At 33.3% G+C, this 144,179-nt stretch overlaps 1 pseudogene; it reads left to right on the top strand.

Annotated features, from left to right (window-relative positions):
- Positions 1–53,571: 53,571 nt before the first annotated feature.
- LOC140693379 (heat shock transcription factor, Y-linked-like) lies at positions 53,572–90,836 on the top strand (annotated as a pseudogene).
- The last annotated feature ends 53,343 nt before the right edge of the window (positions 90,837–144,179 follow it).

Here is a 144,179-nt window from a genome sequence, read left to right as displayed (position 1 = left end):
ATATGTGCTGTAATCTGTATTTGCTTAAAGTTCCTGAGGCTCAATTTATGACATAATATGTGGTTAATTCCTTAGATAACATCCTGAGCACACTTGAGAAGTTTATGTGTTCTTCTTTTCTGATGCAATGTCCAATACCTGAGTTAGGTTCAAATGATCTAATATGCCATTAATACCTCTGTTTCCTTACAGATATTCTTTTGTGATGATATGGCCATCAGAATAGTGAGTTGTTCAACACATCTACTATTATTGTTTTATAATAAATTAATTCCTTCATGTCTAATATTTCTTTTTATTCTTAGGATCTACGGTGTTGGGTCCATATATAATTTAATGAGTGTAATACTGTATTTTTATATTGATCTCTTTTTTTATATAATCTCATATTTCACTTTCACTGGGGCCCTTATTTTAAAACGTATTTTGTATGAGTTGAGCACTGCAAACTGCACTTTCTTGTCATTTCCATGAAACATCTTTTCCATCTATTTACTGATTGTGTTTAACTTCCACCATAAAGTGAGACTTTTTGTGGGGGATGCGAAGATGGTTGAGAAGAATGATGCTCGTAGCTCACCATTTCCCACAAATTCATCAAGACTCACATCCACAGACCTACTCAACTAACCAGAGAACCTGCAGAACTATGATAGAACATTGTCCTCTTCAAAGATAAAGATGCAAAAAATCTGGTAAAACAAAATGAATTAAGAAGAAAAGGCAAAACTGATTGGGACAGGTCCCAAAAGGTAAAGATGCAAAAAATCTGGAAGAAGACAATGAAGAAAGAAAGAAGAAAAGGCAAAACAGATTGGGACAGGTCCCATAGTGAGGGAGCAGCAAAGAAGGACTGGTGCTCATTCACTGAGTTTCCCCTCTCCAACTGAGAGGTCGGCAGGATGGAGGAGGAGCCTCCAAGGATTGAACCTCTATATGTTATAAGTTGACTGACAGTACTAAGTTAAACAGTCACAGAGGATCCCTATGACACCAAGCCCAAGAGGCAACCTGGCAGCTGGGGGCAGGGCCATGCTGCCCGACCTGGGTGGAAGATGATGATGGTTGCACTGAGGCAGCCCAGGGGAATGGAGGGGGCTGTGTGCCATTGCTGTGGTTGCAAAGGGAAAACAACCTGGGCCCTCCATTAAACAACAAGGCAGACTAGCCCTGTGAGGGGAAAGGTGCATTCCGAATCTCTGAAAATCCACAAAAGTATCTAGGACAAGAGACCTGGGGTTCAGACACAGCCACCATAGCCTCTGGTGCTTTGCACCCTGGCAGCAGCGAGAGCAAAACCTCCATTCACTCCTAAGGACTTAGCAGCCTTAAGCGCCTAATGGGGACTTGTCTACAGTCTGAGACATATAAGATATTACTGTCCTATTCCCTCAGAGAACTTGCTCTGACAATGCAAACAAGGAGCTGGGTTTTGACCCAGACCAGTGACAGGGCACATAGCTGTGGAGAGACCGGCACCCTGAGGGGGCTGATGGCCCGCCAAATTTTGGGCTGTAATGCAGCCCATGACCATGTGGCTGGGAGAGGGCTTGATGCCCACTACTGCCTGGTCAGTCTGAAACATGTGACTGAGGTATCAGTCAGGGCAGTGACAAGACAGCCCAGAGTAAAGAGAGCTGCTCTGGAACCAGTGTTGGGAGTAGGAGTGTTCTGCTTGCTGACAGACCCTGGGAGCTGCACAAATGTGGGCTCCAATGGAGGGCTTCTGGAAAAAGCAAGCTGAGCTTCCAAACCAGGATGAATACAGAAAGAGTTCACATTAACAGTACACAGTATCCAGGACACTCTGACCACCCCTTGTTTTAATCTGTTTTTACCTATTCCATTTTCTATTATCCTATTAATTATTATTTCTTGGGCACTTGTATATACCCCCCTTTTAAATCCCAGTTAAATTTATAAAAATAATTTTATTATTATTATCATTTTTCAAAACTCTGTTTCAGCTTGTTCTTCTATTATGTATTATACAATGTTTTCAAACATTTATTACCACTTCTTTAAAATTCTTTGCCTCTCTCTCTCTCTTTTCTCTTTCTTAGTTGTATTACTACATAGGCATTAGGTAGATAAACTCCTTTAGGACCACAGTAGTTAACATATACTCCATAAACCACAGTGTCAGAGAGGTAGGAGCAAGATATAGAAGCAGACAAACCATTCCCAATTAAAAGAACAAGAGAAATTCCCTGAAAGTGTGATCAGTGAAATAGACATCAATATCATACTAGATCAAGATTTCAAAAGAGGAGTGATCAAATTACTGGAGGAAATAAAAGATAGTGTTTAGAGATGTAAAATATGTTAAAAATGAAATGGAAGCTATAAAGAAGAGCCGAGTAGAATAGGAAAACCCGTTAACTGAGATGAGGAATGATCTAAAGGTGTTGCAAAGCTGACTAGATAATGCAGAGGAATGAATTAGTGATCTACAAGACAGGAAAATAGAAAGCACCCAATCAGAACAGCTACATGAGAAACAACAAGAATCAAATTAAAAAAGCACAAGAGACCTATGGGATAATAGAAAGCATGCCAAACTTGGCGTGGTAGAAGTCCCAGAAGAGGAGGGAAGATCAAAGTAGATTGCAAAGGTGTTTGAAAAAATCATGACTGAGAACTTCCCAAACTTAAAGAAGGAATCAGATATCCACGTACAGGAAGCTCAGAGTGTCCCAGACAGGAAGAACTCAAACCCACAGCAAGACATATAATAAAGATGGCCAGATTCAAGGATAAATAAATGATTCTAAAGGCAGCAAGTGAATCTCAAACAGAGAGTTACAAGGAAATCCCCATAAGGCTCACAGCTGATTTCACAAAACAAATACTACAGAACAGAAGGGAGTGGCAAGATAAATTCAAAGTCCTGAATGAAAACAATTATATACATTAGGATACTTTAACCATCAAGGCTATACTCTATGATAGAAGAAGACATAAAAGATTTCACAGACAAAAAAAGCTACAAGAGTTTAGCAACACTAGACCCATGCTAAAAGATATATTGAAAGTTCTACTCTAAAAAGAAAAGCAGCAGGATGCTACAGAAATGTGAAACTCACAGCTGGAAAAGAGATAACTCATAAGCTACTAATAAAATAAACACAAAATTTTAAAACAAGACATAGAAATCATTGAGAGTGGGAGAGGAAGGCAGGAAAATAGAGAATTTTTCTGGGGGTCTTTCATTTTAAAATATTTTGTTCTTGGTAGGATGGTTTTGAGATCATGTTACTATCAGTTTAATAAAATCAGTTATAGTAATGGTCTAATAGACTGTATAAAAGGGCAAAAACAAGACAAAAACATATTCAGGGAGTCACTAAAACTAAATAAAATTCATGATAATACAAAGGAAAATGACCAAACCAGAAAAGGAAGATTAAACGAACAAAGAGGAAACAACAAATCAACTGGAAAGATAAGGTCAAAATGGCAATAAACACAAACATATCATCGATTATTATAAATGTTAATGGACTAAATGCTCCAGTCAATGTCATTGAGTTGCAGGCTGGATAATAAAGCAAGAACCTTCAATATGCTGCATACAAGGGACCCACTTCAGCGAGAAGGGAACATATGGATTGAGAGTGAAAGGATGGATAAGGGTATTCCATACAAATGGAAAAGCCAAAAAGCAGGTGTTGCAGTACTGAATTCAGACAGAAGACTCTAAAACAAAGGACATAAAGAAAGATAAAGAAGGACATTTTATAATAATTGATGGAGTGATACAAGATGAGGCTAGCACACTCGTTAATACATAGGCAACAAATAGAAGACTACCTAAGTACATGAAATAATTAATGACAGATATATAGGGGGATAGTGATGGGATTCTAATTATTGTTGGAGATTTCAACACTGCATTAACATCACTGGACAGATCATCGAGATCAAAAATAACTTAAGCAACAGAGAAGTTAAATGATACAATAGAAATATTACACTTGGTGGATATTTTCAGAGCATTGTACCCCCCACAAAATAGTACAAACATTCTTTTCAAGTGCACGTGGAACTTTTCCATGATTCATCATATACTTGGGCATAAAAGAAACCTCAGCAACTTTAAGAAGATAGAAATTACCTCAAGCATCTTTACTGACCAGAATGCCATGAAGCTAGAAATCAACAACAGAGAAACAAAGGAGAACAAAAGGAAAACATGGGGATTAAACAATATGTTATTAAAAAATTATGGGTCAAAAAAGAAATCAAAGCTGAAATGAAAATTTACCATGGGACAAAAGAAAATGAAAGCAAAACCACACAAAATTTATGGGACACAGCAAAAGTAGTGTTGAGAGGGGAGTTTATAGCAATAAAGGCCTCAGAAATGAAGAACAACCACAAATAAACAATTTAACCTATCAGGAGAATGAACTAGAAAAAGAAGAAAAAAATACCCAAAGGCAGCAGAAGGAAGGAAATCATAAATATTGGGGAGGAAATAAATAAAATAGAGTTTAAAATGACCATAGGAAAAATTCAACCAATCCAAAGGCTGGTTTGTCTAAAAAGTAAGTAAAAAGGACAAACCTCAGGCCAAACTCAAAAACAAGAAGAGAGAGACAGCACAAATTGCCAAAATATGAAAGGAGAATGTAGAATTTACAACTAATAAAATAGAAATACAGAATATCATATGAGGATATTATGAAAAGTATATTGAACCAAACTTTATAACCTAGAGGAGATGGACAAGTTTCTGGAAACATACTGTGCACCAAGACTGAATCAAGAAGAAACTGACCCCTTGAACAAGCAGAGCACTAGAAATGAAATCAAAATAGCAATATAAAACCTCCCTACAAATAACACTCCAGGACCGGACGGCTTCACTACGGAATTCTACCAAACATGCATAGAAGAACTCATACCTGTCCTTCTCAAACTCTTCCAGAAAATTGAAAAAGAAGGAATACTCCCAAAGTCATTCTATGAAGCCACAATCACCCTGATACCACAACCAGGCAAACACAATACCAAACAAGACAATTATTAGCCAATATCACTGATGAATACAGATGCCAATATCCTCACCAAAATAGTAGCGAAAAGAACCCCAAAACACAGAAAAAATTATACATTATGACCAAGTGGGGATCATGCCAGGGACACAAGGGTGGTCCAACATATGCAAATTAATCAATGTAATACAGCACGTCAACAAGAGAAAGGACCAAAACCGCATGATCATCTCAATAGATGCAGGAAAAGCATTTGATAAAATTCAACACACACTTATGATAAAAAATCTCACCAAATTGGGCATAGAGGCAACATATCTCTGCATCATAAAAGCTATAGATTACAAACCTACAGCCAGCATTGTACTGAATGGTGAGAAAGTCAAAATCTTCACACTAAAATCTAGGACAGTAAAAGGATGCACACTATCACCATTCTGACTCAAATAGTCTGGGAAGACCTAGCCACAGTAATCAAACAAGAGAAAGAGTTAAAATGATTGCAAATTTGAAAGTAAGTGGTAAAAGTCTCACTATATGCAGAAAATATGTTACTATATATAGAAAACCGTACAAGATCCAGGCAAAAACTACTACAGCTGATCGAAGAATTCAGCAATGTAGCAGGTTACAAGATTAAGTTTCAAAAATCAGTGGCATTTCTTAACGCTAATGATTCAGATAATACTATAGAACTACAGTCAACATGACAGCATTGTATTGGTAGGAAATGATACATAGAGTCCAACGGAACAGAATTGAGAGCCAGAAATAATCCCACAAACTTTTGGTCAATTAATCTTTGACAAAGGAGGCAAGAAAATACAATGGAAGAGACACAATCCCTTCAGCAACTGATGTTGGGAAAACTGGACAGCAGCATGTAAATCAATGAACGTAGAACACTCCCAATGAAGCTAGAACACCATACACAAAAATAAACTCAAAATGGATCAAAGACTTATACATAAGACAAGATACAATAAACTTCCTATTGGAAAATATAGGCAAAACAGTATCTGACATACGTCTCATAAATTTTCTTCTAGAAAAAATAAAAGCAAGGATAAACAAATGAGACCTAATGAAACTTACAAGCTTCTGCACAGCAAAGAAGCTGGAAGTAAAACAAAAATACAAATTAAGGAATGGGAAAATATCTGAACATGAAACCGACAAAGGCTTGATCTCCAGAGTATATAAGCAGCACATCCAACTGAATAAGAAAACATAAATCACCCAATGCAAAAATTGGCAGAAGACCTAAACAAGCAATTTTCCAAGGAAGACATACAAATGATCAAAAGACACATCAGAAAATGCTCAATATCACTGATTATCAGAGAAATACAAATCAAAACTACAAAGAGGTATCACCTCACACCAATCAGAATGGCCATCATTCTTAAATCACAGTGACAAATGCTGGAGTTTCTGTGGAGAATAGGGAATCTTCCTTCACTGCTGGTGGCAATGCAGATTGGTGCAGCCACTGTGGAAAACAGGATGAAGATTCCTCAAAAACCTAGGAATAGGCTTACCATATGACCCAGGAAACCTACTCCTGGCCATAAATCATGAAGGAACCCTAGTTCTGGATGACACCTGTACCCCAATATTTATAGCCAGCACTATTTACAATAGCCAAGACATAGAAACAGCCTAAATATCCATCGACAGTTGACTAGATAAAGAAGAGGTGGTATATTTATACAATGGAATACTGGTCAGCCATATAAAGCGAAAACATTACGCCATTTTCAGCAACATGGATGGTCCAGGAGAAAATCAGTCTAAGTGAAGTAAGCCAGAAAGAGAAAGTAATATACCATATGATATGGCTCATCAGTGGAATCAAAAAAACAAACAAAACAAAACAAAAAAAGCACAAATACAGAACAGAAATAGACATGCAGACGTAGAATACAAGCTTTTGTTAGCCAAGGGGGCGGGGTGTGGGAAGGGATAGACTAGGAGGTCTAAATTTTATAATAGATAAACAGGATTGTACTGTATAGCACAGGGAAATATATAAAAGTTCTTATGGAAGCCCACAGTGGAAAAAATGGGACAAAAAAATGTATTTTTGTTCATTGCAACTGCAAAACTGTGCTCTACACTGGGATTGGAGACAATTTTGTAAAATGACAGTAAATTGATGAAAATTTAAAAAAATTAAAAAAAATGATCCTAAATATTACAGGTGTAAATATACATTAGAGACAAAAAGAAAACTATGCAAAAGAGCAGTAAAACCAAAGATTATTTTTGTTTTTTTTAAGATAAGCAAAATAAAAAAAACCTCTAGGTAGGTGCATCATGAAGAATAAAGAGATACCCCAAAGAAATTAAGTAAGGAATAAAAGAAGAGAAATAACAATTGTTACCTCAGATATACAAAAAAGGGATCATTTTGTCAACACTTACATTCGAATAATCTTGACAACTTTGAAGAAATAGACAAATGTCTAGAAAGAGACAGAAATAAGGAGAAACAAATAATTTGAACAAACTATTTTCTAGAAGAAAGTATCTGCATTTAAAAAAATCGTTAAATAGAAGTGCAGATTTAAACAAATTGTGTGGAGAACAAAAATACAAAGCATAACTTATACTCTTCAAATTATTCAAAAATAGTGAAGATGTGGGAAACTCCCAAATTAATCCTATGAAGAATTTATCACCCTGATAGCAAAGCCAACAAACAAACTACAGGCAAAGGGAACTTCAAGCCAATAAATTTGACAGATTTTGATGCAAAAATTCTACAAAATATTATTAGCAAACTAAATCCAGCAATGCCAAAAATCAATCATACACCATGATCAACTTGGACTCATGGCAGGGTCACAAGAGAGGTTCAACATGCACAAATCAATCAGTTTGATACACCACGCTAACAAAAGGAAAAGAGAAAATGATGTGGTCATCTCAAAAAATACATAAAAAGTATTTCAGAAAATTGAACATTTTATTCATTAAAACAGCAACAACAGCAACAACAACAACAACAACAATAGGAACAACAACAGAAGCCTCTTACCAAAGTAGGATTCAGGAAACATATCTCAACATAACTAAAGTCATTACTTACAAGCCCACAGACAATATAGTATACAAAAGTGAATAACTGAAAGCCAAATTAAGGAATAAGACAAGGATGCCCAATCTCACCATTTCTATTATACACAGTATGGGAAGTCCTAGTAACAGCAATAGGACAAGAAAAAAAGTTATTCAAGTTGAATTGAATGCAGTAAATCTGTTATTATTTTAGATGACATGATAATCTATATAGAGATCCCTAAAGATTCTCCACACCAGAACAACTAAAACTAATAAAGACATTTAGCAAAGTAGCATGATTCATGATTAATATAAAAAACTGTCACATTTCTTTACACTAACAATAAAATATTCCATTATTTTAAAAAATCCATATGAAATCAGATCAAAACATGAAAAACCTCAGGAAAATCCAACATAATAAAATCTATAGGACACTTATAAAGAAATTTGAAGATGATGCAAAGAAATGGAAAGAAATCTCAAGGTCTTCGTTTAGAGGAATTAATATTGTTAAAATATACATACTACAAAATATGTCTACAGATACAAATTGATTCAGATCGAACTACATGATATTTTCCACAGAACTAAAAACAGTCCTATGATTTGAATGGATCTTAAAAAGGACCAGAACTGCAAAAGAAACAATGAGGAAAAAGAACAAAGTTGGATTCATAACCCATAACCCTTCCAGATCTCAGACTATATTACAAAAATTCAGCAATCAAAACAGCACAATACTGGAAAAGAAACAAACATCTATATCACTGGAAAAGAACACAGATGCAGGAATAAAACATCACAACTATGGTTAACTAAAATATGACAAAGGAAACAAAAATATACAATGCCTTAAAGACAGTCTCCAGCAAGTGATGTTGAGAAAGCTAGACAGCCACATGAAAATCAATGAAATTAGAACAATCCCTCACACTGTACAAGAATAAATTAAAAATGTTTTAAATATATGAATCTAATGCGTGACACAATAAAACTTCTGGAATCAAACATAGGTTAAACAAAACAAAAATTGTAGCAAAATTTACTTATGTCGCACTCCCAAGCTGAAAACAATAAAGTTAAAATAAACAAGTAGGTCCTAATTAAACTTAAAACTTCTACACAGAAAAATAAACAGAATCAATAGATGAGCTTCCAAATGGGAGAAAACATTAGGAAACATTGCAATCAACAAGAGGCTAATTTCTAAAATACACAGAATGTTCATGCAACACCGTTTTGAAAATCTACAAACAACTCAGCCAGAAAATGAGCAGAAGACAATTCTCAAAAAGAGACACACAGATGACAAACAGGAATATAAAAACGTGCTCACAATGCAAATCATTATACAAAGACAAGACAAAAATAAAATAATGTTTTACCTCACACTAGCGAGAAGGGCTGTCATTAAAATGTCTACAAATAATAAAGACTGGGGAAGGTTGTGGAGAAACAGGGACTCTCCAATGCTGTTGGTGGGAAATAAAATTGGTGAAACAACTTTGGAAACAGTATGGAAGTTCCTTTGAATAATAAAAATAGACCTATCATATGACACAGCAATCCCATTCATGGGCACATAAAGCATAAAACATGAAATTAAAGAATCCAAGGGTAAAACATAAGAAGTACACTCTGATATTGGACTTAATTTGATTCTGCATATGCCTCCTCTGTCAAGGAAAGCAGAAATAAAACTAACAAAATATGATTGTGTCACATTAAACAGATTTACACTGCAGAAGAAATGATCAATAAAATTAACAGTCAACCAACACAATGGTAGAATATATTTTTAAGTGATAATTTACAATCAAGTGTTAATATCCAAAATATATGGCAAACTCTTACCCCAAAACAACATAAAAAAGAGCAAACAATCCAATTTAAAAAAAGTCCATAGGAACTAAATAGATAGATCTGAATCAATTTTCTGTAGAAAACATAGAGTAGGCTTTATGACACATAAAAATGTGTTCAGAGTTACAAATTATTAGGAAAGTCATAAACCTAATATGAGACAAGACCTCACACTTTTCAGAAGGCTCTCATCAAAAAGAAAACAAATAGATGTTGGTGAGATTGTGGAGAAAAAGGAACAGCGTGTACACTGTTGATAGGAATGCAAAGTATTGATTCCATTGCATATATACATCAAATTTTCTTCATCTAGTTTTCTGTCAAGGGATGTTGGGTTTGTAGGCCCCTGTCTGAAGGCTGTAGAAAATAAGCCCTTGGGCTGAACTGATAAACAAGCTGTGAGGAATGTCACGTATCCAGGCTGGATAAGTAATGGCCTACTCAATGTATCCAGTATGGAAAGCTGGATAGCCTATGCTGGGTAAGATCGTCAGAGGAGGACAACCTAAGACAGGCAAAGCCGGCTGGATAAGAGATGGCCTACTTAATGAAGACCCGTGGTGAACTTTAAAACAATTCTTGATCATTTAACATCCCGCGCTTACTGCAGGAGCATGGGAACATAAATAGCTTAAGATTATTAACATTGTTATAACCTAGATTATATGTGTGGCATTGTGCATGTCCTATATAAACCCTTCTTCTAAGAATCAAAAAACAGAGAACTGCTTCGCTTCTATCCACACAGTGTTTGTGTGTAAATTATATCGTGCCACTGACAGGGTTAATTTAATTTGTTGGGAGTATCTTAAAAGGATGTTGTATTATATACAATGCTCTTTCCGCACTTATTGTGATGATTGTGTGAGTTTTATTTCTCATTCAATTAGTGTGGCATGTCATCTTTATCGATTTGAATATTTTGAAGTATCCTTAAACCCAGGGATATATACCTTTACTCATGTATGTTTATGATACATTAAATGTGTTGTTGAATTCATTTTGCTTGTGTTTTGTTGAGAATTATTTCACATATGTACATCAGGGATAATATTCTATTTATTGCATATAATGTCCTTTCTAGTTTTGTTAAGCAAATAAAGCTCGCATCATAAAATATGTTTGGAACCTTTCACCCCCTTCAAACTCTTGGAAGATTTGGGGAAGAATTGGTGAAAAATTGTCTTCAAATGTATGACAGAATTCACCAGTAAAGTCATTTTGTAAATTTTTTCTGGCTTTGGAAGTTAGAATTATTGACTTACTCAAACACATTTTTGCTCTATTATCTTTCTAATTACTTCTTGATTCAGTATTGGAAGACATATGTTTCTGGGTATTTGTCTTTAGTTCTAGGTCATTCAAACCATTGGCTAGTGGTAATTTCTTATGATGCTTTGCATCTCTACAACATCAGTGGTAATATCTTATCTTTTATTTCTAATTTTATTTGAGTCTGTATTTTATTAGCCAGCCTAAACATTTGTCCAGTTTATGTTTAAAAGAAACAGACTTAGGTATATTTTTTTCTAGCTTTCCAATTGCATCTCTTGTTATTTGCCATACTCTCATTCATTCAATTTTCTTTTTATTCTTTCTGATTACTCCTAAATCCATAAGGTGTAAAGTTAAGTAGTGTGAATCTTAGTATTTGATTTATTATTAAATATTTTTTATTTAGTTATTATTTATTTATTTATTTATTTATTTATTTATTTATTTATTTACATGTTTATTCATTTACTTATCATTGAATTATTGCCATTTACAATGTGTCAATCTGTGGTGTATAGCACAGTGTCCCCCTACATGCATATATTTATGTGCCTATTAAACATTACTTCACAATATTTAACTTACTGCCCTGTGTCATAAAGAGAAATTTTGAAAAAATTTACTTTTATATATAGAGGAAAAAATCTACAGCTCCCAAATATATCCTCTCACAGCCCCTTTCCATTGTAATCATATAATTGCTTAGTAGATCTGTGAGTTTCTTTCAATTTTGTAGATGAAATCATAGTGTTCTCATCCAAATTTTTTTTTAAGGTTCCCCATATGTCATGTCATGTATTATTTTTCTGGCTTACTTCAATTAGATGACAGTTTTTGGGGACATCCATTTTGCTGCATATGTCATTGTTTTATCATTTTTTATTGCAGAAATGTATTCCATTGTGTAAATACGGGATAACTTCTGAATACTGTTATCTGTTGTTGGACAATTAGGTTGCTTCCATGTCGTGGCTGTTGTATATAGCACTGCAAAGAACATTGGGGTTCAGGTGTCTTTTTGAATTTGGGTTCACTTTGGTTTATACCCAGAAGTGTGATTGCTGGATCGTATGTTAAGCCTATTTTTATTCTTTTGAGGAATCCCCACCCTGGTTTTCGCAATGACTGCACCAAACTACATTCTTTCCAACAGTGTAAGAGGGTCATCTTTCTCCACAGATACCCCAGGATTTAATGTTTGTGGAATTTTGAATGATGACCATTGTGACTATTGTGAGGTGATACTTCATTAGAGTTTCGAATTGCCCTTCTCTGATAATGATAGTGAGCAATTTTTTTTTCATATATCTATGTGGCATTTGTATGTCTCTATTGGAGAATTGCTTGTTCAGGGCTTCTGCCCATTTTCAATTTGGGTTTCTTGTTTTTTTTAAGTATTATTATTAGTTTGTATGAACTCTTTATATTTTGGAAATTAAGCCTTTGTCAGTTGCACACTTCTACATATTTTCTTTAATACTGCAGGTTGTCATTTTGCTTTGTTTATGGTTCCCTTTGCTGTGCAAAAGCTTATAAGTTTTATTAGGTCCCATTTATTAATTTTATTCTTACATTCATTACCTGGGTAGTCTGTTCTAAGAGATCATTCCTGAGATTTATTTCAAAGTGTTTTGCCAATATTTTCTTCTAGGAGATTTACTGTGTCTTGCCTTACATTTAAGTCTTCAAGCCATTTTGAGTTTATTCTTGTGTATGGAGTGAAGGAGTGTTCTAACTCCATTGCTCTGCATGCTGCTATCCAGATTCCCAAAACCAGTTGGTGAAGAGATGGTCTTTTCTCTGTCATATTCCTGGCTACTCTGTCAAAGATTAATAGAACGTAGGCCTGTAAATTTATTCCTAGGCCTTGTATTCTGTTCTTTTGGTCCATATGCCTCTTTCTGTATGAATATCTTGTCATTTTGTTCATTGTGGCTCTGCAATAGTGTATGGAGAACCGGTAGTTTATTCCTCCAGCCTCTTTCTTTTTCATTAATATTGCTTTGGAAATTATGGATCTTTTATGACTCCATGTAAATCTTAGAATCAGTTGTTTCAGTCCCAAAAAGAAAATTTTGGCATAATTTGATAGGAAATCACATTAAGTCTGGGGATTGCCTTGGGCAATATGACCATTTTAACAATTTTGTTTCTTCCATTACGAGACCATTGGGCAACTTTCCAATTCTTCATTCTTTTTTGATTTCCTCAATCAATGTTTTCTAGTTCTCCATGTATATTTCATCACCTCCTTGGTCAGAATTTTTCTTAAGCATTTTTTTGCTTTGGGTGCAGTTATAAAAGCGGTTGTCTCTATAATTTGTTTTCCTGTTGATTCAATGGTAGTGTAAAGAAATGTAATTGGTTTTTTTACATTGCTCTGGGTACCATGCCCAGTTCCTTTTTCAGCCTAAGTAATATTTTGTGAAGCTTTTACAGTTTTCTATATATAGTGTCATGTCTTCCTATCATGACAATTTTACCTCTTCTATTCCAGTCTGAATCATTTTATATTTTTTCCTTGCCTGATCATTGTGGCTAGGAATTCCAAGACTATATTGTATTGAAATTGTGAGAATGGGCAACCTTGTCTTGTCTCAGGTTTTTGTGGGAAGGGTTTCAGTTTTTCACCATTGAGTATTTTGCTGGCTATATGTTTGTCATAAATAGCTTTCATTATGTTGAGATATGGTCCCTCTATGCACACTGTTACAAGAACTTTTACTGCAAATAGGTGTTAATTTTTCTCAAATGTTATTTCTGCATATACTGAGATGATCATGTGTTATTTTGTCCTCTCAGTTATTGATATGGTGTATTACAATTGATTTATTTGCATAAGTTAAACCATCCTTGTTTTCCTGGAATGAAGTATCATTATCATGGTGCATAATCTTTTTTTACATGCTGTTGGATTCTGTTTGTTAATACTTTCTTAAGGACATTTACATCTATATTTATCAATGATAATGGACTATAGTTTTCTCTTGGGGTAGTGTCTTTGTCTGGTTTTTGTATCAGGTTGATGTTGGCCTCACAGTGTGAGTTTGGGTGTACTCTTTCCATATCAATCTTTTGGAAGAGTTTGAGGAGGACTGGTATGTATTTTTCTCTGTATGTTTGGTATAATTCCCCAGTGAAGCTAGTTGGGTTTCAATTTTGTTTGCAGATATTTTTTATTTTATTGATAATTCTATTTAATTTCTGGTGATCTGACTGTTCAAATTGTTAATTTCTTCTTGATGCAATATTGGTGGGCTGAATGTTTCCACATACTTCTCCATTTATTCCTGGTTATCCATTTTGTTTCCATACTGTTGCTCATGTTATTCACTTATGATAATATGCAAATTTGTTGTACTTTTTTTAGTTTCTCCATTTTCATTTCTTATATTATTTGTGTTCTCTCTCTTTTCTTGTTGGTGAGCCTGTCCAGAGTTTTGTCAACTATGTTTAGTATTTCAAACAAGACTTTGATTGTTTTTTTTCTATTTTTTAATGTGTATTTCAATTCTTTCTTCCTTGATCATTCTTATTTCTCTCTTTCTGCTGAGTTTTGGTTTTGTTTGCTCTTCTTTTCATGATTAGTGTACATAGAACCTTTGATTAGTTATTTGAAATTGCTCTTCTACTTTGAGGAGTGTTGTCACAATAAACTTACCTTTAAGCCTGCTTTAAATGTATTCAATAGATTTTGTGTAGTATTTTGACATATTTCTGAAGATATTTTTTAATTTATTCTTTTACATCTTCACCTACCCTACTTGTTATAGTACCATGGTGTTTAATTTTCATGCTGTCATTTTTTCACAATGTTTTTCTGTGAAGGATTACTATTTTCATAGTATTATACTCAGAAAAGATGTTTCAAATTAGTTTTATTTTCTTAAATTTGTTGAGGCTTCTTCTGTGCCTGAGGACATAATCTTTTCTAGAAAATATTCCAGGTGAACTGGAAAAGAATGTATATTCTGTTTTGGGGAAGAGTACTGTTTTGAAAATATCACCAACTCTAATTATTTTATCGTATCTTTTTGTATCTTTCTTCCCTTAATAATTTTCTGCCTGAAACACCAGTCTAGTGATGGTAAAGGGGAGATATAGTCTCCGAATGTGATTGTGTTCCCATCCATTTCTCCCTTTTCATCTATTAGTATTTGCTATATGTATTTAGGTGCTCCTTTATTGAGTACATATATATTAATGAGTTTAATACCCTCATTTTTTATTGCTCCTTTAATCATTATTTCATGTCCTTGTTTATCTTTCTCTATGACCTTTCTTGTAAAGTCTATTTTCTGTGAAGTCAGTACTGCTAGTCCTGCTTTCTTGTCATGTCCAGTTGCATGCAATATATTTTCCATCTTCTGACTTTCAATTAATTTGTGTTCCTCTTACAAATGTGGAACTCTTTTATGCTTCATAATGTAGGGTCTCATTATATTATCCCATCTGACAATATATATCTTTTGATTGAAGCACTAAGTCCATTAACATTTATGATAATTATTGATAGACTGGTGTTTATTTCCATTTTGAACTTCATTTTCCAGTTGATTTGGTATTTCCTTTTTGTTCATTTCATTTTCTTTCTGTTGCTTGATAAGTTTTCTTTTATTATCTTGGTTTCTTTTTGGCTTTGTTACTTCATTGTAAGTTTTGACTTATGGCCACCCTGTCTTGTATGTATATTGACACATTACTATATCTTTTTCTTTTAACTGATAAGAATAGAAATTCTAACCCCTCCTATAGAGAACAGAAACAAGAAGAAAATACTCTGTATTGTCCTGTTTCACTCACTGACTCTTAAAATTTTTAATGTACTGTACTGCAACATCATGTTTATTATATTGTAACACATTGTAGCTATTGCCTTTCTAATTATGCCTTTCTCCTTTCTATAGAATCCTGCTTCTTTTTTTTTTAGAGTCGATTTACATTATTTCTTTTTCTGTTGCTAAATTCTTTTAGTACTTGCTTTAGTGGAAGTTGTTTATCTCTCCTTCTATTCTAAAGAATAGCCTTGCTTGATAAATTATCTTAGATTACAGCTTTCTTTCCTTCAGAACTTTGAATATGTCATGCCACTGTCTTCTGCCTGTTGTATTTGTGTAGGAAACATGTTTACAAATATAATATATATAATTACATATATATGAATAGAATACATAGAAATGAAGTTAGGAAATAAGGAGAAAACCTATACGTTAAATAATAGAAAACATTGATGAAGGAAATTAAAACTGATCCAAAGAAATGAAAATTTCTCTTATGTTAATGATGTGATACAATGTGGTTGAAACAAACATACTACACAAAGCAATCTACATTTAGTGTGATTCATGTCAAAGTAACCATGAGATTTTTCCATTTAATAGAACAGGTAATTTCAAAATCTTTATGTAACAACATAGACCATGAGTTGCAGAAATAATCTTGAAAAAGTGTATTAAATCTAATAGTGTATAGTTCTCTGAAGTTAAACAGTCCAACAAAGCTTTAGTAATTTAAACAACATGAAACTAGCTCAAAAACAGACACAAATCAATAGAAGAGGATAGAGCAACCAGATAAAATCCCTCACACCTATGATCAATTAACCCATGAAAAAGGAAGCAAGAGTATAAAATGAAAATAGACATTCTCCTCAATAATTAGTGCAAGGGAGATTGAACATATAAAAGATTGATTAGAATAGATCCTCACATTGTTTACAATCCATAAGCAGAGAATATCTTTCTATTTATTTGGTTTACTTTCATTTCTTGCACCTGTAATTTATAGATCTATATTTAGATCTTTTATTTCACTTATCAAATGTATTCCTAGTTTATTCTTTTTGGTATAAATATATACACAATTGTTATCCTAATTTCTCTTGCTGATAATTTGTTCTTAATATATAAAAATGCAACGGATATTTGTATATTGATTTTGTATTCTGCAAGTTTATTAAGTTTGTTCATTATTTCTAACAGTCACTGGAGGAGTCTATGGAGTTTTCTATCTATGCATAATTATGCCATTTCTAAAAATTTTACTGCTTTTTTACAAGTTATATGCCTTTTATATTTTTTTCTTGACTAGTTGTTCTGGCTAGGTCTTCAAATAGTGTAATTTAGTACTTGTGAGAATGGGCTACCTTTTCTTATTAGTGGGCCAGAGGAAAAGTTTCCTGTATGTTAACATTGAACTTGATGTTAGTCATGGGTTTTTCATATATGACTTTTATTATGTTTAGTTGAAATGTATTAAAAGTGAATTTGTTAAGAATATTTTTATAAAATGTAAAGATCAGATCGGTCAATGAATTTCCTACAATTTTTGAGATTGATGGTTTTGAATTCTCTGCTATTTAAGGGATTGTATCACATATATTGATTTGAATTTGATAAGTAATATTTATGAATCAGGCCTAAATCCCTCTAAACTATAGTTTATAATACTTGTAATATGTAATGAATTCAGGTTGCTAGTGTTTATTTAGAATGGAATGTTCACATACTGAAAGAAAAATTTACATTACAGCTTGAGTTTACATTTATTTATTTAAAAAATTTATCCCTCATTTTGAATTTGGCTTATGTTTAATGGAATTTATTTCTAAATAAAGAATATAATTTTGGTAGAACTGGATTTACTACAGTTTACTGATACAGAATATAGCTATTATTTACATTTAGTGAACAAAACACTTGCCTTAAAATGCCGTATTTTACTAACAATGTCAACTGTTTCAGGACTGAGATACATATTCCTTCCAAAAATGCATTACCTGGCCTTTTCCACCCCAAATCACATATAGTGTTATTTCTTTGTTTTTTGATTGTTTGTTTGTTTGACCCTTAATGGAGACACTGCTTATTGAACCCAGGATCTTGTGCATAATTGTACTTATCAACATCATTTTGGAACACTTAACAGAAGACACAAGTGAATGGATTATAAAGATGAAAAGAAAATTTATTGCTTCTAGGGACTGAAAAACCTCTGATTGAAAGAATGGCAAAAATAAACATTTGTAAATATACAATAAGATTTTCTCTTATGTAATTTTAGAGTAGATTATTAAATTAAATTTGTTTTACTTATAGAAATGGATTACAATTTAAAACAAAAATTCCGCCTTATGGGATTTCTTAATTTGATGCATTATTTTATCTTATTTTATTTCATAATTATTAAACATTTATTTATATACAAAACAAATAAACTGACATTTAATCTGCTCATGTTTTGAATATTGAATTACTTATTATATAGTACACAGATAAATACGTATTTCAATTTCCTAATCAAATTATGTTTCACTTTAATTACAAATGATATAGAAATAGATATATATTCTCTGTACATGTTTTACACGAATTTCACTTTAAATTCCAAAACTTTAAAATTATTCTATATATTTTGCGCAATATTTATACTCTGTTCACAAATCTGGTATAAATTTTAATACAAAAGGATGGAGATTGGTTTTATTTCATAGACCCCAAAATTAAATTATTTAAAAATATTTTGTAGGGATAATATTTGCAAATCACACTTTAAAAATAAGCATCATATATGTTTCATTTTAACTGGATGAATGACACGTAAACACTGGCTGAATGTTACACTTGAGTTGCTAGGATACCAGTCGTTTTGTGATGTCACAGCTACTCAGGTTGAGAACCATTTTGAAGGCCTAGCAGTTTATCTGTGCAGGCCTGCCAAAGCAGCATATGAACCTGCAGTGGTCAAAATCATGCAGATTAGAAAAGGAGCTGTAGAAAAAGTTATTTGAGATGGCACATGTTTCTTCAGAAATTCAAGATGTGTCTCATAAAGATGGACCAAGTGGCTCAGGAAACTCCAGTAGATCTCTATTGTGTGATCAAACATTCTCTGGGGATTTGGACATGAGTTATATGATTGAAGAAAATGCTTTCAGACTTTGTCTGAAGAATCCTTGATAAAAACACCATGTTACACATATTGTGTCTCTGAACCAGAAGAAGATAATGATTTTCATTCTCTGACATTTCCAAGAAAACTCTGGAAAATAGATTGGAGTGACCAATTTAAATCCATCTGGTGGGGTGTTCATGGGTCTTCCGTAGTGATTGATGAAGATGTCTTGAAGAAGGAAGTTTTGGAAAGAAAGGCCCCTTTCAGAATATTTGAAACTGGAAGCATGAAAAGTTTACTTAGACAGCTTAACTTTTATGGGTTTAGGAAAGTGAGGCAGAATTTTCAAATGTGTGCTTGTCTAGCTGACTTTCCAGCAGAAGAAAAAGAAGTGTCTGTATTAAGAAAGATATAAAAAATTTTAGTTACCACTTGGTAACTTATATATAAAATTTTATTTTGCACATCAATCAATGGTAATATAAATGTAAAGCAAGATTTTGAAAATTGTATTAAACTATTAAGTCTAAAATTCTTTATTTATTCTAAAAAATGAGGACAGTGACTTAAGTATTCAAGATTATGAGAAACTTTGCTTACAACTATGAATCATTCCAGAAATCCATATAAAGGTAATAAAGCTGCTTTTCAAAAGTGTCATTCACCATTACCGCAAATGCTAACATTTAAATTTGATGACTATAATATTTAAATGTGTATTTTCCAAATAAGGAACTTCAAAATATTGTTAGCAATGTTCATATTTTGATGATATTATCCTTACATAGTAAACGTGGAATCAGGTTTTATACGTTAGGCTTATTGTAGTCTTGTATTTTGGTATAAATATTACTAAAATGTTTCTCCTTTGGTTGTAGCTGCACTTTTATCATAATCCAAATTTTAAACGAGGCTGTCCCCAGCTTTTAGTGAGAATAAATAGAAGAGTTGGGATTAAAAATGCCTCTCTGGTGTCTTCATTGGTTGAAGACTTCAAAGAGCAGCACTTTAAAGCAGGGTATAATGTGGATAATAATAATTCTGGATTTGTGGCTGACACTATTGGAGAAAGTCCATGATTACCTTCTGCAAATTTCTAAAAAGAAAGCCCTCTACTAGCCACATAATTGGTGATACAACTACCCCGATCAGAGGTGATTTTTCTCCTCCATCATCAATGTCAGACCACCAGAACAAATTGCAGTGGGTCAACGAGCTATTCTAAATAAGTTGACCACTCTCCACTGGCACTCTCAAAGCAGTTACAATGAAACAAATGGCCGTGTTGTGAACTCCATTTGAACTACAACTTCTATTTCTCAGTAGAGTATCTTATCTCCCATACAGGGCAATTATTATGGACTGATGTTGGAGCCTTCTACTTTTCCAAATACATATCACAACATATCTGCAAATGAAGGTCGTTTTCCTAAACTTCAACCAGGGTGCAACCCACGCTTTCCAGTGCCAGTGATAGCTGATACATCAGCTAACTCTCTTTCAAGGCCAACTCATCAGCCATCTTCAGTTTATGAATGTCATCCTAATTACAACTGATCTACCAGAGAACTACCAGATTATGCAGGAAACAAAAATTATAAATGAAGTTGGCAAATGTCGACAACTATCTGCTATTTTCTTATTTGAACAATAAACATAGATGTGTACCTGTATTTTCCTTAATATTTCTTAATAGAGTTAAGATTTAAACAGGAGACTAACTTGCCATTTAAAAAAAAGAGATATTTGATTGATAAAATCTTTTGATGGAACAATATGGGAGTAAATTTAAATAATTTCTTGTAAGGAAGAAGAAAAAAATGGAAGAATTTGGAAAAATAATAAAACATGGAGAGAGGGAAAAGTAATAAGTGGTTTTTGGTTCTTCCTGGAAAGTATTAAATGTGTTAAGTTAGGATAGTTTGGAACAGGAGATACATGCAGGAACCACCCAGGGATCATGTTCTCTAATATGTCATCCCTGGAATCAAAAAGGTCACATGATGTAGTCACAGATGGCACATTCAGCATGTGGTAGAATTTAAGAAGTAATTTATCTATGGTCTTCTTTGTGCTGTTCTCAAAGCATTCCAGTTGGTGCTTTCATTTCCTGCCCTCAACAGTCTACACTATATTTTCTAGTTAATAATTTATGTTGCTATTATCTTCCAGCCAAAGAAAAGCTTACGTTCTCAGGGTGGCACTTAATGCATTTCCAACTCTAATCACACAAAATTAACTCAATTTAGTTTAGTCATTTCTTTATAAATCTGGCATCTGACTACCTTGGCATATCTTTATGTTTCACTGTATCTGGATATATATCCAGCCAAATGTTTCTCAACAATGTTAGCTCCAAACTCAACAGTTTTATTCCAGCTCATCCTTGGACGTTGGGTGTCCTCCTTTTACCTACTTAGACTATCCTCCTCTCAGCACAGAAACCACCTCCTCCAGATGTTTTATGTCTATCCCGCTTTCCTTGTCGGCCTTGGATACCAGCACAGTAAGCACAGCACATGCCACAGGATGCATTTTAGTATTTAGTGAATGAAAAATACATGTTGACTTTAAGCAAAATCTACTTTCCTGAAAGATCAAAACTGTCATGGTTTTCAAACTATTTCGTTATGTTCTTTACTCTATACCACAAACTAGCTCTTTTCACAGCGCAAGGACTAGTCATTCAAGACAGTAATTGGAGGTAGGTACAGAAGACAAAGTATCATTGTCTTCTCAATTCATACTTCCATAAGTCTAAATCATTCCTTTCTCATTTGCTGGATATTTTCCTGTCTTTTCATCACCCACCCATCCCAAAATAGCTGATTCTCTTCCCCATACCAATAACTATACTGACTCCAAATTAATTTACTTCTTAGAATCAGAGCTTTTTCCAGAAGAGACAGTGCCATTGCAAACATTTAATGTAGGTTTATATACCCCACATAACTTTTGCCCCTTCTTACCTTCACACGGGAAATTTCTAAGATGTACTAGACCCTTGGATGGGGTGGTGGTATTCAGTAATCAAATTGTGATGGAAAATGTATGGACTAGAAGGAGGTGAGGGTAATAGAATTAAAAATTTGTCCAACTGCAAGAATACCAAATTTCTGCAGATATTAGGAAATTTAAAATATTCATGGAAGTCTTTGACTCTTTCCCATTAATTTAAAAAAAAACACGAAGCATTTTCAGAATGTGAAATACCCTGAATTACTGGAAAATTGTAGGTAAGGTCAGGGACCCTAAGACTTCTACTCACGATGATGCAGCCAGTGTCAGCTGATAAGTCTAGAATGGCAGAATTGTGTACTGAAAATTTGTCACCTGTTGTGAAGAAAGCTTTTGATATTCTGGAGAATGGGCAAATGGGCCAGGGTGAACTCTAGCAACATCTCACCAATATGACCTATACCAAGAGAACAATAGAGACCACTTGCAGCTGGAGAACTGTGTCTGGACAGCCGTGGTTCTTCCTACAACAGATACATCAAGCTTTTAAGTTTGTCTGCTGATCTCTGATGGTGGCTATGTTGTTGCTTACATTAGCAGTCTGGGGTTCAGATGGGCTGGTTGAGCAGCTGGTTTCCAGCTCACTTATAAGACAGTGGGTCTTACCGTGATCATCTTAACAAGGTTCTATACTGATAAGTTAAAAGCTACAGTATACATTCAAAATTAGATATCGTAAAGAAGAATATTGTTTGTTTGTCCATCTATAGTTTTCTACCTGGGAAAATTAGAGTTTTGATCAAAGTACAAAAGTTTGCTGGTGCTATGAAATCTATTCTCTGAGCTCTGCCCATTGAATTCTTCCCACAAAATACTACAAATCTCTCTAACACTGTGTGTGTGTGTGTGAAGATGGATTGTTAAGCAGTAACTAAGTTTGTATTAGTTGAGTCATCAGTGAATTTTTCCTCTGCATCTGTCAGAATCTCTCTGAATTAAGACTTTCATTGAGCCACCAGATTTTCTTCCGATCAGGGAGAGGTAGATTTTATTTCTCCCAGTATACTAATTGTTATCTGCTCATTGAATCCCGAGCTGATGTTAGGGCCATGCCTCTGAACCCTTGAATGGGATTGAGGCATACACATTCTCCAGTCCCCAGAGCCCAGCACAGGACTGTATCACCTTTTTAATTTAAGCTTATGTCTAACTTTTTTCTTTTAATTCTCATTGTTTACACAACATATTTTGGCTTTGAACACAAGTTGAATACTTTGTAGAGTCTCAACCACTGAATTATTCCCGTTCACACAGAAATTGCAATAACTTTTCTTCCCTTGGACTACCTGGAATAGAGTGAGCATAGTCATCATTTTGAAAGCAGTCCTCAGTCCTAATAATGCAGAAGTTTTACACTTCTTTGCCCAGCACTTGAGCAAGAATATTTGTTGTGGATCTCAGGGATTATCCTCACATCCCCTAATGCAACCATGAGAAAACACCACATTGTTATCCAAAATCAAGTCTTTGTCAGTATTGCATTCCCATTGCAAAACAGTTAAGAATTGTAGGAGTTCTGAGATTTAACCATGCTGAGATTTTTAGCAACCTAGCATGTTCATTTCTTACAGATGCTGTCGGGGAGATGAGACCATCGGTCAGAGACAGTGAACTTTATCACTCACAGCAAGAGCAGCCAGTTTAAAATTTGTATCCATTCCCTAATCTCAGATGAATACACAAATTGAAATTTTGATGCCTACAGAAGCAGTGGGCTGTTAAAATGAAGAAAGTTTAGGCATAGTAAAACACTAATTTTATTACTATCTTTATTTATAACTTATTAGAATCACCTATTTATTAGTATCATTACCTAGGATAAGTATATCATGACATAAGTTTACTTGCTGCAAATACGAACATGAGAAATGACATGGGAAAAATTACCATTGAATTTCCATTTTTCCTTCTGCTTTTATTGAGATATAATTGGCATAAAAATTGTGTAAGTTTAGGTGCACAGGATAGTGATTTGATATACAACTATCATGTAATAAATTTCATAGCAACTTTAGGGAGAATTCATTATCTCATTTAGATACAATTTTAAAGAAATACAATTTGTCTTTGGTTGTGATGAGAAATCTTATGGTCTACTCTCTTAACAACATTTATATTGAACATAAATCAGTATTGCTTGTAATTTTCAAGTTAATATGGGGCATCCCTAGAACACGATTATTTTACGGCTGGAGGTTTGTAGCTTTTGAGTGCATTAATCAAATTCTCCTTTTCCAACCCCTGCCTTTGTTAATTAGAAATCTATTTTCATTTACCGTAAGCATGTTTGTTTGTTTTTGAAGTGTACTTTAATCTATAACACTGCGTTAGTTTCCCCTACACAACATACTGTTCACTATTTTTAATACATTTCAAACTGTTCTCCAGAATATATGTAGTTATGATTTGTTGCTATTTAAAGATATTTCATAGTTATTGACTATTCCCCATACAGTATATTTCTTGTCCGTGTTTCATTTAATTTGCAACTGGAAAAATTTCTCTCTTAATTTTCCTCAACTTTTTCTTTTCCTTACCCCATTTCCCTCCTTCTTGTGAACAAACTCTTTCTTTCTATATGTATAACTCCTTTTCTGTGTTGTTAAGTTCATTTGTTTAAAATTCCAAATGTGAATAACATCATTCAGTATTTGTAATTCTCTTTCTGACTTATTTCACTTAGCATATTACACTCTTGGTCTACCCATTTTCTGCAAATGACAAAAACTTAATCTATTTGGAGTTGAATAATAACCCATTGTATTTTTATATGTGTGTGTGTATATATATATATATATATATAGGTATATATATATATATAGGTATATATATATAAATATAGGTAAATCTGTAGTTAAATGGATAGATACATATTTTATAAACTCATATCTTCTTTATCCATCATCTATTGAGCAATTAATTTGCTTGTATATCCTGTCTTTTGTGAATAATGCTGCAGTGAATATATGGTTGAATTAATCTCTTCTAATTAGTATCTTTATTTTCTTGGAATTAGTATCCAGATATTTAAATGTAGAATTATATTTCATTTTTTATTTTTAGATAAATCTCCATGTTGCTTTCCACAGTGCCAGCATATATTTCCATTCACTCCAGCAGTGCATCAGGGTTGTTTTTCTTAAATCCTCACCAATATTTACGTTTGTTATCTTTTTGATAATAGTCATTCTGACAGGAGTGACATAAAATCTCATTGGTTTTTGGACTTGCATTTTTCTGATGGTTAGTGATGTTGATCGGTTTCATGTGCCTGTTGGTTACCTTTCCCCCACTGTATATTCATTTTTTGTAATGGGCTAAATGACCATAAGTGTCTGTTTCCATTTTCAGGCATTTCTGTGTTCTATTATTCTGTTTGTTCTGTGCCACTACCATATTCTTTTCATTACTGTAGCTTTGTATTATAGTTTAAAATGAGGGACAGTGATATATCCTCTTTGTTCTTTGTTAAAGTTGTTTCTGTTTTCAGTCTGTTTGTATTCTTTTCTTTCTTTTTTTTAGTGATTTCAATTCTTCTGTGTTTACATGTAAATTTTAGAATTATTTATTTTAAGTGTCTGAAAATGCCCTTGGTATTTTGATAGGCACTGAATTTAATTTGTGCATTTTCTTGGCTTATGCTGTCATTTAAAAACTATATTTTTCCTCATCTATGAACACACTATATCCTTTCATCTGTTTGCATTACCTTCAATTTCTGTTATAAATATTTTATAGTTTTCTGAGTACAGGTCTTTTACCTCCTTGGTTGGATACATTTTTTGATTTTTTTTGTAATGCAACTGTAAATGAGACAGTTCCCTCACTTTCTGTATCATTTAGCTTCTTGTTAGTGTGTAGAAATGCAAGATTTCTGTAAGTTAATTTTACATTCGAAAATTTTACCAAATACATTGATAAGCCCTAGTAGTATTGTGGCACCCTTTTTAGGATTTCTGTTTAAAGTATGTCATCTTCAAACAGATACTTTTACTCCTTTTCTTAATTAGCTAAATTTTATTTACTTTTATTTTGGATAGCTATGGCTAGAATTTCCATACTATACTGAATAAAAGTGGTAAGAGTCAGCATTCTTGTCTTCCTCTGCTCTTATTGGAGATGCTTTCTGCTTTTAATCAGTGAGTGTCATGTTAGATGAGTTCTTGTCATATAAGACCGTAACTGTGTTGAGGTATGTTTCCTCATGCCCACTTTGAAGAGAAATATAATCTTAAATAGATACTGAATTTGTCAAAACACTTTATGAGTCTATTGAGGTGACCATATAATTTTTATTCTTCAGGTTGTTTGTGTGGTGTATCATACTGATTAATTTTTGGGTATTCAATCACTTTTGCATCCCTGGAATAAAGTGGACTTAATCATAATGTATAATCTTCTTAATGTATTGTTTGTTTTGCTAACAATTTAGTGGGGATTTTTGCATCTATGCTTATCAGTAGTATTTAACCTGTAATTTTTTGAGGTATTTGTTCCAGCTGTAGTAGCAATGTGATACAGAAATGTCCGGTAGAAAGCCTCCCTTCCTCTCGAAATTTTTGGAATTATCTGAGAAATATAGATGATAGCTCTTCTTTAAATGTTTGGGAGAAATCACCTGTGAAGCTGTTAGGCCTGGAATTTTGTTTCTTGGGAGATTTTGTTAAAATACTTATTCAATTTCATTAGTGATAATCTGTTCATATTTTATTTATCATTCCATCCTGGAGATTAAGTCTTTCTAAGAATTTGTCCATTTCTTCTAGGGTTTCCATTTTATTGGCATATAATTTGTTGTATCATCTTATGATGCTTTGTATTTCTTTGATATAAGCTCTAACTCCTCATTTATTTCTCAGCTTATTTATCTGTAACTCTCTTTTTTGCTCATGTGTCTGGTTAAACTTTACAAACATTGTTTATCTTTCAAAAGCCATTATTTAGATTGATTAAATATTTATATTTTTAATCTGTATTTTATTTAATTATGTTCTGTCCTTTCAGCTGTCTTTCCTTCTACTAACAAGTTTTTTTTTATTATTATGTGACATCTTTTGGTTGTAAGAATATAAGAGAGAAATTGTTCTTATTTGTATAAGTGGGATTATTTTGCTATAAGCATCCCTTCTAATACTGCTTTTGTTATACCCCATGAATTTTGTTTTTGTTGTCATTTTTCTTTATATATTTTCTTTGATTTATACAGCAATCCAGTTGTTGTTAATATTGAATAATTTATCCTCTAAAATTTAGTATTTTTCTCAGGTTTTTTCTTTTAGTAAATTTCTATTCTCACAGAATCCATAAGTTTTTTCACCAAACAAGGAGAAAAATAATAAAATTTATACATATATCTGAAAGATCCAAATTTTCTAAAATTATTTTAAAAAATGAACAAAGCTGTGGGTAATACCCTCCCTGAATTTAGAACATAATACAAAGCTACAGTAATCAATACATCAAAATATGGCAATTAAAGAAACACATAGATCAATGGAACAAAATAAAGTGTCAGAAAATAAACCCACAAAAATATGGTGAATTAGTGTACAAAGAAGGAGGCAAGAGTATACAATGGAAAAAAGACAGTCTCTTCAAAAAGTCGTTCTGAGATAACAGGACAGTATATGTAATTGGTAGATGTAAGAGCACTTCCTTCCATAGTATAAAAAATGAGATAGAAATGGATTAATTTCCTAAATGTAAAGCCTGAAAATTTACAATTTTTGACCAAGAACATGAGCAGAACAGACTTTGAGATAAATCATAGCAATCTTTATTTTTGATCTGTCTCCAAATTAAAGAAAAAAACACTAATAGTTACAATTTTTAGTTTACTGAGGAAAAAATAGATGTACTATGCGATACAGGGATTCTATTTCTTGTATTAGTGTGAAGCGCAAAATCTTTTGCAGAGCAAAGGAAACCTTCAACAAGACATATGATAACAGACAGAATAGAAGGAAGAATTTCACACAATGGGACCAACAAGATGTTAATATCAATAATATATATATATATAGCATATTAGACTCGATATTTAAAAATAAAGACCCCAAATTAAAAACAGTTAAACAATCTTTATGGAAACTTTACAAAAACAGACATGTGGATGATTTTCATGCTCATAAAAAGAAACACAACATTGCTATTAATTAGGAAACATAAATCCAAACCAGAATGAAACATAATTTTACAGCAACCTAAATGGAAATTAACAAAATGTCTACAAATGACAAACATTAATAAGAATGCTGATAAGAGGGAACCCAGGTACACTGATTGCGAAAACATAATTTGATGCATTCACTATTATAAAACTGTGGACAGTGCTCAGAAAACTAGAAATATAAGCATTATCTGTTGCAGCAATTCCTGTTTTCAATATAAATCTGAGAAAAAAATGAAAAGATTATCTTAAAAGATATATTACCCCAAATGTTTTAACATCATCATTTATAGTAGCCAAGGGTAGAAGCACAACTCAACTGCCCATCAACAGATGATAGACTGAAATAGATGTGAGATATTGATAACATAATAAATACTTCATCATTGTATATTAAAAAGTAAAATTCTGCCATTTGAAACAATGTGACTGGACCCAGAAAGTGTTGCATATAGGAAAATAAGTCATACAGAGGAAAACACTCTATGTTGTCACTTAAATGAGGAAAATAAAGATATAAGAGAAATAATCATAAAAAAACAGAAAAAGAATGACATATATATGTGTAGTGTAACAAATAGTGGTTTCCTGTGGGGAAAGGGAAGAAGGATGGAGAAGACAGAAATGTGCAAGGTACAAATAATAAATTAGAGAACCAAAAGGGCTATATTTGCAGCACAGAGAATTATTTTAATAATTTAATTGATTTTAAAGAGATTATAGGGATATATTTTAGTAAAATGTGCATGTAGGTGGGAAAAACATTGAAGAAAAAACCCAGGAAAATCAAAATATTTTGTAGTACTATGATATTAAGGGAGGTGTTTTGTTCACTTTATTTAGTGTTCTTATAATGTACTAATTAGAATTTAAGCTTTTAATTGAAAAGGTATATACTTTTAAAACTGACATAAGTTTAAACTATTTTTGACTCTCCCCTTACATCTACAGTCAGTAAAACATTGACATCTGAACAAAAATAACTACAACACAAAACAATACTCCACAACGCATGTGAACAGGTGAAGTTTGGTGGACTAAAACACACATTGGAAGCTGAACTGAGGAAAGATCAGTGTTGGTGTCTGCAACCAAGGCCACCTGAGCAGGATATCTGAGTCCACAAGTTCAGAGAACCCAGTAGAAACAGAGTCTCAGTGGCTCACAGAGTTTCGGCCTCCAACTGTACCAGTATCATGATCACTGGTAACTAGGAGGGAGCCACATTGGAGACAGAATTTCCATCCTTCAGACACTCAGACATTCATGAAACTGTCCCTACTCCCCATTCACAGTGGTGGAGACAAGTTATCTTGCAACACTGGACATGGCAAAGGCACTTGTCTGATTCCAAATACCCACCTGTTTTTACACATTTCCTCAATGTGTACACTGATTCTCAAGGGATATCAGATAAAAGGAAGGGTTCACAGGCCCCGTGACAACAGAGGCATTAACTACCAGAGAATTCTAAGAAGTGACAATGGAAGCACATCTTTTATCCAGACAGTAGTGACTGGAAAGTGCCATTTTGAAATATTATCAGAGGTAGCTCAGGTAAATAAAATGAAAAAGTGTGCAAGCTACCAGAAAACATAACCAAGGACTCCAACTCCCAATCTGTTATTTAGTGTAATCAGAGCAATAATTTATCAAGATCATGACCAATCACAGTAACATTATAGGGCATGCTAACACACAGATAGACACACACAGACACTGAGACAGACACAGACACACATGAACACACACACACACCTGCACACACACACACACAATGACAACCCTGCAGCAAACAAACTTAAAGCCATGGTATATTGCCATAAAACTAGTAGAGAATCCAAATAGATGTCATACAGAAACTCAATACAAAATACATAACTGAGAAAGCAGTTTAGTGAGCTCAGGAATAAATGAAATGATGATAAGAAATACATTACCTAAGAGACTGAAACTATAAAATAACCAAACATTACTGAAGGACAAGGAGAACTTAATAAATGAGATGAAGTGTACAACAGAAAGCATTGGATGTAGACTGTCTTTGTGGAAGAGAGATTAGCAAACTCACCATTACAAAACTAGAAATTATAGGAGAGGGCAGAGATTCAAGATATTAAAAAGTGAGGAAATTCTACAGTAGCCATCAGACTTCGTCAGGAAGTGCACTTTAGAGTGTAACCCTAGAGGGAGAAGACAGTTAGAAGGCAGCTGATGGTTTATTTAAAGAAGTAATAGTCGATAACTTCCTGAACCTGTGTAAGGAACTGATATACAAGTCTGTGAGCCAAAAAAACACCAATAACTTTAAGACAAAGGGACCTCCTTCAAGATACGTCATATGCAAATTGGCAAGTCAATGAAAGAGTAAAATTTTAAAGGCATCCAGGAAAAGATATGATAATCTACAAAGGAACCACCATTAGATTTTCGGCAGAATTCTGAGCAGAAAACATATGCCAAGGGTAAATAAAATTGTATTTTCAAACTACAGAAATAAGAAATCACTCACACAATAATACTTACACAGTTATCTCTTAGATATAAAGTGAAAGTAAAGACTTTAACAGGCAAACAAAACCTGAATGAGATGAAAAAACAAAACCGAGACACCCTATAAGAGGTGTAGAAAAGAAGTCTTCTAAGAAATATAAAATGGCAGAAATATGCAAAACATTGACCAAAATTCTAAGAAGAGACCATGAGAAAGTTGCAACTTTTTCTTTGGTTATGTTATTAAATGCTACTATACTATATGGATTAAAGAGAGAAAAATAAGAATTAGGGGCAATAAATATAGATACTTCAAACTGGTATCATGTTTAGAAGTTTAAAAGAAATAATTTGAAACAGTAATCATTAAAAGCAAAGAGTGAAATAAAACAATATTAAAGGAAGATTCTATCAATGGAGAAAGGACTAAATTATACATGATATGTTTTATTTTTTATTGAAGTACAGTAGATGTATAATATTGCATAGTTTCAGATGTATAGCATAATGATTCCAGCCAATTTGTAGAATATATTGCAATATGAATTATTACAATAATTGTAACATAAAATTGTTTTAAGCTATTGTGTATAATTCCCTAATCTATACAGATTATCTTTGTTGCTTCTCTACTTAATATATACTACTTTGCATCTGTCAATCTCCTATCATTAAATTCTCTTTCCCTTCCACTTTGGTAAATATAAATTCTTCCCATATCTTAGAGTCTGCTTAAGTCTTGTCTATCTAATCTCTTTACCTCTCCATCATGTCTCTATCTATCTCTCTATAGCTCTATCTACCTATCTATCTATCTATCTACCTATCTATCTATCTATTTATCATTTATCTATATATCTATCTTTCATGTATGTATATATCTATACTTCTAAATATTTATGTGTCATATATCAATAAATAGCTATAGATAGATGTACACAGATATTTGTTATTCTTTAGATTCCACAGATAAATTAAATTATATACTTTTGTCTTTGTCTAAGTTAATTCACTAAGCACAATATTTACTAAGTCCTTTCATGATGCTGAAATAGCAATGTGTTATATTTTTTCATGGCTGGGTATTATTCCATCACTTATTTATAGAAACATCATATCTTCTTAAGTCCATAGTCTACAGTACACTTTTGGGTTGCTTCCCTGTCTTGCATATTATAAACAGTGCAGTTGTGAACATTGGTTCTTCTCAATTTAGGGGGTTTTCCCCAGATTTTTCCTAGGAGAGTTATTACTGGATCATATGGTAGTAAACATTTTAGTTTTTACACAAATCTGAATACTGTTTTCCTTAGAAGTTGTACAAATTTACATTCCTACCAAGAGTATACAAGAGATTTCTTACCTCCACATCGTCTCCAACACTTACTATTTGTAGACATTTTGATAATAGCCGTTTGACCAGAGTGAAGTGATACCTCATTGTTGTTTTGATATGCAATTATGTAATAATTTGTAATGTGAAATTTTATCACTTTCCTGTTACTCATCTGAATGTTTTCTTTGGAAAAATATTAACTCAGGTACTCTACTTTGGTTTTTGATTGGGTTTTTGTTTTTCATCTTGAGCTGTGTAACCTAACTCCATGTTATATCTATTAACCTACATTTATTAACCCCTGGTCACTTGCATTGTTTGCAAATATGTTCTCCAATTACATAGGCAGTGTTTTCATTTCATTGATAGTGTCCTTAGCTGTGCAGAAATTTTCTAGTTTGTTTAGGTTCCACTTGCTTATTTTTGCTTTTATTTCTTATACCTTAGGAGACTGATATAAGAAAATATTCCTATGATGTATATCCTAAAGTGTATCACCTATACTCCCTTCTAGCACTTTTATAGTATCAGGTCTTACATGTAGGTCCTTAATACACTTGGAGTTTATTTTTGTATATGATGTCAGGGAAAGCTTTCATTTCACTGTTTTACATGTAAATGTCCAGATTTCCCAACACCATCCATTGACGAGACTTGTCTTTTCTCCATTGTGAACTCTTGCCTCTTTTATCATAGATTCATTGCTCATAGGAGTTTGGAATTATTTCTAGGTTCTCTATCTGTTTTTACTGATTATATCTCTGTGCCAATGCCATAGTGTTTTTATTACTGTAAGTTTTTAGTAGGGTAATGTATCCAGGAGCTTTATACCTCGAGATTTGTTGTTTATTCTCAAGATCATTTTGGCAATTTTTAATGGTTTCATGTAAAACTTAGAGGTATTTATTTTCTTCTTATGTGGAAAATACAGCTTCGTAACAATAATTGCACTAAATCCTTATGTTTCTTTGTGTAGTACTGTCTTGTTAACAATATGAACTCTTTCAATCCAAGAGCACAAGACATCTTTCCATTTCTTTGAATCATTTTTAATTTCTTTGTCAATGTTTAATAATTTTCAGTGTGTAGATCTTTCACATATGTGATTACATTTATTTTAAGATATTCAGGGGAATGGGGTTTTAAATGTTTTTGCTTTCAAAGTCCAATTTATGGTATCTCATGATTAATGTGGACAAATGCAAGAGATGTCTTTACATTAATCTTGTACTCTGCTCCCTTGATGAAATTATTTTTTGTTCATAATAGTCAGTTTGGAGCCCTTAGGACTCTCTGTGTAGATTTTTATGACTTCAGTACTGGTGACGATTTTACCTCTTTCATTCAATTTTATGTTTCTGTTACTTCTTTTTCTTTCCCTTTTCCTTTCTTCTATTACAATTGAACAGATGTGGTGAGAGTAGGAATCCTTGTCTTGTTCCCGAATTTACACAGAAGGCTTTCTGCCTTTCCCCTGAATATTATAAATTGTTATAAATGTCCTTCAGTATGTTGAGAAACGTTCCCATTGTACACATTTTCATGAGAGTTCTGATGATTAATGTATGTTGAATTTTGTCAAATGCTTTTTCTTTGTGTATTGACATGGTTTTGTGAATTTTGTCCTTCTTTTATTAGATATGTGTCATGCTGCTTGACTTGTGTATGTTGAACCGTCCTTGTGAATCTGGAAGGAATCCATCTGATCATCATGTATAATCCTTTATATGAATTGCTGGATTAATTTGTTGAAATTTTTCGAGGATTTTTGAATCTCTATTCATCAATGGTATTGGATTTTCATTTTCATTTTTATTTTTGGGGGGATTGTCTTTGAGTTGTTTTGTTATAAGGGTAATGGTGGCCTCATGGAATAACATTCGGAAATGTCCTTACTCCTTCATTTGTTAAACGTTAGGGGGAAAGGGGTTTTAGTGAAGGAATCCAGGCATTTTGTTCAAAGGATGTTTTTAAAATTATAAATTTTATTTAACTTATACTGAATGCTCTACTCAAGTTCTCAGTTTTCTCTATTCAGTCTTGGCAGGCTGTACGTTTTTATAAATTTGTCCATTTCTTTTAGGTCATCCAGTTGGTTGTCATGTAACAGCTTATAGTGCTTTCATAATCTTTTTTTGTATTTCTATAATATCAGATATTATTTCTACTGTTTAATTACTCATTTTGTTTGGGTGCAGTCTCTGTATTTCTTGATAAGCCTGGCTAAATGCTTTCCTGTATGTTAACATTTTAAGAAAAATTAAAGCTGTTGGTTTTATGATTTGTAATTTATTTTTCAACTTTTTATTTATTTTTGACCTAATCATTAAAGATTTCTCGTTCTACTGCCTTTGGGTTTTGTTTGTTCTTATTTCTTGTGGTTTTGGGTGGTATGCTTGGACTTTTGTATGGGGTTTTTCTTATTCCTTGTAGAAGGCTTGATTTGTTCTCAGCTTACCTCTTAGATTTGTCTTTGATGCATCCCAAATGTTTTATGTAGCTGTGTTTTCATTGTAATTTGTCTCCAGGTATGAATTTATTTCCCCTTTGATTTCACCTTTGAACTTGTTTTATTGTATTTTTTAAAAGATGTGGTTTTACCTCATGTTTGTGTTTTCCTATTCTTCTTTCCAGAGTTGATGCATAGCTTCATACTTTTGTGTATGGAAAAATACTTGATATAATCTATAATTGCTTAAAATTTCTGAGGCTTATATCATGTCCTAATATGTGGTTAATTCCTTAGATAAAATCCTGTGCTTACTTGAAAAGTTTATATGTTCTGCTTTTCTGATGCAGTGTCCAATAGCTCAGTTAGGTTCAAATGATTTAATATGCAATTAAGACCTCTGTTTTCTAACAGATATTCTTTCTGAATGATCTGATCATCAGAAGAGTGAGGTGTTAAACTCATCTACTATTATTGTTTTATAATGAATTAATTCTTTCATGTCTACTAAAATTTCTTTTTATATTTAGGATCTATGCTGTTGGGCCATATATAATTTACTGAACGTAATTCCCAAATTTTTTTTCTTGATGTAAATTTCTTTATATTATCTCATATCTCTTTCATTTTGGCCCTTATTTTAAAATGTATTTTGTATGATTTGAGCATTGCTATCTGCACTTTCTTGTCAATTCCATGGTATACCTTTTCCATTTATTTCCAGACTATGTTTATCTTCCACCATAAAGTGAGAATTTTTTGGGGGGAGGCAAAGATGGTGGAGCAAAAAGATGCTCTTAGCTCACCCTTTCCCACAAATGCACCAAGACTCACATCCACAGACCCACTAAGCTAACAAGAGAACCTGCAGAACTCTGACAGTACATTGTCCTCTTCAATAGATAAAGATGCAAAAAATCTGGCAGTAGAAAAGTAAGAAAGAAAGAAGAAAAGGCAAAACAGAGTGGGACAGGTACCTCGGGGAGGGAGAAGCAAAGAAGGACTGGTGCTCATTCACTAAGTCTCCTCTCTACAACTGAGATTTCGGTAGGATGGAGGGGGAGCATTCAAGTCTTGGACCTGTACAAAGTATAAGTTGACTAACAGAAATATGATAAACAGTCACAGAGGAACCCTGTGAGGCCCAGCAAATGATGTAGCCTGGAAACTGAGGACAGGGCCATGCTGCCCGAGCTGGGTGGTAGATGGGGATGGCTGCACTGTGGCAGCCTGGGGGAATGGTGTGGGCTTTGTGCCATGGTTGTGGGTGCACAGGGCAGAACAACCTGGGCCGTCCATAAAACAACAGCACAGATGTGCCCTGTGGGGGGAAGGTTGCATTCCCCATCTCTGAAAATCCACAAACGTTTCTAGGTGAAGAGAGCTGGGGCTCAGACACAGTCTCCATAGCCTCTGGTGCTTTGCGCCCAGGCAGCAGTGTGGCAAAAACTGCATCTACACCTAAGGAATTAGAAGCCGCAAGTGTCAGACGGAGATTTGTCTATACCATGAGGCACATAGGATCCTACTGTAATGGTTCCTCAGGGAACTTGTCTGCCAAGAAAACAAGGAGCTGGATTTTGGCCCAGACCATGGACAGGGCAGTCCCTCAGTCTTCCCTCAGCCCACTTCTGTTGTGCAAACCCATGGCAGAGCGTACAGTGTCACAGAGCTTCAGAGTGGTTGGCACACTGAGGGGGCGGGTGGCCCCCACATTTTCTGCTGGAATGCAGCCTCTGACGATGGTGCTGGGAGAGGGCGTGATGCCCAATCCTTACTGGTCAGTGTGCAACATCTGACTGCAGCATCAGGCAGGGCAGTGACAAGACAGCCAGAGTAAAGAGAGCTGCACCTGACCCAGTGTTGGGTTTAGGAGCGATCTGCTTGCCAACATGCCCTGGGAGCAGCACAGATGAGGGCTCCAATGGAGGGCCTCTGGAACAGGAAGATGAGCTTCCAAAACAGGATGAATACAGAAAGACTTCACATTAAAAGTACACAGTCACCAGGAGGACACTGACAACCCTCTTGTTTTAATCAGTTTTTACAGGTTCCATTTTCTATTACTCTCCTAATTTCTAATTCTTATACAATTATATATACCCCCATTATAATCCTATGAAATAATTAAAAATATTTTTATTATTAATATTTTTCAAATCTCTGTTTCAGCTTGCTTTTCTATTATTCATTATACAATGTCTTCAAACATTTATTTATCCCTTCTTTAAAATTCTTTATCTCTCTCTCTCTCTTTTCTCTTTTCTAACATGTATTATTACATAGGCATTAGGTAGATAAACTCCTTTAGGACCACACTAGTTAACTGATACTCCAAAAACCACATTGCCAGAGAGGTAGGAGCAAGACGAAGGAGCAGAGAAACCATTCCCAATTAAAAGAACAGTAGAAATCCCAAGAAAGTATGATCAGTAAATAGACACTGATATCTTAGTAGATCAATATTTCAAAAAAGAAGTGATCAAAGTACTGAAGGAAATAAAAGAGATAGTGTTTAGAGATAAAAATATGTCAAAAATGAAATGGAAGCAATAAGGAAGAGCCGAGTAGAATAGATAAACTCGTTCACTGAGATGAGGAATGCTCTAAAGGAGTCACAAAGCTGACTAGATAACACAGAGGAATGAATTAGTGACTAAGAAGACAGGACAATATAAAGCACCCAATTAGAAGATCTACAAGAGAAACAAAGAGAAACAAATGAAAAAAGCACAAGAGACCTATGGGATAATAGAAAGCATGCCAAACTTGGCGTGGTAGAAGTCCCAGAAGGGGAGGGGAGATCAAAGGGGATTGTAAAGGTGTTTGAAAAATTCATGACTGAGAACTTTCCAAACTTAAAGAAGGAATCAGATATACAAGTACAGGAAGCTCAGTGTCCCAAACAAGAAGAACCCAAGCACACCCACAGGAAGACATATAATTAAGATGGCCAGAGTCAAGGATAAAGAAATGATCCTAAAGGCAACAAGGTCATATCAAATAGTGAGTTACAAGGAAATGCTCAGAAGGCTTCCAGCTGATTTCACTACACAATTTCTACAGGTCAGAAGGGAGTGACAAGATATACTCAAAATCCTGAATGAAAAAAATGATATACCATAGGATACTTTAACCAGCAAGGCTATCCTTTATGGTAGAAGGAGACATAAAGAATTTCACAGACAAGAAAAAGCTACAAGAGATTAGCAACACTAGACCCATGCTAAAGGAAATATTGAAAGGTCTCCTCTAAAAAGAAAAGAAGCAGAATGCTACAGAAATGTGAAACTCACAGCTAGAAAGGTGACAACTCATGAATTACAAATAAAATAAACACAAAATTTTAAAACAAGACATACAAATCATTGAGAGTGGGAGAGGGAGGAAGGAAAATAGAGAATTTTTTTTTCTTTCTTTTTAAAATTTTTTGTTCTTGGTAAGATGGGTTTGAGATCATGTTACTATCAGTTTAATAAAAGCAGTTATAATAATGGTCTAAAAGACTTATAAAAAAGAGTAACAAGAAAGCAAAACTTATCAGGGAGTCACTAAAACTAAATAAAACTCATGATAATACAAAGGAAAATTACCTAACCATAAAAGGAAGATGAAAGGAACAAAGAGGAAATACTAAATCACCTGGAAAATAAGTTGAAAATGGCAATAAACTCAAACCTATCATCAACTAAAATAAATGTTAATGGACTAAAGGCTCCAGTTGAAAGTCATAGAGTGGCATGTTGGATAAGAAAGCAAAAACCTTCAATATGCTGCATACAGGAGACCCACTTCAGAGAGAAGGACACATATAGATTGAGAGTGAAATGATGGAAAAGTGTATTCCATAAAATTGGAAAAGCCAAACAAGCAGGTGTTGCAGTACTGATTGCAGACAAAATACTCTTTAAAACAAAGGCCATAAAGTAAGATAAAGAAGGACATTTTATAGTGATTGAAGGAGTGATACAATATGACGATAGCACACTCGTTAATACATATGCACCAAATAGAGGAGCAAATAAGTACATAAAATAATTACTAACAGATTTAAAGGGGGATGTATATTTGTAGATTTCAACACTGCATTAACATCACTGGACAGATCATCGAGACAGAAAATAAATTAGGCAACAGAGAAGTTAAATAATAAAATACAAATATTAGACTTGGTGGATATTTTCAGAGCAATGCACCCCCCACAAAATAGGATATACATTCTTTTGAAGTGCACGTGGAATATTATCCAGGATTCATGATGTACTTGGGCACAAAAAAACCTCAGCAGTTTTATGAAGATTGAAATTACCTCAAGCAAGTTTACTGACAACAATGCATTGAAGCTAGAAATCAACAATGGAGAACCAAAAGGGAACAAAAGGAAAACTTGGAGATTAAAAAATATTTTATTAAAAAAACAATGGTTTAATGAAGAAATCAAAGCTGAAATGAAAAAGTACCTTGAGACAAAAGAAAATGAAAGCAAAACCACACAAAATTTATGGGACACAGCAAAACCAGTGTGGAGAGAGGAGTTTATAGCGATAGGGGCCTTCCTCAAAAAAGAAGAACAATCACAAATAAACAATTTAACCCACAGCAGAATGCACTAGAAAAAGAACAAAAAATCACACGAGGCAACAGAAGTAAAGTAATCATAAATATTGGGGAGGAAATAAGTAAAATACAGATTAAAAACACTATAGGGAAAAATTCAACGAATCCAAAAACTGGTATTTCGAAAAAGAAAGAAAAATTGACAAACCTCTGTCCAAACTCAAATAAAAGAAAAGAGAGAGAGCACAAATTAGCAAAATAAGGAAGGAGAATGGAAAAATTACAACAAATAAAGAAGAAATACCGAATATCATACAAAAATATTATTAATATTATATGGACATAAACTGGATAACCTACAGGAGATGGACAACCTTCTGGAAACATACTGTCCACCAAGACTGAATCAAGAAGAAACTGACCCCTTGAACAAGCAGTGCACTAGAAATGAAATCAAAATAGTAATGTAAAACCTCCCTACAAATAGCAGTCCAGGACCGCACGGATTCACTGAAGAATTCTACAAAACTTACAAAGAAGAACTCATACCATTCCTTCTCAAACTCTTCCAGAAGATTGAAAAGGAAGGAACACTCCCAAAGTCATTCTATGAAGCCACAATCACCCAGATACCACAACCAGGCAAAGACACTACCAAAAAAGGGGATTATAGCCCAATATCACTGATGAGCACAGACGCCAATATCCTCACCAAAATAGTAGCAAATAGAATCCAACAACACAGATAAAAGATTATACTTCATGACCAATTGGGGATCATGCCAGGGACACAGGGGTGGTTCAACATATAGAAATTAAGCAGTGTAATACATCACATCAACAAGAGAAAGGACCAAAATCACATGGTCCTCTCAATATAAGCAGGAAAAGCATTTGGTAAAATTCAACACCCACATATGATAAAAAATCTCACCAAACAAGGCATAGAGGGAACTTATTTCAGCATCATGAAAGCAATAGAAAACAGAACTACAGCCAACATAGTACTCAACGGTGAGAAAGTCAAAATTTTCCAACTGAAATCTGGGACAAGACAAGGATGCACACTATCACCACTCCAACTCAATATAATCTTGGAAGTCCAAGGCCCAGCAATCAAACAAGGGAGAGAATTTATAGGAATGCAAATTGGAAAGAAGAGATAAAAGTCTCACTATATGCAGAAAATATGTTACTACATATAGAAAACCCGGCAAGATCCAGACAAAATCTACTACAGCTGATCGAAGAATTCAGCAAGGTAGCAGGTTACAAGATTAAGGTTCAAAAATCATTGGCATATAATTATGCTAATGATTCAGATAATACTATAGAGCTACAGTCACCATGACAGCACTTTATTGGTAGGAAAACACACATATAATTCAATGGAACAGAATAGAGACACCAGAAATGAACCCACAAACTTTTGGTCAATTAATCTTCGATAAACTAAAGAAAATACAATGGAATTGAGACAGTCCCTTCAGCAAATTCTGTTGGGAAAACTGGACAGCAGCATGTAAATCAATGAAGCTAGAACACTCCCAATGAATCTAGAACACCATACACAAAAATAAACTCAGAATGGATCAAAGACTTAAACATAAGGCAAGATACAATAAACTTCCTTTAGGAAAATATAGGCAAAACGTTATCTGGCATAAGTCTCAAAAATCGTCTTGTAGAAGAAATAAAAGCCAGAATAAACAATTGAGACGTAATGAAACTTACAAGCCTCTGCACAGTATAGAAATCAGAAGTAAAACAAAAAGACAACCTACGGAATGGGAAAATAATTTGCATATGAAACCAACAAAGGCTTGATCTTCAGAGTATATAAGCAGCTCATCCAACTGAATAAGAAAAAATAAACAACGCAATCCAAAAATGGGCAGAAAACCTAAACAAGCGATTCTCCTAGGAAGACATACAAATGATCAAAAGACACATCAGAAAGTGCTCAATATCACTGATAATCAGAGAAATGCAAATCAAAACTACAGTGAGGTATCACCTCACAGCAGTCAGAATGGCCATCATTCAAAAATCCACAAATGATAAATGCTGGAGAGGCTGTGGAGGAAAGGGAACCGTCTTCACTTCTGGTGGCAATGCAGTCTGGTGCAGCCACTGTGGAAAACAGAATGGAGATTCTTCAAAAGCCTAGGAATAGACATATCATAAGAAACAGGAATTCCACTCCTGGGCATAAATCCAGAAGGAACCCTATTTCAGGATGACACTTGAACCCCAATGTTCATAGCCAGCACAATTTACAATAGCCAAGACATGGAAACAGCCTAACTGTCCATCGACAGTTGACCGAATAAAAAATAGGTGTTATATTTATACAATGGAATACAATTCAGCCATATACACCGACAACATAATGCCATTTTCAGCAACATGGATGCTCCTGGAGAAAATCAGTCTAAGTGAAGTAAACCACAAATAGAAAGAAAAATACCATATGAGATGGCTTATCAGTGGAATCTAAAAACAAAACAAACAAATCAAAAAAAGCACATACTCAAAAAAGAAATAAACTCACAGACATAGAATACAATGTTTAGGTTGCCCAGGGGTCGGAGGGTGGGGAGAGATAGACTTGGAGGTCAAAATTATAGAATAGATAAACAGGATTGTAGTGTATAAGACAGGGAAATATATAAAAGATCTTGCGGCAGCTCACAGAAGAAAAAATGGGACAACAAATTTATCTATATTCATTGTAACTGAAAAATTGTGCTCTATGCTGGAATTGGTGACAACTTTGTAAAAAGACTTAAAACCAATAAAAAAAATTAAAAAAAAAGAAAAATCATGATCCTAAATATTACAGGTGCATATATAAATTATAGAGGAAAAGTAACTCTGCAACGTGTAGTAAAACCAATCATTTTGTTTTATGTTTTCTTTTTAAGATGAACAAAATCATAAAACCTCTAGCCAGGTGCATCATGAACAAAAGAGAAAAGCACCAAAGAAATAAAGTCAGAAATAAAAGAAGAGAAATAACAATTGTTCCCTCAGATATACAAATAAGTGTTCATTTTGTCAACAATTATATGCCAATAACATATGCCAATGACAACTTAGAAGAAATAGACAAATGTCTAGAAAGAGACAGAGATAAGGAGAAACAAATAATTTGAACAAACTGATTACTAGAAGAAAGAAATATTCTGCATTTAAAAAAATCATTAAATATTAGTTCAGATTTAAACAGCTCCCGTGGAGAACTGTACAAAAATACAAAGCAGGGCTTATACTCTTCAAACTATTCAAAAATATTGAAGATGTGGGAAATCCCCAAATTAATTCTATGAAGATTTCAACACCCTTATAGCAAAACCAACAAACGAAGTATGGGCAAAGAGAAATTTAAGCCAATATATTTGATAGATTTAGATGCAAGTATTCTACAAAATATTACTAGCAAACTAAATCCAGCAATACCAAAAATGAATCATACACCATGATCAACTTGGATTTATTGCAGGGTTACAAGAGAAGTTCAACATTCACAAATCAATCAGTTTGATACACCACATTAACAATACTAAAAGAGAAAATGACATGGTTATTCCAATAAATCCATCAAAAGCATTTCACAAATTTCAAAATTTATTCATTAGAACAGCAACAACAGCAACAACAACAACAACAACAACAACAACAACAAAAACAGCAATACAAACTCTTAACATAGTAGGATTCAGAAAATATATCTCAACATATCTAAAGTCATTTATTACAGAACCACAGACAACATAATATGAAAACGTGAAAAAAATCAAGCCAAATTAAGAAATACTACCAGGATGCCACTCTCACCATTTCTATTAAACACAGTATGGGAAGTTCTAGCAACAGCAATCAGAAGAGAAAAAAATTATTCAAGTTGGATTGAATGAACTACAACTGTTATTATTTTAGAGGACATAAAAATCTACATAGAGAACCCTAAAGATTCTCCACAGCAAAACAACAAAAACAAATAAAGACATTTAACAAACTTGCATGATTCATGATTGATATACAAAAACTGTCACATTTTTTTACACTAACAATGAAATATTCCATAATTTAAAAAAATCCATATGAAATCAGATCAAAAAATGAAAAACCTATAAAAAAACAAGATAATAAAATCGAAAGGACACTGAAAAATAAATCTGAAGATGATGCAAAGAAATGGAAAGAAATCTCAAGGTCTTAGTTTAGAGCAATTAATATTGTTAAACATACATACTACAAAAGATGTCTTCAGATATAAAGTGATTCAGATCGAAATACGTGATATTTTCCACAGAAATTAAAACAGTCCTAAGATTTGTAATTAAGTGCAAAAGATCCAGAACTGCAAAAGGAACAATCAAGAAAAAGAACAAAGTTGGGGGCATAATCCATAACCCTCCCAGATCTCAGATTTTATTACAATAATACAGTAATCAAAACAGCAAAGATCTGGAAAACAAACAAACATTTATCTCACTGGAACAGAACACAGAGGCAGAAATAAAACATCACACCTATGGTCAACTAAATAATGACAAAGGAAAAAATATACAATGATTAAAAGACAGCATTCAGCAAGTGATGTTGAGAAAGCTAGATATCTACATGTAAATCAATGAAATTAGAACACTCCTACACACTGTACAAAAATAAAGTCAAAATATTTTAAAATCTGAATCTAATACATGACACAATAAACTCCTGGAAACTAACATAGGAAAAAAATAGATAAATTGTAGTAAAACTTTCCTATGTCACTGTCCCAAGCTGAAAACAATAAAAGCAAAATGATCAAATAGGTCCTAGTTAAACATAAATCCTTCTACACAACAAAATAAACAGAATGAGAAGATGAACTTCCAAATGGGAGAAAACATTAGGAAACAATGCAATCAAAAAGAGGATAATTTCTAAAATACCCACATCGTTCATACATCTCCATTTCAAAAATCTACAAACAGATCAGCCAGAAAATGAGCAGAAGACAATTCTCTAAAAAAGACACACAGATGACAAACAGGAACATAAAAACAAGCTCACATTGCTAATCATTATACAAAGGCAAGATAAACATAAGATAATGTTTTACCTCACATTAGTTAGAAGGGTTGTCATCAAAATGTCTACAAATAATAAAGACTGTGGAGGTTGTTGAGAAAAAGGGACACTCCAACGCTGTTGTTGGGAATGAAAATTGGTGCAACCACTTTGGAAACAGTATGGAAGTTCCTTTAAATAATAAAAATAGACCTATCATATGACACAGCAATCCCACTCCTGGGCATATAAAACATAAAACCTGAAAACAAAGAATCTTAGGGTAAATATAAGAAGTACACTTGACTTAATTTGCTTCTTCAAATGTCTCCTCTGGCAAAGGAAGCAGAAGCAAAACTAACAAAATATGATTGTATCAGTCTAAACAGATTTACACTGCAGAAGAAATGTTCAATAAAATGAAAAGTCAACCAACACAATGGGAGAATATATTTGCAAGTGATATTTTCCTATCAAGTGTTAATATCTAATATATGTTAAACACATACACAACAATGAAAAAGACCAAACAATCCAATTAAAAAAATGCCATAGGAACTAAATATATAGATCTGAATCAATTTTCTGTAGAAAACATACAGTTGGCTAAATGACACATGAAAATATGTTCAGAGTTATAAATTATTAGGAAAGTCATAAACCAAAAATGAGACAATACCTCACACAAGTCAGAAGGCTCTCATTAATAAGAAAACTAATAGATGTCAGTGAGATTGTGGGGAAAATGAAACACCGTGGACACTGTTGATAGGAATGCAAAGTATTGATTCCATTGCATATAAACATCAAATTTTCTTCATACATTTTTCTGTCAAGGGATTTTGTGTTTGTAGGACCCTGTCTGAATGCTCTAGAGAATAAGCCCATGGGCTGAATTGACAAACAAGCTCTGAGGAATGTCACATATCCAGGCTGGATAAGAAATGGCCTACTCAATGTATCAAGTATGGATGGATGGAGAGCCTATGCTGAGTAAGATCCTCAGAGGACGACAACCTTAGACATGCACAGCCAGCTGGATAAGAGATGGCTTACTTAATGTAGTTCCGTGATGAACTTTAAAACAATCCTTGATCATCTAACATTCTGTGATTACTGTGGGAGCATGGGGACATAAATAGCTTAAGATTATTAACATAGTTGTAACTTAGATGATATGTGAGGCATTGTGCATGTGCCATATATACCCTTTTTCTAAGAATCAATAAACAGAGAACTGCTCCACTTCTGTCCACACAGTGTTTGTGTGTATATGATATCGTGCTACTGACTGTTAATTTAATTTGTTAGGATTATGTTAAAAGGATGTTTCATTATATACAATGCTCTTTCTGCACCTATTGAGATGATTATGTGAGTTTTATTTCTCATTCTATTAGTGTGGCATGTCACCTTTATTGATTTGAATATTTTGAAGTATCCTTAAACACAGGGAAAAATCCCTTTACTCATGTATGTGTATGATACATTAAATGTGTTGTTGAATTCATTTTGCTTGTATTTTGCTGAGAAATTTGGCACATACATCAGGAATAATATTCTATATTTTGCATATAATGTCCTTTATAGCATTGTTATGCAAATAAAGCTGGCATCATAAAACAAGTTTGGATACTTTCACACCCTACAAATTCTTGGATGGTTTGGGGAAGAATTGTTGAGAAATTTTCTTCAAATGTATCACAGAATTCACCAGTGAAGTCATCTTGTAAATATTTTCTGGTTTGGGAGGTTTGGATTACTTATTTACTCATACACATTTTTGCTCTATTTAACTTTCTAATTTCTTCTTGATTCAGTATTGGAAGACATATGTTTCTGGGAATTTGTCTTTTGTTCTAGGTCATTCAAATTGTTGGCTTGTGGTAATTTCTTATGATGCTATGCATCTCTACATCAGTTGTAATATCTTCTCTTTTATTTATAATTTCATTTGAGTCTTTATTTTATTCACCAAACTATAAGTTTGTCCACATTATGTTTAAAACAAACAGACTTAGGAATTTTTTCTATCTTTTCAAATGTTTCTCTTGTTATTAGCCTTAATCTCATTCATTCAATTTTCATCTTTATTCTTTCTGTTTTCTCCTAGATTCTTGATGTTTAAAGTTAAGTAGTGTGAATATTTGTATTTCTATTATAATTAAATATTATTTATTTATTTATTTATTTATTTACTTTCTTTCTTACTTTCTGATTTACTTATTTATTCATTTATTTATCATTGAAGTACTGCCATTTACAATGTGTCAAACTGTGGTGTATAGCACAGTGTAAAACTTCATGCGTATACTTGTGTGCCTATTAAAGTTAACTTCACAATATTTAACATACTGCCATGTGTCATACAAAAGAAATTTTGAAAATATCTATTTTTATATATAGCGGAAAACATTTATAAATCTACAGCTCCCAAATATATCCTCTACTATCCCCTTTCAGAAGTAACCATAAGATTATTAATTAGATCTGCAAGTGTGTTTCAGTTTTGTAGATGAAATCATAGTGTTCTCATTCAAATTTTTTTTTAAGGTTCTACATATATCATGTCATGTATTATTTTTCTTTCTCTTTCTGGCTTACTTCAATTAGAATGACACTTATTGGGGACATTCATTTTGCTGCAAATATCATTGTTTTATCATTTTTTATGGCACAATATTTTTCCATTGCATAAATATGGCATAAATCCTGTATACTGTTATCTATTGTTGGACAATTAGGGTGCTTGCATGTCGTGGCTGTTGTATATAGCACTGCTAAGAACATTGGGGTGCAGATGACATTTTGAATTAGGGTTCTCTTTGTTATATACCCAGAAGTGAGATTGCTGGATCATATGTTAAGTCTATTTTTATTCTTTTGAGGAATCCCCATCCTGTTTTCCACAGTTACTGCACCAAACTACATTCCTAACAACAGTGTAGGAGGTTTCCCTTTCTCCACAGCTTCCCAAGCATTTATTGTCTGTGGACTTTTGAATGATGGCCATTGTGAATATTGTGAGGTGATACTTCATTATAGTTTTGAATTGCCCTTCTCTGATATTTATTGTGAACAATTTTTTTTTTCATATATCTGTATGGCATTTGTATGTCTCTAACGGAGAATAGCTTGTTTAGGGCTTCTGCCCATTTTCAAATTGGGTTTCTTGTTTTTTTTTTATGTATTACTATTAGTTTGTATGAACTCTTTATATTTTGGAACTTAGCCTTTGTCAGTTGCATCAATTCTAAATATTTTCTTTAATTCTGTAGGTTGTCATTTTGCTTTGTTTATGGTTCCCTTTGCTGTGCAAAAGCTTATAAGTTTAATTAGGTTCTATTTATTAATTTTGCTCTTACATCCATTACCTGGGTAGGCTGTTCTAGGGGATCATTGCTGCGATTTGTCTCAGAGTGTTTTGCGTATATTTTCTTCTAGGAGATTTACTTTGTCTTCTCTTACATTTAAGTCTTCAAGTCATTTTGAGTTTATTCTTGTGTATGGAGTGAAGGATTGTTCTAACTCCATTGCTCTGCATGCCGCTATCCAGCTTTCCCAACATCAGTTGGTGAAGAGATGGTCTTTTGTCTGTCATATTCTTGGCTACTCTGTCAAAGATTAATTCAACATAGACCTGTAGATTTATTCCTAGGCCCTCTCTTCTGTTCCATTGGACCATATGCCTGTTTCTGTACGTGTATCATGACATTTTGATTATTGTAGCTCTGCAATAGTTTATGGAGACCAGGCAGGTTATTCCTCCAGCCTCTTAATTTGTCTTCAATATTCTTTTGGAAATTATGGATCTTTATTGTATCTATATAAATCTTATGATCATTTGTTTCAGTCCTAAAAAGAAATGTTATGAATAATTTGATAGGAACTCAGATTTAATCTGTGGATTGCCTTGGGTAGTATGGCCATTTTAACAATATTATTTCTTCCATTACGAGACCATTGGGGATCTTTTCAATTCTTCAAATCTTTCTTGATTTCCTCAATCAGTGTTTTCTTTTTCTCCATGTATAAGCCATTCACCAACTTAGTCAGAGTTATTCTTAAGCATTTTAAAATTTTGGGTGCAGTTATAAAAGGGGTGGTTTCTATAATTTCTTTTCCCCTTGATTCAATGTTAGTGTAAAGAAATGTAATTGGTTTTTGTACATTAATCTGGCTACCTTGCCCAGTTCCTTTTTAGCCTAAGTATATTTTTGTGAAGCTTTTACAGTTTTCTATATATAGTGACATGTTTGCATATTGTGACAATTTTACCTTTTCTTTTCCAGTCTGAATACTTTTATTCCTTTTTCTTACCTGATCGTTGTGGCTAGTAATTCCAAGACTATATAGAATTGTAATTGTGAGAACGGGCATCCTTGTCTTCTCTCAGGTTTTTGTGGGAAGATTTCCAGTTTTTCACCATTGAGTATTATGCTGTCTATATGTTTGTTGTAAATAGCTTTCATTATGTTGAGATATGGTTGAACTCTGCCTACTGTGATAAGAACTTTTATTGCAAATAGGTGTTAAATTTTATCAAATGCTTTTTCTGCATCTACTGAGATGATCATATCGTTTTTGTCTTCTCTTTTGTTGATACAGTGTATCACAATTGATAGATCGATTTGCATATGTTCAACCATCCGCGTGTTCCTGGGATGAACCTAACTTGTCCATGGTTCATGATCTTTTTTTACATGCTTTTGAATTCGGTTTGTTAATAATTTCTCAAGGACTTTTACTTCTTTGTTTATCAAAGATATTGGCCTATAGATTTCTTTTTGGGGTAGTGTGTTATTGTGGTTTTGGTATCAGGTTGATGTTGACCTTATGGTGTGACTTTGGGAGTACTCTCTCCATATCAATCTTTTGGAAAAGTTTGAGGAGGACTGGTATGGATTTTTCTTTGTATGTTTGGTCAAATTCCCCAGTGAAGCTATTTGGTTTTGAAATTTTTTTGCAGAGGTTTTTTATTTTATTGATGATTCTATTCCATTTCTTGTGATCTGTCTGTTCAAATGACTAATTTCTCCTTGATGCAATATTGGTGGGCTGAATGTTTCCAAAAACTTCTCCATTTCTTCCTGGTTATCCAGTTTGTTTCCATACAGTTACTCATGGTATTCCCTTATGATATTTGGTAAATTTCTTGTACTCTTTGTAGTTTCTCCATTTTCATTTCTAATATTATTTGTGTTTTCACTTCTTGTTGGTGAGCCTGTCCAGAGATTTGTCAATTTTGTTTACTATTTCAAAAAAGAGATTGATTAATTTTTTTCTTTTTTTAATCTCTATTTTAATTATTTCTCCCTTGATCTTTATTTTTTCCCTCTTTCTGTGGACTTTTGGTTTTGTTCGCACTTCTTTTCTTTATTAGTTTACATTGAATGTTAAATTATATTTTGAAATTGTTCTTCTACTTTGAGGAGGGCCTTGTCACTATGAACTTCCCTCTTAAGCCTGCTTTAACAGTATTCCATAGACTTTGTGTAGTGTTTTGTCATATTTCTCAAGATATTTTTTAATTTCTTCTTTTACTTCATCACCTCCACCCCTTGTTTTAGTACCATATTTTTTAATCTGGATGCTGTCTTTTTTTCTCCCAGTTTTTCTGTTATTGATTTCTAGTTTCATGGTATTATACTCAGAAAAGATGCTTAAAATAATTTTTATCTTCTTAAATTTTTTGAGGCTTCTTCTGTGCCTGATTACATAACCTTTCATAGAAAACATACCTTGTGCACAGGAAAAGAATTTATATTCTGTTTTGGGAATAAGCACTCTTTTGAATATATCAAGCATCTCCAATTATTTTATAATGTACTTTAGTATCTTTGTTCCCTTATTAATTTTCTGTGTGAAAGACCAGTCCAGTGATGGTAATGGGAAATTATAGTCTCCTACTTTGATTGTGTTCCCAGGGATTTCTCTTTTTTTATCTATTAGTGTTTGCTTTATATATTAAAGTGCTCCTATATTGAGGGCATATATCTTAATGAGTATAATACCCTCATTTTGATTTGCTTCTTTAATCATTTTATCATGTCCGCGTTTATCTTTTTCTTTGGCCTTTTTTGTAAAGTCTCTTTGAGTGAAGTCTATACTGCTAGTCCTGCTTTATTGTCATGTGCGTTTGCATGGAATATATTTTTCCACCTTCTGACTTTCAATTGATGCGTGTTCCTCTTACTAAAGTGGGTCTCTTCTATGCTTCATAATATACGTTCTTGTTATATTATTCCATCTTATAATATATATCTTTTGATTATATTGATAAGTCATTAACATTTGCGATAATTATTGCTAGACTAGTGTTTATTTCCATATTGAACTTCATTCTCCAGTTGATTTGGTATATTCTTTTTGTTCATTTCTTTTTGTTTTTGTGGCTTGATAAGTTTTCTTTTATTATCTTGGTTTCTTTTTGGCTTTGTGACTTCATTGTATGCTTTTGACTTATGGTTACTTTGTTTTGTATGTATATTGACCCGTACTATATTTATTTATTTTATCTGATAAGAATACAAACTCAAACCCATCCTAAAGAGAACAGAAACAAGAGGAAAACACTCTGTATTTTCCTGCTTCACTCTGTGACTCTTAAAAATTTTGATGTCCTCTAATACAACATCATATTTATTCTGTTGTAAGTCAATGTAGATATTGCCTTTCTAATTATGCCTTTCTCTTTTCTATAGCATCCTGCTTCTGTTTATTTAGAGTAGATCTTTCTATATTTCATCTTCTCTTGCTAAATTCTTAAGTATTTACTTGTGTGGAAGTTATTTATCTCTCCTACTCTTCTAAAAGTTAGCCTTGTTTGATAAAGTATCTTAGATTACAGCTTTCTTTCCTTCAGGACTTTGAATATGTCTTGCCACTGCCTTCTGCCTGCTGTATTTGTGTAGGAATCGAGTTTATGTGTATAATGTATATAATAATATATATATGTAAAGAACACATACAAATGAAGTTAACAAATATGGTGAAAACCTATACATTAAAAAACAGGAAACATTGATAAAGGAAATAAAAACTGATCCAAAGAAATTAAATGATCTCTTACATTGAAGATGTGAAACAATGTGTTTGAAACAACCATACTACACAAAGGAATCTACATTTAGTGTGATTCATGTGAAAATACCCATGAAATTTTTCCAATAAATAGAACAAATAATTTTAAAATGTATATGTAGCCACAAAGAGCATGAGTTGCCAAAATAATCTTGAAAAGGGGTATTAAATGTAATGGTGTAAAATTCTCTGGTGTTAAGCAGTCCTACAAAGCTTTACTAATTAAAACAACATGATACCGGCTCAAAAACAGACACCAATCAATGAAAGAGAATAGAGCAACCAGATATAATTCCTCACACATATGATCAATTAACCCATGAAAAAGGAAGCAAGAGTATAAAATTAAGAAAAGACATTCACCTCAATAATTACTGCTGGGGAGATTGAAAATGTAAAATATAGATTAGTTTATTTCCTCACATTGTTTACAATCCGTGAGCTCAGAATATCTTTCTATTTATTTCATTTACTTATATTTCTTGCACCTGTAATACATAGATCTATGTTTAGAACTTAAATTTCACTTATCAAATTTATTCCTATTGTATTCTATTTGGTATAAATTTACACACAATAGTTTTCATAATTTTTATTTCTGATAATATGTTGTTATTATACAAAAATGCAATGGATATTTGTATATTGATTTTGTATTCTGCAAGCTTACTAAGTTTGTTCATTAATTGTAACAGCCACTGCAGGAGTCTATGGAGTTTTCTATCTATGCCTAATTATGTCATCTGTAAAAACTTCACTACTTTATTACAAGTTGGATGAATTTTATATTTTTTCTTGACTAGTTGTTCTGGCTAGGACTTCTAGTAGTGTAATTTAGGACTTGTGAAAATGAGCTACTTTTTCTTATTACTGGACCAGAGGAAAACCTTCCTGTATGTTAACATTGAGCTTGACGTAAGCCATGGGTTTTTCATATATGGCTTTTATTATGTTTTGTTACATTCTATCTAGAGCGAATTTAAGAATATTTTAATATTAAAGTTAAGATCAGATCTGTCAATAATTTTCCTACATATTTTGAGATTGTTATTTTTGAATTCTTTGTGTTTTAAAGGGATGTTATCTCATATATTCATTTGTATATGTTAAATAATATTTATGAATCAGAACTAAGTCCAACTTAACTATAGTTTATAATACTTAAAATATGCCATGATTTCAGGTTGCTAATATTTATTTAAAATGGAAATTACAGATACTGAAGGAAAAATTTACATTGTAGTTTGAGGGTACATTTATATATTTAAAAATTTTATCTCTTATTTTGAATTTGGCTTATGTTTAATGGATTTTATTTCTAAATAAATAATATAACTTTTGGTTGAACTGGATTTACTGCCGTTTGCTGATACAGAACATAGCTATTATTTACAATTAGTGCACAAGACACTTGCCTTAAAATGCCATATTATACTAACAATGCCAACTGTTTCAGGACTGAGAAATGTATTGTTTCCTAAAATGCATTACCTGGTCTTTTCCACCCCAACTGACATAAACTGTTATATCTTTGTTTTTTGAATGTTTGTTTGTTTGCCCCTTAATGGAGGCACTGCTTATTGAACCCAGGATCTTGTGCATAAATGTATTTATCAACATAATTTTGGAACATTTAACAGAAGCCCTAAGAGTATGGATTAGAAAGATGACAAGAAAATTTATTACTTCTAGGGACTGAAAAACCTCTGAGTGAAAGAATGGCAAAAATAAACATTTGCAAATATACAATAAGATTGTCTCTTTTGCAATTTTAATGTAGAATATTAAATTACATTAGTTTCAATTATAGCACTGAATTACAATTTAAAACAAAAATTCCCCCTTTCTGATTTCTTAAATTTGATTGATTACTTTAGTCTAATTTTATTTCATAAATATTAACAATTTATTTATAAACATACCAAATAAACTGATAATTATTCTACTCATATTTAGAATATAGTGCTAGTTATTGTAAAGTACACAGATAAATACCAACTTCCATTTCCAAATCAAATTATGTATCACTTTAATTACAAATGATGATGAAATAGTTATACCTATTCTGTACAGGTTTTATACAAATTTCACTTTAAATTAATAAACTTTAAAATCATTTTATATATTTTCTGCAGTATTTATACTCTGTTCACTAATCTGTCATAAATTTGTGTACAAAAGGATGGAGTTTGGTTTTATTTAAAAGACCCCAAAATTAAATTCTTTAAAAATATTTTGTGCAGATAATATTTGCAGATCACACTATAAAAATAAGCATCCTATATGTTTCATTTTTACTGGATAAATGAGAACTAAACACTGGCTAAATGGTACACTTGGGTTGCTAGGAGACCAGTCGTTCTGTGATGTGACATATACTCAGATCGAGAATGACTGTGATGGCCTAGCAGTTTATCTGTGCAGTCCTGCCAAAGCACCATTTGAAGCTGCAGTGCTCAAAATCATGCAGATTAGAATAGTAGCTGTAGAAAAATTTATATGAAGTGGCACATGTTTCTTCAGAAAATCAAGATGTGTCTCGTAAAGATGGACCTACTGGTTCAGGAAACTCTGGTAGAACTCTATTGTGTGATCAAACATTCTCTGGGGACTTGGACTTGAGGTCTGTGATTGAAGAAAATGCTTTTCACACTTTGTCTGAAGGATCCTTGATTAAAAGGCCATGTTACACACATTGTGTCTCTGAACCAGAGAAAGATAATGAGTTTCGTTCTCTGACATTCCCAAGAAAACTCTGGAAAATGGCAGGGAGTGACCAGTTTAAATCCATCTGTTGGGATGATAATGGAACTTCCATAGTGATTGATGAAGATGTCTTTAAGAAGGAAATTTTGGAAAGATAGGCCCTCTCAGAATATTTGAAACTAGAAGCATGAAAAGGTTACTTAGACAGCTTAATCTTTATGGGTTTAGGAAAGTGCAGCAGAATTTTCAAAGATCTGCATTTCTACCAGACTTACTGGCAGAAGAAAAAGAAGTCTCTTTTTTAAGCAAGGTATTCAGAAACTTTGGTTACCACTTGGTAACTTATATATAAAATTTTATTTTGTACATCAATCTATGGTAATATAAATGTAAAGCTAGATTTTGAAAATTGTATAAAACTACTACGGCTAAAATCCTTTATTTTTTCTAAAAAATAAGGACAGTGTATAAACTATACTGATTATAAGAAACTTTGATGGCAACTATGAATCTTACCAGAAATCTAAATAAAGGTATTTAAGCTGCTTTTAAAAAGTGGCATTCACCATTACTGCAAATGCTAACTTCTTATATTTGATGACTATACTATATAAATGTGTATTTTCGAAACAAGGAAATTCAAAATGTCGTCAGCAATGTTCATATTTTAATGATATTATCTTTGCATAGTAAACGTGAAGTCTGAGGTTTTATAGGTTAGGCTTATTATAGTGTTGTATTTTGGTTTAAATTATTACTAAAATCTTTCAACTTTGGTTGTAGCTGCAGTTCTATCATAATCCAAATGTTAAACGAGGTTGTCCCCAGCTTTTAGTGAGAATAAAAAGAAGAGTGGTATTAAAACTGCCTCTCTGTTACCTTCATTGGATGAAGATTTCAACAAGAAGCTCTATAATGCAGTGGGTAATTTGGATAATAATAATTCTTTTTTTGTGGGTTACAGTAGTGGAGAAAGTGCATTTTTACCTTCTGTAAATTTAAACATGCCACTAATAAGAAAGCCCTCTACTAGCCACATAATTGGTGATACAACTATCCCGATCAGAGGTGATTTTTCTCCTCCATCATAAATGTCAGTTAGACAACCAGAAAATATTACAGTGGATCAACGTGCTATTTTAAGTCAGTTGACCAATCTCCACGGGCACTCTCAAAGCAGCAGCATTGAAGCAAATGGCCGTGTTGTGAACTTCATTACAACTACAATATGTATTTCTCAGTACAGCAACTTGTCTCCCTTGCAGAGGAATTATTTTGGACAGATGGTGGAGACTTCTATTTTTCCAAATAGATATCTCAACATATCTGCCAATGAAGGTCGTTTTTCTAAACTTCAACCAGGGATCAACCCACGGTCTCCAGCGCCAGTGATAGCTGATGCATCAGCTATCTCTCTTTCAAGGCCAACTCATCAGATATCTTCAGTTTATGAAAGTCATCCTAATCAAAACTGATCTACCAGAGGACTACCAGATTATGCAGGATAACAAGATTAAAATTGATGTCGGCAAATATCGACAAATATCTCCAATTTTCTTATTTGAACAATAAACATAGATGTGTACCTGTATTTACCTATTTTTATTTTAATTGAGTTAAGAGTTAAATGGGAGACTAAATTAACATTTAAACAAAAAAATATATTTGTTTGATATGATCATTTGGTAGAACAATATGGGAGTTAATATAAATAATGTTTTGTAAGGAATAAGAGAAAATGGAAGAATTTGGGGAAAGACTAAAACATGAAGAGACGGAAAAGTACTAAGTGGTTTCTGGTTCATCCTGGAAAGTATTCAAAGTGTTAAGTTAGGATAGGTTGGAACAGGAGTTAAAGGCAGGAACCGGCCCAGGGGTAATGGTCTCTACTATATCATTCCTAGTATCATAACAGTCCCATGATGTAGTCTCAGAAGGCACATTCAGCATGTGGTAGAATTTAAGAAGTAATTTTATCTATGGTGTTCTTTGTGCTGTTCTCAAAGCATTACAATTGGTGCTTTCATTTCCTGCCCTCAAGAGTCTACACTATATTTTCTAGTCGATACTTTATGTTGCTTTTATGTTCCAGCCAAAGACAAGCTTACGTCCTCAGGGTGGCACTTAATGCCTTTCCAACTCTAAGCACACAAACTCAACTTAGTTTAGTCATTTCTTTATAAATCTGGCATCTGACTACCTTGGCATGTCTTTATGTCTCTCTGTATCTGGAGATACATCCAGGCAAATTCTGGTCAACTGTGTTAGATGAAACCTCACCAATTTTGCTCCAGCTCATCCTTGGATTTTGGGTGTCCTCCTTTTTCAAACTTAGACTTTCCCAGTCTCAGCACATATACCACCTCATCCAGATGTTTTTGGTCTATCCCCCTTTCCTTGTCTAACTTGGATACCAGCACAGTAAGCACAGCACATGCCACAGGATGCATTTTAGTATTTATTGAAAGAAAAATGCTTGTTGACTTTAAGCAAAATCTACTTTCCTGTAACAACAAAACTCTCATGGTTTTCAAACTATTTCGTTATTGTCTTTACTCTTCACAACAAACTAGCTCTTTTCATAACCCATGGACTACCCACTCAAGACAGTAATTGGAGGTAGGAACAGAAGACAAAGTATTATTTTCTACTTAATTCACACCTCCAGAGGCCTAAAGCATTTCATTCCCATTTGCTGGATTTTTTTCTGACACTTCATCCCCCACCCACCCCAAAATAGCTGATTCTCTTCCCCATACTAATAACTATACTGCCTTATTATTAATTTACTTATTAGAATCAGAGCCTTGACCAGAGGAGAGAGTGATATTGCAAATATTTAATGTAGGTTTATGCACACTACATAACTTCTGCCCCTTCTAACCTTCACACAGGAAGTATCAAAGAGGTAATAGCCCCTTGGTTGGGGTGCTCATATACAGTAACCAAACTGCAATCTAAATTGTGTGGACTAGGAGGAGGTGAGGGTGGTTGAATTAAAAATTTGTCCAACTGCATGAGTAACAATTTTCTGCAGATATTAGGAAATATAAAATATTCATGGAAGACTTTGACTATTTCCCATTATTTTAAAATAAAAGGTGAAGCATTTACAGAATGTGAAATGCCCTGAAATGCTGGAAAAATTGTAGGCAAGGTCAGGGTTTCTAAGGCTTCTGCTCATAATCATGCAGCCAGTGTCAGCTGATAAGACTGGAATGGCAAAATTGAGTCCTGAAATATGTCACCTGTTGTGAAGAGAGTCTTTGATAATCTGGAGAAAGAGCAAATGCGCCAGGGTAATCTTTTGAATATCCCACCAATATGACCATTACCAAGAGAAGAAAAGAGCCCACTTGCAGTAGGAGATCTGTGTCTGAACAACAGTGGTTTTTCCTACAACAGAAACATCAAGCTTTAAACTTGTCAGCTGAATTATGATGGTGACTATTTTGTTGCTTATATTAGCAGTCTGGGGTTGAGATCGGCTGCTTCAGCAGCTAATTTCCAGCTCCCTTATCAGACACTGGGTCTTACCGTGATCATCTTAACAAGGTTCTATACTAATTAGTCAAAAGCTTCAGTTTACTTTTAAAATCAGAAATCCTAAAGAAGAATATTGTTGGTTACTCCATCTCTAATTTTCTACCTGGGAAACCTCGACTATTGGCAAAAGTACAAAAGTTGGCTGGTGATTTGAATACTATTCTCTGAGCTCTGCCCACAGAACTCTTCCCACTAACTACTATAAATCTGTCTACCACTGTTTGTGTGTATGCAAATGCATTGTCAAGCAGTAACTAAGTTTGTCTTAGTTGGGTCATCAGTGAATTCTTCTTATACATCTGGCAGTATCTCTCTGAGTTAAGAGTTTCATTGAGCCACCAAATTTTCTTCTGATCAGGGAGAGGTAGATTATATTTCACCCAGTATACTAATTGTTAACTTTTCATTGAACCCCGAGCTGATGCTAGGGCCAAGCCACTGAACCCTTGAATTGGACTGAGGCATATTCATTCTCCAGTCCCTAGAGCCCAGCAAAGGACTGTGTCTCCTTTTTAATTTAAGCCTATGTCTAATTTCTTTTTCCTTCTGATTCTCATTGTTGACACAATTTATCTTGGTTTTGATCACCCCTTGAAAAATTTATAGAGACTGAACCACTGACTTATTCCCGTTCACCTAGAAATTGCAAAAACATTTCTTTCCTTGGACTACCTGGAATAAAGTGAGAATAGTCATCATTTTGAAAGCAGTCCTCAGTACTAATAATGCAGAACCTTTACACTTCTTTGCCTAGCATTTGAGCAAGAATGTTTGTTGTGGATCTCAGGGATTATCCTCACATCCCCTAATGCAACCATGAGAAAACACCACATTGTTATGCAAAATCAAGTCTTTATCAATATTGCATTCCCATTGCAAAACAGTTAAGAATTGTAGGAGTTCTGAGATTTTACCATGCTGAGATTTTTAGCAACCTAACATGTCATTTCTTACAGAATCTGTTTTGGAGTTGAGACCATTGGTCAGAGACAGTGAACTTTATCACTCACAGCAAGAGCAGCCAGTTTTAAATTTGTATCCATTCCCTAATCTCAGATGAATACACAGAGTGAAATTTTGATGCCTACAGAAGCAGTGGGCTGTTAACATGAAGAAAGTTAAAGGCATGGTAAAGCACTAATTTTATTAGTATCTTTATGTATTATTTATTGGAATCACTCTATTAATATCTTTACCTAGGTTAAGTATATCATAGTTCAAGTTTACTTGCTGCAGAAACAATCATGAGAAATGACTTGGGAATAAGTGAATATTGACTTTCCATATTTCCTTCCACTTTTATTGAGATATAATTGGCATAAAACATTGTATAAGTTTAGGTGCACAGGAAACTGATTTGATATACAAGTATCATTAAATAAATATCATAACAACTTTACGGAGAATTCATTATCTCATTTAGATACAATATTAAAGAGATACAATTTGCCTTTTGGTTGTGATGAGAAAACTTAGGGTCTACTCCCTTAAGAACATTCATATATAACATAAAGCAGTATTAATTTTAATTTTCATGTTACTATGGGGCATCCCTAGGGGCATCCCACATTTATTTTACGGCTGGTGGTTTGTAGCTTTTAAGTGCATTAAACAAATCGTCCTTTCCCAACCCCTGCCTCTGTTAACTACAAATCTAATATTTTTCTATAAGTGTGTTTGTTTTTGAAATGTACTTTAATCCATAAACTGTGTTAGTTCCTCTTACACAACGTACTGTTTGATATTTTTAGTACATTTCAACCTGATCTCCAGAATATATCTAGTTATTATATGTTGCTATTTAAAGATATTTCATAGTTATTTACTATTCCCAATACAGCACATTTCTTGCCCCTGACTCATTTAATTTGCAAGTGGAAAATTTTCTCTCTTAATTGTCAAATATTTCTTTTTCCTCACACAATTACCCTCCTTCTTCTGAACAAGCTGTTACTTTTTATACCTATATCTCATTTTGTGTTGTGTTATGCTCATTTCTTTTAAATTCCTAATATGAGTAAAATCATACAGCATTTGTCATTCTATTTGTGACTTTTTTCACTTAGCATATTACCCTCTTGGTCTAACTATTGTTTGCAAATGAAGAAGTTATTCTTTTTATAGCTGAGTAATAACCCATTGTATTTTTATCTGTTTGTGTACATATAGATAGATAGATAGATAGATAGATAGATAGATAGATAGATAGATCTATAAAATATAAAAATAAAAAATATAGATGGGTAGATATATATACTATAAACACACATTTTCTTTATCCATCATCTATTGTTGAACAATTAACTTGCTTCTATATCCTCTCTATTGTAAATAATGCTGCATTGAATATAGGTTTGAATTTATCTTTTCTAGTTTATGTTTTTATTTTCTTGGAATAAGTATCCAGATATGGAAATGTTGGATTATATTTCATTTTTAATTTTTAAATAAAACTGCATACTGTTTTCCAAAGTGGCAGCACAAATTTACATTCACTCCAGCAGTGCATCAGTGTTGTTTCACTTACATCGTCACCAACAATTATATTTGATATCTTTTTGATAATATTCATTCTGACAGGACTGACATACAATCTTTTTGTGTTTTAGGCTTGCATTTTTTTGATGGTTAGTGATGTTGATCGGTTTCATATGCCTGTTGATTACCTTTCACCCACTGTATATTCATTTTTTTTGTAATGGGTTAAATGACCACAACTATCTGATTTCATTCTCAGGCATTATTTGTGTTCAATTATTTTCTTTTTTCTGTGCCACTACCATATTATTTTTATTACTGAAGCTTTGAATTATAGTTTTAAATCAGGGAAAGTGATACCTCCTCTTTTTTCTTTGTCAAATATGTTTGTGTTTATTGTTTGTTTCCTTTTCATTTTTTTTTTTAGTAATTTCAATTCTTTTGTGTTTACATGTAAATTTTAGTATTATTTATTGTAAATTCTGAAAATGCCCATGGTATTTTTATAGGCAATGAATTTATTTAATGTATTTTCTTGGCTAGTACCATCATTTAAACAATAATTTTTTCCTCATCAATGAACACAGTATATCCTTTTGTCTGTTTGATTTATCTTCAATTTCTGTTATAAATATTTTATAGTTTTCTGTGTACAGGTCTTTTACCTCCTTGGTTAGATTTATTTCTAGTTTTTTTTTTTAATGCAACTGTAAATGAGACTATTCCTTCACTTTCTCTATCTGTTAGCTTGTTGTTAGTGTGCAGAAATGCAATATTTCTGTATGTTAATTTTACATTCTGAAATTTTACCAAATGCATTCATAAGTCCTAGTAGTTTTGAGGTGCCATCTATAGGATTTCTGTTTAAAGTATGTCCTGTGCAAACAGATACTTTTACCCCTATTCTTAATTAGCTATAATATATTTCCATTTATTTTGGATAGCTATGGCTAGAATTTCCAATACTATACTAAATAAAAGCGGTAAGAGTGTTCATTCTTGTCTTCTCCCTGCTCTTACAGGAGATGCTTTCAGCTTTAAATCAGTGAGTGTCATGTTAGCTGAGTTCTTGTCATATATGACCTTAACTGTGTTGTATGTTTCCTCATGTCCACTTTGAGGAGATATATAATCTTAAATAGTTAATGAATTGTCAAAATATTTTATGACACTATTGATGCGACTATATAATTTTTATTCATTAATTTCTTTCTGTGGTGTATCTTATTGATTAACTTGTAGGAAATGAATCACTTTTAATTTCTTACTGTGGTGTATCTTATTGATTAACTTGTAGGAAATGAATCACTTTTGTAGCCCTGGATTAAAATGGACTTAATGATAATATATAATCCTGTTAATGTATTTTTTGCTTTGCAAACATTTAGTGATGAGTTTTTCATCAATGTTTATCAGTAGTATTTAACCTGTAATTTTTTGAGGTATTTGTTCCAGTTTTAGTAGTAGTGTGATAAAGAAAGTTGGGGTAGGAAGCCTTTTCTCCACTGCAAATTTTTGGAATTCTTTGAGAAGAATAGGTGATAGATCTTCTCAAAATGTTTGGCAGAATTCACCTGTGAAGATATCTAGGCCTGGAATTTTGTTTCATGGGAAATTTGTTTAATTACTTATTCAATTTCATTAGTGGTAATCTGTTCATATTTTCTGTTGCTCATTCCTGTATCTTCTTATGATGCTTTGTATTTCTTTGATATAAACTGTAACTTCTCATTTATTTCTGAGCATATTAATCTGTACTCTTTTTTTCTCATGAGTCTGGTTAACGTTTATCTATTTTATTTATCTTTCAAAAGCCATTATTTAGTTTGATTGAATGTTTCTATTTTTAATCTTCATTTTAATTATTTATGTTCTGACCTTTCAGATTTCTTTTCTTCTACTAACAATTTATTTCTTATTTTGCTACATCTTTTGTTTGTAAGATTATATTATAAGAGAGAGATGTTTCTTATTTTTATAAGTGGGATTATTTTGCTATAAGTATCCCTATTAATTCTGCTTTTGCTAAACCCCATGGACGTTGTTTTTGTTGTCCTTTTTCTTTATATATATTTCCTTTGATTTTTACAGCAATCCACAGGTTGTTTAATATTGTATGATTTATCCTCCAAATTTTACTATTTTTCTTAAGTTTTTACTTTTAATAAATTTCTATTCTCACAAAATCCATATGTTTCTTCTCTAAACAAGGTGAAAAACAATAAAATTTAAACAAAAATAGGAAAGACCCAAATTATCTAGAATTATCTTTGAAAAATGAACAAAGATGTGGGTATTATCTTCCCTGAATTTATAACGTACTACAAAGCTACAGTAATCAAAACATCAAAATATATCCCTGAAAGAGACATGTAGATCAATGGAACAAGTAAAGATTACAAAAATAATCCCACACACATAAGGTCAATTAGTCTACAATGAAGGAGGCTAGAGTATACAATGGAAAAAAGGCAGTCTCTTCACCAAGTAGTTCTGGGAAAACTGGACAGTACATGTAAAAGGAAGATTTATGAGCACTTCCTTCCATAGAATACAAAATAAGATAAAAATGGAATAATTTCCTAAATGTAAAACCTGAAACTGTACAATTTCTGACCAAAAACATGAGGAGAACTGACTTTGAGTTAAATCATAGCAATATTAATTGGTGATCTGCTGTCTCTTAATTAAAAAAAAAAGAAAAATTATCAATAATAGTTTTAAATTTATGTAGGAAAAATTAGATGTACTTCGGGATACAGGGATTCTACTTCTTGTATAAGTGTGAAGTGTGAAACCATTTGCAGAGCAAAGGAAACATTCTACAAGACATATGACAACACACAGAATAAATGGAAAAATTTCAGAAAATGAGATCAACAAGGTGTTAATATTCATAGTATATATGTAGCATATTAGAGTCAATATTTTAAAACACAGGCCCCAACTATAAACAGTTTAAGGATCTTCATGGAAACTTTTCAAAAACAGATATGTGGGTGATTTTCATTTACGTAAAGAGAAACATAACATTGCTATTCATTAGGAAATCTTAAATAAAACCAGAATGAAATATAATCTCACAGCAAACAAAATGGCTATTAAAAAAGTCGTCAAATGACAAACATTAATAAGAATGTTGATAAAAGGGAACCCAGGTGCATGTTGGTGGAAACATTAATTGATTCATCCACTAATATAAAAGTGTAAACAGTGCACAGAAAACTAGAAATAGTAGTATTATATGTTACAGCAATTCCAGTTTTTGACATAAATCTGTAAAAACATGAAAACATTGACTTTAAAGGATATATTACCCCCAATGTTCTTAACATCATCATTTAAAATAGCCTAGGATAAATACACAACTCAACTGCCCATCAACAGATGATTGGCTGAAGTAGATATGAGATATAGATAACATAATAAATACTTAGTCATTGTCATATCAAAAAATAAAATTCTTTCGTTTGGAAAAATGTGACTGGAATCAGAGAGTGTTTTACATATGAAAATAAATCATACTGAGAAAAATACTCTAAGTTATCACTTATATGAGGAAACTAAAGATATAAGGGAAATAATCAAAAAGAAACAGGAACAGAATCACATATATATGTGTAGTGTACCAAGTAGTGTTTTCCTTTGGGGACAGACAAGAAGGATGGTGAAGACAGAAATGTGCAACTTACCAGTTATAAATTAGAGAAGCAACAGTGTTATATTTACAGCACAGAGATGTATTTTAATAATTTAAATGATTTTAAAGAGATTATAGGCATATATTTTAGTAAAATGTGCATGTATGTGGGAAAAACAATGAAGAAAATAACCCAGGAAACTCAGAATATTTTGTAGTACTATAACCTTAAGGGAGGTGATTTGTTCAATTTCTTTACTGTTCTTATAATGTCCTAATTAGAATTTAAGCTTTTAAATGAAAATGTATATTCTTTGAAAAAAGTGACATAAGTTTAAACTAATTTTATCTCTCCCCTTACAACTTCAGTTCACATCTCAACAAAAATGACTACATCACAAAACAATACTCCAGAACGCATGTGTAAAGCTGAAGTTTGGTGGGCTAAAACACATAAAGGAGGCTCAGCTGAGGGAAGAGCAATTTTGGTGCCTGTAACCAAGGCCTACTTACTAGGGTATCTGAGTCCACAGGCTCAGAGATCCCAGAAGAAACTGCATCTCAGTGGTTCACACAGCTTCTGCCTCCAACTGCACCAGTACTCATGGTCACAGGTAACTAGGAGGGAGCCACAATGGAGACAGAAATTCCATCCTTCAGACACTTAGACATTCATGACACTGTCCTAATTCCCCATTCACATTGGTGGAGACAAGTTACCTTGCAAAACTGGACATGGGAAAGGCACTTGCCTGATTCCAAATACCCACCTGTCTTTACACATTTCCTCAATGTGTAAACTGAGTCTCAAGGGATATCAGATAAAAGAAAGGGTTCACTATACCAGTGACAACAGTGGCATTAACTACCAGAGAAGTCTAAGAAGTGACAATGAAAGCATATCTTTATCCAGACAGTAGCAACTGGAAAATGACATTTTGAAATATTATCAGAGGAAGCTTAGGTAAGTACAACCAAAAATTGTGCAATATTGCAAACTACCAGAAAACAAAAGCAAGGGCTCCAACTCCAGAAGTGTTATTTAGTGTCATCAGAGCAATAATTTACCAAGATCATGACCAATCACTGTAACATTATACTGCACGCACACACACAGTTACACAGCCACAGACACCAAAACAGACACAGACACACACGAATAAGCACACGCACACAGACACACAATGTCAACCGTGCAGAAAACAAACCAAAGTCATGGTATATTGCCATATAACTAATAGAGAATCCAAATAGGTGTCATAAAGAAACTCAATACAAAAAACAAAACTCAGATAGCAGTTTAGTGAGCTTAGGAATAAATCAAATGATGATAAGGAATACATTACCAAAGAGACTGAAACTAAAAAATAACCAAATATTATTGGAGGACCAAATGAACTTAATAACTGAGATGAAGAATGCAACAGAAAGCATTGGGAGCAGACTGCTTTTGTGGAAGAGACTTTAGCAAACTCACCAATACAAAACTTGAAATGATGGAGGAGCGCAGGGATACAAGATATTAAAAAGTGAGGAAATTCTACACTAGCCAACAGACTTCTTCAGGAAGTGCACTTTAGACTGAAATCCTGGAGGGAGAAGAAAGTTAGAAGGTAGCTGATGATTTAAAGAAGTAATAGTTGATAACTTTCTGAACCTGTGTAAGGAACTGATATACAAGTCCGTGAGCCAAAATACACCAATAAGTTTAAGGCAAAGAGAACTCCTTCAATATACATCATATGCAAGTTGGCTAGTCAATGACAGAGGAAAATTTTAAAGGTAGCCAAAAAATGTTATGATAATCTACAAAGGAACCCCCATTAGACTTTCAGCAGATTTCTAAGCAGGAAACATAGGCCAAGTTTAAATTAAATGGCATTTTCAGACTACTGAAATAAGAAATCTCTCACCCAAGTATACTCTACCTTGCACAGTTATCACTTAGATATAAAGTGAAAATAAAGACTTTACCAGATAAACAAAACATGAATGAGATGAAAAATACAAAACTGAGACACCTTACATGGGGTACAGAAAAGAGCTCTTCTGAGAAAAATAAAATGGAAAAAATATGCATAACATTGAACAAAATGCTAAGCAGACACGAGAAATTTGCAACTGTTTCTTTGGGTATGTTCTTAAATGCTATTATAATATATGGATTAATGAGAGAAAAATAGGATATCAGGGGCAATAAATATATATACATCAATCTGGTAACATGTTCACAAGAGTAATAGAAATTATTTGAGACAGAAATCATAAAAGGTAAAGAGTAAAAATATATCAATATTAAAGGAAGCGTCTATCAGTGGAAAAATTACTAAATTATACATGAGATGTTTTATTTTTAATTGAAGTAGAGTAAATGTATTATATTGTGTAGTTTCAGATGTACAGCATAAAGTTTCCAAACTCTTTGTGGATTATATTGCATTATAAATTATTACAATACCTTTAACATTCAATTATTATAAGTTATTGTGTATAATTCCCTGATCTATACAGATTATCCTTGTTGCTTCTCTCGTTTATGTATACTACTTTATATGTCTCAATATAGTACCATAAAATTGTCCTTCCCTTCCACTTTGGTAATCATAAATTTTTCCCATATCTTTCAGTCTGTTTCAGTCTTGCCTATCTAATCTCTCTCTCTTTACCCTGTCTCTATCAATCTATCTATCTATCTATCTATCTTTCTATCTATCTATCTATCTACCATGTATCTATGTGTCTATCCTATTTATCTGTCATCTATCAATAGATGCCTATAGATAGATGTACATAGATATTTGTTATTCTTTAGATTCAACATATTAATTATATTAGATACTTTTGTCGTTGTCTAATTTTCTTCACTAAGCACAAAATTTACTAGGTCCATTCAGGATGCTGAAATAGCAATGTGTTGTACTTTTTAATGTCTGATTAATATTCCATTGCATATTCATAGAATCATGATATCTTCTTAAGTCCATACTCTACTATGGACTATTGGATTGCCTCCCAGTCTTTCATGTTAAAAACAGTGCTATTGTGAACATTGTTTCTTCTCAATTTAGGGTTCTTTCCCCAGATTTTTCCTAGGAGAGGTATTTCTGTTTCATATGGTAGTTCTGTTTTAGGTTTTAAAGAAATCTGAATACTGTTTTCCATAGAAGCTGTACCAATTTACATTCCTACCAATTGTATACAAGAGATTTCTTACCTCCACATCGTCTCCAACACTTTCCATTTGTAGACTATTTGATAATAGCCGTTTTACCAGTGTGAAGTGATACCTCATTGTGGTTTTGATTTGCAATTACCTAATAATTAGTAAAGTTGAGCAATTTTATCACCTGCCCATTACTCATCTGTAAGTTTTCTTTGGAAAAATATTAACTCAGTTACTCTGCTCTTGTCTTTGATTGGGTTTTTGCTTTTCACAATGAGTTGTGTAAACTAAATCCATGTTACTTCTATTAAAACCTGGTCACTTGAATTATTTGCCAAAATGTTCTCCAATTACACAGACAGTGTTTTCATTTCATTCATTGTTTCCTTAGCTGTGCAGAAGTTTTGAAGTTTGTTTCGGTCTCACTTGCTTATTTTTGCTTTTATTTCTTTTGCATTAGGAGACTGATATAAGAAAATATTCCTATGATATTTTACCAATATGGTATCACCTATATTCCCTTCTATCAGTTTTATATGATCAGGTCTTACATTTAAGTCCTTAATACACTTGGAGTTTATTTTTGTATATGATGTCAGGGAATGCTTTCATTTCACTGTTTTACATGTATATGTCCAGCTTTCCCAACACCAAACATTGACGAGACTGTCTTTATCCATTGTATACTTTTGCCTCTTTTATCATAGATTCATTGCTCATAGGTGTGTGGAAATGTTTCTATGCTCTCTGTTTTTATTGATTATGTCTCTGTTTCAATGTCATGCTGATTTTATTACAGTAGGATTTTAGTATAGTAAGGTATCTGGGAGGGTTGTATCTCCAGATTTGTTGTTTTCTCTCAAGATCAATTGGACTATTTTTAATGGTTTCATGTAAAACTTAGAGTTATTTTTTTCTGCTTCTTTGGAAAATTCTACAGCTTCATAACATTAATTTCACTAAATCTGTAGGTTTCTTTCTGTGTTACGGCCATGTTAACAATATGAACTCTTTCAATCCAAGGGCACAAGACATCTTTCCATTTCTTTGAATCATTTTTATATACTTTGTCAATGTTTTATTATTTTCAGTGTGTAGATCTTTCACATATGTGGTTACATTTATTCCAAGATATTCCATGGAATGGGATTTTAAGTAGTATTGCTTTAAATGTCAGTTTTAGGGTATTTCATGATTAATGTGTAGAAATGCAAGAGACTTCTTTACTTTAAACTTGTACCCTGCTCCCTTACTGAAATTATTTATTATTCATAACAGTCAGTGTGGAGCCTTTAGGACTATCTGTGTAGATGATTATGCCATTAGTACTGGTGACAATTTTGCTTCTTTCTTTCCATTTTGTGTTTCTTTTACTTCTTTTTCTTTTCCTTTTCCTTCCTTGTATTACTATGGAACAGAAGTGGTGAGAGTTGGAGTCCTTGCCTTCTTCCCGAATTTACCCAGAAGGCTTTCAGCTTTTCCCTCTGAGTAGTATAAATTGTTATAAATGGCCTTTACTATGCTGCGAGATGTTCCCATTATACACACTTTCATGAGAGTTCTGGTCATGAATGTATGTTGAATTTTGTCAAATCCTTTTTCTGTGTGTATTGACCTGGTCCTGTGAATTTTGTCTTTCCTTTATTAGATATGTGTCATGCTGATTGACTTGTGTATTTTGAACCATCCTTGTGACTCTGAAAGAAATCCAACTGATCATCATGTATAATCGTTTCTATGTATTGCTGGATTGATTTGTTGATGTTCTTTTGAGGATTTTCAATGTATATTCATCTAGGATATTGGATTTTCATTTTCATTTTTTTTTTGGTAATGTCTTTGGTTTTGTTATCAGGGTAATGGTGGCCTAATGGAATAACTTTGGGAATTGTCCTTCCTCATTCATTTTTTAAACTAGTTGGGGGGAAAGAGGTTTAAGTGAAGGCATTCAGGCATTTTGTTCAAGGGGTGTTTTCAAAATTATACATTTTATTTAGCTTATACTGATTGCTCTTTTCAAGTTTTCTGTTTTCTCTTTATTCAGTGTTGGTAGGCTGCACGTATATAGAAATGTGTCCAATAGATTTCGGTCGCCCAAGTTGTGGTCACGTAACAGCTCATAGTGTTTTCATAATCTTTTTTGCATTTCTGTAATATCAGATGTTATTTCTGCTCTTTCATTTCTTATTTTGTTTGGGTCCACTCTGTGTATTTCTTGATAAGCAGGGCTAAATGCTTACCAGTTTGTTAATATTTTTAAGAAAATAATTGCTCATGATTTTAGGATATTTAACTTATTTTTTGATTTTTATTTCATTTATTTTAAACCTACTAATTAAATATTTCTCATTCAAATGCCTTTGGGTTTTGTTCTTATTTCTAGTTATTTTGCGTGGTATGCTTGGTCCTTTGTGTGAGGTTTTTCTTGTTCCTTGTAGAAGGCATTAATTGTCCTAAATTTCTCTCATAGATTTGTCTTTGCTGCATCCCATACATTTTATGAAGCTATATTTTCATTGTAATTTGTCTATAAGTATGATATTATTACCACTTTGATTTCATCTTTGACCTTGTTTTATTTTATTTTTTTAAAGAATGTTGTTTAATCGCATGTTTGGGCTTTTCTTGTTGTTTCTAGAGTTGATGCATTGTTTCATATTTATGTGTATGGAAAAATACTTGCTGTAATCTATACTTGCTTAAAGATCCTGAGGCATATTTCATGACATAATTTGTGGTTATTTCCTTAGATAACATCCTGTGCACACTTGAAAAGTTTATGTGTTCTGCTTTTCTGATTCAGTGTCCAATAACCCAGTTAGGTTTAAATGATATAATATATTATTAAGACCTCTATTTCCTTACAGATATTCTTTCTGGATGATCTGGCTATCAGAATATTGAGGTGTTAAATTCATCTATTATTATTGTTTTATAATCAATTAATTCCTTCATGTCTACTAATATTTCTTTATATACTTAGAATCTATGGTGTTGGGTCCATATATAATTGAATGAGTGTAAACCCTATTTTAATATTGATCTCTTTTTCATTATATAATCTCAGATGTATCTTTCACTGTGGCCCTTATTTTGAAATGTATTTTGTATGACTTGAGCATTGCAATTTGCACTTTCTTATCATTTCCATGAAATGTCTCTTCCATCTACTTCCAGGCTGTGTTTATCTTCCACCATAAAGGGAGCCTTTTTGGGGGTGGAGGCCAAAGTGGTGGAGTAGAAGGATGCTCGATACTCACCCTTTCCCACAAATGAACCAAGACTCACATCCACAGACTCACTCAGCTAACCAGAGATCCTGCAGAAATCTGGCAGAACATTGTCCACTTCAAAAGGTAAAGATGCATAAAATCTGGTAGGAGAAAAGGAAGAAAGAAAGAAGAAAAGGCAAAACAGAGTGGGACAGGTCCCATGGGGAGGAAGCTGCAAAGATGGACTGGCACTCATTCACTCGGTCTCCCCTCTCCAACTGAGAGTTTGGCAGGATGGAGGGGGAGCCTCCAAGTCTTGGATCTTTACAGAGTATATGTTGACTGACAGAACTAAGTTAAACAGGCACAGACACCCAGCCCAAGATTCAGCCCTGAAGATGAGGGCTGGGTCATGCTGCCTGAACTGGGTGGTGATGGGGATGGCTGCACTGCGGCAGCCCAGCAGAATTGAGTGGGTTTTGAGCCATGGCTGTGGATGCACAGGGCAGAACAACATGGGCCCTCCATAAAACAACAGGGCAGATGTGCCCTCTTGGGGGAAGGGTGCAATCCCCATCTCTGAAACTCCACAAAAGTTTCTAGGTAAAGAGAGCTGGGGCTCAGACACAGCCACCATAGCCTCAGGTGCTTTGCACCCAGGCAGCAGTGGGGGCAAAACCTGCATCTACACCTAAGGACTTAGCAGCATCGAGGGCCAGACTGAGACTTGTCGACAGCATGAAGCAAATATGACCATACTGTCCTGGTTCCTCAGAGAACTTGTCTGCCAAGACAAACAAGGAGGTGGATTTTGGCCCAGACCAGGTACAGGGCTGTTCCTCAGTCTTCCCTGAGCCCACTTCTGATTTGCAGACCTGAGGCAGAGCGCATACTGGCACAGAGCAGCAGAGCGATCGGCAACATGAGGGCGCGGGTGGCCCCTCAACTTTTGAGCTGGAATGCAGCCCCTGACCATGGTGCTGGGAGAGGGCGTGATGCACAATCCAGCCTGGTCAGTCTGCAACATCTGACTGCAGCATCGAGCAGGGCAGTGACAAGCCAGCCCACAGTAAAATGAGCTGAACTTGACCCAGTGTTGGGTGTAGGAGTGATCTGCTTGACAACATGCCCTGGTAGCAGCAAAGATGAGGGCTCCAATGGAGGGCCTCTGGAAACAGCAAGCTGAGCTTCCAAAACAGGATGAATATAGAAAGACTTCACATTAAAAGTACACAGTCTCCAGGAGGACAAAACCACCATCTTGTTTTAATCTGTTTTTACCGGTTCCATTTTCTATTACCCTCTTAATTTTTATTTCTTAGGCAATTATATATACCCCCATTTCAATCCTTTGAAATTTTTTAAAATATTTTTATTATTATTATTTTTCAAAACTCTGCTTCAACTTGTTTTAATATTATTCAGTATACAACATCTTCAAAGCTTTATCTCTCCCTTCTTTAAAATTCTTATTGTCTCTCTCTCTCTTTTCTATTTTCTAAGTTGTATTACTACCTAGGCATTAGGTAGATATTCTCATTTAGGACCACAGTAGATAACTGATACTCCATAAACCACAGTGCCAGAGAGGTAGAAGAAAGATGAAGAAACAGAGAAACCATTCCCAATTAAAAGAATAAGAGAAATCCCCTGAAAGAACGATCAGTGAAATAGACATCGATATCCTACTAGATGAAGATTTCAAAAATGGAGACATCTAAATACTGAAGGAAAGAAAATAGATAGTGTTTAGAGATACAAAATATGTCAAAAATGAAATGGAAGCTATAAAGAAGAGCCGAGTAAAATAGGTAAACCCACTGACTGAGATGAGGAATGATCTAAAGGGTTCACAATGCTGACTAGATAATGCGGAGTAACAAATTTGTGACTTAGAAGACAGGACAATAGAAAGCACCCAATCAGTAGGGTGACAAGAGAAACAATGAGAAACAAATGGAAAAAGCGTAAGGGACCTATGGGATAATAGAAAGCATGCAAAATTTAGCATAATAAAAGTCCCAGAAGGGGAAGAAAGATCAAGGTGGATTGCAAAAGTTTTTGTTGAAATCATGACTGAAAACTTTCCAAACTTAAAGAAGGAATCAGATATCCAATACAGGAAGCTCAGGGTGTCCCAAACAGGGAGAAGACAAATACACCCATAACAAGACATATAATTAAGGTGGCCAGAGTCAATGATAAAGATATGATCCTAAGGACAGCTAGAGAATAGCAAAGAGTGAGTTACAACGGAATCCCAATAAGGCTCCCAGCTGATTTCACTACACAAATACTACAGGACAGAAGACAGTGGCAAGATATATTTAAAGTCCTGAATGATAAAAATGTTATATCCTAGGATACTTTAACAGCAAGACTATCGTTTCTGGTAGAAGGAGACATAAAGTATTTTACAGACAAGAAAAAGCTTCAAAAGTTCAGCAAAACTAGACCCATGCAAAAAGAATTATTGAAATGTCTTCTTTAAAAAGAAAAGCAGCAGGATGCTACAGAAATGTGAAACTCACAGCTAGAAAGGTGATAACTCATGAATTACAAATAAAATAAACAGAAAATTTGAAAACAAGACATACAAAACATTGAGAGTGGGAGAGGGAGACAGGAAAATAGAGAATTTTTTTATCTTTCTTTTTAAAATGTTTTGTTATCGGTAGGATGGGTTTGAGATCATGTTACTATCCATTTAATAAAAGCAGTTATAGTAATGGTATAATGGACTTTTAAAAAAGGGTAACAAGTAGAAAAAAACTTATCAGGGAGTCACTAAACTAAAGAAAATTCATGACAATATAAAGGAAAATTACCAAACCATAAAAGGAAGATGAAAGAAACAAAGAGGAAATACCAAATCAACTGCAAAGATAAGGTCAAATTGGCAATAAACATAAGCCTATCATCAACTAATGTAAATGTTATTGGACTAAACGCTCCAGTCGAAAATCATAGAGTGGCAGGCTGGATAATAAAGCAAGAACCTTCAAATGCTGCATACAAGAGACCCACTTCAGAGAGAAGGACACATAAAAATTGAGAATGAAAGGATGGAAAAGGGTATTCCATAAAATTTGAAAAGCCAAAAAGCAGGTGTTGCAGAACTGATTTCAGACAAAATAGTCTTTAAAATAAAGGCCATAAAGAAAATAAAGAAGGACATTTTATAATGATTTAAGGAGTGATAGAATATGAGGATAGCACACTCGTTAATACATATGCACCAAATACAGGAGAACATAAGTACATAAAATAATTACTAACAGATTTAAAGTGGGATTCATATTTGGAGATTTCAACACTGCATTAACATCACTGGACAGATCATTGAGACAGAAAATAAATTAGGCAACAGAGAAGTTAAATAATACAATAGAATTATTAGACTTGGTGGATATTTTCAGAGCATTGCACCCCCCACAAAATAGGATATACATTCTTTTCAAGTGCACGTGGAACATTTTCCAGGATTCATGATGGACATGGGCACAAAAGAAACCTCAGCAATTTTAAGAAGATAGAATTTACCTAAAGCATGTTTACTGAACACAATGCCATGAAGCTAGAAATCAACACAGAGAAACAAAGGCGAACAAATGGAAAACATGGGGATTAAAAAATATGTTATTAAAAAATAAATGGGTCAATGAAGAAATCAAAGCTGAAAAAATAAAGTTACTTGAGACAAAAGAAAATGAAAACAAAACCCCACAAAATTTATGGGACACAGCAAAAGCATTGCTGAGAGGGGTGTTTATAGTGATACAAGCCTTCCTCAAAAAAGAAGAACAACCAGAATTAAACAATTTAACCCATCAACAGAATGAACTAGGAAAAGAAGAACAAAAACACCCAAAAGGCAGTGGAAGGAATGAAACCTAAAATATTGGGGAGGAAATAAATAAAATAGAGATTAAAAAGACCATATGAAAATATCAACCAATTCAAAAGCTGGTTTTTCCAAAAAGTGAGAAAATCCAAAAAACCTCTGGCCAAACTCAAAAAGAAGAAAAGACAGGGAGCACAAATTACCAAGATAAGAAAGGAGTATGTAGAAAATACCATAAAAAATTAGAAATACAGAATATCTTATGAGAATATTATGAAAATTATATTGAACCAAAAGTATAACCTAGAGGAGTTGGACAAGTTTCTGGAAACATACTGTCCACCAAGACTGAATCAATATATAACTAACCCATGGAAAAAGCAGAGCACTAGAAATGAAATCAAAATAGCAATATAAAACCTCCCTACAAATAGCAGTTCAGGACTGGATGGATTCACTGAGGAATTCAACCAAACATAAAAGAAGAATTCATAACAGTCCTTCTCAAAATCCCCAGATGATTGAAAAGGAAGGAATACTCCCAAAGTCATTCTATGAAACCACAATCACCCTGATACCACAACCAGGCAAAGACACTACCAAAAAAGAGGATTATAGGCCAATATCACTGATGAACCCAGACGCCAAAATCCTCACCAAAATAGTAGCAAATAGAATCCAACAACACAGAATAAAGATTATACACCATGACCAAGTAGGGATGATGCCAGTGACACAGGGGTGGTTCAACATATGGAAATCAATCAAAGTAATACAGCACATCAACAAGAGAAAGAACCAAAACCACATGATCATCTCAAAAGGTGCAGGACAAGCATTTGATAAAATTCAACACCAACGTATTATAAAATCTCTCACCAAAGTGGGCATAGAGGGAATATATCTCAGCATCTTGAAAGCTATAGATAACAAACCTACAGCAAGAATAGTACTCAATGGTGAGAAAGTCAAATCCGTCCCACTAAAATCTGGATCAAGACAAGGATGCACACTATCACGACTGCTACTCAAGATAGTCTTGGAAGTCCTAGCCACAGCAATCAAACAAGAGAGAGAAGTAAAAGGGATGTAAATTGGAAGGAAGAGGTAAAAGTCTCAGTATATACAGAGAATATCTTACTATATATAGAAAACCCTGCAAGATCCGGACAAAATTTACTACAGCTGATCAAAGAATTAAACAAGGTAGAAGGTTACAAGATTAAGGTTCAAATATCAGTGGCATTTCTTTACGCTAACGATTTAGATAATACTATAGAGCTATAGTCAACATGACAGCACTGTATTGGTAGAAAAACATACATATAGGTCATTGCAACAGACTAGGGAGCCCAGAAAAGAACCCACAATCGTTTGGTCAATTAATCTTCGACAAAGGAGGCAAGAATATACAATGGAATAAAGACAGTCTCTTCAGCAACTTGTGTTGGGAAAACTGGACAGCAGCATGTAATTCAATGAAGCTAGAAAACTCCCATGAAACTAGAGCACCATACAAAAAAATAAACTCAAAATAGATAAACACTTTAACATAAGACAAGATACAATAAACCTCCAGGAGGAAAATATAGGCAAAACGTTATCTGACATAAGTCTGGAAAATTTTCTCATAGAAGAAATAAAATCAAGAATAAACAAATAAGACTTAATGAAACTTACAAGCTTCTGAACAGTAAAGAAACTGAAAGTAAAACAAAAAGACAAACAACGGAATGGGAAAAAAATTTGCATATGAAACCGTCAAAGGCTTGATCTCCAGAGTATACAAGCAGATCATCCAACTGAATAAGAAAAAATAAACTACCTAATCCAAAATTGGACAGAAGACCTAAACAAGCAATTCTCCAAGGAAGACATACAAATGATCAAAAGGCACATCAGAAAATGCTCAATATCACTGATTATCAGAGAAATGCAAATCAAAACTGCAATGAGATATCACCTCACACCAGTCAGAATGGCCATCATTCAAATATCCACAATTTGACAAATGCTGGAGAGGCTGTGGATTTAAGGGAACCGTCCTTCACTGCTGGTGGCAATGCAGGTTGGTGAATCCACTGTGGAAAACAGGATGGAGATTCCTCAAAAGCCTAGGAATAGTCATACCATATAACCCAAGATTCCCGCTTCTGGGCATAAATCCAGAAGGAACCCTACTCAGGTAGACACCTGCACCCCAATGTTCATAGCCAGCAATATTTACAATAGCCAAGACAAGGAAACACCCTAAATGTCCATCAACAGTTGACTGGATAAAGAAGTTGTGGTATATTTATAGAATGGAATAGAAGTTATTCTTATAAACTGACAACATAATGCGATTTTCAGCAACATGGATGGTCCAGGAGAAAATCAGTCTAAGTGAAGTAAGCCAAAAAGAGATAGAAAAATACCATATGAGATGGCTCATGAGTGGAATCTAAAAACCAAACCAAACCAAACTAAAAACGCATAAATACAAAACAGAAATGCACTCGCAGGCAGAGAATACAAAGTTTAGGTTACCAAAGTTTGGGGTTGGTAAGAGATAAACTGGGAGGTCACAACTGTAGAATATATAAACATGATTCTACTTTACAGCACAGGGAAATATATAAAAGATCTCACGGCAGCCCACAGTGGAAAAAATGGGACAACAAATGTATATATGTTAATTGTACCTAAAAAATTGTGCTCTACAATGGAATTTGAGACAACTTTGTAAAATAAATAAAAATCAATTTAAAAAATATTAAAATAAAGAAAAAACATAATCCTAAATATTGCAAGTGTAAATATAAATTAGAGAGTAAAAACAACTATGCAAAAGCGTAATAAAACCAAAGATTTTGTTTTTTGTTTCTTTTTAAGAGAAGCAATATCAAAAAACCTCTAGCCAGGTGAATCATGAAGAAAAGGGAGACGCTCCAAAAAAATAAATTCAGAAATAAATTTGTACAAATAACAATTGTTCCCTCAGATATACAAAAAAGGGATCATTTGGTCAACTCTTAAATGCCAATAAACTGGACAACTTAGAAGAAATAGACAAATGTCTAGAAATAGACAGGGATAAGGAGAAACAAATTATTTGAACAAACTGATTACAAGAAGAAAGATAGAATCTGCATTTAAAAAAATCTTGAAATATTAGGGCAGATATAAACAGCTCACTTGGAGAACTGTACAAAAATAAAAAGCAGAACTTATACTCTTCAAACTGTTCAAAAATAGTGAAGATGTGTGAAACTCCCAAATTAAATCTATGAAGCTTTCATTACCCTGAAAGCAAAGCCAACAAACAAAATACAAGCAAAGAGAATTTCAAGCCAATATCTTTGATTGATATAGAAAAAAAAGTCAAAAAATATTATTAGAAAACTAAATCCAGCAATACTTAAAGTGAAACATACAACATGATCAACTTTAATTCATTGCAGGGTCATAAGAGGGGTTGAAATTGCATGAAATCAATCAGTTGATTCACCACATTAACAAAAGCAAAAGGGAAAATGAAGTGGTCATCCCAATAAATCGATAAAAAGCATTTCACAAACTTCAACTTTTAGTCATTAAAACAGCAGCAACAACAACAACAAGAAAAACAGAATCAACAAAAACAGAAACCTCTTACCAAATTAGGATACAGGAAATATATCTCAACATAAATAAAGTCATTAATTACAGACAGAGAACATAATATGCAAAAGTGAATAACTCAAAGCCAAATTAAGGAATAAATCAAGGATGCCCACTCTCACCATTTCTCTTAAACACATTATGGGAATTCCTACCAACAGTAATCGGACAAGAAAAAAAGTTATTCAAGTTAGATTGAATGAAGTAAAACTGTTATTATTTTAGATGACATGATAATCTATATAAAGAACCCTAAAGATTCTCCACACCAGAACAATTAAAACTAATAAGACCTTTAGCAAAGTAGGATGATTCATGATTAATATACAAATACTGTCACATTTCTTTACACTAACAGTGAAATATCCCATAATTTTAATAAATCCATATGAAATCAGATCAAATGAAAAACCTATGAAAAATCCAAAATAATAAAATGAATAGGACACTGATAAATAAATTTGAAGATGATGCAAAGAAATGGAAAGGAATCTCAAGGTCTTAGTTTAGAGGAATTAATATTAAAATATACATACTACAAAAGATGTCTACAGATATAAAGTGATTCAGATCGACCTACAAGTTATTTTCCACAGAGCTTAAATCTGTCCTAAGATTTGTATGGAACAGCAAAAGAACCAGAACTGCAAAAGAAACAATGAGGAAAAAGAACAAAGTTGGAGGCATAACCCATATCCCTCCCAGATTTACAGAAACAGTAATCGAAACAGCACAATGCTGGAAGACAAGCAAACATCTATATCACTGGAAACGAACACAGAGGCAGAAATAAAACATCACACCTATGGTCAACTAAACTATGACAAAGGAACCAAAAATATACAATGCCGAAAGACAGTCTTCAGCAAGTGATGTTGAGAAAGCTAGACAGCTACATGTAAATCAATGAAATTAGAACACTCCCTCACACTGTACAAATATAAACTAAAAATGCTTTAAGTATCTGAATCTAATGCATGACACAATAAATGTCCTGGAAACTAACATAGGCAAAACAAGACATAAATTGTAGCGAAATTTTCTTATGTCACACTACCAAGCTGAAAACAAAAAAAGCAAAATAATCAAACAGATCCAAATTAAAGTTAAAAGCTTCTCTACACCAAAATAAACAGAATGAAAAGATAAAATTCCAAATTGGAGAAAACATTTGGAAACAGTGCAATCGATAAGAGGCTAATTTCTAAAATACACACATCATTCATAAAACTCCATTTCAAAAATCTACAGCAACACAGCCAGAAAATGAGCAAAAGACAATTCCCTCAAGAAGACGCACAGACGACAAACAGGAGCATAAATACTTGCTCACATAGCTAATCATTATAAAAAGGCAAGACAAAAATATAATAATGTTTTAACTCACACTAGTGAGAAGGGCTGTCATCCAAATGTCTACAAATAATAAGTACTCGGGAGGTTGTGGAGAAAAAGGGCCTCTCCAATGCTGTTGGTGGGATAAAAATAGGTGCAACCACTTTGGAAACAGTATGGAAGTTCCTTTAAATAATAAAAATAGCCCTATCATATGACACAGCAATCCCACTCCTGGGCATATAAAACATAAAACCTGAAAACAAAGAATCCTTGTGTAAAATATAAGAAGTTCACTCTGACATTGGACTTAATTTGATTCTACATATGTCTCCTCTGGCAAGGGAAGCAGAAGCAAAACTAACAAAATATGATTGTATCACTCTAAACAGATTTACACTGCAGAAGAAATGAAAAATACAATGAAAAGTCAACCAACACAATGGAAGAAGTGATATTTTCCAATCAAGTGTTAATATGCAACTACATGGCAAAATCATACACCACCACAACAAAAATGACCAAACAATCCAATTAAAAAAAATATACGCAGGAACTGGATAGATAGATCTGAATCAATTTTTTGTAGAAAACATACAGTTGACTAAATGACACATGAAAATATGTTCAGAGTTACAAATTATTAGGAAAGTCATAAGCCAAAAATGAGACAAGACCTCACACTTGTCAGAAGGCTCTCATCAAAAAGAAAATATATAGATGTTGGTGAGATTGTGGAGAAAAAGGAACACCGTGGACACTGTTGATAGGAATGCAAAGTATTGATTACACTGCATATATACATAAAATTTTCTTCATCAGTTTTCTGTCAAGGGATGTTTGGTTTGTAGGCCCCTGTCTGCATTAGAGAATAAGCCCATGGGCTGAACTGATAAACAAGGTGTGAGGAATGTCACATATAAAGTCTGGGTAGCAAATGGTCTTCTCAATATATCAAGTATGATTGGCTGGATATCCTATTCTGGGTAAGATCCTCAGAGGAGGGCTACCTAAGACAGGCACAGCCATCTGAATAAGAAATGATCTACTTAATGAAGTTCCGTGATGAACTTTAAAACAATCCTTGATCATTTAACATCCTGTGCTTACTGCAGGAGCATGGGGACATAAATAGTTTAAGATTATTAACATTGTTATAACTTAGATGATATGTGAGGCACTGTGCATGTCCTATATAAACCCTTTTTCTAAGAATCACTAAACAGTGAACTGCTTCGCTTCTGTCCACACAGTGTTTGTGTATATATGATATCGTGCCACTGACAGGGTAAATTTAATTTGTTGAGAGTTTCTTAAATGGATGTTGCATTATATATAATGCTCTTTCTGCAACTATTGAGATGATTATGTGTGTTTTATTTCTCATTCTATTAGTGTGGCAGGTCACTTTTATTGATTTGAATATTTTGACTTATCCTTAAACCCAGGGATAAATCCCTTTACATATGTATGTGTATGATACATTAAATGTGTTGTTGAATTCATTTTCCTTGTGTTATGTTGAGATTTTGGCACATAGGTTCATCAGGGATAATGTTCTATATTTTGCATCTAATGTCCTTTTTTATGCAAATAAAGATAGCATCATTAAACAACTTTGGAATCTTTCACCCCCTTCAAATTCTTGAAAGTTTTGGGGAAGAATTGGTGAAAAATTGTCTACAAATGTATGGCAGAATTCACCAGTAAAGTCATCTTGTAAACTTTTTCTAGTTTGGGAGGTTTGGATTACTGATTTACTCATACACACTTTTGATGTATTTAACTTTCTAATTTCTTCTTGATTCAGTGTTGGAAGACATATGTTTCTGGGGATCTGTCTTTTGTTCTAGGTCATTCAAATCGTTGGCTAGTGGTAATCTTTTATGATGCTATGCACCTCTACAACATCAGGAGTAATATCTTCTCCTTTATTTCTAATTATATTTGAGTCTTTATTTTCCTAGCCAATCAAAACATTTGTCCACTTTATGTTGAAATGAAACAGACTTAGGTATAATTTTTTTATCTTTTCAATTGTTTCTCTTGTTATTTTCTTTGCTCCCATTCATTCAAATTTCTTCTTTATTCTTTCTGTTTTCTCCTAGATTTTTGATGTGTAAAATTATGTAGTGTGAATCTTTGTATTTCTTTTATTATTAAATATTATTTATTTACTTATTTATTTCTTTATTTACATATTTATTCATTTATTTATCATTGAATTATGCCATTAACAATGTGTCAATCTGTGGTGTATTGCACAGTGTCCCCGTACAAGCGTATATTTCTGTGCCTCTTAAACGTTACTTCACGATATTTAACTTACTGCCCTGTGTCATACAAAAGAAATTATGAAAACATCTATTTTTGTATATAGTGGATAAAATTTATAAATATACAGCTCCCAAATATATCCTCTACCAGTCACTTTCTGCAGTAAACATAAGATTATTAAGTAGATCTGCAAGTGTGTTTCAGTTTTGTAGATGAAATCATAGTGTTCACATCCAAATTTTTTTTTTAAGTTCTACATATATCATGTCATGTGTTATTTTTCTTTCTGTTTCTGGCTATCTTCTATTACAATGACACTTATTGGAGCATCCATTTTGCTGCAAATGTCATTGTTTTATCATTATTTATTGCAGAATATTATTCCATTGTGTAAATACAGCATAACTTCTGTATACTGTTATCTGTTGTTGGACAATTAGGTTGCTTCCATGTCGTGGCTGTTGTATATAGCACTGCTAAGAACATTGGGGTGCAGGTTTCTTTTTGAAATAAGGTTCCCTTTGATATATACCCAGAAGTGGGATTGCTGGATCATTTGTTAAGTTTATTTTTATACTTTAGAAGTATCCCCATCATGTTTTCCACAGTGACTGCACCAAACTACATTCCTACCATCAGTGTAGGAGGGATAACTTTCTCCACAGCTTCCCCAGCATTTATTGTTTGTGGACTTTTGAATGATGGCCATTGTGACTATTGGGAAGTGATACTTCATTAGAGTTTTGAATTGTCCTTCTCTGATAATGATAGTGAGCAATTTTTTTCATATATCTGTGTGGCATTTGTATGTCTCTATTTGAGAATTGATTGTTTAGTTCTTCTGCCCATTTTCAGATTGTGTTTCTTGTTTTTTTATGTATTATTATTATTAGGTTGTATGAACTCTTTATATTTTGGAAACTTAGCCTTTGTCAGTTGCATCAATTCAAAATATTTTCTTTAAAAGTCTAGGTTGTCTTTTTGCTTTGTTTGTGGTTCCATTTGCTGTGCAAAAGCTTATAAGTTTAATTAGGTCCCATTTATTAATTTTGCTCTTATATCCCTTACCTGGGTAGTCTATTCTAGGAGATCATTGCTGAAATTTATGTCAGAGTGTTTTGCCTATATTTTCTCCTAGGAGATTTACTGTGTCTTGCCTTACCTTGTAGTCTTCAAGCCATTTTGAGTTTATTCTTGTGTATGGAGTGAATGATTTTTCTAGCTCCATTACTCTGATGCTGATATCCAGTTTTCCCAACACCTGTTGGTGAAGAGATGGTCTTTTCTCTGTCATATTCTTGGCTACTCTGTCAAAGATTAGTTCAACATAGGCATTTAGATTTATTCCTAGGCTCTCTATTCTGTTCCATTGGTCCATATGCCTGTTTCTGTACCAATATCATGTCATTTTGATTATTGTAGCTTTACAATAGTGTATGGAGACCTGGTGGTTTATTCCTCCAGCCTCTTTCTTTTTCTTTAATATTTCTTTGGAAATTATGGATCTTTTATGACCCTATGTAAATCTTAGGATCATTTGTTACAGTCCCAAAAAGAAAAGTTTTGCATAATTTGATAGGAAATCCCATTAAGTCTGGGGATTGCCTTTGGATGTATGACCATTTTAACCATTTTGTTTCTTCCATTATGAGACCATTGGGTATCTTTTCAATTCTTTTTTGATTTCTTCAATCAAAGTTTTCTAGTTCTCCATGTATATTTCATTCACCTACATTGTCAGATTTATTCTTAAGCATTTTATAGTTTTGGGTGCAGTTATAAAAGTGGTTGTCTCTATAATTTGTTTTCCTGTTGATTCAAAGGTAGTGTAAAGAAATGTGTCGGAGCCAGCCGACAATCGATCAGGTCCAGAAACCTGTGCTGCAGGACTGAGAAAAGAAAGACAAGACTAAAGACAAGACTAAAAGGTGGGGCTGAGAGGGTCTCACTCTAGCCCGCAAGATGCTAGGTCAAGAGTGGACCTCGAGTTTATTTCCAGCAGTTAATTTATATGCTTTTAACCCATAGGCAACGGTATCATAGGCAACGGTATTGTTTTTATGATCTATTAACCATAGGCAACGGTATCGTAGGCAACGGTATTGTTTTTATGATCTATTAACAATGTGTACTAAAATCATTAACTTGTGTATTGTTATATACATCATTATTGTTTATAGTTCTCGTCAATCAAGACTAACCGTTCCCCAAGAGCCAACATCATTAATTACGGTTATTGTTCCTCTAGGCTAACATCGTGACTTGTGTATTGGTAACTCAGGTGATTGTTACTAAGATCACTAACTTGTGTGACTTGTGTATTAGTAACTCAGGTGATTGTTACTAAGATCACTAACTTGTGTGACTTGTATCTCTCTTTCCAGAAGCCCCTGTTCTTAATAACTCAATGGCACCTGAGAGCCTGACGCCCCACACTCTGGGAGTTTAGGCCCAGTTTCTGTGCTCGGCAGCCCTCAGGTCATGAGTGGCCCCCCGCAGAAATGCAATTGGTTTTTTGTACATTACTCTGGGTACCTTGCCCAGTTCCATTTTTAGCCTAAGTTTTTTTTTGTGAAGCTTTTACAGTTTTCTCCATATGGTGTCATGTCTGCCTATCATGACAACTTTACCTCTTCTTTTCCAGTCTGTATCCTTTTATTTCTGTTCCTAGCCTGATTGCTGTGACTAGGAATTTCAAGACTATATTGAATTGAAATTGTGAGAATGGGCAACCTTGTCTTGTCTCAGGTTTTTGTGAGAAGTGTTTCAGTTTTTCACCATTGAGTATTTTGCTGGCTATATGTTTGTCATAAATAGCTTTCATTATGTTGAGATATGGTCCCTCTATGCACACTGTGATAAGAATTTTATTGCAAATAGGTGTTAATTTTTATCAAATGCTTTCTCTGCATCTATTGAGGTGATCATGTGGTTTTTTGTCCTCTCTGTTATTGATATGGTTTATCACAATTTATTGATTGATTTGCATAAGTTTAACCACCCTTGTGTTCCTGGGATGAACCTAACTTGACCATGGTGTATGATCTTTTTTACATGTTGTTGGATTCTGTTTGTTAATACTTTCTTAAGGGAATTTACATCTATGTTTATCAATGATATTGGCCTGTAGGTTTCTCTTGGGGAAGTGTCTTTGTCTGGTTTTGGTATCAAGTTGATGTTGGCCTCATGGTGTGAGGTTGGGTGTACTCTTTCCATATCAATCTTTTGGATGAGTTTGAGGAGGACTGGTATAGATTTTTCTATGTATGTTTGGTCAAATTCCCCAATGAAGCTATTTGGGTCTGAATTTTTGTTTGCAGAATTTTTTTTATTTTATTAATACTTCTATTCCATTTCTGGTAATCTGTATCTTCAAATGTTTAATTTGCTCTTGATGTAATACTGTTGGGCTGAATGCTTCCAAAATCTTGTCCTTTTCTTCCTTGTTATCCACTTTGTTTCCATACATTTGTTGATGGTATTCAGTTATGATACTAAGCAAAATTGTTTTGCTCTTTTTAGTTTCTCCATTTTCATTTCTTATGTTATTTGTGTTCTCTCCATTTTCTTGTTGTTGAGACTGATCAGAGTTTTGTCAATTATGTTTACTATTTCAAAAAATAGTTTGATTGATTTTTTCTATTTTTTAATGTCTATTTCAATTCTTTCTTCTTTGATTTTTCTAATTTCTCTCTTTCTGCTGACTTTTGGTTTTCTTTGCTCTTCTTTTCATGATTAGTTTACATAGAATGTTAGATTATTTATTTGAAATTGATTTTCTACATTGAGGAGGGCCTTGTCACTATGAACTTCCTTCTTAAGCATTCTTTTACTGTATTCCATAGACTTTGTGTAGTGTTTTGACATATTTCTCAAGATATTTTTTAATTTCTTCTTTTACTTCTTCATCTCCCCGACTTGTTATAGTACCATGGTGTTTAATTTAATGCTGTAATTTTTTCTCCCTTTTTATCTGTGAAGGATTTCTAGTTTCATGCTATTATACTCAGAAAAGTTGCTTGAAATAATTTTTATCTTCTTAAATTTGTTGAAGCTTCTTCTGTGCCTGTGTACATAATCTTTCCTAGAAAATATTCCATCTGAACTGGAAAAGAATGTATATTCTCTTTGGGGAGGAGTTCTGTTTTGAAAATATCAACGAACTCCAATTATTTTATCATATATTTTTGTATCTTGGTTTCCTTATTAATTTTCTGTCTGAAAGACAAGTCTATTGATGGTAATGGGGAGTTATATTCTCCGACTGTGATTGTGTTCCTATCCATTTCTCCCTTTTATCTATTAGTATTTGTTTATGTATTTAGGTGATCCTATTTTGAGTGCATATATCTTAATGAGTTTAATAACTTCATATTTTATTGCTCCTTTAATCATTGTGTCATGTCCTTTCTATCTTTCTCTATGGCCTTTGTTGTAAAGTCTATTTTGTGTGAAGTCAGTACTGCTAGTCCTGCTTTCTTGTCATGTCCCTTTGCATGGAATATACTTTTCCATCTTCTGAATTTCAATTAATCTGTGTTCCTTTTACTAAAGTGAGTCTCTTCTCTGCATCATAATGTAGAGTGTTGTTATATTATCCCATCTGACAATATATATCTTTTGATTGAAGTGCTAAGTCCATTAATAATTGTGATAATTATTGATAGACTGGTGTTTATTTACATTTTGAACTTCATTTCCCAGTTGATTTGATATTTCCTTATTGTTCATTTCTTTTTCTTTTTGTGGCTTGATAAGTTTTCTGTTATTATCTTGGTTTCTTTTTGGCTTTGTGACTTCATTGTAAGATTTTGAATTATGGTTACTCTGTTTTGTATGTATATTGACATATTACTATATCTTTTTATTTTAACTGATAGGAATAGAAATTCTAACCCCTCCTATAGAGAACAGAAACAAGAAGAAAATTCTCTGTATTCTTCTGTTTCACTCTCTGACCCATAAAAATTTTGATGTCCTGTTTTACAACATCATGTTTATTCTATTGTAATACATTGTAGATATTGCCAGTCTAATTATGCCTTTCTCCTTTCCACAGCATCCTGCTTTTTGTTTCAGAGTAAATATTACATTATTTTTTTGTTGTTGCTAAATTCTTTTAGTATTTGCTTTTGTGGAAGTTATTTATCTCTCCTTCTAATCTAAAGGATATCCTTGCTTGATAAATTATCTTAGATTACAGGTTTCTTTCATTCAGGATTTTGAATACGTCTTGCCACTGCCTTCTGCCTGTTGTATTTGTGTAAGAAATCTGTTTCCAAATATAATATATATAATTATATATATATGAATAGAATATATAAAAATGAATTTAAGAAGTAAGGGGAAAATGTATACGTTAAAAAATAGAAAATATTGATGAAGGAAATTAAAACTGATCCAAAGAAATGAAAAGATCTCTTATGTTAATGATGTGAAACAATGTGGTTGAAACAACCATACTACACAAAGCAATCTAATTTAGTGTGATTCATGTAAAAGTACCCATGAGATTTTTCCATTAAATAGAACAGATAATTTCAAAATTTATATGTAACCACATAGATCATGAGTTGCCAAGATAATCTTGAAAAAGTGTATTAAATCTAATAGTGACTAGTTCTCTGATGTTAAACAGTCCAACAAAGTTTTAGTAATTTAAATAACATGATACTGGCTCAAAAACAGACACCAATCAATAGAAGAGGATAGAGCAACCAGATATAATCCCTCACACCTATGATCAATTAACCCATGAAAAAGGAAGCAAGAGTATAAAATGAAGAATAGACATCTATTCAATAAGTAATGGGGGAGACTGAACATGTAAATGATAGATTAGAATAGTTCCTCAAATTGTATACAATCCATAAGCAGCGAATATCTTTCTATTTATTTTGTTTACTTATATTTCTTGCACCTGTAATTTATAGGTCTATATTTAGTCCTTTTATTTCACTTAGCAAATGTATTCCTAGTTTATTCCTTGTGGTATAAATATACACACAATATTTTTCCTAATATCACTTTCTGATAATTTGTTGTTACTATATAAAAATGCAACAGATATTTGCATATTGATTTTGTATTCTGCCAGTATACTAAGTTTGTTCATTATTTGAAACAGCCACTGGAGGAGTCTATGGAGTTTTCTGTCTATGCCTAATTATGTCATCTGTAAAAATTTTACTGCTTTTTTACAAGTTGAATGCCTTTTATAATTTTTCTTGACTAGTTGTTCTGGCTAGGACTTCAAGTAGTGTAATTTAGTACTTGTGAGAATGAGCTACATTTTCTTATTAATGGACCGACCAGGGAAAAACCTTCCTGTATGTTAACATTGAAGTTGATGTTAGTCATGGATTTTTCATATATGGCTTTTATTATGTTTAGTTACATTCTATTTAAAGTGAATTTGTTAAGAATATTTTTATAAAAAAGTAAAGATCAGATCTGTGAATAATTTTCCTACTTTTTTGAGAAAGTTGTTTTTGAATTCTCTGCTTTTTAAGGGATTGTATCACATATATTTATTTGCATTTGATAAGTAATATTTATGAATTAGGACTAAACCCAGCTAAACTATAGTTTACAGTACTTATAATATGCAATTAATTCTGGTTGCTAATGTTTAGTTAGAATGGAATGTACACATAATGAAAGAAAAATTTACATTGTAAATTGAGTGTACATTTATTTATTTAAAATTTTTTTCCCTCATTTTGAATTTGGCTTATGTTTAATGGAATTTATTTCTAAATAAAGAATATAACTTTTGGTAGAACTGGATCTTCTACGGTTTACTGATACACAACGTAACTATTATTTACAATTAGTGAACAAAACACTTGCCTTAAAATGCCGTATTTTACTAACAATATAAACTGTTTCAGGACTGAGATACATATTACTTCCTAAAATGCATTACCTGGTCTTTTCCACCCCAACACACATATAAAGTTATTTCTTAGTTTGTTGATTGTTTGTTTGTTTGCTCCTTAATGGAGGCACTGCTTATTGAACCCAGGATCTTGTGCATAAGTGTATTTATGAACATCATTTTGGAATACTAAACAAAAGCCACAAGAGTATGGATTATAAAGATGACAAGAAAATTTATTCCTTCTAGGGACTGAAAACCCTTTGAGTGAAAGAATAGCAAAAATACATATTTGTAAATATACAATAAGATTTTCTCTTTTGTAATTTTAGAGTAGAATATAAAATTACATTTGTTTTACTTATAGAACTGAATTACAATTTGAAACAAAATTTCCGCCCCTTGGGATTTCTTACATTTGATTCATTATTTTTATCTAATTATTTACCATTTATTTATATACAAAACAAATAAACTGATATTTATTCTGCTCATGTTCTGAATATAGAGCTACTTATTATAAAGTACACAGAAAAATACTTACTTCCATTTCCAAATCAAATTATGTTTCACTTTAATTACAAATGATATTGAAATAGCTATACATATTCTGTACAGGATTTACACAAATTTAACTTTAAATTCCAAAATTTTAAATTTATTTTATATTTTTTGTGCATTATTTATACTCTGTTCAACCATGTGGTATAAATTTCTGTACAAAAGAATGGAGATTGGTTTAATTTCATAGACCCCAAAATTAAATTATTTTAAAAGATTTTGTTGGGAAAATTTTTGGAGATCACACTGTAAAAATAAATGTACTATATGTTTCATTTTTACTGGATGAATTAGAAATAATCACTGACTGGAAGTTACACTTGAGTTGCTGGGAGACCAGTCGTTTTGTGATGTCACATCTACTCAAGTTGAGAACCATTGTGAAGGCCTAGCAGTTTATCTGTGCAGGACTGCAAAAGCACCATTTGAAGCTGCAGCGCTCAAAATCATGCAGATTAGAAAAGTAGCTGTAGAAAAAGTTATTTGAGATGGCACATATTTCTTCAAAAATTCAAGATGTGTCTTATAAAGATGGACCAACTGGTTTAGGAAACTCCGGTAGATCTCTATTGTGTGATCAAACATTCTCTGAGGACTTGGACGTGAGGTCTATGATTGAAGAAAATGCTTTTCAGACTTTGTCTGAAGAATCCTTGATAAAAACACCATGTTACACACATTGTGTTTCTGAACCAGGTGAATATAATGATTTTCGTTCTCTGACATTTCCAAGAAATTTCTGGAAAATGGCTGGGAGTGACCAATTGAAATCCATCTGTTGGGATGATAATGAATCTTTCATAGTGATTGATGAAGATGTCTTTAAGAAGGAAGATTTGGAAAGATAGGCCCCTTTCAGAATATTTGAAACTGGAAGAATGGAAAGTTTACTTAGTCAGCTTAACCTTCATGGGTTTAGGAAAGTGTGGCAGAATTTTCAAAGGTCTGCTTGTCTATCTGACTTTCTGACAGAAGAAAAAGAAGTCTCTGTTTTAAGAAAGGTATTCAGAAATTTTAGTTACCACTTGGTAACTTACATATAAAATTTTATTTTGCACATCAGTCAATGGTAATATAAATGTAAAGCTAGATTTTCAAAATTTTATAAATCTACTAAGACTAAAATAATTTATTTTTTTCTAAAAAATGAGGACAGTGCCTTAAGTAGTCTAGATGATGAGAACCTATGCTTGCAACAATGAGTCTTTCCAGAAATCTAAATAAAGGTATTAAGGCTGCTTTTAAAAAGTGCCATTCACCATTAAAGCAATTGTTAACTACTTAAATTTGATCAGTATACTATTTAAATGTGTAGTTTCCAAATAAGGAACTTCAAAATGTCGTCAGCAATGTTCATATTTTGATGATATTATCTTTGCATAGTAAACTGGGAATCTGAGGTTTTATAGGTTAGGATTATTGTAGTCTTGTATTATGGTTTAAAATATTACTAAAATGTTTATCATTTTGTTGTAGCTGCATTTCTATCATAATCCAAATTTTAAATGAGGCTTTCCCCAGCTTTTAGTGAGAATAAATAGGAGAGTTGGGATTAAAAATTCTTCTCTGGTGTCTTCATTTGCTGAAGATTTCAACAAGAAGCACTTTAATGCAGGGGGCAATATGGATAATCATAATTCTGTTTTTGTGGCTGACACTAATAGAGAAAGTGCATTTTTACCTTCTGCAATTTTAAACATGTCTCTAATAAGAAAGCCCTCTACTAGCCACATAATTGGTGGTACAACTACCCCGATCAGAAGTGATTTTTCTCCTCTGTCATCAATGTCAGTTAGACCATCAGAAAAAATTGCAGTGGATCAACGAGTTATTTTAAATCAGTTGACCACTGTCCACAGGCACTCTCAAAGCAGCTACATTGAAACAAATGGCCATGTGGTGAACTCCATTTCAACTACAACTTGTACTTCTCAGTACAGCATCTTCTGTCCCATACAGAGCAATTATTTTGGACTGATGTTGGAGCCTTCTACTTTTCCAAATAGATATCACAACATATCTGCCAATGAAATTCGTTTTCCTAAACTTCAACCAGGGATCAACCCACGCTTTCCAGTGCCAGTGATAGCTGGTACATCAGCTACATCTCTTTCAAAGCCAACTCATCAGACATCTTCAGTTTATGAATGTCATCCTAATTACAACTGATCTACCAGAGGACTACCAGATTATACAGGATAACAAAGATTGAAATTGATGTTGGCATATGTTGACAAATAACTGCAATTTTCTTATTTGAACAATAAACATAGATGCGTACCTGTATTTTCCTTATTTTTTTAAAATATAGTAAAGAGTTAAATGAGAGGCTAAGATAACATTAAAAGAGAAAAGTAGATATTTGATTGTTATGATCTTTTTATTGAACACTATGGGAGTAAATTTAAGTAATTTCTTGTAAGGAGGAAGAAAAAATGGAAAAATTTGGAAAAAGAATAAAACATGGAGAGAGGGAAAATTACTAATTGATTTCTGGTTCAACCTGGAAAGTATGAAATGTGTTAAGTTTGGATAGGTTGGACAGTACATAAATGCTGGAACCGGCCCAGGGATCGTGGTCTATTATGTCATCCCTGGAATCAAAAAGGTCAAATTATGTAGTCTTAGATGGCACATACAGCATGTGGTAGAATTAAAGAAGTAATTTTATCTATGGTCTTCTTTGTGCTGTTCTCAAAGCATTCCAATTGGTGCTTTCATTTCCTGCACTCAAGAGTCTACACTACATTTTCTAGTCAATAATTTATGTTGCTTTTATATTCCAGACAAAGATAAACTTGCATCCTCAGGGTGGCACTTAATGCCTTTCCAAATGTAAGCCCACAAACTCAACATAGTTTAGTCATTTCTTTATAAATCTGGCAACTGACTACCTTAGCATATCTTTATGTTTCACTGTATCTGGAGGTACATTAAAGGAAATGCTTGTCAACAGTGTTAGTTCCAACCTCAATACTTTTACTCCAGCTCATCCTTGGACTTTGGTTGTTCTCCTTTTACCTACTTAGACTATCCCGGTCTCTGCACAGATACCACCTCCTCCAGATGTTTTCTGTCTCTCAACCTCTCCTTGTCTAACTTGGATACCAGCACAGTAAGCACAGCACATGCCACAGGATGCATTTTAGTATTTAGTGAGTGAAAAATACCTGTTGACTTTAAGCAAAATTTACTTTCCTGAAACAACAGAACTCTCATGATTTTCAAACTATTTCGTTATGGTACATACTCTTCACCACAAACAAGCTCTTTTCATAGCCCAAGGACTAATCACTCAAGACAGTAATTGGAGGTAGGTACAGGAGACAAGTTATTATTTTCTTCTTAATTAATGCCTCCAGAGGCCTAAAATATTCCATTCTCATTTGCTGGATATTTTCCTGTCTCTTCATCACCCACCCATCCCAAAATAGCTGATACTCTTCCCCATACCAATAACTATACTGACTACCAATTAATTTGCTTCTTAGAATCAGAGATTTGTCCAGAAGAGAAAGTGCCATTGCAAGTATTTAATATAGGTTTATACACCCCACATATCTTGTGCCCCTTCTAACCTTCACACAGGATGTATATAAAATGTAATAGCCCCTTGGTTGGTGTGGTCGTATTCAGTAACCAAATTGCAATCTACAGTGTGTGGACTAGAAGAGGTGAGGGTGGTAGAATTAAAAATTTGTCCAACTGCAAGAATACCAAATTTATACTGATATTAGGAAATATAAAATATTCATGGAAGTCTTTGACTATTTCCCATTAATTTAAAATAAAATGTGAAGCATTTTCAGAATTGGAAATGCCCTAAATTGCTAGAACAATTGTAGGCAATGTCAAGGAGCCTACTGCTTCTGCTCACAATGATGCAACCAGTGTCAGCTGATAAGACTGGAATGGCAGATTTGAGTTCTGAAAACATGTCACCTGTTGTAAAGAAAGCCTTTGATAACCTGGAGAAAGGGCAAATGGGCCTGGGTGAACTCTAGCAACATGCCACCAATATGACATTTACCAAGAGAAGGATAGAGACCACTTACAGCTGGAGAACTGTGTCTGCACAGCAGTGGTTCTTCCTATAACAGAAACATCAAGCTTTAAGATTGTCAGCAAAATTCTGATGGTGGCTATGTGGTTGCTTACATTAGCATTCTGGGGTTCAGATGGGCTGGTTCAGCTACTTTCCAGCTCTCTTATCAGACAGTGGTTCTTACCGTGATAATCTTAACAAGGTTCTATGCTGATAAGTCAAAAGTTACAGTTTACATTCAAAGTGAGAAATCCTAAAGAAGAATCTTGTTTGTCCATCTGTAGTTTTCTACCTGGGAAAATCTAGACTATTGGCAAAACTACAAAAGTAGGCTGGTGCTTTGAAAACTTTTCTCTGAGTTCTGCCCACTGAATTCTTCCCACTAAATACTACAGATCTCTGTACCACTGTGTGTGTGTGTGAAGATGGATTGTTAAGCAGTAACTAAGTTTGTCTTAGTTGAGTCATCAGTGAATTTTTCCTCTGCATCTGGCAGAATCTCTGTGAATTAAGAGTTTCATTGAGCCACCAGATTTTCTTCCGATCAGGGAGGGGTAGATTATATTTCTCCCAGTATACTAATTGTTACCTGTTCATTGAATCCCGAGCTGATGCTACGGCCAAGCGCCTGAACACTTGAATGGGATTGAGGCATATACATTCTCCAGTCCCCAGAGCCCAGCACAGGACTGTATCACCTTTTTAATTTAAGCTTATGTCTGATTTATTTCTTTTAATTCTCATTGTTGACACAACTTATTTTGGCTTTGAACTCACTTTGACTAATTTATATAGTCTGAACAACTGACTTATTCCCGTTCACCAAGCAATTGCAATAATCTTTCTTCCCTTGGTCTACCTGGAACAGAGTGAGCACACTCATCATTTTGAAAGTAGTCCTCTGTCCTAATATTGCAGAATCTTTACACTCGCTTGCCCAGCACTTGAGCAAGAATGTTTGTTGTGGATCTCAGGGATTATCCTCACATTCCCTTACGCAACCATGAGAAAACCCCAAATTGTTATCCAAAATCAAGTCTTGTCAGTATTGCATTCCCATTGCAAAACAGTTAAGAATTGTAAGAGTTCTGAGATTTTACCATACTGAGATTTTTAGCAACCTAGCATGTTCTTTTCTTACAGATGCTGTCGGGGAGTTGAGACCATCGGTCAGAGACAGTGAACTTTATCACTGACAGCAAGGGCAGCCAGTTTTAAATTTGTATCCATTCCCTAATCTCAGATGAATACACAGAGTGAAATTTTGATGCCTACAGAAGCACTGGTCTGTTAACATGAAGAAATTTTTAGGCATGGTAAAACAATAATTTTATTCATATCTTTATGCATAATTTATTATAATCACTTATTTATTAGTATCTTTAGCTTGGTTAAGTATATCATGTCTCAAGTTTACTTGCTGCAAAAACAATCATCAGAAATGACAAGGGAAAAAATGACCATTGACTTTCCATTTTCACTTTCGCTTTTATTGAGATATAACTGGCATAAAACATTGTGTAAGTTTAGGTGCACAGGATAGTGATTTGATTTATAACTATCATGAAATAAATATCATAGCAACTTTAGGGAGAATTCATTATCTCATTTTGCTAAAATTTTAAAGAAATACAATTTGTCTTTTGGTTGTGCTGAGAAACCTTATGGTCTATTCTCTTAACAACATTGATATAGAATATAATGCATTATTAATTCTAATTTTCATGTTATTACTTGGCATCCCTAGAACACGTTTATTTTATGGCTGGAAATTTGTAGCTTTTGAGTGCAAAGTCAAATTCTCCTTTTCCAACCCCTGCCTCTGTTAATTACAAATATAATTTCTTTTTCTATAAGTATCTTTGTTTGTTTTTGAAGTGTACTTTAATCTATAACACTGTGTAAGTTTCTCCTACACAACATACTGTTCGCTATTTTTAATAAATTTCAAACTGTTCACCAGGATATATCTAGTTACGATATGTTGCTATGTAAGTATATTTCATAGTTTTTGACTATTCCCCATACAGTATATTTCTTGTCCCTGATTCATTTAATTTGCAACTGGAAAATTTTCTCTCTTAATTTTCCTCAAATTTTTCTTTTCCTCACCCCATTTCCCTCCTTCTTGTGAACAACCTATTGCTTTCTATGTGTATAACTCCTTTTCTGTGTTCTTATTTTCATTTATTTAAAATTCAAAATGTGATTAAAATCATTCAGCATTTGTCATTCTCTTTCTGACTTATTTCACTTAGCATATTACACTCTTGGTCTACCTATTTGTTGCAAATGACAAAATCTTATTCTATTTGGTGCTGAATAATAACCCATTGTATTTTTATGTGTGTGTGTGCATATATATATATATATATATATATATATATATATATATATAAATAAAGATAAATCTGTAGTTAAGATGGGTAAATATATTATAAACACTCATCTTTTTATCCATCATCTTTGATGAACAATTAATTTGCTTCTATATCCTATCTATTGTGAATAATGCTACAGTGAATATAGGGTTGAATTTATCTTTACTAATTAGTGTTTTTATTTTCTTGGAATTAGTATCCAGATATGGAAATGTAGAATTATATTTCATTTTTTGTTTTTAGATAAATCTCCATGTTGCTTTCCTCAGTGGCAGCACATATTTCCATTCACTCCAGCAGTTCATCAGGGTTGTTTTTCTTACATCCACACCAACACTTATATTTGTTGTCTTTTTGATAATAGTCATTCTGACGGGAGTGACATAAAATCTCATTATGTTTTGGACTTGCATTTTTCTGATGGTTAGTGATGTTGATTGGTTTCATGTGCTGTTGGTAACATTTCCCCCACTGTATATTCATTTTTTCTAATGGGCTAAATGATCATAACTGTCTGATTTCATTTTCAGGCATTATTTGTGTTCCATTATTCTGTTTGTTCTGTGCCACTACCATAATATTTTTATTACTGTAGCTTTGTATTATAGTTTTAAATTAGGGAAAGTGATACATCTTCTCTGTTCTTTGTCAAATATTTTGTGTTTATTGTTTTCTTTCTTTCTTTTCTTTTTTTTTTAGTGACTTCAACTCTTTTGTGTTTAAATGTAAATTTTAGAATTATTTCTTGTAAGTGTCTGAAAATGCCTGTGGTATTTTGTTAGGCACTGAATTTAATTTGTGTATTTTCTTGGCTTATGCTGTCATTTAAAGAATACATTTTCCTCATCAATGAACACAGTATGTCCTTTCATCTGTTTGCATTATCTTCAATTACTGTTATAAATATTTTATAGTTTTCTGAGTACATGTCCTTTACCACCTTGTTTGGATATATTTGTTGAGTTTTTTTTGTAATGCAACTGTAAATGATACAGTTCCCTCACTTTCTGTATCAGTTAGCTTTTTGTTAGTGTGTAGAAATGCAAGATTTCTGTATGTTAATTTTACATTCTGAAATTTTACCAAATGTATTGATAAGCCTTACTAGTTTTGTGGCACCATTTTTAGGATTTCTGTTTAAATTATGTCATCTGAAAACAGATACTTTTACTCCTTTTCTTAATTACCTATATTTTACTTACTTTTATTTTGAATAGGTATGGCTAGAATTTCCAATACTATAATTAATAAAAGTGGTTAGAGTGAGCATTCTTCTCTTCTTCCTGCTCTTATTGGAGATTCTTTCAGCTATTAATCAGTGAGTGTCATGTTAGCTAAGTTCTTGTCATATAAGAACTTAGATTTGTTGAGGTATGTTTCCTCATGCCCACTTTGAGGAGAAATTTATTCATAAATAGATACTGATTTTGTCATAACATTTTATGGCTCTACTGTTGTGACCATATAAATTATATTCTTCCTGTTTTTAGTGTGGTGTTACATACTGATTAATTTGCGGGTATTGAATCACTTTGGCATCCCTGGAGTAAAATGGACTTAATCTTATTGTATAATCCTCTTAATGTATTGTTTGACTTGCTAACAATTTAATGATGATTTTTTCATCTATGCTTATTGGTAGTATGTAACCTGTAATTTTTGAGGTATTTGTTCCTGTTTTAGTAGTAGTGTGATACAGAAATTTGGGGTAGGAAGCCTCCCTTCCTCTCGAAATTTTTGGAATACACTGAGAAGTGTAGGTGATAGCTCTTCTATAAATGTTTGGCAGAAATCATCTCTGAATCTGTCTAGGCCTGGAATTTTGTTTCGTGGGAGATTTTGTTTAATTACTGATTCAAATTCATTAGTGATAATCTGTTCATATTTTCTTTTTCATTCCATTCTTTAGATAAGTTCTTTCTTAGAAATTGTCCATTTCTTCTAGGGTTTCCATTTTACTAGCATATAATTTGCTGTATCATTATATGATGCTTTGTATTTCTTTGATATTAGCTGTAACTTCTCATTTATTTCAGAGCTTATTAATCTGTACCATCTTTTTTGCTCATGTGCCTGGTTAAAGATTATCAACATTATTTATCTTTCAAAATCCATTATTTAGTTTGGTTAAATGTTTCTGTCTTTAATCTTTATTTTATTTAATTATGTTCTGAACTTTCAGCTGTCTTTCCTTCTACAAAAATGATTGTTTACTATTTTGCTACAACTTTTGTTTGTAAGAATATTTTTCAAGAGAGACATGTTTCTTATTTGTATAAGTGGGATTATTTTGCTATAAGCTTCCCTATTAATACTGCTTTTGTTATAACCCATGGATTTTGTTTTTGTTGTCTTTTTTTATATATTTTTTCTTTGATTTATACAGCAATCCAGTTGTTGTTAATAATGTATGATTTATCCTCCACACTTTAGAATTTTTCTCAGGTTTCTTCTTTTAGCATATTCCTATTCACACAGATTCCATTAGTTTCTTCTCAAAACAAGGAGAAAAATAATAAAATTTATACAAAAATCTGAAACACCCAAATTTTCTAAATTTATATTTAAAAATGAGCAATGCTGTGGGTATTATCCTCCCTGAATTTATAACATAACACAAAGATACAGTAATAAATGCATCAAAATATGGCACTTAAAGATACACATAGATAAATGGAACAAAATTAAGAGTCCTAAAATAAACCCTCACACATATGGTCAATTAGTCTAATATGAAGTATACAAGAGCATACAACGGAAAAAAAGCAGTCTCTTCAACAAGTAGTTCTGAGAAAACAGGACAGTACATGTAAAAGGAAGATGTAAGAGCACTTCCTTCCATAGTATACAACATAAGATAAAAATGGATTGATTTCCTAAATGTAAAGCCCGAAATTGTACAATTTCAGACAAAGAAAAGCAGCAGAACTGACTTTGAGATAAATCATAGCAATGTTTATTTTTGATATGTCTCCAAATTAAAAAATAAAATGAAAAGTAACAATTACAGTTTTTAGTTTACTGAGGAAAAAATAGATGTACTATGCGATACAGGGATTCTACTTATTGTATATGTGTGAAGTGCAAAACCTTTTGCAGAGCAAAGGAAACCTTCAACAAGAGATATGATAACAGACAGAATAGAAGGAAAGTTTTCACACAATTTAATCAACAAGTCATTAATATCCATATTACATATATATAATATTAGACTCAGTATTTAAAAAACAAACCTCCAACTTAAAAACAGTTGAAAGATGTTAATGGAAATTTTCAAAATAAGACTTGTGGATATTTTTCATGCACATACCAAGAAACATAATGTTCCTATCCATTTGGTAAACATAAATGAAAACCAGAATGAAATATAATCTCACAGCAACCAAAACGGCTATTAACAAAATGTCTACAAATGACAAACTTTAATAAGAAGGTTGAGAAGAGGGAGCCCAGGTACACTGTTGGTGGAAAAAAAAATGATGCATCCACTATTATAAAATTGTGGACAGTGCACAGAAAACTAGAAATAGAAGCATTATATGTTGCAGCAATTCCAGTTTTTGGTATAAATCTGAAAGAAATGAAAACATTAACTTAAAGATTTATTACCCACAATGTTCTTAACATTATCATTCATATTACCCAAGGAAAGATGTACAGTTCAACTGCCCATCAAAAGATGATTGGCTGAAGTAGATGTGAGATATAGATAACATAATAAATAATTAGTCATTGTCATATTAAAAAATAAAATTCTGCCATTTGGAACAATATGACTGGACCCAGAGAGTGTTGCTTATAGGAAAATAAGTCATACGGAGAAAAACACTCTATGTTGTCACTTAAATGAGGAAAATAAAGATATAAGAGAAATAATCATTAAAAAAACAGGAACAGAATGACATATATATGTGTAGTGTACCAAGAAGTGGTTTCCTGTGGGGACAGGGAAGAAGGATGGAGAAGACAGAAATGTGCAAGCTACTAGTAATAAATTAGAGAACCAACAGGGCTATATTTACAGCACAGAGAAATATTTTAATAATTTAATTGATTTTAAAGAGAGTATAGGGATATATTATAGTAAAATATGCACATAGGTGGGAAAAACTTTAAAAAAATAAACCCAGGAAAATCAAAATATTTTGTAATACTCTGATATTAAGGGAGGTGATTTATTCACTTTGTTTACTGTTTTCATAATGTCCTTAGTAGAATTTAAGCTTTTAATTGAAAAAGTATATACTTTAAAAGTGACATAAGTTTAAACAATTTTTGTCTCTACCCTTACATCTACAGTCAATAAAACGTTCACATCTCAACAAAAAAACACAACACAAAACAATACCCTGGAACGCATGTGAACAGGTAATGTTTAGTTGACTAAAACACACAAAAGAGGCTGAACTGAAGGAAGAGCAGAGTTGGTGTCTGCAACCAAGGCCCCGTGACTAGGTTGTATGTGTCATCAAGTTCAGAGAACCCAGTAGAAATGGTCTCAGTGGTTCACACAGCTTCAGCCTCCAACTGCACCAGTACTCATGGTCGCATGTAACTAGGAGGGAGCCACAATGGAGACAGAAATTCCATCCTTCAGACACTCAGACATTCATGACAGTGTCCCTACTCCCCATTCACAGTGGTGGAGACAAGATACCTTGCAACACTGGACATAGCAAAGGCACTTGCCTGATTCCAAATATCCACCTGTTTTTACACATTTCCTCAATGTGTACACTGAGTCTCAAGGGATATCACATAAAAGGAAGGGTTCACCGTCCCAGTGAGAACAGTGACATCAACTACCAGAGATGTCTAAGAAGTGACAATGAAAGTACATCTTTTATCCAGACAGTATCTACAGGAAGGTGCCATTTTGAAATATCAGTGGTAGCTCAGGTAAGTAAAACCAAAAATTGTGCAATATAGCAAACTACCAGAAAACAAAAGCAAGGACTCCAACTCACAGTTTGTTATTAAGTGTCATCACAGCAATAATTTGTGAAGATCATGACCAATCACACTAACTTTATAGGGCACGCACACACACAGATACACAGACACAGACACAAACACAGACACAGACACACACGCACATGCACCTGAGCACACGCACATACACATAATGTCATCCATGCAGCAAACAAACATAAAGTCATGGTACATCGCCATATAACTAATAGAGAATCCAAATAGGTGACATAAAGAAATTCAAAACAAAAAAAAAACTAAGAAAGCATTTTAATGAGCTCAGGAATAAATGAAATGATGATAAGGAATACATTACCAAAGAGACTGAAACTATAAAATTACCAAAAATTATTGGAGGACAATGAGAACTTAATAAATGAGATGAAGAATGCAACAGAAAGCATTGGGGTAGAGTGTCTTTGTGGAAGATAGATTAGCAAACTCACCAATACAAAACTAGAAATGATAGGAGAGGGCAGAGATTCAAGATATTAAAAAGTGTGTAAATTCTACAGTAGCCATCAGACTTCATCAGGAAGTGCACATTACAGTGGAATCCTGGAGGGAGTAGAAAGTTAGAAGGCAGCTGATGGTTTATTTAAAGAAGTAATAGTTGATAACTTCCCAAACCTGTGTAAGGAACTAATATACAAGTACGTGAGCCAAGAAAACACCAATAACTTTAAGACAAAGGGACCTCCTTTAAGATATGTCATATGCAAATTGGCAAGTCAATGACAGAGTAATATTTTAAAGGCAGCCAAAAATAGTTATGATAATCTACAAAGGAACCCCATTAGGCTATCAGTAGACCTCTAAGAAGAAAACACAGGCAACGGTAAATAACATTAAATTTCAATCATCTAAAATAAGAAATCACTCACCCAAAAATACTTACACAGTTATCACTTAGATATAAAATGAAAATAAAGACTTTACCAGAAAAACAAACCTGAATGTGACAGAAAAACAAAACTAAGAAACCTTATAAGAGGTACAGAAAAGAAGTCTTCTAAGAAATATAAAGTGGCAAAAATGGGCAAAACATTGACCAAAATCCTAAGGAGAGACCACGAGAAATTTGCATCTGTTCATTTGGGTATGTTTTTAAATGCTATTATACCAAATGGATTAAAGAGAGAAAAATAGGAAATCAGGGGCCATAAATATAGATAATTAAACTGGTAACATATTCACAAGAGTAAAAGAAATAATTAGAAATGTAATCATTAAAGGTAAAGAATAAATTAAAACAATATTAAAGGAAGCTTCTATCAGCGGAAAAAGGACTAAATTATACATGAGATGTTTTATTTATAATTGAAGTACAGTACATGTAGTATATTGTGTAGTTTCAGATGTACAGCATAGTTATTCTAATCACTTTGTAGATTATATGCATTATGAATTATTACAATAATTGTAACAAACAATTATTTTAAGATATTGTGTATAATTCGATGATCTATACAGATAATCAATGTTGCTTCTCTCCTTTATATATACTACTTTCTATCTGTCAATATTCTTCCGTTAAAATCTCTTTCCCTTCCACTTTGGTAAACAGAAATGTTTTCCCATATCTTTGAGTCTGCTTAAGTCTTGTCTATCTAATCTCTTTACCTCTACAACATGTTTCTATCTATCTATCTATCTATCTATCTATCTATCTATCTATCTATCTATCATCTATTTATCTATCTATCTATCTAATTATCTATATATCTATGTATCTATTTATCTATCTCTCTATCTCTCTATCTATCATGTATTATCCTTCTATCTATTATTCTGTCATCAATCAATAGATAGCTATAGATATTTGTACACATATTTTTGTTATTCTTTATTTTCCACATATAAATAATATTATATACATTTGTCTTTGTCTAAGTTACTCCATTAAGCACATTTTTACTTGGTCCACTCAGGATACTGAAATAGCAATGTGTTATACATTTCCATGGCTGAGATTTATTCCATTGCATATTTATAGAAACATCATATATTCTTAAGTCCATACTCTACTGTGTACTCGGATTACTTCCCTGTCTTGCATATTATAAACAGTGCTGTTGTGAACATTGGTTCTTCTCAATTTAGGGTGTTTTCCCCAAATTTTTCCTAGGAGAGGTATTACTGGGTCATATGGTAGTTAACTTTTTAGTGTTTAAACAAATCTGAATACTCTTTTCAAAAGAAGTTGTACCAATTTACATTACTACCAAGAGTATACAAGAGATTTCTTACCTTCACATCTTCTGCAACACTTACTATTTGTAGACATTTTGATAATAGCCATTTGACCAGTGTGAAATGGTACCTCATTTTGGTTTTGATTTGCAATTACCTAATAATTAGTAATGTTGAGCAATTTTATCACTTACCTGTTACTCATCTGTATGTTTTCTTTGGAAAAATATTAACTCAGGTACTCTGTTCTTGTTTTTGATTGGATTTTTGTTTTTCACCTTGAGTTGTGTAACCTAAGTCCTTGTTACATCTATTAACCTACATCTATTAACCCCTGGTCACTTGCATTGTTTGCAGATATGTTCTCCAATTACACAGGCAGTCTTTTTATTTCATTGATTCTGTCCTAAGCTGTGCATAAATTTTTAAGTTTATTTAGGTCCCACTTGTTTATTTTTGCTTTTGTATCATTTGCCTTAGGAGACTGATATAAGAAAATATTCCTATGATTTTATCCAATAGGGTATCACCTATATTCCCCTCTATCAGTTTTATAGTATCAGGTCTTACATTTAGGTCCTTAATACACTTGGAGTTTATTTTTGTATATGATGTCAGGAAATGCTCTCATTTTGTTGTTTTACATGTAGTTGTCCAGCTTTCCCAACACCATCCATTGATGTGACTGTCTTTTATCCATTGTGTACTCTTGCTTCTTTTATCATAGATTCATTGCTCATAAGTGTGTGGAAATATTTCTTGCCTCTCTATCTGTTTTTATTGATTATATCTCTTTGCCAATGTCATACTCTTTTTATTACTGTAGGTTTCATGTATAGTAAGGTATCTGGGAGGGTTATGCCTCCAGATTTGTTGTTGTTTCTCAAGATCATTTTGGCAATTTTTAATGGTTTCATGTAAGACTTAGAGTTATTTATTTTCTGGTTCTGTGGAAAATACTACAGCTTCGTAACAGGAATTGCCCTAAATCTGTAGGATTCTTTGTGTAGTACGGCCATGTTAACAATATTAACTCTTTCAATCCAAGAGCACAATACATTTTTCCATTTCTTTGAATCACTTTTAATTTCTTTGTCAGTGTTTTATAATTTTCAGTGATTAGATCTTTCACATATGTGGTTACATTTATTCCAAGATATTCGGGGGAATGAGGTTTTAAATATTATTGCTTTCAACGTCCATTTTATGGTATCTCATGATTAATGTGTACAAATGCAAGAGACTTCTTTACATTTATCTTGTAACCTGCTCACTTGATGAAATTATTTATTGTTCATAATAGTCAGTGTGGAGCCCTTAGGACTGTCTATGTAGATTGTTATGCCATCAATACTAGTGACAATTTTGCCTTTTTCTTTCCATTTTGTGTTACTTTATCTTCTTTTTTTTTCCTTTTCCTTTCTTCTATTACTATTGAACAGAAGTGGTGAGAGTAGGAATCATTGTCTTGTTCACGAATTTACCCAGAAGGCTTTCACCATTTCCCCTAAGTATTATAATTTGTTATAAATGGCCTTTAGTATGTTGAGAGATGTTCCCATTGTACTCACATTTATGAGAATTCTGATGATGAATGTATGTTTAATTTTGTCAAATGCTTATACTTTGTGTATTGACATGGTCTTGTGAATTTAGTCCTTCCTTTATTAGATATGTGTCATGCTGATTGACTTGTGTATGTTAAACCATCCTTGTGACACTGGAAGGAATCCAACTGATCATCGTGTATAATCCTTTCTATGTATTGCTGAATTCATTTGTTGATGTTTTTCGAGGATTTTTGAATGTATATCATCATTCATCAAGGATATTGGATTTTCATTTTCATTTATTTTTTTGGTAGTGTCTTTGGTTTTGTTAATAGGGTAATGGTGGCCTCATAGAATAACTTTGGGAATATTCGTTCCTCCTTCATTTTCTAAAATAGTTTGTGAAAAGGGGTTTTAGTGAAGGAATCCAGGCATTTTGTTGAAGGGGTGTTTTTAAAATTATACATTTTATTTAACTTATAATGATGGCTCTTTTCATGTTCTCAATTTTCTCTTTATTCAGTGTTGGCGGGCTGTACTTTTCTAGAAATTTTTCTATTTCTTTTAGGTCGTCCAGTTTGTTGTCACATAACAGCTCATAGTGCTTCCATAATCTTTTTTTGTATTTCTGTAATAAGAGATATTATTTCTACTCTTTCATTTCTTATTTTATTTGGGTCCACTCTATGTATTTCTTGATAAGCCTGGCTAAATGCTTACCTGTTTGTTAATATTTTTAAAAAAATGTAAAGCTTTTGATTTTATGATTTGTAATTTGATTTTCAAATATTATTTTATTTATTTTCAACATAATGATTAAAGATTTCTCCTTCTACTGCTTTGGGTTTTGTTTGTTCTTATTTCTTGTTATTTTGGGTGGCATGCTTTGTCCTTTCTATGAGGTTTTTCTTGTTCCTTGTAGAAGTCCTGATTTGTTCTCAACTTCCCTCTTAGATTTGTCTTTGGTGCATCCCATACATTTTATGAAGTTGTGTTTTCAGTGTAATTTGTCTCCAGGTATGATTTTATTACCTCTTTGATTTCATCATTGACCTTGTTTTATTTTATTTTTTTAATTAATGTGTTTTAACTTCATGTTTGTGCTTTTCCTATTCTTCTTTCAAAAATTCATGCACAGTTTCTTACTTCTGTGTATTGAAAAATACTTGCTGTAACCTATATTTGCTTAAAGATCCTGAGGCTCATTTCATGACATAATATGTGGTTAATTCCTTAGAAAACATCCTGTGCACACTTGAAAACTTTATGTGTTCTGATTTTCTGATGCAGTGTCCAATATCTAGCTTAGGTTCAAATGATCTAATATGATATTAAGATCTCTGTTTCCTACAGATATTCTTTCTGGATGATCTGGCTATCAGAATAGTGAGGTGTTAAACTCATCTTCTGTTATTATTTTATAATGAATTAATTCTTTCATGTCTACTAAAACTTCTTAGGATCTATTTTTTTGGGTCCATATACAATTTAATGAGTGTAATACCCTATTTTAATATTGATCTGTTTTTCTTTATATACTCTCAAATTTTTCATTTTGGCCCCTCTTTTAAAATGTATTTTGCATGAGTTGAGCATTGCAACCTGCACTTTCTTTTCATTTCCATGGGATATCTTTTCCACTTATTTCCAAACTATGTATATCTTCCACCATAAAGTGAGAATTTTTTGGGGGGAGGTAAAGATGGTGGAGTAGAGAGATGCTCGTAGCTCACCCTTTCCCACAAATGCACCAAGACTCACATCCACAATCCCACTCAGCTAACCAGAGAACCTGCAGAACTCTGACAGAACATTTTCCTCTTCAATAGATAAAGATGTGAAAAATCCGGTAGAAGAAAAGTAAGAAAGAAAGAAGAAAAGGCAAAACAGATTGGGACAGGTCAGACAGGGAGGGAGCAGCAAAGAAGGACTGGTGCTCATTCCCTGTGTCTCTCCTCTCCAACTGAGAGATTGGCAGGATGGTGGGGGAGACTCCAAGTCTTGGACATGTATGTAGTATAAGTTGACTAGCAGAACTAAGTTAAACAGGCACAGAGGATCCCTGTGACACTCAGCAGAAAATGCAGCCCAGAAGCTGGGGGCAGGGCCATGCTGCCCGACCCGGGTGGTAGATGGGGATGGCTACACTGCGTTGGCCCAGGGAAATGAAGTTGTCTTTGTGTCATGGCTGTGGGTGCACAGGGCAGAACAACATGGGCCCTCCATAAAACAACAGAGCAGATGTGCCCTATGGGTGGAAGGGTGCATTCCCCATCTCTGAATTTCCACAAAAGTTTCTAGGTGAAGAGAGCTGGGGCTCAGACACAGCCACCATACCCTCTGGTGGTTTAAACCCATGTGGCAGCGGGGACAAAACCTGCATCTACACCTAAGGAATTAGCAGCCTCAAGGACCAGTCCGAGACTTGTCTACAGCCAGAGGCATATTGAATACTTCTGTCCGGTTCCTCAGAGAACTTGTCTGACAAAACAAACATGGAGCTGGTTTTTGGCCCAGACCAGGGGCAGGGATGTTCCTCAGTCTTCCCTGAACCCACTTCTGTTGTGCAAACCCTAGGCAGAGTACACAGTGGAACAGAGAAGCAGAGTGATCGGCAACCGTAGGTAGAGGTTGGCCCCTCAAATTTTGGGCAGGAATACAGCCCCTGACCATGGTGCTGGAGAGGGCATGATGCCCAATCCTGCCTAGACAGTCTGCAACATCTGACTGCAGCATCGGGCAGGGCATTTACAAGCCAGCCCAGAGTAAGGAGAACTTCATCAGCCCCAGTGTTGGGTGTAGGAGCGATCTGCTTACTGACATGCCCTGGGAGCAGCACAGATGAGGGCTCCAAAGGAGGGTCTCTGGAAACAACAAACTGAGCTTCCAAATCAGGATGAAAAAAGAAAGACTTCACATTAAAAGTTCACAGTCTCCAGGAGGACACTGACCACCCCCTTGTATTAATCAGTTTTTACCAGTTCCATTTTCTATTACCCTCTTAATTTTTACTTCTTAGGCAATTATAATTACCCCCATTTTAATCCCTTTGAAACTTTTAAAAATATTTTTATTATTATTATTTTTCAAAACTCTGCTTCAAATCCATTTTGTATTATTCATTATACAATGTCTTCAAATCTTTATTTCTCCCTTCTTTAAAATTCTTTATCTCTCTCTCTTTTTTGTCTTTTCTAAGATGTATAGCTACATAGGCATTAGGTAGATTAAACTCCTTTAATACCACAGTAGATAACTGATACTCCAAAATCCACAGTGCCAGAGAGGAAGGAGTAAGACAAAGGAGAAGAGAAACAATTCCCAATTAAAGAACAGAAGAAATCCCCTGAAAGTACGATCAGTGAAATAGACATTGATAGCCAAATAATTCAAGATTTCAAAAATGGAGTGATCTAAGTACTGATGGAAATAAAAGAGATAGTGTTTAGAGATACAAAATATGTCAAAAATTAAATGGAAGCTATAAAGAAGAGACGAGTAGAACAGGTAAACCCGTTGACTGAGATGAAGAATGATTTAAAGTGTAGCAAATCTGACTAGATAATGCAGAAAAATGAATTAGTGACTGAGAAGACAGGACAATAGATAGCACCCAATCAGAAGACCTACAAGAGAAACAATGAGAAACAAATGAAAAAAGCATAAGGGACCTATGGAATAATACAAAGCATGCCAATCTTGGCATGATAGAAGTCCCAGAAGGGGAACAATGATTAAAGGGAATTGCAAAAGTTTTTGTAGAAATCATGACTGAGAACTTCCAAAACTTAAAGTAGGAATCAGATATTCAAGTACAGGAAGCTCACCGTGTGCCAAACAGGAAGAAAACAAATACACCCACACCAAGACATATAATTAAGATGGCCAGAATCAAGGATAAAAAATGATCCTAAAGACAGCAAGAGAATAGTAAAGTGTGAGTTACAAGGGAATCCCCATAAGCCTTACAGCTGATTTCTCTGCAAAATACTACAGCCCAGAAGGGAGTGAAAAGATATATTCAAAGTCCTGAGTGAGAAAAATTATATACTGTAGGATACATTGACGAGTAAAGTTGTTCTTTTTGATAGAAGTAGAAATAAAGGATTTCACAGACAAGAAAAAGCTTCAAGAGTAATCAACACTAGACCCATGCTAAAAGAATTATTGAAAGGTCTTCTCTAAAAAGAAAAGCTGCAAGATGCTACAGAAATGTGAAACTCACAGCTGGAAAGGTGATAATTCATGAATTACAAATAAAATAAACACAAAATTTTAAAAGAAGACATACAAATCATTCAGAGTGGAGATGGAGGCAAGAAAATAGAGAATTTCTTTTTTTTTGGTCTTTCATTTTAAAATTTTTTGTTTTCGGTAGGATGGGTTTGAGATCATCTAACTATCCGTTTAATAAAAGCACTTATAGTAAAGGTCTAATGGACTTATAAATAAGGGTAACAAGAAGACAAAAACTTATCACAGAGTCATTAAAACTAAATAAAATTCATGACAATACAAAGGAAAATGACCTAACCAAAAAAGGAAGATGAAACGAACAAAGAGGAAACACCAAATCAACTGCAAAGATAAGGTAAATTTGGCAGTAAACACAAGCCTATCATCAATTATTGTAAATGTTAATGGACTAAATGCTCCAGTCGAAAGTCATAGAATGGCAGGCTGGATAATAAAGCAAGAACATTCAATATGCTGCATACAAGAGTCCCACTTCAGAGAGGACACATATAGATTGATAGTGAAAGGATGGAAAAGGGTATTCCATACAATTGGAAAAACCAAAAAACAGTTGTTGCATTACTGATTTCAGACAAAATAGTCTTTAAAACAAAGGCCATAAAGAAAATAAAGAAGGACATTTTAAAATGATTTAAGGAGTGATACAATATGAGGATAGCACACCCGTTAATACATATGCATCAAATCAGGAGCACCTAAGTACATAAAATAATAACTAACAGATATAAAGGGGGAGTCCCAATTGAAGATTTCAACATTGCATTAACATCAACGGACAGATCATTGAGACAGGGAATAAATTAGTCAACAATAAAATTAAATAATGCAAAAGAAATTTTACACTTGGTGGATATTTTCAGAACATTGCAACCCCCACAAAATAGGATATACATTCTTTTCAAGTGCACGTGGAATATTTTCCAGGATTCATGATGTACTTTGGCACAAAAGAAAATCAGCAATTTTAAGAAGATAGAAATTACCTAAAGCATCTTTACTGACCACAATGCCATGAAGCTAGAAATCAACAATAGAGAAACACAGGAGAACCAAAGAAATCATGGGGATTAAATAATATGTTATTCAAAAACTTATGGGGCAATGAAGAAATAAAAGCTGAAATGAAAAAGTACCTTGAGACGAAAGAAAATGAAAGAAAAACCACACAAAATTTATGGGACACAACAAAAGCAGTGCTGAGAGGAGAGTTTATAGCGATACAGGCATTCCTCAAAAAAGAAGAACAAACAAAAATAAACAATTTAATCCACCAGCAGAATGAAGTAGAAAAACAAGACCAAATAAACCAAAAGGCAGCGGAAGGAAGAAACCATCAATATTGGGGAGGAAATAAAAAAAAAGAGATTAAAAAGACCATAGGAAAAACGTCAACCAAACGGAAAGCTGCTATTTCCAAAAAGTAAGTTAATTCGACAATCCTCTGGCCAAACTCAAAAAGAAGAAAAGAGAGAGAGCACAAATTAGCAAAATAAGAAAGGAGAATGGAGAAATTACAACAAAAAAACCCCATAAAAACAGAATATCATACGAGAATATTATGAACACTATATGGAACCAAATTTTATAAGCTAGAAGAGATGGACAAGTTTCTGGAAACATACTGTCCACCAACAATGTCAACATGAAACTGACCCTTTGAACAAACAGCACTAGAAATGAAATCAATATAGCAATATAAAACCTCCATACAAATAACAGTCCAGGACTGGATGGATAAGCTGAGGAATTCTACCAAACAATCATAGAAGGACTCATACTAGTCCTTCTCAAACTCTTCCAGACGATTGAAAACAAAGGAACTCTCCCAAAGAAATTCTATGAAACCACAACCACCCTGAAACCACAACCAGGCAAAGACACTACCAAAAAAGAGGATTATTGGCCACAATCACTGATGAAAACAGACACCATAATCCTCACCAAAATAGTAGCAAATAGAATGCAACAACACAGAAAAAAAGATTATATATCATGACCAAGTGGGGATTATGCCAGGGACACAGTGGTGGTTCAACTTATGCAAATCAATCAATGTAATACAGCACATCAACAAGAGAAAGGACCAAAACCACATGATCATCTCAATAGATGCATGGAAAGCATTTGATAAAATTCAACACACACGTATGATAAAAACTTTCACCAAAGTGTTCATAGAGGGAATATATCTCACCATCATTAAAGCTATAGATAACAAACCTACAGCCAGCATAGTACTCAAAGGTGAGAAAGTCAAATTCTTCCTGCTAAAATCTGGGACAGGAAAAGGATGCACACCATCACGACTCCTACTCAAGATAGTCTTGGAAGTCCTAGCCACAGCAATCAAATAAGAGAGAGAAGTAAAAGGGATGCAAATTGGAAAGAAGAGATAAAAGTCAAACTATATGCAGATAATAAGTTACTATTTATAGAAAACCCTTCAAGATTCAGAATGAATTTACTACAGCTGATTAAAGAAGTCAGCAAGGTAGCAGGTTACAAGATTAACATATAAATATCAGGTGGCATTTCTTAACGCTAATGATTCAGATAATACTATAGATCTACAGTCAACATGACAGCACTGTATTGGTAGATAAACATACATATAGGCCAATGGCACAGTATAGAGTGCCTAGAAATGAACCCAAAAACGTTTGGTCAATCAATCTTAGACAAAGGAGGAAAGAAATTACAATAGAAAAGGGATAGACACTTCAGCGACTGGTGTTTGGAAAACTGGAAAGCAGCATGAAATTCAATGAAGCTAGAACACTCCCAATGAAGCTAGAACACCATACACAAAAATAAACTCAGAATGGATCAAAGACTTAAACATAAGACAAGATACACTAAACCACCAAGAGGAAAATATAGGTAAAACATTATCTGACATAAGTCTCGAAAATTTTCTCATAGAAGAAATAAAAGCAAGAAAAAACAAATGAGACCTAATGAAACCTAAAAGCTTCTGAACAGTAAAGAAACCGGAAGTAAAACAAAAAGACAGACAACGGAATGGGAAAAAATAATTGCAAATGAAACCAACAAAGACTTGATCTCCAGAGTATATAAGCAGCTCATCCAACTGAATAAGAAAAAATAAACAACCCAATCCAAAATTGGGCAGAAGACATAAACAAGCAATTCTCCAAGGAGGACATACAAATGATCAAAAGGCACATCAGAAAATGCTCAATAACACTTATTATCAGAGAAATGCAAATCAAAACTGCAATGAGGTATCACCTCACACCAGTCAGAATGGCCATCATTTAAACATCCACAAATAACAAATGCTGGAGAGGCTGCGGAATAAAGGAAACCATCATTCAGTGCTGGTGGCAATGCAGTTTGTTGCAGCCCCTTTGGAAAACAGGATAGAGATTCCTCAAAAGCCAAGGAATAGACTTAGCATATAACACAAGAATCCTGCTCCTGGGCATAAATCCAGGTGGAACCCTACTTCAGGATGACACCTGCACATCAATGTTCATAGCCAGCACTATTTACAATAGCCAAGACATGGAAACAGCCTAAATGTCCATTGACAGTTGACTAGATAAAGAAGAGATGGTATATTTATACTATGGAATAGTAGTCAGACTTATAAACTGACAACATAAGGCCATTTTCAGCAACATGGATGCTCCTGAAGAAAATCAGTCTAAGTGAAGTAAGCCAGAAAGAGAAAGAAAAATACCATATGAGAAGGCTCATGTGTGGAATCTAAAAACAATTTCAAACCAAACAAAAAATGCAGAAATACAAAACAGAAATAGACTCGCAGGCAGAGAATACAAAGTTTTGGTTGCCAAGTCAGTGGGGTGTGGAAATAGATATGCTGGGATGTTAAAATTGTAAAATAGATAAACAGGATTGTACTGTATAGCACAGGGAAATATATAAAACTTCTTAAGGCTGCTCACGGGGAAAAATGGGACAGCAAATGTTCATTGTAATTAAAAAATTGTGTTCTACAATGGAATTTGGAGACAACTATTTAAAATGATTAAAAATTTAAAAAAAGTTTAAAAAAATGACCCTAAATATTACAGGTGTAAATATAAATTAGAGAGAAAAACAACTATGCCAAAGAGCAGTAAAATCATAGATTTTGTTTTTGGTTTCTTCTTAAGATATGCAGAATCAAAGACTTCTAGCCAGGTGCATCATGAAGAAAAGAGACATGCTTCAAAGAAAAAAAGTCAAAAATAAATGTGGAGAAATAACAATTGTTCCCTCAGATATACAAAAAAGCGATCATTTTGTCAACTCTTACATGCCAATAAACTGGACAACTCAGAAGAAATAGACATATGTGTAGAAAGAGACAGAGATAAGGAGAAACAAATAATTTGAACAAATTCATTAATAGAACAAAGAAAGAATCTGCATTAAAAAATCGTTAAGTAGAAGTGCAGATTTAAACATCTCCAGTGGAAAATATACAAAGCAGAACTTATACTCTTCTAAACATTCAAAAATAGTGAAGATGTAGGACACTCACAAATTAATTCTGTGAAGCATTCATCACCCTGATAGCAGAGCCAACAAACAAAGTACAGGCAAAGAGAATTTCAAGCCAATATCTTTGATTGATATAGATTCAAGAATTCTTAAAAATATTATTAGCAAACTAAATCCAGCAATACATAAAATGAATTATACATCATGATAAACTTTACTTCATTGCAGGGTCATAAGAGAGGTGGAACATACATGAAATCAATCAGTTTGATACACCACATTAACAAAAGAAAAAGGGAAAATGATGTGGTCATCACAATAAATTGATAAAAAACATTTCACAAACTTCATCTTTTATTCATTAAAATAGCAGCAACAACACCACCACCAACAACAACAACAAAATCAGAAAATACAACAACAACAGAAAACTCTTACCAAAGTAGGATTCAGGAAGTATATCTCAACATAAATAAAGTCATTAATAACAGACACACAGACAACATAATATGCAAAAGTGAATAACTGAAAAGCAAATTAAGGAATAAGAAAGGAATGCCCACTCCCACCATTTCTATTAAACACAGTATGGGAAGAAACTAGCAACAGCAATTGGAGAAGACAAAATTTATTCAAGTTGGATTGAATGAAGTAAAACTGTTATTAATTTAGATGACATGATAATCTATATAGAGAACCCTAAAGATTCTCCACACCAAAACAACTAAAACTAATAGAGACATTTAGCAAAGTAGCATGATTCATGATTAATATACCAAAACAGTCACATTTCTTTACACTAACAATGAAATACTCCATAATTTTAAAAATCCATATGAAATTAGATCAAAAAATGAAAAATCTATGAAAAAACCAAGATAATAAAATCTATAGGACACTGATAAATAGATTTGAAGATGATGCAAAGAAATGGAAAGAAATCTCAAGGTCTTAGTTTAGAAGAATTAATATTGTTAAAATATACATACTACAAAAGATGTCCACAGATATAAAGTGATTCAGATCGATATACATGATATTTTGCACAGAAATTAAAACAATCTTAAGATTTTTATGGAACTGCAAAATTACCAGAACTGCAAAAGAAACAATGAGGAAAAAGAACAAAGTTGGGGTCATAACACATATCCCCGCCAGATTTCAGACTATATTACAAAAACAGTAATCAAAACAGCACAATAATGGAAAAAGAACAAATATCTATATCACTGGAACAGAACACAACTAAACTATGACAAAGGAAACAAAAATATACAATGCCTAAAAGACACTCTTCGGCAAGTGATGTTGAGAAAGCTAGACAGCTACATGTAAATAAATGAAATTAGAACACTCCCTCACACTGTACAAAAATAAACTTAAAATGTTTTAAATATCTGAATCTAATACATGACACAATAAAACCCCTGGAATCTAACATAGGGAAAACAAGACATAAATTGTAGCGAAATTTTCTTATGTCAATCACCCAAGCTGAAAAGTATAAAAGCAAAATAAACAAATAGGTCCTAATTAAACTTAAAACCTTCTACACAGCAAAATAAACAATATGAAAAGATGAAATTCCAAATGAGAGAAAACATTAGGAAACAATGTAATCAACAAAAGTCTGATTTCTAAAGTACACAAATCGTTCATACAACTCCATTTCAAAAATCTACATACAACTCAGCCAGAAAATGAGCAGAACACAATTTTCTAAAGAAGGCACACAGATGAAAATCAGAGACATAAAAACATGCTCACAAAGCTAATCATTATACAAATGCAAGACAAAAATAAAATAATGTTTTACCTCACACTAGTGAGAAGGGCCATCATCAAAATGTCTACAAATAATAAAGACTGGGGAAGTTGTGGAGAAAAAGGGACTCTCCAACGCTGTTGGTGGGAATGAATATTGGTGCAACAACTTTGGAAATAGTATGGAAGTTTCTTTAAATAATTAAAATAAACCTATCATATGACCCAGCAATTCCACTCCTGGGGATATAAAACATAAACCCTGAAAACAAAGAATCCTAGGGTAAAACATAAGAAGTACACTCTGACATTGGACTTAAATTGATTCTACATATGTCTCCTCTGGCAAGGGAATCAGAAGCAAAACTAACAAAATATGATTGTATCATTCTAAACAGATATACACTTCAGAAGAAATGATTAATAAAATGAAAAGTCAACCAACACATTGGGAGAATATATTTGAATATGATATTTTCCAATTAAGTGTCAATATCCAAATATATGGCAAACTCTTACCCCAAAACAACAACAAAAAAGACCAAACAATCCAATTAAAAAAATGTCCGTAGGAACTGAATAGATAGATCTGAATCAATTAACTGTAGAAAACATAAAGTTGGCTAAATGACACATGAAAATATGTTCAGAGTTATAAATTATTAGGAAAGTCATAACCCAAAAATGAAACAAGACCTCACAATTGTCAGAAGGTTGTCATCAAAAAAAAATTAATATATGTTGGTGAGATTGAGGAGAAAAAGATCACTGTGGACAATGTTGATGGGAATGCAAAGTATTGTTTCCATTGCATATATACATAAAATTTATTCATCCATTTTTCTATCAAGGGATATTGAGTTTGTAGGCTCCTGTCTGAAGCCTCTAGAGAATAAGCCCATGGGCTGAACTGATAAACAAGTTGTGAGGAATGTCACATATCCAGGCTGGATATGAAATGGCCTGATCATTGCATCCAGTATGGATGGCTGGAGAACCTATGCTGGGTAAGATCCCCAGAGGAGGACAACCTAAGACAGGCACAGCCGGCTGGATAAGAGATGGCCTACTTAATGAAGATCCGTGGTGAACTTTAAAACAATCCTTGATCATTTAACATCCTGTGCCTACTGCAGGAGTATGGGGACATTTATAGCTTAAGATTATTAACATTCTTAAAATTTAGATGATATGTGGGGCATTGTGTATGTCCTATATAAACCCTTTTTCTAAAAATCATTAAAAAGAAAACTGCTCCGCTTCTCTCCACACAGTGTTTGTGTGTATAATATATCGTGCCCCTGACAGGGTTAATTTAATTTGTTGGGAGTATCTTAAAAGGATGTTGCATTAAATACTATGCTCTTTTTGCACCTATTGAAATGATTATGTGAGTTTAATTTCTCATTCTATTAGTGTGGCATGTCACATTTATTGATCTGAATATTTTGAAGTATCCTTAAACCCAGGAATAAATCCCTTTACTCATGTATGTGTATGATACATTAAATGTGTTGTTGAATTCATTTTGCTTGTGTTTTGCTGAGAATTTTGGCACATATGCTCATCAGGGATAATATTCCATATTTTGCATCTAATGTCCTTTCTAGCATTGTTATGCAAATAAAGCTGGCATCATAAAACACGTATGGAATCTTTCACCCCTTCAAATTCTTGGAAGATTTTTGGAAGAATTGGTGAAAAATTGTCTTCAAATGTATGACAGAATACACAGGCAAAGTAATCTTGTAAATTTTTTCTGGTTTGGGATGTTTGAATTACTGATTTACTCATACACAATTTTGCCCTATTTAACTTTCTAATTACTTCTTCATTCAGTATTGGAAGACATATGTTTCTGGGAATTTGTCTTTTGTTCTAGGTCATTCAAATTGCTGGCTAGTGTTAATTTCTTATGATGCTATGCATCTCTACAACATCAGTGGTAATATCTTCTCTATTGTTTCTGAATTTATTTGAGTTTTTATTTTCTTATCCAACCTAAACGTTTGTCTACTTTATGTTTAAAAGAAAAAGACTTTCGTATGTTTTTTATCTTTTCAATTGTTTCTCTTGTTATTTGCCTTACTCTCATTGATTCAATTTTCTTCTTTATACTTTCAGTTTTCTCCTAGATTCTTGATGTATAAATTTAAGTACTGTGAATCTTTGTATTTCTTTTATTATTAAATATTATTTATTTATTTATTTATTTACATATTTATTCATTTATTTATCATTGAAATATCCCATTTACAATGTTTCAATCTGTTATGTATAGCATAGTGTCCCCATACATGCATATATTTCTGTGCCTATAAAACTCTACTTCACAATATTTAACATGCTGCTCTGTGTCATACAAAAAAATTTTGAAAACTTCTATTTTTATATATAGTGGATAACATTTATAAATATACAGCTCCCAAATATATCCTCTCGCAGCCCCTTTCCATAGTTTTCATAAAATTGTTTAGTAGATCTGTGAGTGTATTTCAGTTTTGTAGATGAAATCATAGTGTTCTTATCCAAATATTATTTTAAGCTTCTTCATATGTAATGTCATGTATTATATTTCTTTCTTTTTCTGGCTTACTTCAATTAGAATGACACTTTTTGGAGAAATCTATTTTGCTACAGTTGTAATTGTTTTATCATTTTTTATTGCAGAATGTTATTCCATTGTGTAAATATGGCATAACTTCTGTATACTGTCATCTTTTGTTGGACAATTAGGTTGCTTCCATGTTGTGGCAGCTGTATAAAGCACTGCTAAAGACATTGGGGTGCAGGTGTCTTCTTGAAATAGGGTTCCCTTTGATATATACCCAGAAGTGGATTTGCTGGATCATATGTTAAATTTATTTTTATCCATTAGAGGAAAATCCATCCTGGTTTCCAAAATGACTGCACCAAACTACATTCCTACCAGCAGTACAGGATGGTTTCCTTTCTCCACAGCTTCCCCAGCATTTATTGTTTGTGGAATTTTGTATGATGACCATTGTGACTACTGGGAAGTGATACATCATTATAGTTTTGAATTGCCCTTCTCTGATAATGATAGTGAGCAATTTTTTTTCATATATCTGTGTGGCATTTGAATGTCTCTATTGGAGAATTGCTTGTTTACGGCTTCTGCACAATTTCAGATTGGGTTTCTTGTTTTTTTTTATTATTATTAGGTTGTATGAAGTCTTTATATTTTGGAAATTTAGCCTTTGTCAGTTGCATCACTTCTAAATATTTTGTTTAAACCTGCAGGTTGTCATTTTGCTATGTTTACGGTTCCCTTTGCTGTGCAAAAGCTTATAAGTTTTATTAGGTCCCATTTATTAATTTTGCTCTTACATCCCTTCCCTGGGTAGTTTATTCTAGGAGATCATTGCTGAGATTTATCTCAGAGTGTTTTGCCTATGTTTTATTCTAGGAGATTTACTGTGTCTTGCTTATATTTAAGTCTTCAAGCTATTTTGAGTTTATTCTTGTGTATGGATTGAAGGAGTGTTCTAACGCCATTGCTCTGCATGCTGCTATCAAGTTTTGCCACCAGTTGGTGAAGAGATGGTCTTTTCTCTGTCATATTCTTGGCTATCCTGTCAAAAATAAATTGAACATAGGCTTGTAGATTTATTCCAAGGCTCTCTATTTTCTTCCATTAGTCCATATGCCTTTTTCTGTACCAATATCATGTCATTTTCATTACTGTAGCTCTGCAATAGGGTTTGGAGACCTGATGGGGTATTCCTCCAGCCTCTTTCTTTTACTTCAATATTTCTTTGGAAACTATGGATTTTTTATGATTCTATGTAAATCTTAGTATCAATTGTTTCAGTCCTAAAAAGAAATGTTTTGCATAATTTGATAGGAAATCAAATTTTCTTGCCTGATCATTGTGGCTAGGACTTCCAAACGATATTGTATGAAATTGTGAGAATGGGCAACCTTGTCTTGTCTCAGGTTTTTGTGAGAAGGGTTTCAGTTTTTCACCATTGAGTATTTTGCTGGCTATATATTTGTCATAAATAGCTATTATTATGTTGAGATTTGGTCCCTCTGTACCCACTGTGATAAGAACATTTTTTGAAGATAGGTTTTAAATGTTATCAAATTTTTTTTTCTGCATCTACTTAGATTATCATGTGGTTTTGTGTCCTCTCTTTATTTGATAAGGTGTATCACATTTGATTGATTAATTTGCATACGTTACACCATCCTTGTGTTCTTGGGATGAACCTAACTTGATAATGCTGTATGATCTTTTTTTAACTGCTGTTGGATTCTGTTTGTTAATAATTTCTTAAGGACTTTTACATCTATGTTTATCAATGATATTGGCCTACAATTTTCTTTTTAGGTAGTGTCTTTGTCTCGTTTTGTTATCAGGTTGATGTTGGCCTTATGGTGTGAGTTTTGGAGAACTCTCTCCTTATCAATCTTTTGGAAGTGTTTGAGGAGGACTAGTATGGATTTTCCTTTGTATGTTTGGTCAAATTCCCCAGTGAAGCTATTTGGGTCTGAATTTTTCTTTGCAGATATTTTTTATTTTATTGATAATTCTCTTCCATTTCTGGTGATCTGTCTGTTCAAATGGTCAATTTCTTCTTGATGCAATAATGGTGGGATGAATGTTTCCAGAAACTTCTCCATTTCTTCTAGGTTATCCAGTTTGTTTCCATGCAGTTGCTCATGGTATTCTCTTATGATATTTTGCAAATTTGATGTACTCTTTGTAGTTTCCCCATTTTCATTTCTTATGCTACATGTGTTCTCTATCTTTTCTTATTGGTGAGCCTGTCCTGAGTTTTGTCAGTATTGTTGACTATTTCAAAAAACAGTTTGATTGATTTTTTCTATTTTTTAATCTTTATTTCAATTCTTTCTCCCTTGATCTTTATTTTCCCACTTTCTGCTGACTTTTGGTATTGTTTGCTCTTCTCTTCATGATTAGTTAACATAGAATGCTAGATTGGTTATTTGAAATTTCTCTTCGACATTTAGGTGGACCTTGTCACTATGAACTTCCCACTTAAGCCTGCTTTAACTGTATTCCATAGACTTTGTTTAGTGTTGTGTCATATTTCTCAAGATATTTTTTATTTCTTCTTTTAATTCATCACCTCCCCCACTTGTTATAGAACCATGTTTTTTAATTTATATGCTGTCATTTTTTCTCCCTGTATTTCTGTGATTGATTTGTAGTTTCTTGGTATTATACTCAGAAAAGATGTTTGAAATAATTTTTATCTTCTTAAATTTGTTGAGGCTTCTTCTGTGCCTCAGTACATAAACTTTCCTAGAAAATGTTCCATGTGCACTGGAAAATAATGTATATTCTGTTTTGGAGAGAAGTAGTGTTATGGAAATATCAATCAAATACAATTATTTTATCATAACTTTTAGCATCTTTGTTGCCTTAATAATTTTCTGTTTGAAAGACCAGTCTAGTAATGGTAATGGGGATTTTAATTCTCCTACTGTGATTGTGCTCCCATTGATTTCTCCTTTTTATCTATTAGTAATTGCTTTATGTATTTAGTTGCTCCTATATTGAGGGCATATATATTAATGAGTATAATATACTCATTTTCTATTGCTCCTTTAATCATTATATCATGTCCTTGTTTATCTTTCTCTATGGCCTTTCTTGTAAAGTCTATTTTGTGTGAAGTCAGTACTGCTAGTCCAGCTTTCTTGTCTTGTGCATTTGCATGGAATATATTTTTTCATCTTCTTACTTTGAATTGATGTGCGTTACTCTTTCTAAATCGGGGCTCTTGTATGCTTCATAATGTAGGGTCTTGTTATATTATCCCATCTGACAATATAAATCTTTTGATTGAAGCACTAATTCCATTAACATTTGAACCAATTATTGATAAACTGGTGTTTATTTCCATTTTGAACTTCATTTTCCAATTATTTGGTATTTCCTTTATGTTCATTTCTTTATCAATTAGTGGCTTTATAAGTTTTCTTTTATTATCTTGGTTTTTTTCTGGTTTTGTGACCTCATTATTAGATTTTGACATATGGTTACCCAGTTTTGTATTTATATTGACCCATTACTATATCTGTTTATATTAACTGAAATGAATACAAAGTCAAACGCATAATACAGAGAATAGAAACAAGAATAAAATACTCTGTTTTGTCCTGTTTCATGTCCTATTTCATGTTCTGACACTTAAATATTTTGATGTCCTGTTTTACAACATCATGTTTATAATGTTTTAAGTCATTTTAGCTATTGCCTTTCTAATTATGCTTTTCTCTTTTCTATAGCATCCTGCTTCTTTATTTTTAGGGTTGATGCTTCATTATTTCTTTTTCTGTTGCTAAATACTTTTAGTATTTGCTTGTGTGGAGATCATTTATCTCTCCTTCTATTCTAATGGGTAGCCTTGCTTGATATATTATCTTAGATAACATATTTCTTTCATTCTGGACTTTGAATATGTCTTGCCACTACCTTCTGCCTGTTGTATTTGTGTGGGAAACGTGTTTAAAAATATAATATATATAATTATATATATGTAAATAATACCTTCAAATGAATTTAACAAATAAGATGAAAACCTATACTTTAAAAAATAGAAAACATTGATGAAGGAAATTAAAATTGATCCAAAGAAATGAAAAGAACTCTTATGTTAATGTTATGAAACAATGTGGTTGAAACAACCATACTACCCAAAGGAATCTACATTTAATGTGATTCATGTCAAAATACCCATGAGATTTTTCCATTAATAAGAAGAAATAATTTCAAAATTTATATGTAACCACAAAGATCTTGAGTTGCCAAAATAATCTTGAAAAAGAGTATTAAATATAATAGTGTAATGTTCTCTAATGTTAAACAGTCCTACAAAGCTTTAGTAACTTAAACAACATGATACTGTCTCAAAAACTGACACCAATCAATAGAAGAGAATAGAGCAAGCAGATATAATCCCTCTCACCTATGATCATTTAACCCATGAAAACGGAAGCAGGAGTATGAAAACAAGAAAAGAGATTCTCCTCAATACGTAGTGCTGGGGAGTTTGAACAAGCGAAATATAGATTAGTGTATTTCCTCACATTGTATTCAATCAGTAAACACAGAATTTCTTTTATTTATTATGTTTACTTATATTTCTTGCACCTGTAATTTACAGATCTATGTTTCGAACATTTATTTCACTTATCAAATGTATTCCTATTTTATTCTTTTTGGTATAAATTTACACAAAATTCTTTTTCTGATTTCTCTTTCTGATAATGTGTTTTTACTATATAAAAATGCAATGGATATTTGTATATTGATTTTGTATTCTGCAAGTTTACTAAGTTTATTGATTATTTCTAACAGTGACTGGAGGAGTGTATGGAGATTTCTATCTATGTATAATTATGTCATCTATAAAAATTTCACTGCTTGCTTACAAGTTGAATGCCTTTTATATTTTTTCTTGACTAGTTGTTCTGGCTAGAACTAAAGTAGTGTAATTTAGGACTTGTGAAATGAGGTACTTTTTCTTATTACTGGACCAGGGAAAAACCTTCCTGTATGTTAACATTGAACTTGAAGATAATCATGGGTTTTTTATATATGGTTTTTATTATGTTTAGTCATATTCTATCTAGAGCGAATATGTTAAGAATTTTTTTAAGTTAAGACCAGATCTGTGAATAATTCTCCTACATATTTTGAGATTGTTGTTTTTGAATTCTTTGTTATATAATGGTTGGTATCACATTTGTTGATTTGTGTATGTTAAATAAAATTTATGTATCAGGACCAAGCCAACTTAACTATACTTTATAATACTTATAGTATGCCATGAATTCAGCTTGCTAATATTTACTTAGAATGGGATACACACATACTGAAGGAAAAATTACATTGTAGCTTGAGTGAATATTTATTTATTTAAAAAATTTATCTCCCATTTGAATTTGGCTTATGTTTAAAGGAATTTATGTCAAAATAAAGAATACAACTTTTGGTAGTGCTGGATTTACTACAGTTTAGTGATACAGAATCTAGCTATTATTAACAATTAATGTACAAAACACTTGCCTTAAAATGCCGCATTATAGAAACAATGCCAATTGTTTCATGTCTGAGAAACATATTGCTTCCTAAAATGCATTACCTGATCTTTTCCTCCCCAACCCACATATACTGTTATTACTTTGTTTTTGATTGCTTGTTTGCCCCTTAATGGAGTCACTGTTTTTTGAACCCAGGATCTTGTTTATACGTGTATTTATCAACATCATTTTGGAACACTTAACAGAAGCCCCAAGAGTATGGATTATAAAGATGACAAGAAAATTTATTCCTTCTAGGGACTGAAAAACCTCTGAATGAAATAATGGCAAAAGTAAACTTTTGTAAGTATACAATATGATTTTCTGTTAGTAATTTTAAAGAGGAATACTAAATTACATTTGTTTTACTTATAGCACTGAAATATAATTTAAAACAAAAATTACCCCCTTTGAGATTTCTTAAATTTGATTCATTATTTTAATCTAGTTTTATTTCATAAATATTTACCATTTATTCATAAACATACCAAATACACTGATAAGTATTTTACCCATATTTTTAATAAAGAGCTACTTATTGTAAAATGAACAGATAAATAACTACTTCCATTTCCAAATCAAATTAAGATTCACCTTAATTACAAATTATAATGTAATAGTTATAAATTTTCAGTACAGGTTTTACAAAAATTTCACTTAAATTTCCATAACTTTAAAATTATTTTCTACATTTTGTGCATTATTTATTCTCTGTTCACCAATCTGGTATAAATTTGTGTACAAAAGGATGGAGATTGGTTTTATTTCATAGACCACAAAATTAAATTATTTAAAAAGAGTTTTGGGGGATAATATTTGCAGATCACACTATATAAATAAGTATTTATATGTTTCATTTTAACTGTATGAATGAGAAGTAAACACTGACTGAATGTTACACTTGAGTTGCAAGGAGACCAGTCGTTTTGTGATGTCACATCTACTGAAGTTGAGAACCATTGTGAAGGCCTAGCAGTTTATATGTGCAGGCCTGCCAGAGCAGCATTTGAAGCTGCAGTGCCCAAAATCTTGTAGATTAGAAAATTAGCTGTAGAAAAAGTTATTTGTGATGGAACATATTTCTTCAGAAATTCAAGATGTGTCTTGTAAAGATGGACCAACTGGTTCTGGAAACTCTGGTAGATCGCTACTGTGTGATCAAACATTCTCTGGGGACTTGTCTTGATGTCTATGATTGAAGTAAATGCTTTTCAGAATTTGTCTGAAGAATCCTTGATAAAAACACCATGTTGCATACATTGTATCTCTGAAGCAGATGAAGATAATGATTTTCGTTCCCTGACATTTCCAAGAAAACTCTGGAAAATGGCTGGGAGTGACAAATTTAAATCCATCTGGTGGGATGATAATGGAACTTCCATAGTGATTGATGAAGATGTCTTTAAGAAGGAAGTTTTGGGAAGAAAGGCCTCTTTCAGAATATTTGAAACTGGAAGTATGAAAAGTTAACTTAGACAGCTTAACATTTATGGGTTTAGTAAAGTGCGGCAGAGTTTTCAAAGATCTGTTTGACTAGCTGTCTTTCTGGCAGAAGAAAAAGAAGTCTCTATTTTAAGCAAGAAATTCAGTGATTGTAGTTATGACTTGGTAAAGTATATATAAAATTTTATTTTGTACATCAAACTATGGTAATATAAATGTAAAGCTAGATTTTGAAAATTGTATACAACTGCAAAAGCTAAAACTCTTTATTTTTTCTAAATATGAGGACAGTGCCTTAAGTAATCAAGATTATGAGAAATTTTCCTAGCAACTATGAAACTTAAGAGAAATCTAAATAGATGTATTAAAGCTGCTTTTCAAAAGTGGATTTCACCATTACTGCAAATGCTAACTTTTTAAACTTGATGACTATACTATTTCAATGTGTATATTCCAAATAAGGAATTTGAAAAAATAGTCAGCAATGTACATATTTTGATGATATTATCTTTGCATAGTAACCTTGAAATCTGAGGTTTTATAGGTTAGGCTTATTGTAGTCTTTTATTTTGGTTTGAAATATTACTAAAATATTTCTCCTTTTATTTTAGCTTCAGTTCTGCTATAATCCAAATCTTAAACGAGGCTGTCCCCAGGTTGTAGAGAGAATAAAAAGAAGAGTTGGGATTAAAAATGCATCTCTGGTGTCTTCATTGGCTTAAGATTTCAAAAAGAAGCACTATAAAGCAGGGGGTAATGTGCATAATCACAATTTTGATTTTCTGGCTGACACTAGTGGAGAAAGTGCATTTTTACTTTCAGCAAATTTAAACATGCCTCTAATAAGAAAGCCCTCTACTAGCCACATAAATGATGATACAACTACCCTGATCAGAGGTGGTTTTTCTCCTCCATCATCAATGTCATTTAGACCAACAGAACAAATTGCAGTGGATCAACGTACTATTTTAAATCAGTTGACCACAGTCCACGGGCACTCTCAAAGCAGCTACACTGAAGCAAATGGCCGTGTTGTGAACTTCATTACAACTACAAGTTCTACTTCTCAGAACAGCAACTTGTCTCCCATACAGACCAATTATTTTGTACTAATGGTGGATCCTTCTAATTTTCCAAAAAGTTATCACTACATATCTGCCAATGAAGGTCATTTTTCTAAACTTCAACCAGGGAGAACCAACAGTTTCCAGTGACAGTGATAGCTGATACATCAACTACTACTCTTTAAAGGCCAACTCATCAGCCATCTTCAGGTTATGAACGTCATCCTAATTACAACTGATCTACCAGAGGATAACCAGATTATGCAGGATAACAAAGGTTAATATTAATGTTGGCAAATGTCAACAACTATCTGCAATTTTCTTATTTGAACAACAAACATAGATGTGTACCTGCATTTTCCTATATTTTTTTAAAATAGAGTAAAGAGTTAAACGGGAGACTAAGTTACCATTTAAAGAAAAAAGAGATATTTGATTGATATGATCATTTGATGGAAAAATTTGGCTGTAAATTTAAATAATTTCTTTAAAGGAAGAAGAGAAAATGGAAGAATTTAGAAAAAGACTAAAATATGTAGAGAGGGAAAAGTACTAAGTGGTTTCTGGTTCATCCTGGAAAGTATTAAGCGTGTTAAGTCAGGATAGGTTGCAACGGAAGATAAATACAGGAAGCAGCCAGGATTCACGGTCTCTATTATCTCATCCCTGGAATCATAAGGGTCACATGATGTAGTCTCAGATGGGACATTCAGCATGTGGTAGAATTTAATAAGTATTTTTATCTATGGTCTTCTTTGTGCTGTTCTCAAAGCATTTCAATTGGTGCTTTTATTCCTGCCCTGAAAAATCTACGCTATATTTTGTAGTCAATACTTTACGTTGCTTTTATGTTCCAGCCAAAGTCAAGCTTGTATCCTCAGGGTGGCCTTTAATGCCTTTCCAATTCTAAGCCCAGAAACTCAACATAGTTTAGTCATTTCTTAATAGATCTGGCATCTGACTACCTTCACAGATCTTTATGTTTCACTGTTTCTGGAGATACATCCAGGCAACTGCTTGTCAACAGAGTTAGCTCCAAATTCACAACTTTTGCTCCAGGTAATCCTTGGACTTAGGATGTCCTCCTTTTACCTACTTAGATTTTCCCAGTCTCAGCACAGAAACCACCACCTCCAGATGTTTTCTGTGTATCACCCTTTCCTTGTCTAACTTGGATACCAGCACAGTAAGCACATCACTTGCCACAGGATACATTTTATTATTTAGAGAATGAAAAATACATGTTGACTTTAAGCAAAATCTACTTTCCTGAAACAACAAAACTCTCATGGTTTTCAAACTATTTCGTTATGGACTTTAGTCTTCACCACAAACTAGCTGTTTTCATATCGCAAGGAATAGTCACTCAAGACAGTAATTTAAGGTAGGTACAGGAGACAAAGTATTATTTTCTTCTTAACTCAAGCCTCCAGAGGCCTAAAGCATTCCATTCACACTTGCTGTATTTTTTTTCCTGTCTCTTCATCACCCACCCACCCCAAAATAGCTGATTCTCTTCCCCTTATCAATAAATATAGTCTTCTAATTAATTTACTTTTTAGAATCAGAGATTTGTCCAGAAGAGACAGTGTCATTGCAAACATTTAATGCAGGAATATACACCCCACATAAATTGTGCCATTTCAAACCTTCACACAGTAAGTATCTATGTGGTACTAGATGCTTGGTTGTGGTGGTCATATTCAGTAACCAAATTGCAATCTTAAATGTGTGGACTAAAAAGAGGTGAGGGTGGTAGATTTAAAAATTTGTCCAACTGCAAGAATGACAAATTTATACAGATATTAGGAAATATAAAATATTCATGGAATACTTTGTTTATATCCCATTAATTTAAAATAAAATGTGGAGCATTTTCAGAATGTGAAATACCATGTAATGCTGGAAAATTGTAGGCAAGTTCATGGAGCCTAAGGCTTCTGCTCACAATCATGCAGCCAGTGTCAGCTGATAAGACTGGAATGACAACATTGAGTCCTGAAAATGTGTCACCATTTGTGAAAAAGCCTTTGATAATCTGGAGAATGGGCAAATGGGCCAGGGTTAACTCTAGCATCATCCCACCAATATGACTTTTACCAAGAGAAGAAAAGAGCCCACTTGCAGCAGGAGATCTGTGTCTGGACAGCAGTGGTTTTTCCTAAAACAGAAACATCAAACTTTTAAATTTGTCAGCTCAAATCTGATGGTGAATATTTTGTTGCTACATTAGCAGACTGGGGTTCAGATGGGCTGGTTAAACAGCTACTTTCCAGTTCTATTATCACACAGTGGGTCTTACTGTGATCATAATAACAAGTTTCTATACTGATAATTCAAACTCTTCAATTTAATTTCAAAATTAGAAATCCTAAAAAGAATATTATTTGTTTGTCCATCTGTAGTTTTCTACCTGGGAAAATCTAGACTATTGGCAAAACTACAAAAGTTGGCTGGTGTTTGAAATCTTTTCTCTGAGCTCTGGCCACTGAATTCTTCCCACTAAATACTACAAATATGAGTACCACTGTGTGTGTGTGTGAAGATGAATTGTTAAGCTGTAACTAAATTTGTCTTAGTTGAGTCATCAGCGAATTATTCCTCTGCATCTGGCAGAATCTCTGTGAATTAAGAGTTTCATTGAGACACCAGATTTTCTTCCGATCAGGGAGAGGTAGATTATATTTCTCCCAGTATACTAATTTTTACCTGTTCACTTAATCCCAAGCTAATGCTAGGGCCAAGCCACTGAACCCTTGAATTGGACAGAGGCATATACATTCTCCAGTCCCCAGAGCCCAGCACAGGACAGTGTCTCCTTTTTAATTTAAGCTTATGTCAAATTTTTTTCTTTTAATTCTCATTGTTGACACAACTTATTTTGTCTTTGAACACACCTTGACTAATTTATTGAGGCTGAACTGCTGATTTATTCCCTTTAAGCTACAAATTGCAATAACCTTTCTTTCCTTGACAACCTGGATTAGAGTGAGCGTAGTCATCATTTTGAAAGCAGTCCTCAGTACTAAAAATGCAGAACCTTTACACTTCTTTGCCCAGCACTTCAGCGATAATGTTTGTTGTAGATCTGAGGAATTATCCTCACATCCCATAATGCAACCATGAGAAAACAGCACATTTTTATCCCAAATCAAGTTTTTGTCAGTATTGCATTCCCATTGCAAAAGAGTTAAGAATTATAGGAGTTCTGAGATTTTACCGTTCTGAGATTTTTAGCAACCTAGCATGTTTATTTCTTACAGATGCTCTCGTGGAAATGAGACTTTCAGTCTGAGACAGTGAACTTTTGCATTCACAGCAAGAGCAGTCAGTTTTAAATTTGTATCCATTCCCTAATCTCAGATGAAGACACAAAATGAAATTTTGTTGCCTACAGAAGCAGTGGGCTAACATGATGAAAGTTTAAGGCATGGTAAAACACTAATTTTATTCATATCTTTATGTATAATTTAGTGGAATCACTTATTTAATTGTATCTTAACTAGGATAAGTATATCATAACTAAAATTAACTTGCTGCAAAAACAATCATGAGAAATGACATGGGAAAATGTGACCAGTGACTTTCCATTTTTTCTTCCGCTTTTATTGAGATATAATAGGCATAAAACACTCTGTAAATTTAGGGGCACAGGATAGTGATTTGATTTACAAGTATCATGATATAAATATCATAGCAACTTTAGGGAGATTTCATTATCTCATTTAGATACAATTGTAAAGAAATACAATTTCTCTTTTGGTTGTGATGAGAAACATTATGGTCTACTCTCTTAACAACATTGATATAGAACATAAAGCAGTATTAATTGAAATTTTCATGTTACTACGGGGCATCCCTAGAACACGATTATTTTTCGGCTGGATGTTTAAAGCTTTTGAGTGCATTAATCAAATCCTCCATTCCCAACCCCTGCCTCTGTTAACTACAAATCTAATTTTTTTCTATGTGTATGTTTGTTTGTTTTTGAAGTGTACTTTTATCTATAACACTGTGTTAGTTTCTCTTATACAACATACTGTTTGCTGTTTTTAATATATTTCAAACAGATCACCAGAATATATCTAGTTATGATATGTTGCTATTTAAAGATATTTAATAGTTATTGGCTATTTCCCATACAGTACATTTCTTGTCCCTGACTCATTTAATTTGCAACTGGAAAACTTTCTCCCTTAAATTCCTCAAATTTTCTTTTCCTCACCCCATTTCCCTCCTTCTTCTGAACAACCTGTTTCTTTCTATATCTATAATTAATTTTCTGAGTTGTTATGTCCATTTGTTTTAAATTCCAAATATGAGTAAAATCATTCAACATTTGTCATCATTTTTTGACTTATTTCACTTAGCATATTACACTCTTGGTCAACCCATTTATTGCAAATGGCAAGAACTTATTCTTTTTAGAGCTGAGTAATATCCCATTGTATTTTTATGTGTGTGTGTGCATATATATATATATATACCTATATATGTGTATATATATATAATGCATATATATATAAAGTGTGTATGTGTATATATATAGAGAGATTAATCTGTACTTAAGATGGGTAGATATATATACTATAAACACACATCTTATTTATCCATCATCTATTGATGAGCAATATATTTGCTTCTATATTCTGTCTATTGTGGATAATGCTACAGTGAATATAGGGTTGAATTTATCTTTTCTAATTAGTGTTTTTATTTTCTTGGAATAAGTATCCTGATATGTATACTTTGGATTAAATTTCATTATTAATTTTTATTCAAAGCTCCATGTTGTTTTCCACAGTGGCATCACATATTTACATTCACTCCAGCAGTGCATCAGGGTTGTTTTTCTTTCATCCTAACCAACACTTATGTTTGTTATCTTTTTGATAATAGTCATTCTGACAGGAGTGACGTAAAATCTCATTGTGTTTTGGACTTGCATTTTTCTGATTGTCAGTGATGTTGATCGGTTTCATGTGCCTGGTGGTTACCTTTCCCCGACTGTTTATTCATTTTTTGGAATGGGCTTAATGACCATAAGTGTCTGATTTCATTTTCAGGCATTCTGTTGTGTTCCATTATTCTGTTTGTTCTTTGCCACTACCATATTCTTTTTAATACTGTAGTTTTGTGTTATAGTTTAAAATAAGGGACATTAACACATCCTCTTTGTACTTTGTTAAAGTTGTTTGTGTTTTTAGTTTGTTTGTTTTCTTTCCTTTCTTTCTCTTTTTTAGTGATTTCATCTCTTTTGTGTTTACATGTAAATTTTAGAATTATTTTTTGTAAGTGTCTGAAAATGCCCTTGGTATTTTGATAGGCACTGAATTAAATTTGTGTATTTTGATGGCTAATATTATCATTTAAACAATAGTATTTCCTCATCTATGAACACATTATATACTTTCATATGTTTGCATTAACTTCAATTTCTGTTGTAAATATTTTATAGTTTTCTGAGTACAGGTCTTTTACTTCCTTGGTTGTATACATTTCTTGATATTTTTTTGTAATGCAACTGTAAATGTGACAGTTCCCTCACTTTCTCTAACTGTTAGCTTGTTCTTTGTGTGTAGAAATGCAAGATTTCTCTATGTTAAGTTTACATTCGAAAATTTTACCTAATGCATTGATAAGCCCTAGTAGGTTTGTGGCGTCTTCTTTAGTATTTCTGTTTAAAGTATGTCATCTACAAACAGATACTTTTACTCCTTTTCTTAATTAGCTATATTTTATTTACTTTTATTTTGAATAGCTATGGCTAGAATTTCTATACTATACTGAATAAAAGTGGTAAGAGTGAGCATTCTTCTCTTCTTTCTGCTCTTATTGAAGATGCTTTAAGCTTTTAATCAGTGAGTGTCATGTTAGTGAGTTTCTTGTGATATATGACCTTAACTGTGTTGAGGTATGTTTCCTCATGCCCACTATGAGGAGGAATATATTCATAAATAGATACTGAATTTGTCAAAACATTTTATGACTCTATAGAGGTGACCATATAATTTTTATTCTTCAGGTTGTTTGTGTGGTGTATCATACTGATTAATTTGTGGGTATTCAATCACTTTTGCATCCCTGGAATAAATGGACTTAATCATAATGTATAGTCCTCTTAATGTATTGTTGGATTTGCTAACAATTTAGTGGTGGTTTTTGCATCTATGCTTATCAGTAGTATTTAACCTGTAATTTTTTGAGGTATTTGTTCCAATTCTAGTTGAAGTGTGATACAGAAATGTGGGGTAGAAAGCCTACTTTCCTCTTGAATTTTTTGGAATACACTGAGAAGTATAGATGATATCTCTTCTCTAAATGTTTGGCAGAAATCACGTGTGAAGCTGTCTAGGACTGGAATTTTGTTTCTTGTGAGATTTTTTTAAATACTTATTCAATTTCTTTAGTGATAATCTGTTCATATTTTCTTTTGCATTCCATTCTGGAGATTAAGTCTTTCTTAGAAATGGTCCGATTCTTCTAGGGTTTCCATTTTATTCGCATATAATTTGTTGTATCATATTATGATGCTTTGTATTCCTTTAATATAAGCTGTAACTTCTAATTAGTTTCTGAGCTTATTAATCTGTAACCTTCTTTTTTGCTCATGTGTCTGGTTAAAGTTTATCAACTTTATTTATTTTCAAAAGCCATTATTTAGATTGATTAAATGTTTGCATTTTTATTCCTTATCTTATTTAATAATGTTCTGTTTTTTCAGGTGACTTTCCTTCTACTAACAAGTTTTATTTATTATTTTGCTACGTCCTTGGTGGTAAGAGTATGTTATAAGAGAGAGATATTTCTTATTTGGATATGTGGGATTCTTTTGCTATAAGCATCCCTATTAATACTGCTTCTGTTATACCCCATGGATTTTGTTCTTGTTGTCATTTTTCTTTATATATTTTTTCTTTGATTTATACAGCTATCTAGTTGTTGTTAATAATGTTTGATTTATCCTCCACACTTTAGTATTTTTCTGAGGTTTTTTCTTTTAGTAAATTTCTATTTTCACAGAATCCATAAGTTTCTTCACACAAGGAGAAAAATAATAAAATTTATACATACATGTGAAAGACCCAAATTTTCTAAAATTATTTTTAAAAATGAACAAAGCTGTGGGTATTACCCTCCCTGAGTTTAGAATATACTACAAAGATATAGTAATCAATACTTCAAGATATGGCACTTATAAAAACACATAGATCAATGGAACAAAATAAAGAGTCCGAAAATAAACCCACACACATATGGTTAGTTAGTCTACAAAGATGGAGGCAAGAGTATACAATGGGAAAAAGGCAGACTCTTCAACAAGTAGTTCTGAGAAAACAGGACAGTACATGTAAAAGGAAGATGTAAAAGCACTTCCTTCCATAGTATAAAAAATGAGATAAAAATGGATTGATTTCCTAAATGCAAAGCCCGAAACTATAGAATTTCTGACATAGAACAGCAGCAGAACTGACATTGAGATAAATCATAGCAATAGTTTTTGGTGTCTCCAAATTGAAAAAAAAGGAAAAGTAGCAATTACAGTTTTTTGTTTACTGAGGAAAAAATAGATGTACTCTGCGATTCAGGGATTCTATTTCTTGGAAAAATGTGAAGTGCAAAAACTTTTGCAGAGCAAAGGAAACTTTCAACAAGACATATGATGACAGACAGAAGAGAAGGAAAAATTTCAGACAATGAGACCAGCAAGATGTTAATATCCATAATATATATATATATATATAGCATATTAGACTCAATATTTAAAAAATAAAGACCCCAAATTAAAAACAGTTGAAGAATCTTCATGGAAACTTTTCGAAAACAGACATGTGGATGATTTTCATGCTCATAAAAATAAACATAACCTTGTTATTCATTAGGAAAACATAAATCCAAACCAGAATGAAATATAATCTTACAGCAACCAAAATGGCCATTAACAAAAAGTCTACAAATGACAAACATTAATAAGAATGTTGAAAAGAGGGAACCCAGGTACACTGATGGTGAAAACATAAATTGATGCATCCACTATTCTGAAACTGTGGACAGTGCTCAGAAAACTAGAAATAGATGCATTATATGTTGCAGCAATTCCTGTTTTTGGTATAAATCAGAGAAAAAAAGAAAAGATTAAGTTAAAAGATATATTACCCCCAATATTCTTAACATCATCATTTAGAAGCCAAGGGTAGAAGCACAAATCAACTGCCCATCAACAGTTGATTGGCTGAAATAGATGTGAGATATTGATAACATAATAAATACTTCATCATTGTATATTAAAAAGTAAAATTCTGCACTTTGGAACAATGTGACTGGATCCAGAGTGTGTTGCACATAGGAAAATAAGTCATACAGAGAAAAACACTATAAGTTGTCACTTAAATGAGGAAAATAAAGAGATAAGAGAAATAATCATTAAAAAATAGAAAAAGAATCACATATATATGTGTAGTGTAACAAGTAGTGGTTTCCTGTGGGGAAAGGGAAGGATGGAGAAGACAGAAATGCGCAAGCTACAAGTAATAAACTTGAGAACCAAAAGGACTATATTTACAGCACAGAGAATTATTTTAATAATTTAATTTATTTTAAAGAGATTATAGGGATATATTTTAGTAAAATGTGCATGCAGGTGGGAAAAACATTGAATAAAAGAACCCAGGAAATCAAAATATTTTGTAGTACTATGACATTAAGGGAGGAGATTTGTTCACTTTCTTTAGTGTTCTTATAATGTCCTAATTAGTATTTAAGCTTTTAATTGAAAAAGTATATAATTTTAAAATTGAAATAAGTTTAAACTATTTTTGTTTCTCCCCTTACATCTACAGTCAGTAAAACGTTCACATCTGAACAAGAACAACTACAACACAAAACAATACTCCAGAACGCATGTGAACAGGTGAAGTTTGGTGGACTAAAACACAAAAAGGAGACTGAACTGAGGAAAGATCAGTGTTGGTGTCTGCAACCAAGGCCAACTAAATAGGATATCTGAGTCCACAAGTTCAGAGAACCCAGTAGAAACAGGGTCTCATCAGTTCACACAGCTTCAGCCTCCAACTGCACCAGAACTCATGGTCAAAAGTAACCAGGAGGCAGCCACAATGGAGACAGAATTTCCATATTTCAGACAATCAGACATTCATGAAACTGTCCTTAATCCCCATTCACAGTGGTGGAAACAGGTTACATTGCAACACTGGACATGTCAAGGGCACTTGTCTGATTCCAAATACCCACCTGTCTTTACAACTTTCCTCAATGTGTACACTGATTCTCAAGGGATATCAGATAAAAGGAAGGGTTCGCTGTCCCAGTGGCATTAACTACCAGAGAATTCTAAGAAGTGACAATGAAAGCACATCTTTTATCCAGACAGTAGCGACCGCAAAGTGCCATTTTGAAATATTATCAGAGGTAGCTCAGGTAAGCAAACCAAAAATTGTGAAATAATGCAAGCTACCAGAAAACATATGCAAGGACTCCAACTCCCAATCTGTTATTTAGTGTAATCAGAGAAATAATTTATCAAGATCATGACCAATCTCAGTAACATTATAGGGCACGCTAACACACAGATAGACACACACAGACACTGAGACAGACACAGACACACATGCACACGCACACGCACCTGCACACACACACACACACACACACACACACACAGTGTCAACCCTGCAGCAAACAAACTTAAAGACATGGTATATTGCCATATAACTAATAGAGAATCCAAATAAGTGTCATACAGAAACTCAATACAAAATACAAAACTAAGAAAGCAGTTTAGTGAGCTTAGGAATAAATGAAATGATGAAAAGGAATACATTACCAAAGAGACTGAAACGATAAAATAACCAAACATTATTAGAGGACCAGGAGAACTTAATAAATGAGATGTAGAATGCAACAGAAAGCATTGGTAGTAGACTGTCTTTGTGGAAGAGAGATTAGCAAACTCACCAATACAAAACTAGAAATGATAGGAGATGGCAGAGATTCAAGATATTAAAACGTGAGGAAATTCTACAGTAGCCATCAGACTTCCTCAGGATGTGCACATTAGAGTGGAATCCTGTAGGGGGCAGAAAGTTAGAAGGCAGCTGATGGTTTATTTAAAGAAGTAATAGTTGATAACTCCACGAAACTGTGTAAGGAACTGATGTACAAGTCCGTGAGCCAACAAAACACCAATAACTTTAAGACAAAGGGACCTCCTTCAAGGTACATCATATGCAAATTGACAAGAAAATGACAAAGTAAAATTTTAAAGGCAGCCAAATAAAGTTATGATAATCTACAAAGGAACCACCATTAGGCTATCAGCAGATTTCTGAGCAAAAACATAAGCCAAGGGTAAATAAAATTGTGTTTTCAAACTACTGAAATAAGAAATCACTCACCGAATAATATTTACACAGTTATCACTTAGATGTAAAGCAAAAGTAAAGACTTTAACAAACAAACCTGAATGAGATGAAAAAACAAAACCGAGACACCTTAAAAGAGGTGTAGAAAAGAAGTCTTCTAAGAAATATAAAATGGCAAAAATATGCAAAACATTGACCAAAATGCTAAGGAGAGACCACGAGAAAGTTGCAACTGTTTCTTTGGGTATGTTCTTAAATGCTACTATACTTTATGGATTAAAGAGAGAAGAAGAGGAAATCAGGTGCAATAAATATAGATACTTCAAACTGGTATCATTTTCACAAGAGTAAAAGAAATTATTTGAAAGAGTAATCATAAAAAGTGAAGAGTAAAATGAAACAATATTAAAGGAAGATGCTATCAGCGGAAAAAGGACTAAATTATACATGATATGTTTTATTTTTAATTGAAGTACATTAGATGTATAATATTGTGTAATTTCAGATGTGCAGCATAGTGATTCTAACCAGTTTGCAGATTATATTGCATTATGAAATATTACAATACTTGTAACATAGAATTATTTTAAGCTATTGTTTATAATTCCCTTATATATGCAGATTATCACTGTTGCTACTCTACTTAATGTATACTTCTTTCTATCTTTCAATGTCCTACAATTAAATTCTCTTTCCCTTCCACTTTGGTAAACATAAATTTTTTCCCATATCTTTGAGTCTTCTCAAGTCTTGTCTATATAATCTTTTTACCTCTCCATCATGTCTCTATCTATCTATCTATCTATCTATCTATCTATCTATCTATCTATCTATGTATCTATGTATCTATGTATCTATGTATCTATCAATCTATCTATCTATCTATCTATCATGTACGTATGTATCTATCCTTCTATCTATTTATCTGTCATCTGTCAATAATCAAAGATGTACACAGATATTTGTTATTCTTTAGATTCCACAGATAAATTAAATTATATTCTTTTGTCTTTGTCAAAGTTACTTCACTAAGCACAATATTTACTTGGTCCTTTCATGATGCTGAAATAGCAATGTGTTATACTTTTTCATGGCTGAGTATTATTCCATTGCATGTTTATAGAAACATCATTTCTTTTTAAGTCCATAGTCTGCTGTGGACTATTGGATTGCTTCCCTTTCTTGCATATTATAAACTGTGCTGTTGTGAACATTGGTTCTTCTCAATTTAGGGTGTTTTCCCCAGATTTTTCTTAGAAGAGTTATTACTGGGTCATATGGTAGTTAACTTTTTAGTTTTTAAACAAATCGGAATACTGATTTCCAAAGAAGTTTTACCAATTTACATTAATACCAAGAGTATACAAGAGATTTTTTACCTCCACATCATCTCCAACACTTACTATTTGTAGACCTTTTGATAAAAGCCGTTTGACAAGTATGAAGTGATAACTCATTGTGGATTTGATTTGCAATTATGTAATAATTAGTAATGTTGTGAAATTTTATCACTTGCCTGTTACTCATCTGAATGTTTCTTTGGAAAAATGTTAACTCAGGTACTCTGCACTAGTTTTTGATTGGGTTATTGTTTTTCACCTTGAGTTGTGTAACCTAAATCCATGTTACATCTATTAACCTACATCTATTAACCCCTGGCCACTTGCATTGTTTGCAAATATGTTCTCGAGTTACACAGGCAGTCTTTTCATTTCATTGATAGTGTCCTTAGCTGTGCAGAAATTTTCAAGTTTGTTTAAGTCCCACTTGCTTATTTTTGCTTTAATATCTTTTGCCTTAGGAGACTGATACAAGAAAATATTCCTATGATTTTATCCAATAGGGTATCACCTATATTCCCTTCTAACAATTTTATATTATCAGGTCTTACATTTAGGTCCTTAATACGCTTGGAGTTTATTTTTGTATATGATGTCAGGGAATGCTCTCATTTCACTGTTTTACTTGTAGATGTCCAGATTTCCCAACACCATCCATTAACGGGGCTATATTTTCTCCATTGTGAACTGTTGCCTCTTTTATCATAGATTCATTACTCATAGGTTTGTGGAATTAAATCAAGGCTCTCTATCTGTTTTTTTTTTAATTATATCTCTGTGCCAATGCCATACTGTTTTTATTACTGTAGGTTTGTAGTATAGTAAAGTATCCAGGAGGGTTATACCTCCAGATTTGATGTTTTCTCTAAAGGTCATTTTGGCAATTTTTAATGGTTTCATGAAAAACTTACAGTTATGTATTTCTTGGTTCTGTGGAAAATACTACAGCTTCGTAACAAGAATTGCACTAAATCCTTAGGTTTCTTTGTGTAGTACAGACATGTTAACAATATGAACTCTTTCAATCCAAGACCACAAGACATCTTTCCATTTCTTTGAATCATTTTTAATTTCCTTGTCAATGTTTTATAATTTTCAGTGAGTAGCTCTTTCACATATGTGGTTACATTTATTCCAAGATATTCGGGGGAATGGGGTTTTAAATATTATTGCTTTCAACGTCCATTTTAGGGTATCTCATGATCAATGTGGACAAATGCAAGAGACGTCTTTACATTAACCTTGTACCCTGCTTCCTTGATGAAATTATTTTTTTGTTCATATTAGTCAGTTTGGAGCCATTAGGATTCTTTGTGTAGATTTTTATGCCTTCAATACTGGTGACAATTTTCTCTCTTTGTTTCCGTTTTGTGTTCCATTTACTTATTTTTCTTTTCCTTTTCCTTTCTTCTTTTACTATTTTACAGAAGTGGTGACAGTAGGTATCCTTGCCTTGTTCCCGAATTTACCCAGAAGGCTTTCAGTCTTTCCCCTGAGTATTATAAATTGTTATAAATGGACTTTAGTATGGTGTGAAATGTTCCCATTGTACTCACATTCATGAGAATTCTGATGATGAATGCATGTTGAATTTTGTCAAATGCTTTTTCTTTGTGTATTTTCATGGTCTTGTGAATTTTATCCTTCCTTTATTAGATATGTGTCATGCTGCTTGACTTGTGTATGTTGAACCATCCTTGTCACTCTGGAAGGCATCCAAATGATCATTGTGTATAATCCTTTCTATATATTACTGGATTAATTTGTTGAAGTTTTTCGAGTATTTTTGAATCTATATTCATCAAGGATATAGGATTTTCATTTTCATTTTTTTTTTTTTGGTAGTGTCTTTGACTGGTTTTGTTATCAGGGTAATGGTGGCCTCATGGAATAACTTTGGGAATAGCCCTTCCTCCTTTTTTTAAAATACTTGGGGGGAAAGTGATTTTAGTGAAGAAATTCAGGAATTTTATTCAAGTGGTGTTTTTAAAATTATACATTTTATTTAACTTATACTGATTGCTCTATTCAAGTTCTCAGTTTTCTCTATATTCAGTCTTGACAGGATGTAAGTTTTTAGAAATGTATCCATTTCTTTTAGGTCGTCCAGTTTGTCATCATGTAACAGCTCATAGAGCTTTCATAATCTTTCTTCTATTTCTGTAATATCAGATATTATTTCTACTGTTTCATTTCTTATTTTGTTTGGGTCCAGTCTCTGTATTTCTTTATAAGCCTGGCTAAATGCTTTTCTGTTTGTTAATATTTTAAGAAAATTAAAACTGCTGATTTTATGATTTGTATTTTGTTTTTCAAATTTTATTTTATTTTCAACCTAATCATTCAAGATTTCTCATTCTACTGCCTTTGGGTTTAGTTTGTTCTTATTTCTTGTTATTTTGGGTGTTATGCTTGGTCCTTTGTATGAGGTATCTCTTGTTCCTTGTAGAAGGCCTGATTTATTCAAAACTTACCTTGTAGATTTGCCTTTGTTGCATCCCATACATTTATGAAGCTGTGTTTTCTTTGTAATTTGTCTCCAGGTATGACTTTATTACTTCTTTGATTTCATCATTGACCTTGTTTAATTGTATTTTTTTAAAAGATGTGGTTTTCTTTCATGTTTGTGCTTTTCCTATTCTTCTTTCAAGAGTTGATGCATAGTTTCATAGTTTTATGTATGGAAAAATACTTGCTATTATCTATATTTGCTTAAAGTTCCTGAGGCTTATTTCATGACATAATATGTGGTTAATTCCTTACATAACATCCTGTGCACACTTGAAAAGTTCATGTGTTCTGCTTTTCTGATGCAGTGTCCAATAGCTCAGTTAGGTTCAAATGATCTAATATGCTATTAAGACCTCTGTTTCCTTACAGATAGTCTTTCTGAATGATCTGATCATCACAATAATGAGGTGTTAAACTCATCTACTATTATTGTTTTATAATGAATTAATTCTTTCATCTCTACTAAAATTTCTTTTTATACTTAAGCTCTATGGTTTTGGGCCATATATAATTTAATGAGTGTAATTCCCAATTTTTTTAATTGATGTCTTTTTCTTTATACAATCTCATATTTCTTTCATTTTGGCCTTTATTTTAAAATGTATTTTGTATGAGTAGAGCATTACAATCTGCACTTTCTTTTCATTTCCATGGAATAACTTATTCATTTATTTCAAGACTATGTTTATCTTCCACCATAAAGTGAGAATTTTTGGGGTGGAGGCAAAGATGCTGGAGCAGAAGGATGTTTGTAGGTCACCCTTTCCCACAAATGCACAAAGACTCACATCCACAGATACACTCAGCTAACCAGAGAACCTGCAGAACTGTGACAGAACATTGTCCTCTTCAATAGATAAAGATGCGAAAAATCTGGTAGTAGAAGAGGAAGAAAGAAAGAAGAAAAGGCAAAACAGAGTGGGACAGGTACCACTGGGAGGGATCAGCAGAGATGGACTGGTGCTCATTCACTGCGTCTTCCCTCTCCAACTGAGAGTTCAGCAGGAAGGGGGATGAGCCTCCAAGGCTTGGACCTGTACAAAGTATAAGTTGACTGACAGAACTAAGTTAAACAGGCACAGAGGATCCCTGTGAATCCTAGCAAATGATGCAGCCTGGAAGCTGGGGGCAGGGCCATGCTGCCCGAACTTGTTGGTAGATGGGGATGGCTGCAATGCGGCATCCCAGGGAAATGGAGTGGGCTTTGTGACATGGCTGTGGGTGCACAGGGCAGAACAACCTGGGCCCTCCATAAAACAACAGCCCAGATGTGCCCTGTGGGTGGAAAGGTGCATTCCCCATCTCTGAAAATCCACATATTTTCTAGGTAAAGAGAGCTGGGGCTCAGACACAGCCACCATACCCTCTGGTGCTTTGCACTCAGGTGGCAGTAATGGCAAAAACTGCATCTGCACCTAAGGACTTAGAAACCTCAAGGGCCACACGGAGACTTGTCTACATCCTGAGGCAGATAGGATCCTACTGTAATGGTTCCTCAGGGAACTTGTCTGCCAACACAAATAAGGAGTTGGATTTTGGCTCCTACCAGGGACAGGGCAGTTCCTCATACTTCCCTGACCCCACTTCCAGTGTGCATAAACGAGGCAGAGCGTACAGTGACACAGAGCAGCTGAGTGATTGGCCCACTGAGGGGGATGGTGGCCCACATATTTTGGGCTGGAATGCAGCCCCTGGCCATGGTGTTTAGAGTACATGATGCCCAATCCTGCCTGGTCAGTCTGCAACATCTGACTGCAGCATCATGCAGGACAGTGACAAGTCAGCCCAGAGAAAAGAGAGCTGCACCTGACCCAGTGTTGGGTGTAGGAGTGAACTGCTTACCGACATGCCCTGGGAGCAGCACAGATAAGGTATCCAATGGAGGGCCTCTGGAAAGAGCAAGATGAGCTTCCAAATCAGGATGAATACAGAAAGATTTCACATTAAAAGTACAGAGTCTCCAGGAGGACACTGACCACCCCCTTGTTTTAATCTGTTTTTCCGGTTCCATTTTCAATTACCCTCCTAACTTCTATATCATCTGCAATTATATATACCCCACTTTAATCCCTTTGAAATTTTTGAAAATATTTTATTATTATTATTTTTCAAAACTCTGTTTCAACTTGCTTTAATATTACTCATTATACAATGTCTTCAAACCTTTACTTCTCCCTTCTTATAGTTCTTTATCTCTCTCTCTCTTTTCTCTTTTGTAAGTTGTACTGCTACATAGGCATTAGGTAGATAAACTCCTTTATGACCAGAGTAGATAACTGAAACTCCAAAAACCAAAATGCCAGAGAGGTAGGAGCAAGCTGAAGAAGCAGAGAAACCATTCCCAATTAAAACAACAAGAGAAATCCCCTGAAAGAATGATCAGTGAAATAGGCAATGATATCCAAATAGATCTAGATTTCAAAAAAGGAGTGATCAAAGTACTGAAGGAAATAAAAGAGATAGTGTTTAGAGATATAAAATATGTCAAAAATGAAATGGAAGATATACAGAAGAGCAGAGAAGAATAGGTAAACACATTAACTGAGATGAGGAATGATCTAAAGGCGTCGCAAATCTGACTAGATAACACAGAGAAATGAATTAGTGACTTAGAAGACAGTACAATAGAAAACACCCAATCAGAAGAGCTACAAGAGAAACAACGAGAAACAAATGAAAAAAGCATAAGGGACTTATGGGATAATAGAAAGCATGCCAATCTTGGCTTGATAGAAGCCCCAGAAAGGGAGGAAAGATCAAAGGGGATTGAAAAGATGTTTGAAGAATTCATGACTGAGAACTTCCCAAACTTAAAGAAGGAATCAAATATACAAGTACAGGACGTTCAGTGTGTTCCAAACAAGAAGAACCCAAATACACTCACACAAAGACATATAATTATGATGGCCAGAGTCAGGGATAAAGAAATGATCCTAAAGTAATAAGAGTAGAGCAAAGAGTGAGTTACAATGGAATCACCATAAGGCTCCCAGCTGATTTCACTACAGAAATACTACAGGTCAGAAGGGAGTGGCAAGATATATTCAAAGTACTGAATGAAAAAAATGATATACTGTAGGATACTTTGACCAGCAAGTCTACCCTTTATGGTAGAAAGAGACATTAATAATTTCACAGACAAGAAAAAGCTTCAAGAGTTTAACAACTCTAGACCATTGCTAACAGAAATATTGAAATGTGTTCCCTGAAAAGAAAAGAAGTAGGATGCTACAGAAATGTGAAGCTCACAGCTGGAAAGGTGATAATTCATGAATTACAAACAAAATAAACACAAAATTTTTAAACAAGACATACAAATCATTGAGAGTGGGAGAGTGTGGCAGGAAAATAGAGAATTTTATTTTTGGTCTTTCCTTTCAAAATTTTAGTTCTCGGTTACTATCATTTTAATAAAAGCAGTTGTAATAAAGGTCTATAAGACATAAAAAAGGGTGACAAGAAGACAAAAACTTACCAGGGAGTCACTAAAACTGAATAAAATTCATGATAATACAAAGGAAAATTACAAAACCATAAAAGGAAGATGAAAGGAACAAAGAGGAAATACTAAATTAAATGGAAATTAAGGTTAAAATGGCAATAAACTCAAACCTATCATCAAATAATGTAAATGTTAAAGGACTAAATGCTCCAGTCGAAATTCATAGAGTTGCATCCTGGATAATAAAGCAAGAACTTTCAATATGCTGCATACAAGAGACCCACTTCAGAGAGAAGCACACAAATAGATTGAGAGTGAAAGGATGGAAAAGGATATTCCAAACAAATGGAAAAGCCAAAAAAGCAGGTGTTGCAGTACTGATTGCAGACAAAATAGTCTTTAACACAAAGGCCATAAAGTAAGATAAAGAAGAACATTATATAATGACTGAAGGAGTGATAAAATATGAGGATAGCACACTCGTTAATACATACGCACCAAATACAGGAGCACCTCAGTACATAAAATCATTACTAACTGATATAAAGGGGGATTTATATTTGGAGATTTCAACACTGCATTAACATCACTGGACAGATCATCGAGACAGAAAATAAATTAGGCAACAGAGAAGTTAAATAATACAATAAAAATAATAAACTTGGTGCATATCTTCAGCGCATTGCACCCCCCAAAATAGGATAAACATTCTTTTGAAGTTCACGTGGAATATTTTCCAGGATTCATGATGTACTTGGGCACAAAAGAAACTTCAGCAATTTTAAGAAGATAGTAATTACCTCAACCATCTTTACCAAACACAATGCCATGTAGCTATAAATCAACAACAGAGAAACAAATGATAACAAAAGGAAAACATGGAGATTAAACAATATTTTATTATAAAACCAATGGTTCAATGAAGAAATAAAAGCTGAAATGAAAAAGTACCTTGAGATTAAAGAAAATGAAAGCAAAACCACACAACATTTAGGGGACACAGCAAAAGCAGTGTTGAGAGGGGAGTTTATAGTGATACAGGCCTTCCTCAAAAAAGAACAATCACAAGTAAACAATTTAACCCACCAGCAGAATGCACTAGAAAAAGAAGAACAAAAAACCCCAAAAGGCAGCAGAAGGAAGGAAATCATAAATATTGGGGAAGAAATAAGTAAAATAGAGATTAAAATCACCGTAGGGAATATGCAATTAATGCAAAAACTGGTTTTTTGAAAAAATAAGTAAAATCAACAAACATCTGTCAAAACTCCAATAAAAGAAAAGAGAGAGAGCAAAAATTAGCAAAATAAGGAAGGAGAACGGAGAAATAACAACAAATAAAAAAGAAATACAGAATATCATTTGAAAATATAATGAAAAATGTATTGAAAAAACTGTATAACCTAGAGGAGATGGGCAAGTTTCTGGAAACATACTGCCCACCAAGACTGAAACAAGAAGAAACTGAACCCTTGAACAAGCAGAGCACTAGAAATGAAATCAAAATAGTAATGTAAAACCTCCCTACAAATAGCAATCCAGGATCGCACAGATTCACTGAGGAATTTTACAAAACATATAAAGAAAAACTCATATCAGTCCTTCTCAAACTCTTCCAGAAGATTGAAAAGGAAGGAATATTCCCAAAGTCATTCTATGAAGCCACAATCTCCCTGATACCACAACCAGGCAAACACACTACCAAAAAAGAGGATTATAGGCCAATATCAC

The sequence above is a fragment of the Vicugna pacos genome, unplaced genomic scaffold (assembly GCF_048564905.1).
Source record: "Vicugna pacos unplaced genomic scaffold, VicPac4 scaffold_19, whole genome shotgun sequence".
Lineage (NCBI taxonomy): Eukaryota > Metazoa > Chordata > Mammalia > Artiodactyla > Camelidae > Vicugna > Vicugna pacos.
This window is presented reverse-complemented; position numbering and strand designations above follow the sequence as displayed.